Source organism: Talpa occidentalis, unplaced genomic scaffold (assembly GCF_014898055.3).
Source record: "Talpa occidentalis isolate TD23 unplaced genomic scaffold, MPIMG_talOcc4v2.1 talOcc4.3, whole genome shotgun sequence".
Classification (NCBI taxonomy): Eukaryota; Metazoa; Chordata; class Mammalia; order Eulipotyphla; family Talpidae; genus Talpa; species Talpa occidentalis.
The window spans coordinates 41,113,061-41,257,239 of NW_023603184.1; the positions used below are offsets into that span (position 1 = coordinate 41,113,061).

General features: G+C 40.8%; 1 protein-coding gene across 7 annotated transcripts; it reads left to right on the top strand.

Annotated features, from left to right (window-relative positions):
• Positions 1–4,692: 4,692 nt before the first annotated feature.
• EMSY (EMSY transcriptional repressor, BRCA2 interacting) lies at positions 4,693–80,725 on the top strand. Of its 7 annotated transcripts, none has more exons than XM_037522992.2 (22): positions 4,693–5,018; positions 6,722–6,830; positions 12,953–13,052; positions 14,500–14,574; positions 15,913–15,954; positions 19,424–19,599; positions 21,187–21,339; positions 23,256–23,515; positions 31,624–31,900; positions 39,653–39,907; positions 46,329–46,478; positions 49,289–49,459; positions 54,992–55,128; positions 58,035–58,208; positions 59,823–60,021; positions 66,809–66,973; positions 68,660–68,815; positions 69,831–69,872; positions 72,413–72,564; positions 74,520–75,083; positions 76,050–76,550; positions 80,338–80,725. In XM_037522992.2, the coding sequence occupies exons 2-22, from the start codon at positions 6,761–6,763 to the stop codon at positions 80,530–80,532; spliced, it is 4,014 nt and encodes a 1,337-aa protein (XP_037378889.1). In that variant the 5' UTR covers positions 4,693–5,018; positions 6,722–6,760; the 3' UTR covers positions 80,533–80,725. The 7 variants fall into 7 exon arrangements, with proteins under 7 accessions (XP_037378889.1, XP_037378891.1, XP_037378894.1 ...); XM_037522994.2 differs by having other exon boundaries at positions 21,190–21,339; XM_037522997.2 differs by lacking the exon at positions 15,913–15,954 and having other exon boundaries at positions 21,190–21,339.
• The last annotated feature ends 63,454 nt before the right edge of the window (positions 80,726–144,179 follow it).

Sequence of the window (144,179 nt, forward strand, 5' to 3'; positions counted from 1 at the left end):
AGACTGACTTTGTTAGAATCCTTGGATTCAGTGAAAGCCTAAAGCCAGAACTATCCCAGGACTTACTGTTAAGTAAAGTGATACCAAAATTTTCCATTGCTCTTTAAACCATGTCATTCATCTGCCATTTGTCACCACCAAAAACGCAAAAAACAAAAAACTTTAACTGGTACAATAAGGTTGTTTGTTTTAATCCTTTTTACTTGTTTTTTAATTAGTAAACCTTATTTTTTAGATCAGCTTTAATTTCAGAATAAACACTCATAAAACACTGCAAGATTCAATTTATAGTCAATACATTTATCAAGCATCTACCATTTGCCTAACTATATATTAAGTGCTGGAGAAAAGTAATTTCTTCTTTCAAGGAGTTCATTCTTAATATAGGCAGTTACCACGTAAATAAGTAGCTACAATCTACATTATTAAGGAAACAAATTAAGCTCTTTACACTGGGAAAGTGAAGGCATGGATATAAGAAATACAATCATTTATCGATTTTTTTTTTAAGATTTATTTTATTTATGCATACAAGAGCTGTGATGTAGGCCAGAGGTGTGGGGTGAGAGAATTCACCAGAGACAGGGTGGGGAGCAGAACAGGCAGATCTACTGAAATATACTGCTGAGGGGAGCAACGGGTGAGATAGGAGAGATCTATTGCACCCTTTGTGGGTTAGCTCTGTGGCTGGGGATCGAACTCGCGCTGCAGTGGCTGTGGACAGCTTCCTAGTGCTGAGGCTTAACCCCATGCGCCACCAGGGAGGACCTATTGATACTTCTTTTGTCTGTCTAGGTGCGTGGCCTCTACCCTCAAGAAGCTCACCACCTATCAGTAGGAAAGATTATTTCGAGAGTCTGTGTGGCATGAAACAGATGTCTTAGGAACTGATATGAGGAAGACGTGGCTGTGGCTGGTGTGGGATGAGGGAAGACGTTTAAAAAGGTGAAATTTGGGTGAAGCCCCTTGAATGAAGAGCAGAGTGCTATGTGGGCTTTCCAAAGCTGAGTCCCCGCAACCCTACTCCTCTTTTACATAAACCTCTTCATTCTTACAGATTCAAATACTGTATTTAAAATTTGAAAATGGTCTGGCCATTATCTCCTAAGTTAACATTCACATATCCTATGGCCTAACAGGGTGACTCCGTTCTTCCTTTTTGAACAAGAGGGCCTATAATGGTCATTCTATGCCTGTCCCACCATTGTTGTGTTGGTTGTACAGGGAAAGGATAACTTGTTTCTTCAGTTGCCAAGTCTTCCCATTGGAAGAACTGCAGCTAAGGAAACTCACCCACAGCTGGACCTGATTTGACAAGATCCTGTACCTCAAGCCCAAATCTGCTGTCATAATGGGAAAAGATTCTGGGGATTTGGTAAGTAATGAATGTGTTTTGCATGTGAGAGGGATGTGGATTGTTGTAGACAGAAGAATGACTGTAGCAGATGTTTTCGAAAAAAGGCCACAGCAATACATCTGGTCCCAAACATTCTTTCAGAGCTCTGCCGCTCTTCTATCAAGAAATAGAATTTATTTCCCCTCCCCTTGAACTTGGGTGGGCTTACCTGTCCAACCAAGACTACAGCAGGATGCTGTCTTCCAGAGTCTGATAATGATAGTTTCCTCTTCTCTCTCTTTCTCTCATGATTTACCTGTAGGATCTGGCCACATAGAAGTCCTGGCCACATACAGATGTTCCAGCTGTCAACCCAGCAATGATTCCAGCAACAGTCAACATTGACTGCTGGTCATATGAACGAGCACTCAGATGATTCCAGATCTTAGCCTTTAAGTTGTCCCAGCTGATACCCAGAGAAATAGAGATGAGCTGTCTCCACTAAGTCCTACACAAATTGGAGAACTGTGAATGAAATAAATCAAAGGTCTGTGGAGCACAGTAGAAAGAGCAACAGCCTGTAAGTCAAAAGGGCTTGTTTCCAATCCCAGTCCTGCCATGAAATTCCCTTATGACTTTGGTTAAAAACTAATTTGATTTTCCTGGACTTGTTTTTGTTTTTTTCCCCATTTACAAAATGAATCTCTAAGGTCTTAACCATTTCAATCTGCCTACCTGTACAATAGCATAGAATCGTAAAAGATATTTCTATGATAATGGTAAAATTCATCTTCTCCAAATATAGCACAAAATCAGAATGGTGGATGATAGGCATCTTATAGTTTGTCTCAAGAAACTTGCTTAGTCAATAGATGAATAGTTTCAGACAGGTACTATATACCAAAACATTTTCCTGATCTACAGGTAGTTACATTCATGTCTAGTAGGATAAGAGTGTGTGTGTGTGTGTGTGTGTGTGTGTGTGTTTCTTTGAAAGTAAGTGGAATGTGGCTCGCATGTTATTTACCACACATTTCCTGGAGGCATAGTGCCTTCTTTTGAAACCAAGGCTATGCAACTTAGTAGCTTGTTACCTTGGGCAAATTACTAACCTTTCTGTGCCTTAGATTCTTCATCAGTAATATGGTGATAACTGTATTTTAAGGGCCATTTGTGGAGAATAAATAGGTTAATGTATATAATAGCATCTGAAACAGAGAAAGCCCTGGATAAGCATTAGCTATATATATATATATATATATATATATATATATATATATATATATATATATATATATTTAATGTGCAAGCCACTGGGCACATAGATCTGGTCCCTCTCCTTATAGAACTATCTTGTCAGGAATATTTTAAGCAAAAGACCATAATTCAATGTCCTGAGTTTTGTAACAAGATGCGTAGCAAGTGGTGTAGGAGCAGAAGTGGGAATGCCTGTCTTATCCTAGAGGGAAAGGTAGGGGCAGGATGAACTTCTGGAGGGTAGACTTTGATCCTTAAGGAAGAGAATTTAATGTCGGGGACACCTGAGAATATGGCAGCAGTCATAGGCAGCATGGGGAAGGCAGTTTCTGACTTCAAAAGACAAATATTGTTAGGAGGGAAGGAAGGATGTGTGGCAGATTACAGATTATGTGGCAAAGCTCTCACTTGAGAGCTTGTGGAAAACATATCTCAGGCCCTACCCAGACCTATCAATCAAAATGCACATTTTAACAAGATCCATTGTTCCTACTGAACATAAAAATTTGAGAACCACTAGTCTTGGAAAGACTCAGGATTCAAGCTGCTTAAGTTTAAATTTTGGCTTTCCTGTTTATTTATAAGTGTGACTCCAGACAAGCTATTTAACTGCCTTCCTATCCCTCAGTTTCCTCATTTGTGATTAAGGGGTAATATTTTCTGCCTCACAGGGTAGTTAGGACTAAATGAATTAGTATGTGAAGTATTTAGAACAGTACTTGACACCCAGTAAGTACAAGGATATTATAATTTTTGACTCATACACTACTATGGTCAGGGTTGTGCTATAAGCAGCCTGCCTTTTCATTTCTATTCAAGTGCATGTCATTTTGACATTTGTTCTAGATGAAAGGGCACCTGGAAATCAGAAGACTTGGCATTATAATGCCTCCAACGCCTAGTTTTGTGAAATTGGGTGAGTTCTTGAATATGTTTTTCTCACTCATAGTACGTGGGCATTTAACTATACCTGTTTCACTGACGCAATGAGGCTCAAATAAAGAATATACATTAAACGAAAAACATTCTATTAAAGTGGCATCTACCATCTTTCCAAGGGTAACTGATATTAAGTAACATTTGCAAACAGATGTTACCTCAATTTAGTGGGAAATAGATGGAAGAGAATATATTGGAAGATAAGGGAGATTATTTGTCCCACTTCACCACTTTCTGAAGGGGCAAGCTTGGTTTCAACAATGACTTCCTTGAACCTTGGAGAGTATTTATAACTAAAGGGAAAAGTAAAGTTGGAAACTTTAATGCTGTTATTTATTTTCTCTTTCTAATCTAGAGCTTCATTCAACACGAACAATCTCCGTCTGTATAGTGGCTCACAATTTACAAACAACATTTTCCTACGCTGTCTAACACATCCCCCAAACTTTAATATCAGAAAGAATATTAAAACCCCCATATTTTGACTTGAGCAGTTTTATCAGATCCGATGTTTTCAAAAGTACAAAACTTGAATGAATCTTCAAGACCACCTGGCACTGGCTTCCTTCCATGGCTGCCAAAAGAACACTGGGCCCTTTCCTCATGTGTAACAGTGTTATAGGACAGGGAGAGGGGGAGCAACCCTCTATACCTCCTTCACAAAATTGTTCTGTGATTAAGCAAGAACAAAGGCTCAGGGGTGAACCTACCACGTCGTTGGACCTCAAATCAATCCTCTCTTCTTGCCTTTGACAACACAGCACGAGAAAGAGTTCATTCCCACTTCACACCAGGAGAAACCCAAAGTCGAAGGTTCGGGTCCCCCGTCTCTACTTGCAACTCCGCAAGCCCCAGACCATCAGGGCAACTGCAAAGTCTCTCCTCCAGCTGACTCTGGGGTGCCGCAGGCCGCTGATAACCGCTCCCCTGACCCTCAGGAAGGCGCTCCTGAGCCTCCACCGCGCTGCAAGAACCAAGCGGCTTTCTCACCGCCCGTCACCTCACCTACAGCAAAGGCAGCATCAAAGCCTCGGCTCCATCTTGGCCGCTACGTGTGACGCCACACGCACGGCGGGCGCTGTCCATTGGCCGAGCTCGCCGCGGAGAGAGGCGCGCGAAGCCCGAGAGGAGGGTGTGCAGAGCGAGGGAACTACCGTCCCGGCCTGCCTCGCGCGCGCTGCCTCCCGAGGGCGAGCGAGGAGGGCGCTCGGTGGGGACCACAACTCCCAGCAAACCTCGCGATGCCGCTCCTGGCTTTTCAAAACGCGGAGGAAAAGGACGGAGAGCACGGAGGCCTTCTGGTGTCCGCTCTCCGAAAGGCGGGAAAGGCAAACTACACCTCCCGACGGCCCGCGCGCGCTCGCGCCTGCGCCCTGAGGCCTGTCGCCATCTTGCCCCTTCTGAGGCACAGCAAACAAACCCAATTCCTGGTGTCCCCTAGTCTTGGCGGAGGAGCCTTTTAGATGAGCCCCGAAAGGCCGGGCAGGTGGGTGACTCTCAGACAGGGTGCCGGAGCGGGCTGGCAGGTTAGCCAGGTTGGAGGGGGCGCTGCGCTAAGCATTCGGAGCCCGGCTCGGGGCGCCCAGCCCCATCCTCCGTTGTCTCCTAGCGGGATCACGGGGCTCCCCGGGTGGGCTGCGGGGGGACCCTGGCAGACCTGGTGCTGGATCCCTGGGATCCAGCCCCGGGGACCTCCCGGTGAGTCGGGCCGCCTGCCTGGCTGTCCGCGCGCCTGCTCCCTCTCCGTTGTCCTCTCCGCCGGGCGCGGGGCGCTGCTGCCGGCCGGGGCCCCCGCCGCCGGCTCGGGGTCCCGCCGCGCCCGGGTCGCGGGCTTGACATTGGGCTCGGCGCCGGGCGGCCGGGGAGCGGGGCGGGCGCGCTGCTCCTGTTGTGGCGCTGCGAGCGAGTGCGTGTTTGGGGAGGGGGCGGGGCGGGTGAGCCTCCTGACACTTGAGGGGGGGCAGGATTGTGCGAGGTCCCGGTCCCCGGAGCGGGCTCCCCGCAGCTGTGCCCGGGCTCCCGGCGCGCTGCGGCCCCGCGGCGGGTCGGCTGGCGGGGACGCGTGGGGATGCAGTGACGTGGTGCTGGATTCGGGCGGTCGCCGGCCGCCTCCAAGATCCTGTGGAGAGGCGGGGACTGGCTGGTGGAGGGAGAGGATTCCTTTGGCTCTGCCCTTCTTCCTCCTCCCCACCCCTTTTCTTTATGTCATCCTGCCGGTTGGGGCGCGCAGTCCGGTTCTCCTTGCTCGGGGTTGGCTCCTAGCTGAGAGGACGATGGGAAGTAGGGGGAGGGGTCTCAACTCTGGCCGTAGAGTTGGAGTTCGAAGCTTCGGTGCCTGGAATGGGATGCAGCAGTTACAATGAGTCAGTGCCCGCCTCCTGGACTACACCGTGAGCTCGCTCCTTCACTCACGCACGCACTCCATGTTCATCCATCCATTCATTTTATTCTCTTCAGTCACACCTTTATGCATTTAACAAATATTTGCAGCAGATCTGCAGTGTGCTAAGCAGGTAATGTGCAAGTGCCCAGTGCTATTGTCTTTTAATCCCTTAGTCCAGAGAATTTCCAGTACGAAGTAAGTTCCTGACATCTATCCTTTAGATAAATGTTTGTTTAAAGACCACAGGTGTAAATTCATCTTCAGTTGTTAAGACTTGAGCAGAATTTTTTTTTTTTATTATGTCCCACTAACCCACATACTGTGCCAGGAGTGTTACATATTTTAATTTGCGTACCATCAGGGAGAAAGCGGATAGATATCAAATAACTTGCCAAAGGTTACACCGGTTATAGCAGCTATTTACCGAACAACATACCTGCCACAATGCTAATAACTTCACATTATCATGCTCATTAATCCTTATAACAAACTGGGTGATTATTACCTCTGTTTTACAGATGTGTAAAACTTATACTCAAATAGACCAATATACACAGACTCACACAGCCAGTAAGTTGAAAGCTGGAACTAGAACCTGGAGCATCTGATTCTAAAACCTGTGCTCTTTCTACTGTCATCGGCTAGAATAATAACTTCCCAAATGGTGGTTTAGTTCTTCATTTGTCAGAAGCTGAAAATGTGCTGGTGGAGTAAGATTGGAGTATCTAATTGTTTTTACTTACGTGGCTCTTCAAGTGAGTGGCCTTTTGAATGTACTTCGGTAATTTGGTTTTTTGTTTTGATAGGGAAGACAAGCTCTTTGGGGCTACCAAAAAGAAGCAGCAATGCCTGTTGTGTGGCCAACCCTTTTGGATCTCAGCAGGGATGAATGCAAAAGGATTCTTCGAAAATTGGGTATGAGTTTATTTGGATGTCTTAATGCCTCACTGTGATACTTTCCCTTTCTGTTAGAGGCATGGCTTTTTTCCATGGATGTTATATCTCATGTTGCATTATAGATTCTTTACAGGTATAGTCCCTTTAGCATCTTACTCATTGTTTTTTCCCCAGAGCCTAGCATCGTCCTTTTTGTGCACAGTAGATGCATGAATCACGATACTAATAGCAGCTAACTATTAGCTAACTTCATCTCATTTACTCCTCAAACTGAAAAAGTAGGTTTTTTTTTTTTTTTCTGGTGCCCGTTTGCAGATGACAAAACTGAAACTTACAACTTGAGAGGTAATGCCAATAATAAGTTAGGATTTCAACCTAGGGAATATGATTTCAGTCTCACTTTGTCATACTTTTAACCTTCATGAATGTGTATGTGAATTACTATTTCTTAACTCTAAGTTAAAGAAAATTATGCTTACTTTCCCAAATTTTATTTTTCTATCAGTAATAAAACACCCTGTATGCTTGTAATGAATTATTTAGTAGTTCTTTTCCTTTAGTAATTCTTTTCCTTTCTCAGCTAACATGTAGGGAGAGAATTAAGCCATAATGCCTGGGCATACATTGTATGTAATGAACTAACTTCTTGTGCATCTGGAATGGTATTAGTGTTCATATTCCTTGGGAAATTGAGAAAAATGCTACTTTAGACTGTAAATTCCAAGAAGAACCTTGTCTTATTTACCACTGTAGTCTCAGGCTAACACATAGTAAGTACTCGGTGAATGAAATTGAAAAAGAATACTAAATATTTTGGCAGTAGATAGGAATTACTAAGATACCTATGATTTTTAAGGGGAAAGTGTGGACCTTGAGTTCAGACAGACCTGGGGTCCCAGGTTACCAATGACCTACATAATCAAGGACATGCAATTTAATCTTACTAAATTGCTTGACATTTTTATAAAAGAAGGATAATATCTGCATAGTAAGTTTGATGTAAGGATAATTGTATATAAAAAGGGCCTATCACAATGCTTGACATTTGAGTGTATAGTGTGTTAAAGCAAGCAGTTGCTTTTAAACGTAATTTATCTTTTTTTCCAAAGGAAGTCTGTGTTGGGAATTCCTGTGTAATTCAGAATCTTAGCTGTGTTGGCCCTGCCTACTAATAACCTTTGCCCCTTTAATTTCCCCTCAGGCTGCTTTGAAAATTTCTTTATTTTAAACTACTTAGTATTGTATCTTTGCATGTCCTGAGAGTTTTTTTTTTAATTTTCAGTCATTCTTTTGTTATTTTTTAAAAATCCTTTAGCCTTTTACCCATGTTTTTAGTCCTAAATTACAAATGGTTTTCTATGTGTTATGTACAATTGCTATCACTTGCTAGCTGCCAGTGATAAAGTTTGACTCATATTTCACAGCTGAAGTGGTTATGGAGCAACACATCACAACTACTGTAGATTGGTTTGGACTTCTGGGCTTGGGGGCCTTGAATCAAGAGATTATGTTTAATATAAAAATGGTAGCCTTTAAATTTAAACTAAGCCCTAATTTTAGTCCCAGCTCTATGTGTAATGCTCATGGAGAGCTGCATCTATACAAAAGAAAACAGCCTTTCTACAGGGTAATGTCATCTTCAGTGACTCTTCAGTTTGGGAGGTGAGCCTTGATAGTGATTTTGCAGAAATACTTCCTCCCCACCCATTGAATCATTATCATAACAATGGAAGCTTTGAATTGCCTTCAAACACTAGCTGTAGGTGTAAAGTTTAAAGAAGGTACTGTATTTAAGAATTAGCTTAAAATATTTTAAGAATTAGCATTGTCCTTTTGAAGATATACATCATTTTAATGTAAGATGCTAAATACTTAGATTTTACTAAAACTGGGATAATTTTTTTAACTGAACATATCAGTGTAAGAGTGATGTAAAATATAAAAACTTTCCTATGTTTTTCCTGCCTTATTTTTCTTTTTTTTTAAAATTGTTTATTTATTTATTTATTTATTTTTGTGGGACCCTCGCCGGTGGCCGGGGAACGAACCGGCGCTGCAGGGGCTGCAGGCAGCCTTGCAGCCCAGCGCTCAACCGCTGCGCCACCAGGGGAGGTCCCCTGCCTTATTTTTCTATCATCATCAAACCCTAACGTGTAGCTTTATGGACTGGTATATTTGAATGACTGATTTGTTTAAATGGAACAGATTGAGAACTTTATAAAATGATTCGGCAAATCTTTTGTTTTTCTGGGGTATTTGCTTGTGTTTGTTTCATTATACTTTTGTGTCATTAGAATTAATACTATAATAGAATGACACCAGATGTAATACCAGAAATTCAAGTGTGATATTGCAACAGGGTGGTCCCCAGGAAAGGGGGAGGTTCCCTGCCCCACCCAAGGGAGGGTGGAGCTGAGCAGCAAGAGAAGAAGCTGCAGAAGAGACTGAGGAAGGAAGCAGGATGGGGCAAGGAGACCTGGAGGAGGCACATGGAGCCTAGAGACATGTGAAGAAACTGCGCTTGTCTTTTGGGTTGTGGACTGGGTGACACAGATGTGGGTGAGACCCGTGGGGAGGTGACAATGGCAGCTTTTATCTGGATGTTGATTTTGCTCTTTTCCTTCCGGGCTTGTCCGGTTGTTTGTGACCCTTTTCTGTGGGTCCCCACTGGAAGATGTTTTAGACTTGTGGCAGGCTTTGGGGCCTTGCTCTGGGCCGACCCCATATGGATGGAGTTTTACCCACGAGGGGATGGGTAACTTTGGGTGCTTCATTTAGAAACTAGACTCTTTGCCTTACCTGTATTGTTTCCTAGTTTTTATTAAAGTTCCTTCCCATTAAAGCGTCATATGTTTTGTGTTGATGCGGCGGATGGCAGAACCCATTTAGAATAGGCAGGTTTGTGGGGGTCTGGGGTGCCCCTCTCCCTGTCCTATAACAATATTGTCAGGATATCTGAGGATACCCATCAAAATGGAAATCAACTAACATGAAGGAAGTTGGGAAACTAGTAAAGGCTCTTAACCCTGAGTTAATTTCTGGAGAAGGGGAGGAAGTATTTTGGATTGTATAGCTGTGATAACAATGTTCTGAGTCCCAGTTTTGTGTGAAATAGCGACTTCTTTTGTGCATGACTCTTTAGTTAAGACTTGGGATGGGAATTGAATGTCAAAAATTTTTATCACATTTCTTTAGTTAATTTTGCCCTTTTTAAAACAATAGTGTCCTAATCTCCACAAATTCCACAGGCCAAAACTTATCTTCCTTTTCTTTTTCCTCAAACCACTTCTCACTGACCTCTCCATTTCTTTTTTATGGTATTGCCATGCTCTTAAACATCTTGTAAACTGCAAAACCTGATTCCTTCTGCCATTCCTTTTATGTTCAATTACTGAGTCCTATCAAATAAAAACTTTTTAGAATGGAATTAGAGATTTTTCTTAGGCTGTCCCCAAACCAATTTTCTGTTTTTATCTTTTGTTCCTTACAAGTTTCCCTTGTTGGATTTTAATCACCCAGAGGATAGAGACATTGTTTTGTTCATATAAATATTTTCCATGGCACCTTATAGAAGTAATATTCAATTAGTAATTTGCTTTGAATGAGTGACTGTCCAAGAAAAAACATATTTTTACTTCTCCAAGGGTAAAATTCTTAAAACAGTCACTGACCTTTACTGAAAGTTTGATGTCTATATGAAACATCTGCTCTTTCTCTATGTTCCTTTTGCACATTTGTATCCCCCAGCCCCCTCTCCCCCCTCCCAGCATTGTTCTCTTTCTGCTAAAGCTTATGCTTCTACACTAAATGATGTGTTTTTCTCTGTCTTTGCACTGTATTGTAAACTGTATCATAATTGTCTGATGATTTGCTTCACTGTAGCCGTATTCTAGAGTTAACTTCTTAAGGACAGGATTTAGTATACTGAATATATATATACATTCAATATTTGTTGGTTAAAATATTCCATAAATGGGACACCGACATTAAGAATACAGTAAATTCTTAGTTGATCATCCCTTGTTCTTTCTGAACTCTACTTTAGGTCCTGTTAAAAGCTGAAATGTTTCTCTTAGAACTAAATATTTACTTCACTATTGCAGAGCAGCAGAACTTTCTCCTTCCAGAGAGACACCATAAGACATCTGTATAGAATCCAGCACAGATTGAACATGCATAATGTTTGCACATGGGATAATTCAGTTGAACCAGATATTTCTATATAATTTAGTCAGCTCACTCTTCTATATAAACATGTTTTGTTGACAGTCAGAAATGTAAATAATATGACCTGCATGAGGCTACTAGTTTTTTATTGGTATAGTACCTAATATGGAGGGGTACATGCCTTCATTATTTGGCTAACACTGATTGTTGTCTGTCAGGCCTTGGCAAATAGCAAATACTATTAGCAATTTAAATTGAGTAAGGAGATAACTAGTCTGGACAATTACTTCCTTTAATTTTGCTTAGATATACTTGTTTCATAGTGTTAATGGTTAAAAAAAAACTATTATTTCTCATGGCTCCTTGGTTTCTTGGTCTTGCCTGAACCCTTTCATGAGCCTGTATTCAACTGCTAGCGTGGCTGGTAGACTGTTCTCTACCGAGAGAGCCGTTCATCCTGGCCTTACTCACAGCTTGGTGATCTCTAGGTTCCAGGAGGACAAGAGCATACATGTATCATGTATGCTGACGTTCCACTGACTAAAGCAAATAATGCCAAGCCAAAGTCAGGTAGGAGGGGACTATACAAAGATAGTACACAGGAGTACACTAGGAAGCTGTGTTTGTTGAGTGCCATTGAGGACTTTGTGGTTCTGTATTTTAACTAGACCTATGGTCTGACAGTTTCAGTAAGCAAATTTCATAATGGTTGTTGCTGTGGAAAGACAGTGACATGAGACTGTTTGGCATTAGGATTCAGGATTTTAAGTCCTAGTTGCTGTAAGAGCATTTCATGTTCTTTAATTGATCTTTGTCATTTTGATGGTGGTTTTTGTAAGACTCAGATCTTGGATCTGGAAGGTACCTTCAAAGTCTCTTGTAGATAAAGAAATTGAAGCTCAGGGATGAAAAAGAATTTGCCCAAGGTCACACAACTAGTAAGTGGCAATCCAGAAACAGATTTGGAACTAGAATCTGGCCATTTGACTCTTGTTCCAGTAGTGTTCCATTTGCCCAGTTCTCATAGGACTCAAATTTACCTAGGATAGAGGTGAAATATAGTTTGAATTCTTTTTTTTAATTTAATTTAATTTATTTATTTAGATTTATTTATTTATTTATACAAGCACTGGGTACAGTCAGAAGCGCGGGAGGGTGAGAGAATTCACCAGAGCCAGAGCGGGAAGCAGAGCAGGCAGAAGGACCGAAGTACACTGCTGAGGGGAGCAGCGGGCTGGCTGCGGGAGAGGTCTGCGCACCATGTGGGCCCCTCCTGCGGTGGCCGACAGCCGGGGATTGAACCGGTGCTGCAGAGCTGCAGGCAGCTTTGCAACCCAGCGCTCAACCGCTGCGCTGGCCGGGGAGCAGCCGGGGATTGAACCGGTGCTGCAGAGCTGCAGGCAGCTTTGCAACCCAGCGCTCAACCGCTGCGCCACCGGGGAGGCCCTAGTTTGAATTCTTAAGCAAGCCTAAGGGAATTTTTTTATTTCAAGGATTGGTTAGTGAAGGTATCTTTCAGTGATGCTAAAAATGTCTCTTAACAGCCTTATTCTATCATTTTATTTTATTCTATGATAGAGATTTAGCTTAAGCACTAAAGATTTCAATTTGAAGACTGGTATTCATTTTACTAAGTATTTATGACTGGGATGGGTGTAGTCTTATTTTGTTTGGTATGTTTAGTTGTTAGTGGTAGCAATTGAGTTAAATTTTCTTCAGTGATACTTTGTGAGATAAAATAAGGTATTTCTACCTAAGTATATGACTTCTGCAAAGCAATAAAAAGTAAAATTATAAAATCCATATTTTAATCTATGCTAGTAGATACAATATTTGAAAGGAACTAAAAAATATTTGCTTACTGATTTTTCTCCAAGTGATTTTTAGATTTGTTGCCCTGCACCTTCAATATATGTAGCTATTGTATTACTATATTAAAGATATATGTTGACAAAATAATTTTCTTCTTCTAGAATTGGAGGCGTATGCTGGAGTTATCAGTGCACTTCGGGCACAGGGAGATCTCACCAAGGAAAAGAAAGATCTTCTTGGAGAACTCTCGAAAGTTCTTAGGTAAATGATCATAAAGTTTGTGAGATACAACTCTAGAAATTAAATTTTGAGGAATTTCAGTATATTTCACTTTGAAGTTGAAGGACAGAGGTTTTCAAGTGCTTGGTGCTCAGTGATCCCATCCCAGCTGTGTGTTTTGTTATAGAAAATCATGTAACTTACCACTTATACTATAATCTTACAAGAAAGGATTTAAGGCAGGTTATTTTAGATTTAGGCCATCTGGGAAAGGGAGGTATTTTTGACATTGGGAAAGGAAAGGAGAGCTGAGAGCATTTTGATGTGAAGATACAGAGTGACATTTATTGGGAGAAAGAAGGAATACTAGGAAATTGTCTTAATTTGTAGAAATAGGTAGTGTTTGTATAGTCAGAGCCTTAATTATAATTTACCCTTTAACTTCCCACTAGAGTGGCACTTGAGTCCATTAAGAAATTTTAGTGACCTAGGTTCTTTGATACTTTGTCTTAATCCATTCTAATATATTGAGCTTTCTCAGAAAATTTTCTGTTTAAACTGGTTTTCTTTATATATTTAAAACCATTTTCCTATTTTTAAGTAAAGATAGGGAAGAGACTCTTCCTATATTTAATTAGCATTAATATAGGGTCATTGTTATTAAACCAAATCTTCAGTCTTATTGCCTTGATATTTAACAATTTCTCTTTTTTGTTTATTTTCTTATAAATTCTGCTTTCTAATCTTTTAAATATTTTATCGCACGGTATAGATATAGCTTAAGCATTAAAGATTATAATTTGAAGAGTGGTATTTATTTTATTAAGTATTCATGAATGGGAATGGGATGGGTGCAGTCTTTTTTCAGTTCAGTATTAACTTTACATGAATTGAATCAAGAACAGTATAAGTACATTTTTACCATAGCTGTAACATGATACAGTGTAGAAGACACACAGCTGAAGTGTTGAGTAACAAAGGAGTAATATCCTGGTGTCAAGTTTCATAGCTTATAGCCACAGGAAACAGATTATCTCCCCACTTTCATTTCTTACATTCACTAAACAATGTATCCTCTTAAGCTTTAGGAAGGACTTTAGAAGACTTTGTTCTGAGTGCCTAATTCCACTTCTCAGTAACCATGGTTGGAGGTCATTCAGTGGCTGATACACAGAGACCTCTTACAATCTTGAACATAGTCTGATGTTTCTGAGTTTTGGAAGTAATGGCTTTATATAAAGGTGAATTTGTCTTCCTGTGATTTCTAATTTACAACTAGGTCTCCCTGCATTTACACAGAGTCAGTGTGATTCCTTTTCTATGCCCTTAATTAAAGCCTTTGAGGATATATATTAGGTCCCTGTCTATATCTTTACAAGTCAATCTTATTTCTATTCCCCCCATCAGAATGTTCACTTTAACATTAATGAAAGTATAGAAAAGAGCTGCCTGCTTGGCAGAGTTCTATAATGGCTATTTTTTTTCATAGCATCTCAACAGAACGCCACCGTGCTGAAGTTCGGAGAGCAGTAAACGATGAACGGTTAACAACAATTGCACATAAGTAAGCCATTAGTCATACCACCCCTGATTTTTTTTATGACTTAGTGTAATAAAGTTTTGAAAACAGTCTTACTATTGTGTAGCAGATTCCTGAGTTTTAATTTTAATAGTAATATCTCTATACTCAGGAATCCTGACCATACAGATCTTAATTGTTTATTCAGTTGGTAATGTTTTTGCATTTGGTTAGGCAAGCTTTAAGGACTTAGGTCAAATCTTGTTACAATGTAATCTCTGTATAACTAAAGGCCATCACAGCTTAGCAGATGATTCACTTACTTGAAGCAAAGTTCAGTAAAAAAATAGTGTGCTCCTGGAATTTGCCAGCCCCTTAGAGGTTCTTTGTAATGTTATTTGACATGTGCATTGCTTTATAAATAGGCATTATTAATTTTTCGATAACTGACTCAAATATTTCTTGTATTTTGAGATTCAGGAAAAAGATTGTAAACTGTATATTTTGCTTTTAAGACATGGATAGGCAGCATTTTAATTCATTTTTAAAAAGCCAGTAGTAAATTATAGTGTATTCTTATCAAATTGTTTTCAAATCATTATAACTATTTCACAGATGAGGTGGAGGGTGGTGGAGGATTCAGGGCAGGGATCAAGCCTTAATAGAATGTGTATGGAGACAGTGCCTCCTAAAGAATAGACAGGCATTGAAATTACTCTTTAAATGTTAATGCAAAAATGGTAGGAATATTTCATAAAATAAGGTTTGTTATAGTATAATTCATTTGATATTTTTATATTTTAATGTGAAATAAAACTAAAGGAAAAATTCAGTGCATTTGTGTAATATAATAAATAGTATATTTAAACCAGTTGGCAGTATTCGAATTGACCCTAAAGATCTATTCGCTTCATGTTTGATTCACTGTTCCTCATTTTACTTAACTTATAAAATGGGGAGCTATCGTTTTAACTATGTAGTTTAAAAGTTTAGCTATTTGAATTGTGAGATTTTTCAGGGGCAGGTATGTATGCATTATAAACATTTTTGCAATTTTCCATCAGAGACAGTATTTAGTTGTCAGGCCAGCAATGGTTGAAATATTCAAATATTGTGTTCCTGCTTTAATTTGCTCCAAACATTTGAATTGAGATGCTCTAAAAATAACAGTCTTATTTACTGGCGAACTGGTAATAGTCAACGTAAATGCCAGATAATAAAGTAGTAAAAGATAACTGACATTCAGAGGCACTTTAGGGACAAAATTAGTACTTTAAAAGCATTGGAACAATATTGTGGGGCAATTAGTTTTAAGTTGATGCATCAGTCATACTTAAAGGATAACATTTATTTAGTTTCCTTTTCCTTTTTTCCCCTTTAAAGAATGAATTTATCCTTATATTTGGGTGAAAGACCAAGTTACAGGTATGCAAATAGGTTATTATTATTTCAGGCTTTTTCTTGTATTTATTTCAAAATTGAAGCTCTCAATTATTCAAGGGCACATACTCCATTTACAATTAAATTGTGCCTCTGCTTTTCCTTTTCTTCCCCTCCTCCCCCTCCTAATACTGCCCACCCTTTAGTCATGTTGCTGCTTTGAGTACCTCTTGTCAGAGGGTGGGAAGGGAGAGGAGGTGAAATTTTTAATTAGTCGTTTTGCTGCTTAGTAGTTGTCTTGGAAGAGGTCTGGTGTCAGAATTTACAAGTATTTGCCAAAGTATATTTCGGTGATATGTGGGGTCTTTAATCTGTTTGACCTCTCCCTTGCCCTCCTCCCTCTATTAGCATGGATAATTGAGAGTTGGCTTTTATCTACCTGTGTTTCCTCTTTTTATCTCTTTCTGATTTCTTTAATACACGAATTTAATTTTTTGAAAAAACTTTACTTCAATATATAATTTTAAACTTATTAGATCTATTCATGCTCCTGTTTTAATATTTTATATTGTGGTTTTAATTTGACCAGATGTAGTTACTTATTGAGGCTTGGGGCCAGAAAGTGGGGAACGGTGAGGAAGGCTTAGATTCCGCATTTTCTCCATCTCCACCGCCCTCTTTCCCTCAAACTTAGCCACAGAACCTAGTTCCAAAGTGTATAGAAGGGTTTCACACTTTGAGCCTGTAAAATAACTCCAGAGGGAAGGAGGAATGCATAGGAACTGAATGCATTTCCCCTTCTCCTCCTCCTTCCCTCCCCCACTCAAACCTGCCCCTTAGGCCTGAAGGAATGTGGTTGAAAGGTGAAGAGAAAGCCAAGAAGATTGAGCACAATGAGGTAGAAGAACAAAAGGAGTGTGGAGAGTCTGGGATCACAGAAAAGCCTTGCTTTTTGTGGCTTGAAGCATCACACATTTATTATTTGGCACCAGGCCATTTATTAAGTTTCATACTCCAGTTTTGAACCATGTCAGAATATTATAGTGTTAAAGCCTAGAATGTCAATAGACTTCCAAGTTTTTATTGGGCCACTCTTGTCAATATTGTCACTAGAGTTTGAAAGTAACTATCTGGAATGACTGTTTTCTTAATCCCTTCCCCATCAGCCATACATTCATAGGATACTGTGTATTTCTTTGTGAGGCGAGAATTTTTTGCTGCTGCCTGAACACCAAAGGATGTGAGGGCTACAGTAGTTTTGTTATTGTCATGTTAGATTTCTCAGAAAAGAAATTGGATGGAGCAAGGTTTCTACCCTCCCTTGCCAAACTTCATATAAACAGAGAGGTGTTCTTACACTGAAATTTAGGTGTTCCAGGAAAGCCCTGGAGTAAGATCTTTACAAAATTTTGTAAAATTCACTTTAGATGATTTGGGTGACTAATGCATATCTATACTCTTAATACTGAGCAAATAGTAATTTTTGATCAAGTTCTAACATACAATCTTTCACTAGAAGAATCTGAGCGTGTTTCAATGAGTAGAAATTTGGAAGACTTAAAGATCTTCTGAAAAGTTGCAGCTATGTCTTTTTTCTGTTTTGTCAATAGCATATGTTCATGTGTTTTAAGTATTACTCTTCCATAATTTCTGCCATTACTTAAACAATTAACCAGATAAGTGTAGGACTTTGTTTAGTAAACTCTCACCAAACATGTTTATTAGTGATATTCTAATAAATAATAGCAAAATAGGAGTAAGCCAAGAAAATACTAACCAGCTTTTACAGTTTTCCCTGACAATTAGCCCTTTTCTATCTCTCTCATTTATACCATTCTCTGTTTTAGAACAAGCATCAATGTGGAAATTATGTAGTAATAAATTTGTGACGGTTATTGGGGTCTCAGAAACTCATCTTTCCCTTGTTTTATGCAGGGATTTATTAAAGCTTGAAGAAAGATGCAGTATTTCCCCCAGTAACTCAGTTAAATTAATTAACCCCTACAAATTCTTTTCTGAACTGACTGTAAATCCTCCAGTTATAATCTATTCATTCCATCTAGTAAAAGTGGGTAGCTATTAGATAGTAGTGTCCAGTTAGTACAAATCTAAAACTAAAGCTCAACATGGAATATTTTTATACTTTCCACTTATGATGTGGTGAGTAATTTCAGTATGTTGTTAAAGGAAGCATAAATTGTAGTAAGTGTGTGACCACAGGCAAGCCTTAGTTAACCTTTTAGTGACTCCAGTGACTTTCCCTAACTATGAAATGGCAATAATGATATTACCAATTTCATAGGATTATTGAGAGAATTATAAGAGTTAATACATGAACAATGTTTAAAACAATGCCTGGCATATAGTAAGTGCTTAACTGGTGTTAATTGTCGTTCTCATCACCATCATCATCATTATTCCACTATTCACTGACAAGGGCTTTTATGTACTTTACCTAAATCTGAAAAATCAGTGGACATACAGAGTCTTAAATTCTAGGTTAGGTTGTAAATGTTTGATTTTAAAAAGGGTGCAGAAATATATCCATTTAGGGAAGAGATTGATGAGTTCTGGGTGAATTTTAAACCTCAACATTAATCATTAGGAGAAGTGACACAATTACTTTTTCTGGAGCCAACTCAAGAGAAGTGATACAGCTGTCTTTTCATATTTCAACTTCTGTTTGGATTCCTGCAATAAAATTTGCTTAAGGAGTTTAGAGTATAGAGAGTGAGAATAGTGTCTGTTTAGGAGTAGAGTTTATTAGCAGAAATGCATTCTATTAGAGTGAAGGGTAGTATAAATAAAGTAGTGGCAGGTTTCTTCCAGTGTCCTCAGATGCAGTCTATTTATTTTATATTAATAGGAAGGATAACAATTTATAAGACATTGTCAGTGAAAAATGAAGTTATTGTGAACACACACACACACACACACACACACACACACATATATCACACACACACAGCCTTTTTATCTCTCAGTACCTAGTTTCTCTCGTTTACTGCCTCATTTTCCCTTATTTGAAAGCCTTAGAACCTCTGGCCATGCAGGCAATTAGAAATTTTGGAAAGGATCAGTGATTTATCTCATCCTTAATTATTACAGAAAACCTGATTGTAAAGGTTATGAATACCTTTTGCATTTTTGATCTGATCGCAAAATTAACTTCTAAATGTTAGTAGAAAGATCAGTTTTCGTTAGCCATAACACTGGATTTAAACTAATAAGATGGATGTTGATTTTTATTTAGAAGGCATGAAAACATTTTTCAGAGTTTCAATTACATTTATTAAGATTCAGATTATAGAATAAAATGTGTAAGAACCTAAGTGTATGTGAAATTCCTTGAATTCTAATTATTCATAATTTTGATCTTGCTTGCTTATAATAAATAAAGCCTCTCCTATTCACTCAGGGTGCTTTTAATGGTTTAAAAGTTGTATTTGAGAAAATGTATGGATTCATTTTCATGATTGAGAGCCTTTGTAGCAGCATTTTCTTTTTTGTTTAGTATGTCTGGACCTAATAGTTCTTCAGAATGGTCCATTGAAGGTCGTCGATTGGTACCACTGATGCCCCGGCTGGTTCCCCAGACCGCCTTCACTGTAACAGCTAATGCTGTTGCCAATGCAGCTATCCAGCACAATGCATCCCTTCCAGTGCCCGCGGAAACAGGAAGCAAGGAAGGTGAGTAGAAAAATATTTCTGTATGAAGAGATGACTTTTCTCATATTCTTCAAGAAAAGTCTTATTTTTCATGTTTTTATTCAAATGTGTGAAGGCTGCAAATTATAGTGAGCAGCTCTTATTCTGAAACTGGAGATTACCAAGTCTCAGCCAAATTTAAATCTCTGTTTTGTTCAAAGTATGAATTATATTAATCAAAAAATTGCAAAAGCCCTTCTTGGAATGAATTTTTGACATCAGTGTATCTGATAGGAGTGCATAGAAGGCCTTAATAGGTGACATGGAAAATAAATAAGGTGACTGAAGTCATATAACAACTGGAAAAAGATGCTGAACTGGTACTTCAGAAAATAAAGCTCTTTTATTGTCTTCTGGTATCAGTGTTACATGCTGCCTCTGTGTTTTAATTAATGAGCTAAATCCATCAGGGATTAACTAGCAGATGGAGAGGCTTTCTTACTGTTACATAATTAGTAAAATTGACACAAGCTTTAAAAATCCTTAAATTCTCCTGAGGTTACCAACAGTAATATTAAATTAGAGCGCACGGATTTGGATTGACTTTAGTAGTAGTTTAGTTGGTGTTGGATGAAAATGACTGAAAATACAGCTGTCAGATTACTTTTCTTTATTTGTCCTAATATTCTTGCCTATTAGTGGGCGGTGGAGCAGAGTGAGACACACTTGTCATACATGTCAAACTCTTTTAATACGATCGAAGCTTATGTTTAGAGAAGGCCAATTATTAGTGTACAAACTTGGCCATTTTTGTTTGTTGTAGGAGATGTATCTTTCTTCGCTTCCACTTTTATCTTTTCAACCCACCAACTCTGGAGAGAGTGGAAAGAATAAAGAATTTTCAATAGTCAAATCTATTTGAACCTTAGTTTGCTACTTCCTAGCTATGTGACCTTCAGCTAGTCTTTCAGCTTCTGTTAGACTTGAGTTCCTCATCTTTGAAATGAGGATGTGATGTTCTGAGAATTAGTGATACATGGAAAAGATTTAGCATAGACATGGTACTCAGTAAATGGTGCTTATGACCTATTATTGCTATTGCTTTTATTCAAGAAATTGGACTATAATGTTGTCGGTCTTTAATTGAGTTATTGTTACATTGTTTGGATGGCAAATGACTTAATAAGTTGATTTATACAGTAATTAAGGAACCTTGCCCCTAGTGGCCAACTTGGAAATTGCTATGGTTAGGGGAAAATGATCCATCACTTCATCACTGGTGCTGCTCTTAGTAGTAAAATAGAATCCAACTATGACTTTTATTTTCCTCACTATAGTTTTAATTGATTTCTTTGTAACTGTGCTCTTATCCATTGGCAATGTCACCTGTAGACAGCTGCTAACTACTTGGGGAGAACCCAGTTGATGATTTTCAGGGAAGTATTAGGTGTTAGGTCCACAGGTGTTAGGTATTAATAACCTTTAAACCTGTGACCCTAACACCTAGGACTGGTCTCTAACTTGATCACATGAAAATGTTAAATTTGGCCTGCAATAAAAAATAATTTTTCTGTATGCGTGGACAGTTTTGGTGAAAGTTAACAGCACACTTTTTTATCGTTCCTTCAGTAGTGGTTTGCTATTCCTACACAAGTACCACGTCAACCCCAACCTCTACCCCTGTTCCAAGTGGCAGCATAGCAACGGTTAAGTCTCCAAGACCTGCCAGTCCTGCCTCCAATGTAGTTGTCTTGCCAAGTGGAAGTACTGTTTATGTCAAAAGTAAGTGATATTCTCAGTGTTATCAGGTCCATCATGGCTAAATGCTGCAGCATTGGCTCTGATTAGATCTACCTTTCTGGATTAAATCACTGGTCCACTGGCTATTGGCAGTGGTTAGTTTTGAATTGAAGGTTCTAAAGAATTCGTTTCTTTCCATGTACGAGGTATATATTACCTTTTCATCAGTTCTGGGGGTTGAGAAATTACTTCTTTTTTGTTCTTTGTGAGGAATCTGCCTTGAGCAGTGTTATCCTTCCTTCCAAGTATTCACTTGTTTTGTCATGGAATAGAAATGTGAACAGAAATGGAAGGAATTATGCTTACATTGACTTATACAGTAATTATAATCTTGAGGTGTTTTCTTAAGTTCTAGATCATCCAACTGTTAGGTTCAATGAGGCATTCTAGAGTCCATCTTTATTTTTTAGTTGACTGTAATTTTTTGAAGTTATATATGCAGTTTTTAATCCCTTAATTCTATCCTGTTGAAAGTTTGATGTCTAGTTCATTTTTTTTGTTTTTAATGTCTGTTATGTCATTATTGTTTTACTTTTGATGTCAACTGGACATCATTAATGTTTGATTTTCATTTTTCTCGATGTACTTATAAACTTGATTTCTTTGAACTATAGCAGTGGACTTTGTTGTTTCAGACAGGAATGATTCAGGCCATCATCAAGCTCGTTTTAAATTAGAAACTAAAAACTCAAGGTGTAAGGAGTTAATTTTATTATCAATTCCATGAGTCATGCTGTATACTTTCTAAATAGCTGCTCTGTAGGCATTTCCTATGTATGCTGCTAGGTTTTATGTTTTTCACTTTGTTTTTTAAAAGTCTACAAAAACATTTGAGACTTTGGTGCACAAGGAAAAAAGAATCTGGGATTGTTAATCTTATATCTGATTTCTTTGGATTTAGCAGCGTAGTCTTCTAAATTATTTGTGGAGATCCATTTTTGGATCTTTTTTTAAAAACATTGATAATTTTTTTAAGACATAGAAAGTGACCCCTAAATTTGAAGAAGCTGTTTCATATAATAGGTAGTTTGAAGTAACAGGTAGTTTATTACTTTGTTCCTAGAAGGTGCACAGGCAACATTACTTTGATCATTTATTCACCTAACTTCATAAATTAAGGTACTGTGCTAGTGAAGCAAACCAATATGACATAGTCACTGCCCTCTGGGAGCCCCTTAATGGGAGATGTGCAGACTGACAAGCACATTGTCAAGGGGTAAGTGATAATGAAGAGAATGTACAGAGTGTTTTATAAGCTCAGAGGAGACATAGATTAGCTTTGCTTAGAGGACTAAGGGAAAGCTTCATTGAAGAGATGTCTTGCGGGGTAATGATTTTGGATGATGAAGAGATCATTGATGAGAAGTGGTGTTCCTCAAAGAACAATAGTATATGGAGAGTCCAGATGGATAGGCTCCAGTAAGGTGGCTTTGGGAAATGGAGAACATTTCAGTCTGTCAGGAGTATAGGGGTTTTGGTGGAACAGGGTATTGTGGTTTTGGAGAGATAAGGAACCTTGAGTGATAGAGTAATGATTTGTGCCTCATCTTGGAGTGAGATAAAAACTACTAAAGGGTTTGAGGTAGAGTATAGGCATGATTACATGTGAAATGTTTTAACTGGTAGTAGGTTGGAGGATAAAATAAAAGTGGAGGAATTGGAAGTATACCTTTTTAGAAGTTGTTAACAGAAATAACAGGCAGGAGGCCTGATATAGATATAGGGTCAAAGATAGGGGAGAAGACATTTCAAAAACTATTTCTTTGAAATAGTAGAAGGTAGATAGGACTTATTGTCTGATGGGTACCATGCAAAATGAGATGACACAAATTTTAAAATAAAGTATACAATGCACCGTTAGATTTGTGTAAACATTATGATATTGTCATTGCTTTCAGGTGTTAGTTGTTCAGATGAAGATGAAAAACCCAGAAAACGAAGGCGAACAAACTCTTCTAGCTCCTCCCCTGTTGTCCTGAAGGAAGTTCCAAAGGCTGTTGTTCCAGTCTCAAAGACCATCACTGTGCCTGTGAGTGGCAGTCCCAAGATGAGCAACATCATGCAGAGCATTGCCAACTCCTTACCACCTCATATGTCTCCTGTGAAAATAACATTTACCAAACCATCAACACAAACAACAAACACAACAACACAGAAGGTATGTGGTATAGAGGGACTCCTGCCTGCCAATTGCTGTTTCCATTTCTTTCAGTCAACATAATTCAGGTTTAACAAACACTCACTGAGTGCTTACTATGTGCTTGGCATTATGCTGGGAATGTTCACATCTCTTTAATTCTGCACATGAAGCTTTGAAATAGGTATTCTTTCACTTTTGTAGGTGGGGCTTAGAGGTGTCAAATGATTTTACCCAAAAGGACAAAACTGCCAGATCTACTTTTCAGACTTCCATTCTATTTTATAGTTGTGGTGTTGTTTGGAAGAAAATTAAAATATAAATATTTTTATCCTGTATTTGAATAACTTTAGGAACTCCATTTTTACTTGGCCAGGTAACAAAGTTGTCATTTAGGTGTTTCGTAGAAGAAAGGAAGTGTATGATGGAATAATTATTGTTACCATCTTTTGTTCTTCTTTGTATGCTATCATTAATTCATTCCTAAACTCTTTTCTCAGCATGTTCAAATCATTATTATTCTGTCAATTTTATGTTATTAGAATCCTGTAATTTCCCACACTAATCTGGATGCCGATGGCTCTCTATAAACTTGCTATATACCTGGGATGTCCCTTAGTTGTCATTCTGATCTTCCTCTTCCTTAGTTTATTTACTCTTTTGCTGCAGCAGTTTCTAGTAGTTTCTTGGTGAAAGGGTGGATGCAAAGTAAATATTTTGAGACCTTGCATGGTAGAGACTGAAAAGTTTTTTATTCTACTGTCTCACTTTTTTAATGGTTTAGTTAGATAAATTATTAGAGGTTGGAAGTTATTTTCTTTTAGAAGATATTGCTTCATTGGCTTCTGACTTCCAGTAGTTCTTTTGAGAAGCCCAGTGTCATTCTAACTTCTGATCCTGTTCTTCATTTTGAAAACTCTTAGTAGCTTTCAGAGTTCTGGAATTTCAAGTTAATTTTCTTTGGTGTGATTCTTGATTTGTACACTCAGGGGCCTTTCATTCTAGATACTCAAGTTCTTCAAATTTGGAAAATTTCCTGGATTATTTGATTTTTTTCTGTTCTCTCATTTTGAACCAAGCCATATTCAGGTTGTTGAACTTCCTGGATTGATCCTTTAATTTTCATGTATTTTCTGCTATTTTCCATCTGTTCCCAATTTCTTTCTAGCAGATAATCGTGGTTAAAGCCCTACATTTTTGCATTACAATTCAAATCCTACCTTTTGTCAATTACCAGTTATGTGACTGTGGGAAAACTAAATGTTAGACCTAAGTTTTCTCATTTGTAAATAGGGGAAATAGTATATCTGTTTTGTCAGAGGTTTGGGGCTTAGAGAAACAAGATATAAATATAAAACTGTTAGACTAGAGCCTAGCACATAGTACATGTTATCAGAGTATTATTTCTTTATCCTTTAACTTTATTCTTTTAATTTCTACTAGCTCTTTTGTTCTCTGAAAGTTCCTTTTCTTAAAAAATAGCATCCTGCTCTTTCATAAATTCATGATATTCTCATGATAATCGGTTTTTAATGATTTCTTTCATGTTTTCTCCTTTACTTGTGATTTCCTTTAATCTATTTGTTTTGATCTCTGCCTTTCAATTTCAGAGTTTCCTTAAATGCTGGCTGTCTGCTTATATACAAAAGTGGGCACTAAATGGCACTAAAAAGCTGACAGAAAAAGATCTTTCCGTTTAGTGAAACATGTTGGTTGGCACTAGCTGGATGTTCTGTTGAGAAAACAGCCACTACTCCTACAATTCTACCTGTTGTCATTCTCATGTAACTTTTTCGTGGGCTGGTCAGATTCCTCAAAGAATTGTATAGTCTCCTGTCTAGAGTAGTAAGTCTGTCTACTAGTATTTTTGGAGTAAATGGAGACAGAGGGCTGAATATACCATTAAGTGTATACGCTTTTCTTAACTTTTGTTTTCAGCATAGCACCCACACCCCTCATCCTGGTGTCACATCAGATTCCCTTGAATTCATTCTTTTCCTCAGAAAACAAATTCCTGGTTTGTTTACATGGGAGAAAATAGCGGAGGATCTAAATATTTCTTAGATTTTTAACTAATTTTCCTCTCTATTTCTACTTTTATACTACTTCAGAAATATATTACCTTTCAATTCCTAAGTCTTTCTGGGGTTCTCTGATGCAAGTTGTCTTGCTTGTCCTTCTGTATTGGCATCTTAGGTTTCCAACTTCTTGAGTATGCTTGGTCAGTTACTACTAACTAGTCTGTCTGTTTTCTGATTTCCAAAATTTATGGCTTTCATCTTTCCATTTTGATCTTATGGGCTTATGTATTGCTTCCTTTAAAAAAAGAATTCCTTATACTGTTTAAGAGGGATTTGGGGGATGTTCCATGTATGGTCTTTTCTACCTTTGAATCCTCAGGTTTATTATAACTTTAAAAACCTCCTAGGGCCTCCCTGGTGGTGTAGGGGGTTGAGACGCAGCACTGTGGGGCTGTCTGCAGCCACTGCAGCGTGAGTTTGATCCCCGGCCAGGGAGCTGCCCATATGGTGCTGCGGACCTCTCCCGGCTCGCCCGCTGCTCCCCTCAGCAGTGTGTTTCAGTTGGTCTGCTTGTTCTGTTCTCCACTCTGTCTCTGGTGAGTTCTCTCACCACCCCCCCCCAACACTTCTGGCTTGTGCCCCAATTCTTATGTGCGTGAATAGATAAATCTTAAAAAAAAAAAAAAAAAACCAAAAAAAAAAAAAAAACCCTTCTAGATTTTCCTGGAAAGATATTATTATATAATATATAAAAAAATAACATTTTAATCAACAAACCAGTAATGGTAATGGGCTGATCTGTGGTATATATTTCTATTTTCAGTGTTATGGTGAGGGAGTATGGTTAGTGTTAAAATTGAGCAAGAATTTTTGTGGTCAGAGAGGCCTGGATTGGAACCCCAACTCTTCTAGTATGACCTAAGATACAGTCTTTCTAAATATGTTCACTGATTGTGATATGAGAATAATGTCAGTCTTATATATGGTTATTGGGAGGATTAAGTAAGGTTGGGTATTTTAGAGTGCGGCATAAGATAGGTACTCAAAAAATGTTAGCTCCTTTCCTTTCCAGGTATTTTATGGAAAGCAGTGTTTTATTTATTTACATTGTGAATTCATTGTTAACTGAAGCTTATCCCTTAATATACAGAAATAGACTATGTTGTATGTTATAAATTGTAGAAATAGATTATAGGGCTGGGCCTGCCCTGTATTGGGTGCCATCAGCCTGATATACTTTGCAAGTTTTTAAGTCTATTTACGTTAGTTTTTTTATTACCTTTGCTGGCTCTTATTTTATAGTAATTCTCTTTTGCCTGCGTCTCATCTATTCTTCTAATTTGGTATTTGAGGAATAGTGGAGAGAAGTTTTAGTTAAAAGAGCACCCACCTCCTATCCATGTCCTTATATTTCCTTACTTTGTTTTATTTTTATTCATTATACTTAACCACTAGTTGACATATTACCTATTTATTTTCTATTTCTTCCATAGACTAAGTTGTCAAGAATACTTTGTCATATTCATCACTAGATTCTCCTTGTGTTTGGAACAGTGCCTGGCATGTAGTAGGTGCTAATTAATATTTGTTGAATGAATGAATGAATGAATGAAATTATAAATGAATAAAATAGGTCTGGTTTCAGTACTGACTTCGGTCATCTTTCTTCAGCCTCAGCTTCCTTATGAAACGCATTATAATAGTACTTACTTCCCAGAGTTATCAGGGTAATTAAATGTGATGATTCATGGAAAGTGTTTAACCTAGTGCACGCGATGAATGCTTGGGAAATATCACCTAACGTTATTAATTTTCCAGTCATCTTTGGTAGACTTACATGAAAATACTTCGATAGCTGGGAATTCACCTGTAAGCTATGTTGGTGAACTTTTTTGTTTTTTGATTCATCGACTTTACTGTATCTTTATTTTTGTTTTTTCTTTTGAACTTATCAATTGAGTATGGATCATTGACTCATCAGACTTGTGATGGTTTTTGTAAAAGGACTTATCTCCAAAGTCATGTAGGTACCATGTGGTGGAATTTTAGGTTCAGCACCTTAGATTTGTCCTACTGTGTTTTAAAAAAATGAGCATTTAAAACAAATTAAGCAGAACTCATTCATTCCACAAATATTGATTCAGTATCTACTGTGTTCTAGATGCAAAACTATATTCTTATTTAATGTGTACCCAGTGCCATTAGTTTTATTGTTTCTTGGACAAGCTAAGTGTGGGTAGGACTAATAGATATTCTTTGGGATTTTTCTGTTTTTTTTTTTTTTCCCTTTTGATGGGTAATTGGATTTTTTTTTAGATTGCTATACCGTTACCATTATTGTATTTACTTTAGATTTTTCCAAATCCTATGTAATTTAATTTAGGAATTATTTTAGGTAAAGTAACTTTTACATTATAAATAATTATGAGTTTGTGAACTTGATGCAAATTAAGATAGGTCGTATATTTTCAGGGTAGACAAATTTCCACCTATGTTAATGTGGTGCCTTCATTTTAAGTATAACATTGGTACAGCACTTATATAAACAAAACAACAGAATATAGCTTTATGCTTTCACGTGCTTGATTGATATTTTTCATTTTATCCTTAGGGTGCAAGTCCCAGCACTCTTAAGGAGTTTTTGTGAGTGCTAGAAGGTCAGTAATTTGAATTATGGCCTGAATAAACACTGTTTGATTCACTTGGTTTCAAAATTACTTCACTTGCCCTGTCATAATAAGTAACTTTAAAGTACAAGTAAATTTTCTTCAAGGTGGATCTCTATTTTGGATAACCCCTTTTCAGATCAGAGAAGTCATTTTGCAGCCTGAAATTTCAAAATATATTTTATCATTTGTATCTATAACCTAAAACTGCTCTGAAAGACTATAGATTTACTTTACTGAAATTTTGTTGTCTTAATGTTAGAAACCTATGTGCATACTCTAGTTCTGAAATTGCAGATATTTGACACAAGTGTGAATGCCTCCCCTTCCCTTGCCCATGATAGACATTGCTAATTAACTGCGGCATACTTTACTGCCAAACCTTGGTGAATCCTCATCTGTGCCACAGAGTCCTTAAAAACACGGTGCTCCAGGAAGCTACTGCTATTAATTTGGAGTTGGCAAATGAGAACCCGAATTGCAATTGCTACTCTTACTGGTTTGACTGTGGTATTAGCTATGAGTTCTTTGGATTCTCAGAATTTGGGGAAAAGATATATGCTTTTTTAAATGAAACAAATAGAGGAGTATAGTAAAATATATTTCCAGATTGGTTTAATCTATAATGACCTTACTCATAATCCTTTAAATATTCATTAAGTAGTAATTATAAGTTACTGTTAAATACCGTTTGTTGACTATGAATTAATTATTGACCACCTGCTATGTGCCTAGCACTATGTTAGATGCTTCCCATCATTATCCCATTTAATCCTTGTAATGAGTTTGTGAGGTAGGTATTATTATCCCCATTTTATAGATGAAAATTGGAGCATAGCCTGCCGTCATTAGGCAGTAACAGGATCTGAGCTCTCAGGTTCATTTGACTCAAACTTCTAGTCTTTTCTTTTTAAACCATATTGGTCTGTTTCTCAGTTGACACGGTGGTTATTCTTGCAATAATGCTAATAGGTATTTGCTGATCAAGTCCTAATGGAAGTATGCTACTTATCTCTATATAGATGTTTGCTGGTCAAGATTTGTATGTCTCTCTTGACTTCTCAAATAATTAACAAACTCCCTAAAGACATGAGCATGTATTTATATCTTATAATTCTCTGTAACACTGACACTATATAATAGCAATGATACAGTTAAAACCTCTTGATATATAGTACTGAGTACATATATTTTTAGTAAATTTTGACTAATATAACTTCAGAACTTCTTTAGGATTGTATAAAAGTGGAAAAGAATTTCTCCTTTATTTGCATTTTTCAAAACCAATTTTCTGTGCTGGCTAAAAGTAAAAGTAATTTCAGTGAGAGGAGTATCATGTTTTGGGTATCATTCTACTCACCATTGATTGAAACTGATGCTGCAGATTTATAAATGATTTTTGTGTTCTCACCTGTAAAATGGGGATGATAATAATAGTGTCTGTATCATAGAATTGCTCAGAGATGGAAATAATCCAATGCATATTATTTCTAGGAGCTAATCTTGTTTTTGTTCTTTTCCTTAACCCTGTCATTTCATACATCAACAAATCCTTTTGTTTCAAGCTCTCAAAATCTGAATCTGATCTTTTGTCTTTATTTCCACTACTAACCCATCCAGTCTAGGTAGCCTCTATAATTTCTTGTCTGGTCTACTGCAATAGCTTCTTTTCTAGTCTCACTGCTTTTAATCTTGCACCACATAGCAGCTAGAATTTTTTTTTTAAATATAACTCAGATGTTATTGTTTTTCTGCTTAAAATCCTCCCATAGCTTCCTGTAATACTTAGTATAAAATCTGAATTATATTTTCTGGCCTCAGGTCTGATCTAGCTCTGCTTACTTTTTCAACCCCTCCTTACTCTGTATACTTTTTGCTATGCTGGCTTATTTTTGTTTTTTTAAAATGTCAAGCTAATTCTCACCTTAGTTCTTTGCTCCACCTTGCTCTCTGAAATGCTTTGTTTCTAAATAGTCTACAGGTTTTTTAATCATAGTGACTAATTTTGAAATCTCTTTCCTGCCTCTTTTTTCCTCTGTTCTCTGTATCAACCTATGAGAGCAAGTCCTGTTGATTTTGTCTTTAAATATGTTCAGTCTGTTCATTTTTGCCACTTTGTCACAAACACTTTGGTTACTGTCATCTCTGCTTGGTTTTTTGCAGGAGCTACCTGATTTGTCTCTGTGTTTTTGTTGTCTCTACTGTACTTCTTAACTAGCAAATAGAGTAATGGGTTTTAAAAATTTTGCTTTTAAAAGTTTTATATTTACAGGAAAATTGAGAAGATTATAGTTTTCCTATTTCTTCCTTCAGTTTCCCCATTCTTAACATTTTATATTGGTATGGTACATTTGTTTAACTAAAGTCTATGGTTTATTGATATTTCTTTAGTTTTACCTATTTCTGTCCTAGGATACCACATTACTTATACTTGTCATGTCTCCTTGGGCTCCTTATGGCTGTGAAAACTTCTCAGACTTTCCTTGTGTTTGATGACCTTGAAAGTTTTGAGGAATACTGGTCACATGTTTTGTAGGATGCCCCACCATTGGAATTTGCCTGATGTTTTTCTCATAGTTAGACTTTGGTTATGGGTTTTCAAAAGGAAGACCACAGGGAATAAATGCCATTTTTATCACATCATATCAAGGGTCTATAATGTCAACATGATCTAACATCATTTTAGCTCCCCATTAGTTCTCTGAATCTATTCTCTGAACCAGTCTTATAAATTCCAGTGTCATTCATTAGGCCCGTGAAGCTTGCTTCTGCCTTAGGGTTTTTGTCCTTGCTGCTGTGCCATTGAATGCTCTTCCTCTAGGCAACGACAGGGTTCACACCCTTCCTTCCTTCTGGTTTCTGCCTTAATGTCACTTTATCAGAAAGCTCTTTATTGAATACTTTATTAAAAACATTGTACAGAAATCCCATTACCCTTTATTTCCTGCTTTATTATCTCTTCCATATATCATTTTATGATTTATTTTTGTTTATTGTTTCTCACTATTAGAATGTAGCTCTATATAAAAGTATGAAGTATTGTTCATTCCACTATCCCCAGCATCTAGAACCATGCCTGGCACATAGTAGATGCTCAACAAATATTTATAATGAATGATTATCTAAATTACTTTCTGAGAAGATCATGCCAATATAGTCCCTATGCAGTATTATTGAAATATTTACTTTGCTGTATATTGCACACCATTGAGTATTGTCTTTTAAGGTATTTGGTTGGTGAAAATTGTTTCTCTTAAATGTATTTTGATGATTACCACTAAAGAAAGGCTTTAAAACATAATTTTAGTTGTATATTCCTCTTTGTTAAATTGTTTCTTCATGTTTCATAAGCTATTTTTGAATTGTATATGAGCTAGCTGTGAGTTTAGATACATTAGTAGTATAGAGGGTACATGAAAATAACTTATTTTTCCTTCCTTAGGTTATTATAGTGACCACATCACCAAGTTCAACCTTCGTGCCCAACATTCTCTCCAAATCCCATAACTATGCAGCAGTCACTAAGCTTGTACCAACATCAGTCATTGCTTCCACAACTCAGAAGCCACCAGTGGTTATAACTGCTTCACAGTCCTCCTTGGTCAGTAGTAGCAGCAGTGGCAGCAGCAGTTCTACACCATCACCTATTCCCAATACAGTTGCAGTAACAGCTGTGGTATCTTCCACGCCATCTGTGGTCATGTCAACAGTAGCACAAGGTGAGTGGTGATTCACCATGTCATTTTGTCCCTGTGGCATATGGGAATTTTGGAGAAAACTCTTCAAAACATGTGTTTTTCTGTTTTGGATGTGTAGGTCACTACTGATGTATCAGAGATGATTATTCCCGCTGCCATGAGAATGTCATGGTCGTGGGTTACTTTGTTTTCTTATATTAATTTTAAAATGTATTTTCCCCAAATGCCTGGTACCTAGTTTCTTAGGCAATTAATATTCAAAAAATGTAAGTTAAATCTTTCACAACAAATTTCAAATGGAGCATACAAATCTCTTTAATATAATGAAATTTGTGAATGAAGAACTTGTAATTATCTTACTATAGGTTCTTCAGAAGAAACATTAAGTATATAAATTTTCATAGTAAGTCACCTAATGATAAGAAGTGGTGGTAAGAGTATGATTTCAAGGACACACCATACGTCTTTTTTGTCAGTCTTCTCAGTTTTTCTATAGGGTAGATGATAAAGATAACGAGAGAGGAACTGAGATTGAACTGAAGGACAGTTGCTGCTTAATAAGAGGAAATGAAGCAAGGAGTCCTCACTTCATTGTTGTCTTAAAGCAGCTTAGCTTTCTTCCATATCTTTGCTTTCCTCCTATATGAGAGGCAAATAGCACACTGTCAAACTTTGTTTTTACAACATTGGTACGTCTTAAGTTGGGGATCAGAGGGAAGCATTTATTATGTGGATTTCATACCTAGGTTTGTAGTCTATTAAAGGAACATGGACACATAGACTTGTACTTAATATTACTTTTCATAGACTTATGCTTATACTTATGAGTTATATAGCAAGTCCTGGGACTTGGAAATATCTTAATTTGTGAATTAGCAGTGGATGCAAGCATTCAATTAGGAAAAAAGTGATTTTCATAACTGCTTTGTAATAGTGTGTTTTATATATTTTTGTAACAACGAAGAGCTGTGGATGCAGTGTCCCTTCACTCTACAGCCCTGATATATGAGTATAGGATTAAAGGGTCTGTCATTATTTCCTGACTCAAATACCCATTTAATATTTCAATCAATAACAGGTTTAAAATTTTGTTACCTTGGGCCTTCCCAGTGGCACAGTGGTTGAGCGCTGGGTTGCGAAGCTGCCCGCAGCCTCTGCAGCGCCAGTTCAATTCCCGGCTGCTCCCCGGCCACGGGAGGAGGGTCCCACATGGCGCGCAGACCTCTCCTGCCTCGCCCGCTGCTCCCCTCAGCAGTGTGCTTCGGTCCTTCTGCCTGTTCTGCTCCCTGCTCTGGCTCTGGTGAATTCTCTCACCCTCCCGCGCTTCTGACTGTACCCAGTGCTTGTATAAATAAATAAATAAAATAAATCCAAAAAAAAAAAAAAATTTTGTTACCTTAAGTAATTTTTAAAAACCATTTCAACCTTTCTACTTGCATAGTAGTAAACTATGATATAGTATTGTTACTAAAAATAGAAATAATTTTTATACAGAAAGTCAATTTAAAATGATGATTAGTTACTAAATAAATTCCTGATTGCAAATATGATCCAAATTTACCATTTCAAAATTTGAAGATGAACAAAGGAAAGGCTGTCTCTTCATTTGACTGATCCCTGCATTAAAACTATCATCAATTGATAGTTCTTTTTTTACTTCTCATACTAAGCACACAGTTTGCTAAAGTTTTACTATATTAGAAAGATTACTGTCCTTTCAAGGAAGTTGTTATTTGAAATAAAAAGGATGTTTTTCTTGGTTACTAATGAAATATCTATGTAAAGTAAATATTCCATATTTATGTTTTTGTTTCTTGATTTTCTCAGATATTTTCTGAATTTTGAGGGAACTTATAACTTCCTATTTTATCCTTTACTTCTTTTTTTTTTAAGATTTATTTATTTTTTATTTTTTATTTATTTATACAAGCACTGGGTATAGTCAGAAGTGCAGGAGGGTGAGAGAATTCACCAGAACCAGAGCCGGGAGCAGAGCAGGCAGAAGGACCGAAGCACACTGCTGAGGGGAGCAGCGGGCGGCAGGAGAGGTCTGCGTGCCATGTAGGACCCTCCCCCGGTGGCCGGGAGCAGCTGGGGATCTAACCTGTGCTGCAGAGGCTGAGGGCAGCTTTGCAACCCAGTGCTCAACCGCTGCGCCACCTGGGAAGCCTTTATCCTTTACTTCTTAATACCGTGTGTCCTTTGAAGCTTGAGTAGGCACGGGGGAGCTGACATGACAATGCAGAAATTTTTCACACAGTCACTGAAGTCAACAGATCATGAGGGATATAAGAGTAAACTATCTGAATATAGATATTCAGGAAACTATGGTTATTTTGAGTTTCCATTTGAGATCTTGAATTCAGATATTAATGCTGAGGCATTAAGTATTTGCTTTAAATAAAAGTAAATGTTAGTGGAAGAAACAATATATAGACTGCAGTGGTGCTTCTGACTGCAGGGCTTCTGTAGCAGCTCCTGTAGTGTGAGTACTTGGTGGACAAGGGCATTCGGTGTTTGCTTCTGTTAGGCAGTAGAGAAAGGCTCTTTTAGAACGAGGTATCTGTAGTTATTTTTGCAGTTGGTGGTAGAAGGGGAAGAGTCATAGCACAGTACCTTTGTGGGTGACACCAAGTTTGTAAGTGTAGAGATGATTCCACAGGTAGGAAGTAGAAAGATTGTGTATGGGTTGGCTCATGCTGTGGGAAGGGGAAAGAATTCCTTAATATTTGCAATGTGGGAATTCTTAAATTCTACTCCTGAGAATGGTTATTCTGAGATGGTCTTCTAGAGGAAAGGATAATTAATTTTTTTTATTATGAAAAATTCCAAATATACATAAGTAGAGAGAATAATGTAATGAACCTTCATGTGCCCATTACCCAGCTTCAAGGGTGATCAACACATGGTCAGTTTTGTTTCACTTGTACCTGCTGTTTTCTTCCACAAATCCCTGATCTGAAATGTTTTGAAACAAATTCCAGATTTGTAATTTCATCTATAAATACTTCTCTTAAAAAAAATTAAGAATACCACTATGACACCAAGAATTTTTTAAAAATTTTTTTAAAGATTTATTTATTTATTTGTTTGTTTGTTTGTTTATTTATACAAGCACTGGGTACAGTCAGAAGCGCGGGAGGGTGAGAGAATTCATCAGAGCCAGAGCAGGGAGCAGAGCAGGCAGAAGGACTGAAGTACACTGCTGAGGGGAGCAGCGGGCGGCAGGAGGGGTCTGCATGCCATGTGGGACCCTTCTCCGGTGGCCGGGGAGCAGCCGGGGATTGAACCGGTGCTGCAGAGGCTGCGGGCAGCTTTGCAACCCAGCGCTCAACTGCTGTACCACCGGGGAGGCCCGACACCAAGAATTTTTAACAATAATTTCTTGAGGTAATAAAATATCTAGTTAGTAGTATCCAAATTTCCTTGCTCATGCCATTAAAAAAATTATTATTATTATTTTTTTAATTAGGGCCCAAACAAGGTCCATAAGTTGTATTGGTAACTGTTATGTCTTTTTACTTGTGTATCTCATCACTTTTTTCTCTCTTCTTTGTAATTTGTTGAAGAAAGCATGATCCAATTTAAGTCTGATTATTTTTGGAGACAAGGGGAATGAACATTTTTCCTCTTGCATCACTTTAGGAGGCATGTCACATCTGTTTTTTCTCTTTTAATGATATTAACATTGATCAGGGGCCTCCCCGGTGGCGCAGTGGTTGAGTGCTGGGTTGCGAAGCTGCCGGCGACCTCTGCGGCGCCGGTTCGATCCCCGGCTGCTCCCCGGCCACCTGAGGAGGGTCCCACATGGCGCGCAGACCTCTCCTGCCGCCCGCTGCTCCCCTCAGCAGCGTGCTTCGGTCTTTCTGCCTGCTCTACTCCCCGCTCTGGCTCTGGTGAATTCTCTCACCCTCCCGCACTTCTGACTGTACCCAGTGCATGTACAAACAAAACAAACAAACAAATAAATAAATAAAAAAAAGCCTCTATTAAAAAAAAAAACATTTAAAAAAAAAACATTTAAAAAAAAAACATTGATCAATGGGCGTATTCTTTTTTTTTTTTTTTTAAGATTTTTATTATTTATACAAGAACTGGGATACACGCCAGAGATGCAGGGGGTGAGAGGATTCACCAGAGACAGAGCAGGGAACAGAACAGCAGATGGACTGAAAGCACTGCTGAGGGGAGCAGCGGGTGAGACAGGAGAGGTCTGCCCCGCCATGTGGGAATCTCCCTGGCTGGCTGGGAATCCTACAGACAGCTTCATAACGCAGCGCTCAACCTGTTGTGCCACCGGGGAGCCCAATGGCATATTCTTAACAAATTCTTAAAAAGCTATCAGCAATTTGCAAGGCTAATGATAGTTGCAAAAATGAATTGTCTTTATTTTGTTTATGAGCTGGAGTAACTTTTCCTTATTACCATTGGTTATCCTGAGATATAATTCATATAGGAAAAGCAGGGTAAATACCTGACTATTTTCCTTAGTATGTTCTCAGATAATGAATTGGTTCAATGACCAATGATATTTTTATTCCCCGTATCATTAAGATTTTTGATGTCCTATCAAACCATTGCAGATATTCTTTTGGTGGTCAAGCTGTCCATTCCTTTCCAGTGAGGGCCTGTTCAAATTGGCTCCCTAGGTTCTTTTGACACATCTGCATTAGTCCTTAACTTCCTTGTTTTGTGGTAGATGATGTCCAGGTTTACATTGCATATATTTTACCCCAGATTTGGAAGTAGATATTTCTTCAAGGAGCCCTGATTTCTTATGAGATCTACTATTTAGATAACACAATCTGGGCACTGTGGAGATAGTGATTGCTGCTGGGTTGGTGGTTGTTTTTAGATTTTTTTCCCCCTGAACTGAGCTAGGGTCCTTTTTTTTTTAAAGGGGGAAATATATCATCGTTCATATTTATATTACCAATTCCAGTTTAGAATTATGGGGTTTTAAGTTTTTTGTTTTTCTGTGTGTATAATTATATATATTTTTTATACTGAAAACCTGGTTCCTAATGATGAATAAAATCATGTATTTGATTAACATAGTAGTTTCAGAATAGTAAAACCAATATGATTAATAATATGATTGCTAAACAATTTTAAATTTTATTTTGGTTCTTTTTAAAAGATTTATTTATTTGTTTATACAAGAACCGGGGTACAGGCCAGATTCGCGGGAGGGCAAGAGGATTCACCAGAGACAGAGCAGGGAACAGAACAGGCAGACTGATGAAATACACTGCTGAGGGGAGCAGCTGGCGAGACAGGAGAGGTCTGCTGCGCCATGTGGGACCCTTGCCTGCTGGCTGGGATCGAACCAGTGCTGCAGAGGTTGCGGACAGCTTCACCATGCTGCACTCAACTGCCTGTGCCACCAAGGGAGGCCTTATTTTGGTTCTTTTGACTCTTGTGGTATTTTTACTAAGAATAGATAATCAAATCAACTGTTTTTTAAAGTCACTTGATATAATTTTGTCCTCAGATTAAGTTCTTATTTGGTGTGTACAATTAGGTTAATTTATTTTGTGTTTTTGGGGTGGTAATTTAAATTTTTTGCCTTAATTTTTTTATAATTTTGTAAAATATTTAAATTTTTACAAAGTCAAATCTACAAAATAGTGTATGTTCTGAGTACTCTGCTTTAGCTCTGCGACGGTCCTTCTATCCTTTTCTATGGTTCCCTGATAGGTAACCTTTTCCCCTCTAATTAGTTTTTAGTTTATCCTTCTGTATTTTAATATACATACTCTTGTGCATTTTAGTGTTTGGAAAGCATAGTTTTTGATTTCTTGATTATAACTGTGTGGTAATACAGAAAAAGGGGATGTGCTTGGTGTGTATCAAAAGAAATTGTTTCCTTTAGATGGCTCCTTCATATTTGATTTCTCCCTATTTTGCCCCCTCTGGATTACATACTTATCAGACTTGAGTCTGTAAATAACTTTTTTGTTTATATCTAAACCCTTCTGACTCTTCTTGTTCCTTATCAACCAAAGAATGGGCTAGTGTTTCTTATTCAGGTTAATTACTATGACCTTTCTACTTTTTTTTTTTTAAGATTTATTTATTTATTTATTTATACAAGATTGATTGATTGATTGATACAAGCACTGGGTACAGTCAGAAGCGCGGGAGGGTGAGAGAATTCACCAGAGCCAGAGCGGGGAGCAGAGCAGGTAGAAGGACCGAAGGACACTGCTGAGGGGAGCAGCGGGGTGGCAGGAGAGAGCTGCTCACCATGTGGGACCCTCCTCCGGTGGCCGGGGAGCAGCCGGGGATTGAACCGGCGCTGCATAGGCTGCGGGCAGCTTTGCAAACCAGCGCTCAACTGCTGCGCCACCGGGGAGGCCTGACCTTTCTACTTTTTACTCTACCTATTTCTCCGATACATTCTATTGCCATTGTCTTTTCTGTTACTTTGGTAAAAGACTTTTGTTTTTCTCTTACTTTTCTTTCATCTCATTTTTTTCCTCATATTCTTTTATTTACCCAATATTGTGACAGTGTTCGCTGATCTTTTACTTCCTTTCTTGATCCCACCTCACCCCAAGTAACATTTTGTCTAGCTACATTGTATTCACTAATACTCCAGCTTTCTATAATGTTTTTATTTGCTTTAAGCTGGTCCTGAATATGATTCCTGTTTTACAGTCTTGTTTCATGAAATCCTGTCCTTATGAAACCCCGAACTCTACCCATTCAAATGTGTCCTCACTTAGCATGCATAGATTTTAGAACCTGCAAGTATTAGTGAATTAAATAATTTTAGAGAGAAATGGAGAGCAAAAATTAGTTATCTTACCACTCTTACGATAGCACTTTTCATTTTTAAGTTACTGCCTTTTCACCCTGGTGAATTTTAAAAATTTATTTGGAATAAGAAGTCTACATTCCATTTGGGATGATACGTCTTTCGGGTAACATTTTTGTTAAAAAAATTAAATTGAGTAAATTTTAAATATCTTACTAACTTTATTCAGTAATTCACAAGACAGGCAACATTCTGTCTAGGAAATAGAAAGAATCTGAAGAGTTGTACAAAATTAAAGACTTACAGACAGAAGAGAGAAGTGTGAAATATCCTAAGTATTTGTAATTAGGTTATTGTCAGTTTCTTTGCATTGTTTCAGTGGTGCTCATAAAGTTGACATGTAAGTTATATTCCAGGTTCTCTCTGCTAGGAATATTAATTCATTTCTAGAAAATCTTCCTGTTGGGTTGTTGATGAATTATAAGATTACAAAAATCCAGCAAAGAGGAATTTCTCTCAGGCTCATTCATGTTTAATGGAAATAATTTGTATTCCTTACCTTTGTATGCTTATATTAATATTGTGCAATAAAGTGTTAAAATCTTAAATCAGAACATTTTTGCTGTGAATATATTGAGTATGTCCACTTGTAAATTTTTACATGATTATTTAATGACTTAGTGCTCTCAAGAAATGACTTTATAGTTACTAGAAATGGGCTATAAAGCTAACTTTACCATATTAAATATAGTTCTTTGTTTTAATGTGAATTATTTTATCTACTGCCATGTTTAAATTTCATTGTGAATTATTTTAACAGATGGTATGTATAAATTGATTAGTTTTAAGTCTCCCTTGCAAAGTTTGAAGACTAGACATCAGCTATGTAAACCACCACACTGAGTGCTTAATAAATTGCTTTTATTGGTTTGCCAAGTCTTTAAACTATTATACATTGGAATATCTAGAAGCTATGCTTTACTATTCTTTTTTCCTTTACTCTTTCACAGGTGTATCTACATCAGCAATCAAAATGACATCAACCAGACTTCCTTCCCCCAAAAGCTTAGTGGGTACTCCAACTCAGATTCTTGCACAGTTTCCTAAGCAGCATCAACAGTCTCCTAAGCAGCAGTTACATCAAGTACAGCAACAGACACAACAACAGGTGGCCCAGCCTTCTACAGTATCTCATCAGCAACAGCCTCAGCAGTCTCCATTGCCACCTGGTATTAAGCCTACCATTCAAATCAAACAAGAGTCAGGTAACTGGAATATGTTTACAAGATTTTTTTTCCCCAATCACTGGTTATCCAAAGACTGTAGATAGATACTTAATAAATTTCTGTATATGATTTCCTCAGGCACCAGAGTTTTAATCTGTTGGAAATACTTACATAGAGAGAATTAGAGCTTGGAAATAGAAAAGTGATAAAAAGCAGCTTTTATAGCAGTAACTTTTTCAGTGAACTCAGGAGAGATAAAGGAAACTGAGGAAATAAACTCAGCTTTTAGAATTATACTCTAGGACCTTGGGGTTATGGGAAGTGAATAGTGGAGAGGTTAGTCTGGGAAGTCTTGTGTTAGGTGACTATATTATAAACTTCTTTTTTTTTAAGATTTATTTTATTTATACAATAGCTGGGGTACAGGCCAGAGGTGCGGGAGGGTGAGAGGATTCACCAGAGACAGAGCGGGGAACAGAACAGGCGGATTGACTGAAATATGCTGCTGAGGGGAGCAGCAGCTGAGTCAGGAGAGGTCTGCCGCGCCATGTGGGTTGCTCCCTGGCTGGCCGGGAATCGAACACGTGCTGCAGAGGCTTCGGATTGCTTCATAGTGTGGTGCTTAACCCCATGTGCCACCAGGGAGGCCCCAGGATTTCCTTCTTTTTTATAATATTCCTCCGTTGTGTGTATTTATATCACATTTTTTTTATCCATTCATCTGTCATTGACACTTAGGCTGTTTCCATGTGTTGGCTGTTGTAAATACTGCTACAACAAACATGGGGGCACAGATACCTTTTAAAGTTAGTGTTTTTGTTTTCTTCAGGTAAATATCCAGAAATGGAATTGTTGGATCATATGATAGTTAAATTTTAAAATTTTTGAGCGACCTCATAGTTGTTTAATCCATTTACATTCCCACAACAATGCACAAGGGTTTCCTTTTCTCCACATCCTTGCCAAAACTTGTTATTTCTCGTCATTTTGTTAATAGCTATTCTGAAAGATTTGAGGTGATACCGCATCGTGGTTTCCTGTTAAACTAAACTTATTTATCTGAAAGAAATAACACTTGGTCATGGTGTATAATTCTTTGTCTACATTACTAGACTTGATTTGCTAACAATCTGTTGAGAACTTTTGTGTTCATGAAAGATATTTGTCTATAGTTTTCCCTTTTTTCTGTACTGTCTGTCTGCTTTTGGTATCAGGGTAATACTGGTCTCATAAAATGAGTTAAGAGGTATTTTTTCCTTTCCTATTTTCTGGAAGAGAGTGTGTAAAATTGATGTTAGTTCTTGTTAAACAGTTGATAAAATTTGCTAGTGAAATCACCTGACTTGGAGATATCTTTTTTGGGGAGTTTTTAATTATGGATTTACTTTATTTAATGATTATAGGACTGTCCAGATTATCTGTTTTATCTTGGTTGAGTTTTGGTAATTTGTTACTTTCAAGAAATTGAGTTCTAAATTGAATTTATGTAAGTCTAGTTGTTGGTTGTAATCACTTACTATCCATTTAGTGGCTAGAGCATCTATATTAATGTCCCTTGTTCCCACCTTATATTGGTGGTTTGTATCTTTTCTGTCTTTGTCAGACATGATGGAAGTTTATCAGGTTTTTGAAGAACCAGATTTTTTTTTTAAAAAAAGATTTATTTATTTATACAAGAACCAGGGTACAGGCCAGATGTGCGGGAGGATGAGAGGATGGCTGCACTCAATCGCCTGCGCCACCAGGGGAGGCCCAAGAACTAAATTTTTACCTCATTGGTCTTTTTAATAACTTTTCTGTTTTTCATTTTATTGTTTCCTTCTGCTTGCTTTGTGTTTACTTTGCTCACTGATTTCTTAGGGTAGAAACTTAGATTACCAAGTTAATGCATTTTCTCTCTTCGAAACATTTATCAGTTTTGTCTGTATGCACGTAAATAGATAAGTGATAAATTTCTCCTAGCCTACTTTAGTTACATCCGAATTTTGTGTGTTTTAAATTTACTTTCAGACTTCCTCTTTGATGATTACGACTATGTAATTAATTTCAAAATGTTGAAGATTTCTCTGTGATCTTTCTACTATTGATTTCTAATTTGATTCCACTATAGTCAGAGAACATACCTTTGCATCATTTCAGTTAAAAATTTTTTTTTTTTTTTTTTTCTGGGACCCTTGATGGTGGCCGGGGAACGAACTGGTGCTGCAGAGGCTGCGGGCAGCCTCACAGCCCAGCACTCAACCTCTGCGCCACCAGGGGAGGTCCTAAAAAAATTTTTTTTTTAAAGTATAATATCCCCAGAGTTTTTCTTCAGACTTGAGGACTTAGTTCCTTTACATGGTGTTTGGATGAGGTGGTGGGGCAACATTCACAGTTCTATATCAGGGTTGGAATGTTGGGTCCTTCTGGGTTGTATGAGAGTGAGTCCCTGACTACCTTGACATGAATGCCAAAATTCATGCAGTAGTGTAATTTCACATACAGCTTGGGAAGCACATAGGTGTCAAAGACACTTGCATGGGATAAGTCTGACAGCTGTGGCCTCCACTGTTTTGACTTCTTCCTCAGTTGACAAAGCAAATGGGCTGTACGTGACTGTGGCCCTTTTGGCCATGACCATTATTCCTCCTGTTGGGTTTGTTTGTTTGTTTGTTTTTTGGTCATCTTGGAAGCAAGGACCAAAAAGAGACAGTTCTTAAATATTTTTTGTAGTTTCTTAAATTTCTAAATATTTTTTGTAGTTTTGGCTCAGAATATGCCCTACTTTGGTGAATATTCCATTGTACATGGGGAAAAAAATGTCTGTTGTTTGGAGAGTGTTTTATTATAGAGAGATTAGATCCCACTGGTTGATTGTGTTGTTCAGTTCTCCTATGTCCTTGTTGAATTTTCTGTCTAGTAGTTCTATCAGTTGTTTAGAGTGGGATATTGAAGTCATTCATTATAAATACTCTGAAAATATCTCTTACTTTTTGCTTTTACTTTTGCTTTTTTCATATATTTTGATGCACCAAACAAAGAAGACACAGTGTCTTCCTGGTAGTTTGTTCCTTTTTATATTGTGTGGCATCCTTTTTTTCCCCTCTAAGAATTTTCTTTGCTCCAAAGTCTACTTTACCTTCATTCCGACATAGGAATGATTAATCTTTTGATTAATGTTTGCTTAGTGTATCTTTCCTCCTCTTACTTTGCACCTGTATATGTTGTATTGGAAATGAGTTTTCTGTAGGTAGCATAAAGTCTGGTTGTATACTTACTCTTTGTTTCTTCAATGCTATATTTACATCATTTACATTTAAAGCAATTGACATGTAAAGCTTAAGTTGTCCGTTTGCTATTCGTTTTCTGATTTCTTTTTTTCTTGCCTTATGGCTTTACGAAAAATTTGGAGTTTGTTATTTTTTTCTGTTTTCTTAGTGTTTGTTCATGATTATAATTTATATGTGTAATTTCTACTACATAGTGCTTTATAAATGGAATGCTTTTCTATTGCAGAAGGGAAACTCAAAATTTCTAATGTTGTCCTGTTGTACCCTTGTTGGGAAAATATGGAGCTATCTGTTTTATGATCTTTTTCCACCCACAAGAAGCTCTGGAACTTTGGGGACTGGGCAGGGATCAATGACAAACTTCTCTCTGAATGACATTCCTGTTCTGGGAGCTGAGCACTTAGTGAAAGAAGTGGGTGCTGGGGTGGGTAGCAGCCTGAGAGCCTCTTGATTAACTCCCCCTGAGCACACAAGCCAGAACAATGTTGATCAGGACCCAGTATTCTCACTGGTGCTGGGTGCAAGGGTAGAGTCTTTGTTCACAAATTTGGGGTTTGGTAGAACAAGGGAGCGCTTGCCTCTTCACTGCATTTGCCCAGGTCTTAGCCATATCAGCAGGTTCCTGGGGGCAGGATGAGCTAAGCTGATGTCCTCTTTCCCCTCAGAAGAAAACCCTCCAATTGGGAACTGGAGAAAGCAGAATCCATGTGTTTTTTGCTGTAGTGCTCTGGAGAAGAATCTGCCTCACTGGAAGGGGAGAAGGAGGAACTGTTCTTTTTTTAAATACCACAGATCTTGCCTTTTAAATCACATTTTTCTACACTTTCTTGAATAGATGTTTTTTTTTCCTTTCTCAGTGGGACCATTACTAGAGCTTTTCAATGGTGGTTTTATTTTACCACTTTTCGTTAGGTTAGCAGGTCAGCAGAATTCCTTATATACTTTTGTCAAAACTCAATCTTTGGGGTGTTTTTTGTTTGATTCTTTTTAATTGTGATACAATTATATACAACATTGTATTAGTTTTGGGTTTACAACATAATGTTTTGATAGACGTATATATTTTAAAATGATTGCCCCAATAAATTTAGTAAATATCCATTACCACACAGCTGTGAATTTTTTCTTCTTTTGATAAGAACTTTTAAGAAGAAAGGTTTCAAATACATTGGAATTGTTTTCTGTAGTATTACCTGTGGAACTATCTCAGCCTTCTATTTTTTTGGCAAAGGAGGATGAGCTCTTAAAAATATGTTTCATGGAAATTTGTTATTTTAGAATCTTTTCTGAGGTAATTTTGATATGTAATATTTTTCTAGAAAAATTTCCACTTGATCCAAAATCTCAACTTACCTGCATAGTTCTAAGCAAAGCAATCTCGTATGAGTCCCTTAATTTTGTTCTGTGTGGTTATTTCATTGGGGATTTCTTTTTATGTAACTTAAATATTAATGAGATAATAGTAGAAATTATTTTTGCTGTTTGTGATAATTAGAATTAATTATTTCTACAATAACTTTATTTTTGAATTCTCTTTTTTTAAACTTCTTTTTTTTTTTTTAAAGAGGCATGTATTTTTATTTATTTATGATTTTTTTTTTTATTTGTTTGTTTGTTTGTTTTGTTTATACATGCACTGGGTACAGTCAGAAGCGCGGGAGGGTGAGAGAATTCACCAGAGCCAGAGCGGGGAGCAGAGCAGGCAGAAGGAGCGAAGTACACTGCTGAGGGGAGCAGCGGGCGGCAGGAGAGGTCTGCATGCCATGTGGGACCCTCCTCCGGTGGCCGGGGAGCAGCCGGGGATCGAACAGGCGCCATAGTGTCCGCGGGCAGCTTCGCAACCCAGAGCTCAACCGCTGCACCACCGGGGAGGCCCTTATTTTTGAATTCTTACATTATATACTAGGCACTTTATAATTTTGATTTATTTAATCTTCACAAAAGTCCTAGAAAATATATACTATTACTGTCTATTTGAAGATAAGAGAACTGAATCATAGAGCTTAGGTAATTTACTTCACTATTCTAGATGTTATAGATTTAACTTCTTTGTTGGCTAAAAATTTAAAATTACTTAAGTTTATTACTAAATAAACAGATTTGTATGCTTCCTAATGCTTTAACCTAAATCACCATTCAAAAATGTAATAAGATTTTTAGTTGTTTATATTCCATGAATTATTTCTGTGAAGTTAGTGGGGAAAATGTATTGTAAAAACTACTTCCTCAGTTAACAATTTTTGGTAATTAAATTTATAGTTAATGTAAAAGATTTCCTTTTGAGTGGACATTTTTCTTTTTCTTTTTTTTTCTCCCTGCTCCCCTTTATTTTTTTATCTCATATTTATTTATTTATTTTTTATATCATTGTTCATTTATAAACAATATTTGCTTCCCCTGCCCCCTCAGGTGAAGATCCCATAAGAGTTTCCTTCACCACTGCACCCGTGCACCATCTTGAGTAGACATTTTTCATTTGGAGAGTCAGTGTGACAATTACAACATTCAAATAGAAATTCTGAACATGTGAAAACAAAATCATAACATCACCACCCTAACATTTTAACTTTATTTTTACATATTGCAGTCAAGTTTTGGCCCATAGGCTTATTTAATGTAGGGGGCAATAGCTATATATCCTTCATTTTGTATTTTGTGTTTGATAGTGAGCTACTAGAAATACTTCTAGAAAGAAGTTATTTTAAAAATAAAGGCTCAAAATGAGCCTTTCGTTTATCAAATATTTCTTGTCTTTATAGTTTCCAGTGACCTCTATGTTTAAGGCATTATGAGAAGTCTTTGGGGTACTGGGAATATATAAAAAACATTAACTTTTATTTTCAGGTCTTTTTTCATCTCGGGTATTTGCATGGAACATATTATTTAGTTGTCTGTACAAGTTTAGGTCAATGACTAATTTGATTTGAAAGCTCTTATATGTCACGATCCTAGACAAAGAAAAAATGTTTTTTTAAAAACCTTTTAGTAACTTCTGTAATGTTTTAATTGTATTCTTAGATGAGAGAAATTAGCAAAGATAGGAATTTGAGGAATAAAAGTGTAAAGGGTTTCATCACCATGAAAAAACTTCTCTTTAGACAAGACTTAATAAAGAGTATGTAACTATTGCCTTCTTGGGTAGACATTTTTTTTAAAAATTTGTGCTGAGATATGTCTTTCTTCTTTTAAAGGTGTTAAAATCATCACGCAACAAGTTCAACCAAGTAAAATCTTACCCAAACCAGTCACAGCAACTCTGCCTACCAGTAGCAATTCCCCTATTATGGTGGTTAGCAGTAATGGTGCAATTATGACAACTAAACTGGTAACCACTCCTACTGGTAAGTTTTCTTGACCATCAGTCCATTCATTTCTCATTTATTCATCCAGTAATTTATTTGTATCAGCAACGTGCTTGACACTGGGAATATAGAGATCAATCAGACCATTCTTCAAAAAGATCTTTCTTACCTCCCTCCCCCAAGCTGAAATTAGCTTTCTTACTATTGTCACCATCCTTTGTTCTTTTCCTATATAACATGCACTACAACTTCCAGTTTCTTAGCCACGTGTTAATTGATTTACCCAATTAGACTGTAAACTCTATGAGGCTAAGGGAGCATGTCTGTTTTATTCCCCATGTATATGTAGAGCTGGTCTTATAGGTAGGAGTTTAGTCAGAATTTGCTGATTGAATGAAATCACAATCCTAGCCTACAAGGATCTCATTCTGGTGATGTTAAAAATCTATATTACATTACAGTGTAGTAGACAGAGGGAAGCACAGTCTAGATTTTTCCCAGATAGGAGAGCAACTAGCAACCATACCCAAGGAAGTGACAGTGCAGAACATTTTAAACAGTACTCTTTGTGCCCTTGAATAGGTTATTTAATCTCTAAATCTTTCTCCTTGTCTATTTAGATAGGGTCATAAGGTCTTTGTAAGTATTAATGAAATTAGCTATGTAAAGTACTCAGAAGAGTGCTCAATAACTATTACTATTAATACTAGAATTAGCCATTGCTGTTACTTTAAATTTCTATAAGCTGTACCAAATTTTTTGAGGAGGGCCAGTATTTAGGAGATAGAATTAAAGTAATATAAATTGATAACTGTATCAAATTTGTACACTATCATTTATTGGCCAGTATATAAAAGTCTGCACAATCATGGCACTTACTCTCCCTTAGGTTTTATTTTATTTTAAGATTGATTTATTTATGCATACAAGAGCTGGGGTACAGGGCAGAGATGCGGGGGGGGGTGGGGTCGGAGGGAGTGAGAAGATTCACCAGAGACAGAGTGGGGAGCAGAACAGGCAGACTGACTGAAATACACTGCTGAGGGAAGCAGCGGGCAAGACAGGAGAGGTCTGCTGTGCCATGTGGGCCAGCTCCCTGGCTGGCCGGGGATTGAACTCATGCTGCAGAGGCTGCGGATTGCTTCATAGTGCGGTTCTTAACCCCTTGCGCCACCGGGGAGGCCCTTCCTTAGGTTTTAATATCTCCATTTTCAGCAACAATCCACAGACTTAGATTAAAGTTTGCCCAGTGTCATACAGTTAAGAAATGGTAGAAATGGTATTTGAACCCAGATCTGTTTGACTCTGAAAGCCTGTACTTCTTCCCTTTGTATTATGGGAAAGTATAATTAACCTGAAATTTACCACTTTCATAATTTTTAAGTTACAGTTCTTGGCATTAAATACATTCACATTGTTTTGTAGGCATCAGAACTTTTTCATTTTCCCATACTGAAACTCTGTTCCCATTAAACAATAAAATGGGAGCCCATTTTTACCTTCCCGCGGTCTCTGGCAACTACCATCCTACTTTATTTCATTTTTGCAAATCCTGTGCTTTAAGGATACTTATTCCTGTATTAGATCTGTCATACTTCCCCCTCTCTCCAATTTTTTCCATTTGGTAGAAAGCTAAGAGTGTATTTTATATTTATATATATATATATATATATATATATATATATATATATACACACACACATAATTGCTCAGGTAAGGAAAGGTAGTGTAAAACAATGTGTCCGTACTTCATGTATCTATATTAGAATAAGTGCTTCTCTTTTTAAACAAAAACTTAAGTTGAAAAAATCTTCAGCTACAATTCAGTTGATTCGAACTGTGTATCTTTATTGGCATGTTTACTTTGCATAAACATTCAGCTGTATAGTTGTGACCAATTTAAACTAATTCTACTTAATGTTCTTATTGCCCCCTTTTTTAAGTTTTGAGTGTGTTTTTAAAAAGGTGAATTACTTGGAAAATCATTTGGGGGAGTGGACTTGTTGAAAGTGGTTATCTTGTCAGTTGAAGGTGTTATTGTAGTTGTCCTCATTCTTTCCAAAACTAATACTTAGCTATTTAGTATAGCATTTATGAGCTGACCAGATTAATAAGAAGCTATAACAGGATCATCTGATAGTTTTTAACTACTGTTTTGGGGAAGAAGGGCTAGAAATATTGGGAAAAATATAAAATCTATTGAGGAACATGGAGAAAAATATTCTAATAGGTCAGTTAAAGTTGAGGAAATAAGTAAATAGTGAAGTTTTTAGGCTAAAATGAAATATTTCTGGCAAGTCTTGGCAACCTTAGCTTTCATCTCTAGTAAGGTGATGGAATGACTTTAAAATATGGAAATATATTTAGAGGGTAGCAGAATACAAAACAGTAAAGGTTTATAAAATTTTAGGCAAACAATACTTCCTTATATGCTAAGTGCTGACATTGGGTTTGGCAGTGAGACAGCATAAAACAGATGTAGAGACCTTAAAATATGTAACAGAAATATCTAAAATGCTCTGGCAGGAAAGATGATTTAAATTTAAGTTTCTTTTGGCATAAAAGTGGTGGAAGAAGGGTAGTGAAAGAAGGGAGCAGAGTTAGCTATACTTTTTTCTTGGGACTAGTAATTTGATGTAACACGTCACAAAATTTTCTGTATAAAATTAATTAATGGAATTGTGCATTGGAAGTTGGTTGTAAATTGTTATTTTATTGTCTTGACATCTTGAAATTCCATTTTCAAGTTTAAGCAATGTAGGTTACATTAAATTATTGTTGAGCAGTATAAATTGTCATTCTTTTATAAGTACTAACAAGTTTTTCCTTTGGCACATCCATTTTTACAGGTACACAGGCGACGTATACCCGGCCAACGGTGAGCCCGTCCATAGGTCGGATGGCTGCAACCCCTGGAGCGGCAACCTATGTGAAAACTACCAGTGGCAGCATCATTACAGTAGTGCCCAAATCATTGGCTACCTTGGGGGGCAAGATAATTAGCAGTAACATAGTTTCTGGTAGGTATATCTGAAATATGTTAAAGGTATAGTTCACCTTCAATAAGAGAAAACCACATTTCATTTTTGAAGGATTCTTTTTTGGATCTCACTTTTCTGCTTAGAAATCTTAAACTTTGTTTTTAGTCCTGATGTTTCGTGATCTAAGTATAATTTTTCACTTCTGGTATTAAATATTCATGTGTTAAGCTTTTGATAGTTCTAAAATCCAAAGAACCTTTAGTTTATAATCAGAATGGAGAGATTATTGCTTAGATTTACGTAGAAAATTTTCATTTATGAAGTATTCTGTGAGTTGTCTGTGCATTCAGACCTCAGAACTTTGAGATAGTTGATATTATCATCAATTTTTAGCTGCAAACAAATTTGACTTAAGGGAGGTGAAATCAATCTGCTCAAGATCACATAGTGAAATAGTGGGAGAGCTAGTATCTGTTACTCTAACTAAATATGTTTGAGGACCATATCTCATCCTTCCAATTACTAATGTCCCTTTAGCTTATTAAAAGTAAAAGCACTTGAATATCTTTATTTACTTTTTACCATTTATATTGATTATTTACTTTTTAAAAATAATTTACTCAAATAGTGAAATCTAATAATATTTACTGGTATTTTGGAACTTACCTGACTTTAATTGGTTCATTAATTCCTGAAGTGTTTGGGTTGTGAACTCTGGACGTGGTATGTTAACACGGCATCCATTTTCATTGATTATTATTTTTTAATTAAAATGATGTAAATAATCTCTGATTAAGCAATCCTTGTGGACTTTACTGTCTACTCTTTTTGTAGACTAGCCATATTTTGTATGCCCCAGGTGAGTTTTTTAAAGTTAAGGGGTTGAATTTCCTGGCAGCAATATTTTGTTGCTGATAACTTAAAGTGAAAAAAAAAAAAAAAGCAAAATAGGGCATGGTATTGGTATAAAACTATATTTAAAACTGTTGAATTTGGCTCTACTTTTAAGTGTAAGTGAGAAAATCCAGCATTTGCCAAACTGAGAAGGGGGTGGAAACTGTTAGGGAAAGATTCTTCATACTCCAATTTTAAGAGGATATTTTAAATAACAGTTAAAACTAAAATCATAACTTAATACTTGATGATATCTTTAAATAGTATAGAGCACTTACTCAAACATTTTTCAAAAAGTGATCACTTTTTTTAATTGGTGTATACCTTTCTGTGATCAAAAGGGTTTCTTTTACTTACATATGAATTCATAGCATCATATACTTGAAGTAATGTCTAGGTGTCGGGAGACCTCTATTTTCAAACTTATTTAACGGCTTTGTACTAGGGTAGAGCAATACAAGTAAACACATTTTCTAGAAAGTAGTGAGATTTATTCCCTACACATACATACATTTTATCAATCTTTGTATTCAGGTTTAAAGTAATTAATGGTTAGTTGCTATTTCTATGTATGGGTACACACTGGAAGAGTTCTTAAACTTTCCCAGCATTGCAGGGTAAGTTGACACAAGGTTGAAACAGCTTTATTCATTGCAGGGAACCTATTTTATCTCTACCTTTGCTTCACTGATACTGCTCTCATTTCTAATTACTCTAAGTTGATCCTTACATTACCTATCAACATTTTTTATTAAGACAATTTCTTATTTTGTAATCTTGTTCCATGGTACTGGGATAGTTTGTTACTAGTTTTTATGTCCTCAGTGTCTATTCATAGTAAACTGGTAAGCCTTGGTTGAATGAACTTAGATAGTTTTTGCCTTTATCCATGAACAGATGCTGCATCCTAGAATCTGCCCCTGCTCTGTAAAACCCAAAAAACAAAGAAATTTCCTTAAAATACATGTCAATATCTAGCTGAAGGAATAGAAAGCAAGCTGAAAAAAAGAAAACACACTTTCTTTCGATGTGTCTATCGCTTCCCTCTGTCTAAACTTCCAGAACAAATTTTTTTTTTTAAAGATTTATTTATGTATTTATACAAGCACTGGATACAGTCAGAAGCGCAGGAGGGTGAGAGGATTCACCAGAGCAAGAGCATCGAACCAGCGCTGCAGAGGCTGCGGCAGCTTTGCAGCCCAGTGGTCAACTGCTGCGCCACCGGGGGAGGCCCCAAAATTTTTTAATTAAAGAAAAAAGGTCCCTCATTGTAGGGACTTCAGAAAATATGATTAGGTACAGAGAAAAGTAAGAACCTATAATTTTCACCACACAGAGAAAAGTGTTAAAATTTAAGTATGTTTCTTTTTCTTTTTTTTTAATAGAAATGTGTTGTATATGTGTTTTTGCATTTTAAAATTAGAGTTGTGATACAACGAATTCTATCATTTTACTATGTATTCCCCCATGCCATTAAATACATTTGGCCCCTCTCATATAATGTACCATTTTTAGCCATTTTCTTATTTTTGAATGCTTTAGCTTGCTTACAATTTTTTGTCATTATAAATAATCCTGTGATGAACATCTTTATATAGGTTTATATATTGATATAATTGACATGCAGTTCTCACTTCCTTTGTAAAATATCCCAGAAGGCATGTTTATGCTTCCAAAGTACTTTTAGAAAGGTTACATTTTTCTTTTTATTAGAATAATCCATTAAATGGAAGGCTCCACTACTTTTACAGTTATTGAACATATATCTTACAAAATATTTACTTTGTATAGAGAAAATGGCAGAGATGCAATTTTTAAATGTGTTTTGTTGAGGGATTGGATCCTTTGTTGAGAAGATTGGATCTTTCAGAGATAAATTGTTATTCAGAGAAGTTATTCATTGTTATGAGAATCTGTAAAAATGACAGCACTTAAATTTGATTCTCTTACTCTTTGGTACAATGTCCAAACAAGGGTTTAGTGTTTATATGCTTTTTTATTTGTACCTTCACTTGCTCATTTTTTTACCGAAGCCACATAAAACAAAACTACCACAGAAGTCAAGATTGTCGGGGTGATTTAAGAATCTGTGACTAGTAAAATCTGGGCCAATGTATGTTCTTTCAGGCTACCTACGATAAGGCTGAAACTTTTACAAATAATCTTTTAATGTAAAGACTATATATAGAAATGGTTTCTCTGATATTCTGTGAGCTAAATATTGCATTGAGTTCTTTGATGCATAGTGATATATGTTAGGCACATCTTCTGTCCTAAAAAATGTTAAACAAATGAACTTGTGTACATCCTGTTTTAAAATGAGAATTGCAGACTGAATACTGTCAAAGCCTCGTGGAAGATCTTTTTAAAAAAATGAGTGATACTTCTTTTTTCAACATATGTAGATAGCAGCTGAGATACAGAAATATGTTTGCTGGAATTTTACACTTTTGTAAAATTTGGTAATAGATATATTCTATTTTTATATAATGCTGTACTTATACTATGTCTTTTTTTTCTATTTTCTAACACCATTTTGTTAAGCTGGAAGACTTGGTTTACAAACTGTCTCATAAATTGTCACCTCTGTAATGGAAAGATTAGATATTTTCCTATATATAAATATAATTTACATGTAAATAAATTTTACATATTAATGTTTTGTCTAAAAAGTGGTCCTTGTACTTTAGTGTAGAGTTAAAGCATGTTTTGCATTTCCATTTTTTTTTATGCTTACTGTCTAAAAGATCCTTTGTTGATCATATTTGGTGAGACTGGGGTATGAAGGACCCATACCTGATCAATCACATATGAAGAGTGGAATTAAGAGCTACAGTTTATATAAGTATATAATGGCAGCTGTTATTTTGGTGGCTTTTAATAACTCACTATTCAGAGGCTACAGATAAAGGGCAGGTAGGAGGGAGCATTTGTAAAGCTGGTCCTTGGATAGAAGTTATTTTTTTTTTATGTAACCTGAGTGTATTACCTTAGACTAATGAGATATTAGGTGATGGCAAGTATATTACCAAAATATTATAATATGATTGCCAAAAATTAATATATAACTAGAACATCCTTATTCTTAGTGCAGTCTTATTTCTGAAACTCTAGTGAGGATGCTAAGGTTTTCCAATAGGAAAGAATAAGATATTGTTTAATTTTTCTTCTTGAGAACATATTAATAAGCTTTTTATTGAGTACCTGTTCTGTGCTTAGTCATTTGACAAATGATAATACAAGCCTATAGAAGAAAAATAAGACTTGCCTGTTTTCACAGGCAGAGGAAATTACAGGAGCAACAAACAGTAGCATTGGGACTGGTATGCTCAAGGAGATCAATGTGGAAACCAGCACACTGAAAGAGAGGTATATATTGGATAATCCTGAAAATTAAAGTCAGTGGAACCTAGAAAGTTAGAGGAATTTGGGCTTTCTGTGGTAGTAGTAGGAAGTTATTGCTTGTTAGAAGTTACTTATTAAACTAGAATTTATACTGTGAAGTAGGAACAAAGAAGATCAAATTGGTAGCTAAGGGCCAAATCATAGCGGATTTTGAAAACTAAGAGGGGAAGTTAGAACTAGATGCAATAGGAATTAGAAAGGCTTTTGATCAATTTCACAAGTTCTGATGACATCATGTTCTGATAACATGATGAAATCAGTTTTTTTAAGGATGTTTGTTATGATGGACCAACAGAGCTGTTTGTTTGGTAGGGATACCTAAAGTAGGGAGACAATATGAGAAACCAAGAGATGAGGGTCTGTCCATTGAACTGACATTAACATTTTGGAAGAAGTCATATGTTGGTGACAAGTTGAGTTCATTCACATACTCACTGAATAAATATTACTGAGTAAATGCCATATAGTGTGTGCAAGCACTGAGGAATCAATGACATGAAAAGATATAGTGGGGGACTTATTAGGCTTTCATTGTGTTAGGGAGATACAGGGACAGAAGACAAATATGAATCAAAGATTTGTACCAGGATTTTCAACTTAGTCAATTAGAAAACTGTAAGGTATAAATTGAATAGATAGAAGAGAAAATTTGTAGGAAGGTGTAGAGGGGGAGGACAATATAATGTGTTTGGGTCAGTAGCTATGGTCTGCTAAGTAGATCTAATGGTTGAAAATACAAATTTATATATGTAAATATATGGGTTTTACTTTCAGACTCTTCAGACTGCTGCATAAGAGTGTATGTTTAATCTGTAACTTGGTCTGTATGTCAGTTTTATCTTTTTGATCACGCAAGAATACATGAATTTTGACAAGTATTTATTCGTTTTTTTAATGTTCTCTTGAAGAAATTTTTTCCCTCACACTATTCACATAACTGTAATACTAGGTTTGGGAAAAATATTTGTCATTGAATTGAGATTCTTATTTGTTGCAATTAACTAGTCGGAAAAGGAATATAGATGGAGAACCTGATAGTGATTTTTTTTCTGTTTTGTATTTGATGTGTAGGTCATCAGATTCCAAAAATATGAGTCAGTGTTTAATATTCTCTCATTCTAGGATAATTTGTAACTTAACCATTCCAATCTTTCATTTTCATCCTCATTGTCTGGTTCTCATGACATGTCATCTTAAACTGTGAAGTGTAAACAAAATGCCAGATACCTCTAGTCTTTAACTCAGACCTCATTTTCTCCCTCCTTCTCTAAGGAACGACTACCAAAATCACTACAATCCCAATGACTTCCAAGCCCAATGTGATTGTTGTGCAAAAGACTACAGGAAAAGGAACCACCATTCAAGGACTCCCAGGCAAAAACGTTGTCACAACATTGCTAAATGCTGGAGTAAGTAAGAGTTTGAACTGCAAATTCAGCAATTCACTGAGGATTTTATAGATCAACTATATAAGTATTTGCCTAAGGACATTAAGAATCCCACAATGGCTTGATTTACCACCACTGCGATGTAATAATTGTTAAAACACCTCCTACTTATGCTGTTTTTCACAGTAATTTCTAAAACTTATAGCTTGTAATCAAGTTGTTTGTGGTGAGTTTTGATGCTTAGCTTGGTCCAGATGGAGGATTCCCCTGGCTTAACTACAGGAATACCGCTACTGGAGGATAATTTTATTCCTGCATATGGCCTAGTATTTGCTTCATCTGGGCAAAGGAAAATATTTGTGATTAAGACTAAATTAATTGATAGGGATTTGTTACTTTCATTTTTACTTATTTTAGCTAGTAAGAAAAGATTATGGTTCTGAAGGCAGTTGCTAAAAGATTTGAAGTTGGACAAACCTGGATTTTGTCTCTAAATGTCATAGTTGTTTGGCCTTGGCTAATTTACTCAAAGTCTCTCTTTATTTCCTCATTGTATGTTGGGGATGATAATCTCTATCACAGATTTGTTCAAAACTAGTAGCTGTTTTGAAAGTGCTCAGAACAGTGCCTAGTACATAAAGTCCTCAATGAATGTTTTTTTTCCAATTGTTATTACTCTTGGTACATAATTGTTTAGGCTTGGTAGTGTTCCCTCTTTGTTAGAAAATAGAATGTTATACATCTTTGTAGTAGAGCTCATGAAAATTTGCTCAGCATCACAATCTACAATGTTGATAGGAGTCCAGCATTACATTTTTCACTATATGGACAAACAGATTATTCCTAGCCTGAATTCATATAAATAAAGTAAGCCAAAGTTAAAGTCAAGATTAGAATTCAGATTTTCAGAACCCTGTAAAGTCTGGTTTGCACTGTCACAGAAGTTGATTTATAAGAGAGGATGCTATGTACCTTCGATTTTTTAGTAACATAGACCTAAGAGTCATGTGTGAATCTTAGCTGCTAAATATATTTAATAGCTACAATTTGACACAGGAAATAATAGTGAAACAAGCAGATCAGAAGGTGGTGAAGACCATTCTTCACCATATGTGAACGTGCACCTGTATTCACCTCTTGCGTACCTGGGCATACAATATCATATATCAGAAGAGCTTTTTCAAAAACAGCTTGCTGGTTAGTTTTGATCTAGTTTGAGTGGAGTGTTATACTTGAATAGGATTCATTGAGTCTATTTAATAAGCATGCCCACTTACAAATGAGCAGCTCTTAGCAAATGAACTCTAGAGCTCTTTCCAGAGACGCTGTTGTGAAAGTGTGTGTATGTGTTAAAATAAGTAATCACACAGTTGACAGACACATCATGTTTCCCTTAGATAATTACAGGCAGATAGTTAAATTTGTGATTTTTTTTATAATCATATTTAGTTATAAGTTCACAGTGATTATCTTTTACCAGCTCACATAGGTGTACTTTGTTTTTAATGGTTGCTAAGTTTAGATGGTCACACATTTAGGTGATGATGATGACTAAAACTTCAGAAAAGTTGGTAAGGTAAAACACTTCAGATCCTTTTTAGTTTTATGAATTTCAATTTTATTTTTAAGATGTATTTTTATTTATATAAGAGCTGGGGTACAGGCCAGAGTCATGGGAGGGTGAGAGGATTCACCAGAGACAGAGCAGGGAGCAGAACAAGCAGACAGACTGAAAACACTGCTGAGGGGAGCAGCGGGAGAGGCAGGAGAGGTCTGCCTCGTCATGTGGGATTCTCCCTGGCCGGATGAGAATCGAATGGGTGCTGCGTAGGCTGTGGACAGCTTCACAGCACTGCACTCAAACTGCTGCGCCACCGGGGAGGCCCTGAATTTCAATTTTTAAAATGTTAATAATATGGTAAAATCACTCTTTGAATTTAATTTAGTTCAAGTATTGACTCCATGAATGAAAATGGCACTTAAGAAAGCAGTTAAAAATAGTGGAAAGTTGGGCCTCCCCGGTGGCGCAGCGGTTGAGCGCTGGGTTGCAAAGCTGCCTGCAGCCTCTGCAGCGCCGGTTTGATCCCCGGCTGCTCCCTGGCCACCGGAGGAGGGTCCCGCATGGCGCGCAGACCTCTCCTGCTGCCCACTGCTCCCTTCAGCAGTGTGCTTCGGTCCTTCTTCTGCTCTGCTCCCTGCTCTGGCTCTGGTGAATTCTCTCACCCTCCCGCGCTTCTGACTGTACCCAGTGCTTGTATAAATAATAAATAAATAAATAAATCGTTAAAAAAATAGTGGAAAGTTAATGGGCTTAAGCAATATACTTAATAAATTAAGGTGATATTAGTAATATACTAATAGTAAAACATGGGAAATGCACCAAGTTTTCCCATGTAACCATAGAAGTCATGTTAATATCACTGCTAATTCCATCTCTTATACTTTTTCACGAAGACAATCTGCTGTACATCCTTATAATTTCATATATGGGAAATTTAGGCAGTTTATTATATGAATATTCATTCCAGATAAATTAGAATATAAAAATGGATGTGAGAGGGCAAGACCTATAATCCAAACTTTTAGAGAGAAATATTAACATTTTAATTTATATTCTTCTAGAATTTTCTGACCCTAATATGTATTCTGTGAATGGGTTAATCTAATAAATATTCTTACATGAGGAATTCATTTTTAAAGTCACTCATCAGGAAATAATGCCTCCTTTGGATAGAAAGTTGGTCAGATGACTTCTTAAATATTAAATAAGTCCAGGGCTTTTGTCATCTGGAAATGTACTTTGTTGCGCAATTTACAGTCCTTTTCCCATCATCCTGATAAAACCTTTCTGTGATTTTTCAGTAAATGGCAATTTCTATCATTTAAATGCATATAAATCTTTTATATACTCACTGACTTCAATTTAGGGAGAAAAGACTATTCAGACAGTGCCAACAGGAGCAAAACCAGCTATCATCACTGCTACAAGACCCATCACCAAAATGATTGTAACGCAGCCAAAGGGAATAGGTTCCACAGTTCAACCAGCAGCTAAGATCATCCCAACAAAAATTGTTTATGGCCAGCAAGGGAAAACACAGGTAGGCTATGAATACAGTGGTTTTTCTTGATGCTGGGATATTTTAAATTCCTAAAATTCCAAAGTAGAAATTTCAATGAAAAGATCAGTGATCTTTAAAAAATCAGAATGTTAAATGTTCTGATCGAGCATGTACAATTAGCTATTTTCAAAACCTGCGTTTCTCTCTTCAGTACTTTTTATATCTAATATGTCTAAGTATTTGTGTTACATCATGAACAAAGACTGGGGAAAAGAGTCCCTTTAGAATGAAAAATTGCTGAAGGCATATTTTGTTATTTGAAATGTAAAAGGTTGAGGGTAATAGTAGTCATTTAGAAACTCTCAAGGGATAGTAATTTCTTTTTATAAGCTAATAAGGACTTTGAAAGCATTATTTACTTACAAGATATGCTTTACTTGCAGCCTAAATAATGGAGAAACTAGAGATCTGTTCATTTTTCAACCAATAGAAGATAAAGGAACTTTACTGGAAATTTGCCTTGGAATTTCAGACTCACGATTTAATCTTATGTTACTAGGTTACTGTTTTTTTGCAGGTATTACTGCTTTTCTGAAAGTAAGAAGGGAAGCAATGTCAGCTTTGGTTGAGAAATGCTATCCTAGAATTTTTATAATAAGTGTTAATTTACCCATAAATGAGCAATTTGTCATTATAATTGATTCCCTCATAGTCATAGCCAAGTAAATTATACATCTAAACAAATAGGTTTTGTGATTAGAAGTTAAGTACAAATTGCCTTTTCATTTCAATTGTAATGATTTTATTTGCTTCATCATCTAAGTCAAAATATAACTCATGTTTTCATTCTTGAATTCTTGAAATGGTTGACTTAATAGAGTCTAAAATAGTTTGGAATCTTATGTGCGAGATAAATAAAAAATAAATGTGGTGAGTTAATATTTTTATGCCATTTCCAATTGAAGTCAACTCCTGGAGTCCTAAATTTTGAAGTCAAATCGTTTAATTTGAAATTTTTGTATTTCATTTGCTAGTTAGTGTTTTTGATTTTTTTTTACCTTTGCTAGGAGTTTGTCGACCACATGTTCCATGTTGCTTCTAATACTATCTAAATCATTGTTCCTTTGGGGAGTTCTTTAAAGATTACTTAGGTCCCAGGCAAGTCAACTTTGTTCAGGTATCTCAGTTAGAAATTTCATTTGGTTACTAATGAAAAGAAACCTGAAGAACAGTGGCTTAAAAAAATGGGTTTTATTTTTATTATGGTAATATAAGTTCTGAAGGAGGATTCCTAAACTGTTATTGTGGCTCAGAATTCCTCCTTGTGTCTTTCTGTTCTGTCATCCTTCGCTTATGACTGCCGTTCTATTATATAGTGTACTGATTTTAAAATGACTCCTTAAGGCACTCTAGACAAGAAAAAACAGGGGTGAAGACTCTTGTCAGAGTCATGGTTTTAGCACTTAGAACATTGTATTTGACTTGATTATAATTTGTTCATAGCTTGACTTTGATGAACAGTGCTGTGCCCAAAGCACAATAAATGTACAGAATGCTGTTTCCCATGTCAGAAAAATACCCGTTTATAACCTAAAAGTTTAGCTTTTTAAATGGTGCTTCTTATAAATGGAGATAATTCTGCTTTTCCTCCAGGTTCTTATAAAACCCAAACCAGTGACATTTCAAGCCACAGTTGTTAGTGAACAAACAAGGCAGCTTGTCACAGAAACATTACAACAAGCATCCAGGGTGGCGGAGGCTGGTAATTCATCAATTCAGGAGGGAAAAGAAGAACCACAGAATTATACAGATAGTAGTTCCTCTTCCGCAGAGTCTTCCCAAAGTTCCCAAGGTAAGATTCATTTTCTTCTGATTTATTTAATTAATGCTGACATAGTAGAAGTTGCATCTAGGAAATTCAGACAAACATGTATGCTTTGCTTTGTCGATTCTTTTTATTTTCTTTTGTTTGAAGAAAGCTTTAGTGAGCTAACATTTTATTTTTGGTAATGCTTACCATTCTTTTCTGCATGCTATATATGGTCCTCACTTAATAGGTAAACTTTAGAGGATGGTTTTGACAGGTAGGTATTATAAAATTGTTTAGAGCTGTGATCCCTCCTGTTTCTTTTTGGGTAAGTAGGTGAATTATGCAAGAAAGTAAACATACCTTTTGAAATGGTTGTTGCTGAACCTTGAGAAAGACTCAGGTAGCCAGGGGTAGGCTGTAAGTGGGCTATAAATAGAATGACCAAGGGTCTCCCTGGTGTCTAAGGGTTGAGTCTCAGCATGCTATCATCGCTACAGCCTGAGTTTAATTCCTGGCCAGGGCACTAACTCACATTTGGCACAGCACACCTCACCTGCCTCTCTCACTGCTCCCCTTAGCAGTGTATTTTAGTAAGTCCACCTGTTCTGCTCCCCACTGTCTCTGGAGAATCCTCTCACCTCAACCCCCGCACCTCTGGCCTACACCCCAGTTCTTCTATGTAAAAAAAAAAAGTATGACCATACATTGCAGTTTGCACAGAACAAGTCCTAGTTTATGTCTGCGTATGTCAAGCATAATCATTAATAGTGCCCTCTTTCACTCTCAGTGGCATCCCAGTTAGATGTTAATTGTATGGTTGAGCTAATTACAAAGCAGGACTTATGAAGCTAGACCTTATAAAGCTAGTGTTTTGTTAATTGTGCTGTTCCAAAAGAAGTCTCTTAAAATAAAGCTTTGAGACTTAACATATTTAATGCTAATGTCTATTAGTTACCTTACCCACCCTTATTGTTAGGTGATATATCTATGCCTTTGCTTATATACTCTGTGCATCTAGACAAAGCATTTTGTCTACCCTTAGTCATTTCCCCTTGATTCCATTCTCTCCTACCCTCCTCATTATTCTGTCTGGAGGGCTTTCTTAGCACCTTAACTTGTCTAATACAGATTTTTTATATTTTACAAATACTTGATTATTTCAACTTTTCAGTGGAGTCACCCCAGGTTAGTCTTAACATGGTTCAAATTACTGATTTTTCCATTAATTCAATTTGACAATACTCTATACTAAGTATTGTGTTAGAAACTATAAAGTTTGCATACATAAAGTACAGTTCTTGTCCTCTAGCAGCTTAAAATCTAGAATAGGGGGTTTAAAAAATAACAGATACAACTACAGTATAAGAATTTTTTAGCAACAAACCAAAAGAAAAAAAAAAATGCCAAAGGCTGAAAGTTTATATTCCAGGGAGAGTAGATGAAAAAGCTTCATGAGGAGGTAGCATTTGAAATGGTCTTGAAAACTTATCACTTAAAAATAAATTGAATATTGATTTTAATACTCAGTTTAGAAAGTAGTGTTTTTTAGTATATTATCAGTGATAGTAATTTTTTTAGTTAATATACTGAGATTTACTTTAGCATTTTATATTGATTATGAATGAGTTTATCTGCAAGTTATAGTGGAGTGGTGCTTATTATCTAATCATTTCTTTTGGACATAGTGAATATTTATAGATTCCATTTGTAGTTCAGCACATCAGCTGCTTTTTCCTCCTTTGTTTTTAAGTCTACAGTTCCTTAAGTATGCTAGCCTTGTATTCCCCCTTGAGAATTATTTTCATAGAGCGCAGGTAAATGTTTAGCCTAAGATCACGCTGGTTTTCCAAGTACGTGAGGGCCATATCTACTGAGAATGTAAACACTACCTAACAGTCCTTAGCCCTTAATTACTTAACATCTTGTAGGTCTATATTTCTTAAGGACTATGCTCTTTATAACTAAAATACTATTATGAAACCAAGAGATTTACTATTACAGTATTATAATTTATAGGCTTTTCAAATGTCATAAACTGTTACTGTCCTTATAATCCTTTCTCTCCCACCCCATATATCGTCTAATTCAGGATCATGCATTGATTGCATTTAATTGTCACGGGTCTTTATTTTTAACTTGGATTTGTCCCTTAGCCTTTCTTTGTATTTCCTGACTGACATTTTTGAAGACTGTAAATAATTTACTTTGCATAATATACTTCATTTTGGTTTTATCTGATGTATTCTCATGATTGGATTTAGCAGGAATTCCACAGATGTGATTTTGTGTCCTTAGTTTTAGCAGGGAGCACATGATGTCAGTTTGTCCCAGTATTGATGGTATTAATGTTAACCACTTGATTAAGGTGATATCCTCCCATTTTTAAAAAAATTTTGAAGTTAGTATATTTCCCTTTTAGACAAATAGTAGTATGTAGGGAGACTTTGAGACTATATAAATATCATGTTTCTCATAAAACATTCATCTACTAGTTTTAGTATCCATTGATGATTTTCTAACATCTTTATGTATATTTAATATTAGACATTCTACTATAAGAAAGAATCAGCCTTTTCTTGCCTTCATATTCATTTTCTGGCAATTTTCCTTTTACACAAGTCATGGAATAAAGGTATCTTTTATACCAACAGGATTTCTTGATTCTATTTGTTACTTCTAAACTTTTCCCTGCCATACCTGATCCCTAAAGTGAAGCAGTTTAGGTCTTATACTTAATTCTGGAATTGTCTCCTCACAGGTTAGAATTGAGACTTCTGCCTTCACTTCGTTGTAACACCCTGGGAGAGTTCATCATTCCTTTTACACTCTGCTTTCAGAATTGTATTACTAGCTTATTTTATTACTGATCATTTTATTTTGTAGTTTTTGTTAGTTTATTATAATTGTCTTCTACTAGGCTACTAGCTTCTTAAGGGCAAAGATCATATTCATCTCTATATAAGCACTAAGTAGGCAGTTAGTAAAAATTTCACTGAACAAAGAGTAAAATAACCATTAATAACTGTGGTTGGTTAAGCTATTATGCTTAAGCATAAGCTTTATAAGGTCTTTTTTTGTTTTTGTTTTTGTTTTTTTTTGCCTAAGTCCAAAATACCGTTTCCTTTTTGGAATTCCCCCTAACCTTGTGGGTGGGCCTTTTAAGTATTAATAGACAACTAGGTGACCAAACCTAATGGATCGAAACCTACTTGCCTAGTCACTTACTGAAAACTGGGCCATATACCTTTCACAACTTCTGAGCTTTCCTTCTTAATTGGCTCTTCTTTTTTCCTTTATTACTTTGGAGTATATAGCCTTTTGGGTTCCAGATTTATTTTAAAAAGTAAAACATTGGGCTTTACTTATGTTCTGTTTATTTCCAAAACACTGTAAGGTGGATTAGATAGAATACAGTATTATGTGAGTAAAATGGAAGAGAACAAGGAGACAAAACCTAGGGTAAGGATTTAAGTTGGAGGATGGCATGAAGTGAATAAAAAAATGCACCCTGAAAAGACATTGCTGTAGGTAGACCGCATACAGTTTCTAGGACAATTTTCTTGAAGCTTCATTGTCTTAGTAGGTCATGGTGCAGGTAGAGAATAAATTCAAGTTAGGCAAAACATAATTTTTGCAGAACTTTGCAGAATCATTTAGGCTAATATATTGTGAAAAATGAAGATAGAGAATAGGCTCCCTCTCTCTTTTGACCTGTAACCCTTCTTTTGCAAAACATCTTAAACTAGTGCTATAGAATGTTTTTGAACGATGCTGTCTAGGTGGTTAAATATAGTAAAGACTTGGGGATTTGTGATAGTACTTCAGAGGGAGGGTATAGAAAAGATACAGATATCTTGAATTTATTCAGAAGAGATGATTTAGAAGGGTAAGGTGTCTGGAAATCATTTTATATGAGAAATGGTTGGTAGAGACAAGAGAAGAGAAGATGAAGCTTGGATTGAGGGAACATTGAAGCTTTTGTCACTTAGCTTGACTATGGAGTAGAAGAGGGAAAAGAATTAGTCTTTATGAATGCTTGGATAGAAACTAGAATCATTAGATAGAAGTCACAGAAAGACCTGACTCTACTCCATATAAAACAATTTTATAATTGTCATAATAATGCAGCGATGAAAGGGAGGAAATAGTGAGTTCTCTGGTATTGGCATTTCTGGATTGGCAGGGATAGTGTGAAGATTTTAGCATAGAATTGACGATAGCGTTAAACAAACACCCTCTCTAGTGGAGAGAGATCTTAAGATTTTATGGAATTGTGCCATAGACCATTTATAGTAAACACATAGGAGTCATTCTTCTATGGTGATACCTGATTCTGCCTTTGGATATGTTAGAGTATGTATCTCTAGTAGGTGTCTAATAAATATGTGGGGAGGGGCGGGCCTCCCCGGTGGCGCAGCGGTTGAGCGCTGGGTTGTGAAGCTGCCCGCAGCCTCAGCGACACCGGTTCAATCCCCGGCTGCTCCCCGGCCACTGGAGGAGGGTCCCACATGGTGCGCAGACCTCTCCTGCCACCCGCTGCTCCCCTCAGCAGTGTACTTCGGTCCTTCTGCCTGCTCTGTTCTCCGCTCTGGCTCTGGTGAATTCTCTCACCCTCCCGTGCTTCTGACTGTACCCAGTGCATGTATAAACAAAACAAACAAACAAACAAATAAATAAATAAATAAACATGCCTCTATTAAAAAAAAAATGTATAAATATGTGGGGAAAGCTGTCCTAGGGTTAGCAGGCTACCATCCTTGAAGAGAAAGGAAAGCCTACATAAATACTGTATGCACACTACATAATTAAATTGTGTTTGTGAGATCATTCTCCTGGAGTATTAGTCATTGTACTATTTCACTCTCCATCAGACTTGATAGGCAGTAGATTTATCTAGTCTAAGCGTAAGCCAGCAGTACAGGGGAAGATCACTTAAAGAATGGTTTTTCACCTAAGTTCATGCTCTCATTCTGTGTCATGGCTTTCAGGACTGCTGCTTGCTATAACACTCTGATGGTCAGTTATTCTTTCTGAATATGGATAGAGTGAGCATTCTCCCCAGTTCCTACTGAGGATGTTATTTGGAGTGATGTCTCTGTTAGGTGCTTCTCCCATATGGAAATTGTTTTCCTCTTCTAGTCTCTTTCTGCCTTCTCTCTCTACGGTGCAATCCCTGTTTTCTTCAGGATATTCAATGTATCTTAACACAGTTAGGTTGCAGAGTCACTAAACAGAGACTACTTATACTATCATGAGAATTTCTTAAATTTGATAACCTAGGGTATATAAAAATAATGATTCTTTATATAGTCAGTTCTCTTAAGTTTAAATTCTATATATCTACTTAGAATGAATAAAGAATAACTGTTAAGTATTTCACGTGGCATTTGATATTGCAAGATAATGTCTGTCGATATTCTAGTTTTGGGGAATGTTTAATGGAAATTATACATACCTAATACGGCATTTATCCATTGGTTTTTTGGAGGGGGGGTAGAAATACAGTTTGTTAATGATAATTGAAAATTCTCAATCTATTGTGTTTTCACGTTGTTTTACTTGGGAAAGACTGGTTTTGTTTTTTCATTTAAGAATTGTTCCTCCTACCCCAGCCTGTTTGGGCTTTTCAAAAATAGAGGGTTCATATGTTTATTTGTTCTGATTTTGTGGGCTGCATGAATTCTTTTCATTCTTCTATAATGCTTTCACTTACCATTCCAATTCAAAGCAGAATTTTACTTTCTACTTATTTGTTTTATTTGTCCTAAACATGTTATTTGGCCCCCAAATACAAAGCCTTATGTATATCTTTGTGTCCTTTCCACTATAACCTAAATTTGGGGATAGTGATCTTGCTTTTATAGCCCACAAAATTTCCTGTAGTATCTTAAAAAAGGAGTTTAGGAACTTAACAATAGATTAGTCCAACTTGTTTATTTTTAAATGGAAAACTCAGTAAATATTTTGTTGCTTGTTTTGATGTGCATTTTAGTATTCACGTGTATATGTGTATAGCATAAATATAATAAACTTTGAATTAGGACTGTAATTTATTTTGAAATTAACAAAAAATCTCAAAATTGAAACTGTAATTCCATGACATTTTATTGTAATTCATAGATTATAAAGCTCTTTTACATATATTACTTCATTATATCCTCAGAAATCTTATAAGGTAGAAAGGTAATTTTATCATTGTCATTTTAGAAATAATGAAATCAAAACTCTAGGAATTAATTGATAATAATTGAAAGAGCTGGGACTGTAATCTAAGGTGTTGAACTGCAAATTATACATATCCTATTAATATCATTCCTCCTAGATCACTTATGTATTCTTGGTGGTGGTGGGCAGGATTTCCTTTATGTAATTTAACCATCCAATAAGTGTTGAATGCTCAGCTTGTAATCCACATTAGGTGCTTTGGGAAATATAAGACTCCTACAGCATTTTATTCTTATACACAAACATGCACCCACCTATAGAAATGCACATCTATTTGTTATGACAGTTATCACATGAATTGTAATTTGTCTTTTTACATATCTGTCTCCCTGACCAGATTGTGTGCTTCTTGAGCATCCTGTGATTATTCTCTGAGCTCCTGTGTGTCGTCAATGCCAAATATATATTCTGGCAGTTTGTTGAATGAATGAATAAGTAAATATAAAACTGAAAGTCATTATGCCCTCTGGGGGCTTACAATCTTCTTGGGGAGATAAAGCATGGAGTTTACAATAAATATATAAAAAAAATTGCCTTTTTTTTTAAAAAGAGAAACTTTGTTTATAGGGTTTTTGTTTTTTTTTTTTTAACTGATATAAAACAGATTCCCAGCCTGTAGTTCATGTAATTGCTTCCCGGCGTCAGGATTGGTCAGAACATGAGATTGCAATGGAGACTAGCCCCACCATAATTTATCAGGATGTATCCAGTGAATCACAATCAGCTACTTCAACAATCAAAGCTCTGTTAGAACTCCAACAGACAACAGGTATGAATTCACATGCTCACCTGAATGAAGCATGTTTTCTCTAGAGATGGATTGTGCTAAAATACTACCACTGTTATGTTTTCTTTGTTATTATTTGAGCACATTTCCCCCCTCTGGACCTGTTTATAGTCTTTGGTGCAGTCTGTCTACTTGTCATTTGACTAGGTTGTGCATAGGATTATTGAAGGATCCACAAACTAGAATCAGTAGAAAGGAGAAAAGAAACAGAGTTCTTTTTTCTCTGTCTTCCTGTCTAAAATGAATAATCCTGTTGCCTTTTGTCATCAGGAAGGAGTAGTCTATCACTTCTGGGCACAAGGATAGATGCAGTACTGCCGTCCGTTCTGTTCAAGAATAGGAGACCAATTGAAGGGGCCCTGCCATCCTCCTTTATATTAGTGGGGCAGTTTTGAGATCAGAAAACACTATTAGTGGTCCTTGCTAGCATTCTTAATTTGTTTTAATTTTATCTTCGTTTTTCTTTGTTTAATTTAACCACTTGAGCTTCCATGTAAAACTGTATTCATTTAACAAGAGTCTATAAGTATTTCTATTACTAAATATCTTCAGTAAATTCTAGGCAAAATCTATGTTCGTTGTAATGACTTTTCTATTACTATAGGTCAAAGATTGCCAGATATTTAAGGACCTTAGTGATGATGTCCTCCAACCCTTTCATTTTATGGCCAAGTAAACTAAAATGTAGAGAGGTAATCTGTTGATAATTGGCTAGTGGCAGAGAGAGAATCCATATCTTTTGGTTCAGTGTCTTTTACTTGTAGGGTAAATTTTATATATTTTATGGACTTGTTTTGCTTTCTTTGTGTAAATGCTTATTTTGATTTTGTCATACTTGATGGGAATAATCTGAATGATCATTCATTGAACTTAATTACTTGTTACTGTTTGTTGTAATTTCTACTCTGTACCACCCAAAGGATACTAGTATTTAATGTAATCCTTCAATTAATCTTTCTATTGGTTTTATTTTTTTGCCTTAGGCATTTCCTCAGTTCCTTATCTTTGGCATGCAATGCCACTTCCATTAATACTTATAGAGGGTGGGGACCAAATGAATGGAATTTGTAGAAAAAATGATAGAAAGTAAATCTATTCAGGGAAACCATTCTTGATTCCAGACCGCTCCATAAGACATTTTTACAGGAACAGAGAGGACTTTTTCTCCTGACCCTAGATGTTTTTATTTTTTAGAATCATGTAAGACATTAGAATGTTTCTTTGGAAATTAATTTGATTTTTTTAGTAGAGCAAATTTAACAGGTTACAGTGTTGTGCTGGTCTAGAACAGATCATGCTGTATACTACTTATTCACCCTTTGTTTTCAGGTTGAACTTGAGAAAACCAGGGACAACCTTAAGGAAGGGAAAAAAATGGCCTGAAGGGAGTGTGTACAAAAGAAACAGACGCAGTTGTTTGGCCTAGTAGTAATAGGATTTTATTATGACTGCGTATGAGTCCTTCTTGCTAGGCTGTTGGGTATGGCTGCACAAATTGTGTACTCTGTTGCCATACATAGTAGTCTGCTTTTTTCTTTTCAACTCACTGTCTCCTTAGACACTGCCAGTGTGTTACCCCAGAGTCTGGTTCATTATTCCCATGGACAACTCTGGTCTTGGTACTTGTTTGTAATAAAAGTTAACTTTTCCCCTGACTTTTTTATGCAGTAAAGGAAAAATTGGAATCTAAACCAAGACAACCCACTATTGACTTGAGTCAAATGGCAGTGCCTATTCAGATGACCCAGGAAAAGAGACATTCTCCTGAGAGTCCATCCATTGCTGTGGTAGAGTCAGAACTAGTTGCTGAATACATCACTACTGGTAGGTGTCCTCTTAAAATGTAGTTTTAAGGTAGGATAACTACCTTTCCGGATTTTGTGGGATGGTCTTTTGGGAAGGATATATTGCTTATATTTCTAGACCTTTTCCAGTTTGCTCTGAGAGTAAATTCATACTGTCCTTGAGATTTATCCTGCCTTTAACATATAGGGGGAAAAATAGGTTGTTACAAAGTTTGCAACTAACTTAAAACTGCAAATTGGCCATAACATGTTTATATAGGACAACAGTTGTAGAGAGAAAATAAAATATCCTACCTAAGAATAAAATTATTTTTATGCATCTGAATTTTTTTGTGTGTTTGTGGGAAAGAGAAGGTGGGTCAAAAGAGAAAGAAGGTATAAAACCCAGCCCTTTTTTAATGTAAAGAGAAAAATGTAGAAAGCATTAAATCCCTGTTAATACTTAGAAGTTTTGATGGAAAGCAAATTAGGTATTTGTTTAAAATGTGGTCTGGCAGCAAAACACTGATGAGATTTTTGGATGGCATATATAGAGAAGTAGAGCGGGAGTGGGAAGATAATATAGATTCTTTTTTTTATATTATATTATGACCACACCTGGAATATTGCTTTTGATTTTGGACACTTCATTACCTTGATATTTTAAATAGATCAGAGAGTAGTAATACGAATAATTACGGGTTAGGAGAGCTGACTTATGCAGTATGTAAGTTTTCTTTGGTAGGAATTAAAAGAAAACATAATGTTTCAAATGTTTGAAGGATATAAATACCAAAGCAGAAAAGTATTTCTTTGGTATCATTTTAAGAAATATTATTTAGACTGCTGGGTTAAAATTGCCAAAAGAGAAAAATCCATTTGAAGATTATGGAAGCCCTCTAGTGTCTGTCGTTAGAGATACTTAGCACAAAGCTAAATAAAGCACAGGACAGTAATTTGGGGAAGTCAGTATTAACCTCTAGGGCTATACTAGATTATCATTTGGTAAATAGATGGAAAGATCTATGATTTCTTCCCTTACTTATCCTTTTCAGAACGCACTGATGAGGGGACAGAGGTTGCTTTTCCCCTTCTAGGTAAGTGGTGTGCATCCATTTGTAGTATAATTGAAGGTAAAAGATAATTGTTTTGGTGGGGGGGAACCACTTAAATGGATGCGCTCTACTCTGATCTGGTAGAGGAAAGGTAAGCTCCACTCTGATAGGGAGCCAGATTTTCCTTTGCAGAACAGTAAAATTGTTCCTAGTAATGAGCAGTTGAAACTGGAAAAAAATGAGTTAAGAAATGTGACTGTTTTATGGTGTTAATAGGCCAGTTAAGGTCACTTCAACTGTTTTCCAAAGGTTCACTCGGGAACTCCTTTCCTAATCTCCTCTCCTATTAGACTGAGCTGCAGTGAGCATTGTCTTTAACTTCAAAGCCCATTTATTGGCCCTGGCCTCTTGATTCATCCTGTAGAGATTCCTAACTCTCCTGCTCTCTAGGGAATTACTATGAAGAGAAGATTACTTTTAAATGGTTTACATTGATCTTCTATTAAACCCATTTCATTTCTAATAAAAAACTTAATGTAATAATAATGAAGATTACTATGGGCAGAAGTGTTCCATATAATATGATTACTTCATCAGAAGTTATTTTTATTTCTTTTTACTTTTCAGATGTCATTTATTTCTGATGATGTGTCCATCAATAAGAACCTTCGTTAATCTGCTTAATTTTAGTATTAGTATCATATGTTTTTTCTCCTCATGCATTTGTGATTTCAGTAGTTGTTGTTCAGTTTGGTTGTGCATGTGTGGAAGATTTTATTAACACAGAATTTTATTTTTTTTTTTTTATTTTTTTTTTTTTTAAAGATTTATTTTTATTTATTTATACATGCACTGGGTACAGTCAGAAGCGCGGGAGGGTGAGAGAATTCACCAGAGCCAGAGCGGGGAGCAGAGCAGGCAGAAGGACCAAAGTACACTGCTGAGGGGAGCAGCAGGCGGCAGGAGAGGTCTGCGCGCCATGTGGGACCCTCCTCCGGTGGCCGGGGAGCAGCCGGGGATCGAACCAGCGCTGCAGAGGCTGCGGGCAGCTTCGCAACCCAGTGCTCAACCGCTGCGCCACTGGGGAGGCCCTAACACAGAATTTTAAATGTACATATAAAACATGCTAGAACATACAGTAATACACTGCAGGATATTTATGAAAGTACTGGCTGTAGTGCCTACAACTTTTATATCACATGTAGGCAAATATATGTCAACAATAGAAAAATTGTGTTTGGCTAGAATTTGTTATAAAAATCAATAAAGCTAGCCCTCCCTGGTGGAACAGGGGTTAAAGTCTCAGCACTATCACACTATTGCCAGCCACTGCGCATTAGTTTGATTCCCAGCCAGGGAGCTGACCCACATGGTGCAGCAGGCGTCTCCTGTCTTGCCCACTGCTCCCTTCAGCAGTGTATTTCCATCAGTCTGCCAGTTCTGCTCCCCACTCTGTCTCTGGTGAATCCTCTCACCCCTCTGCACCTCCTTAGCTAATTTTACAGGTTTTACTGTCTGCTTTAAAAAAGTTAAAGTTCTGTGGAAGAGGATGTGGTGACTGTTTATACTGTTGAAAAAGTTGAAATTGAGAGTGGTACACGATAACAGATTGGCACCGATGTAGATGTGTAGTTTGCATCTTTGTATTTGTCACTACAAGTATAGTTTACTCCATGGGACCTTTGTAGCAAGAAAATAAAAAGTGGGGTTGTTTCCGACAGTCTACTCCCATCTATTTGTGTCAGATGAGCTAAATTTAAGAAGATAAAGAACACTGATTTTTCTATTCTTTTTTGCCCTTATATTTTAGCACTTTACAATTTAAGATTGAAGTAATCAATCTAAATTGATTACCTCATTTTGTCCTCTTTTAGGTAGAAACAAATGTTTATTATCCCATTTAAAAAAAAATCAAACAAAATTAAACCTCTGAGTGGTTAAATGACCTCTTCAAATTTACACAGCTGGTTGATGGCAGAGTGGGACAGAATCCAGGTGTGACTCTCGGCCCAGTTCTCTTTCTGCAGTTTTATGTAGGCCTCTGGACATTTTTAGATTTAGGAATTAAGGCTGTGAGACCATGTCACTTCATATAAAGGAACAAATGCTTCAGGTTTTGAATTATTGCATTTGGAACTAGAATCGTGAGAATAAAGAATTTGTATTGTCTCACTATCCTTAAAATTATTAGTCTGGGATTTGATTATAGAAACTGATTATTGTTTTATTACCTTAGTAGGGAAAATGAGTCTGACTCACCGGAGCATTTATCTTGGCAGATTTTGTTCCTCCTTTGTGATAATAGTTTTCACAGTGCTTCCACATACATTTCTCATCTCATATTTACAATAGCTCTATTATTCCCATTTTACAGATGAGGACACAGAGTCTCAAAGAAGATAAGTAACTTTCTCAGAGTCACACAGCTCATAGATGGACAGACTCTGGTCTTCTACCTCCTAGTTTATATTACCATACTTTCTCTATGTGATGCAATCTCATAGACATTTGTTTAAAATAACCACTGGTTACAGATGCTGTGGTGATTTCTGGAGAAATATCATCACCTCCTCTATTTTCAGTCAGCCATCGCTCCCAGCCCCAACAGCCCTCCCAGCCCCAGAGGACCCTCCTCCAGCATGTGGCTCAGTCACAGACTGCGACACAGACTTCTGTGGTGGTGAAGTCCATCCCGGCGTCTTCCCCTGGAGCCATCACCCACATTATGCAGCAGGTTGTATCTCTTCTCTTCCTACTCCCTGTTAACTGCTTTCTTCCTGAAGAAGGATCAGTTTCGTGTCTTATTATAAAAGGGCAAATAACTGAACTGAAGAATTTGTAGTTCCTTTGCAAGGATTGAGTAGAGGAAATTAATTGAGAGTCTTAACACTAGGAAATAACTAAGCAATGCTATTCTTAGCTCTTACCATTTCAAAAGGTAGGGCCATCTAGATGAATCTGTGACACTGAATTGGTTACTGTTTCTATGTTACTATTATGGAAGAATTTATCACTGAAGTAAGATTTTTCAGATGAAATAGAAGTTAGTTTGTTTAGCTGTTGATGGATTTTTTTTTTTTTTTGGCTTGCTTTACTTTTTGCTTTTATAATGAATTCTCATGAGATAAATATATATAAATATATATATATATAAATATATATTTGACTCATTTTACTATATGTGACCAATTAAGGAGGAAGAGACTCAACATAAAGGAGAATAAACTAATATAAAACAAGATCTGGTACAAAGAGTAATGAGGAAAAGAAAAAATATGTTGATAAGTTGATTTTTTGACAGACACTTTGCTTTGAGCTTTAAGTACATTAACTTGTTTAATTCTCACTATGACCCTGAAGGTGAGTGTATTATAGCTCTCACAAATGAGGAATACTTACATAAGTTACATACATAAGGAACTTACATACATAAGGAACGCATACTTACAAAAGTTAAGTAGCTTACCCCTGGCTGGCAGAACCAGGATTTAAACCTAGAGCATCCTGCCTCTGTTATAAAATGATATCATAGATACCATATTCAAGCATGACTTATAATTAGTAGTCACATAAATCACCACCATTCAAGTGGTAGCTGTTGACCCTAATTCTAGGGAAACTACCTGAAAGACAATATATTGTAGAATTAAAAACCTATATGTGTAAGGTCATTATGAGATAGGGGAAGGTTTCAACCAAATCTCAACCTTCTACATTTAGAGTAGAGATGCAGCATATGACAAGGCAGGTAAGGATGGGTTTGGAGTGACTCTTGTGTCACTAAGGGAAGCCAGATGGCCAGAAGTTTTGCTGGTTGTCAGAGCTAGTCCTGGAGTCTTGGCCTCACCTGATGGTCCTGACATTGACCATCTCAACTCACCTAGAGAGGTCAGACAGGCTGGCCCCGACCATGTCACCCGAGGCTGCTGCCTCCTCCCTGCACTGTTCTATCTGACACTGGCGAGGCAGTCTCTCTGTCCGCTCACGTGTGCGCTCTTGTTCCCTCCTCAGTCTCCTGCCCTCCTGTGAGCCGGATCTCTGGGAAGGTGTTGCCTGGTGGGCCTGGAATCTGAACAAGGGGGCGAGGAGGGCTAGTGTAGAGGGTTGTCCACAGCCCTTGGTGAATTCTGCCGAACCCTCCCCATCCAAGCAGAGAGGCCCTTTGCGGGGACGGGGATGGGCACATCCCTCGGGCAACCACTCGCACCTTCCGGAGCACGCTGGATGTGCACATGGCCCAAGTGGGCATGTCTGGCTTTCCCCTGAGTCCCTCACTCCGCGGGTGCTGTATCCTTTCTCTCGCTGGGTTAACATCTCTTCCAGGCTGGAAAGGTGACCAAAGGTGTTTCCTGAGCCAGAGGGCCTTTTCTTCTCTCTCATGTTGGGTAGTGCTTGCAGGGTAATCTTAATCACTCTTTCCTGTAAGTTCTGGGTTACCTAAGAATTTTCTTTTAGAAAGCAGCTAGACCAGTTTTGGTAGCCATTTAATGTCTAAGAGTTAAAATTGCTCAGTTTTAATCTGATGCCCCCTTTAGATTGGCAACCTTAAGATTTCTTGTGTTTTTTTAGTTTATTCCTTCTGAAAGTTTTTGAAAGAATCTCATAATCAAGTTTTCTGTGGTTTGAGGAATATGTAGCAATGTAGGCATTTTTCTTATTTCATTCTTACTTTGTGCCTTTTTTACTTAGGCTTTAAGCAGTCACACTGCTTTTACCAAACACAGCGAGGAACTTGGAACTGAGGAGGGCGAGGTTGAAGAGATGGACACTTTAGACCCTCAGACAGGTCTGTTTTACCGATCTGCCCTGACTCAGTCACAGTCAGCTAAACAGCAGAAACTTAGCCAGCCCCAGCTGGAACAGACTCAGCTGCAAGTGAAAACTCTGCAGTGCTTCCAGACTAAACAGAAGCAGACCATCCACCTGCAGGCAGACCAGCTCCAGCACAAACTCCCGCAAATGCCCCAGCTTTCCATCAGGCATCAAAAACTCACCCCTCTCCAGCAAGAACAAGCACAGCCCAAGCCAGATGTACAGCACACACAGCATCCCATGGTGGCCAAAGACAGGCAGCTTCCTACCTTAATGGCACAGCCCCCACAAACTGTAGTACAGGTGCTTGCAGTGAAAACCACGCAGCAGCTCCCTAAACTGCAGCAGGCTCCGAACCAACCAAAAATCTACGTGCAACCCCAAACCCCCCAAAGCCAAATGCCGCTGCCAGCCTCGTCAGAGAAACAGCCGGTGAGCCAGGTAACGGAATATTGATAGCATGCAAAGTTAAACTCTGTTCACGGAAAATATGAGAACATCACGGCCCTATTGTGATTAGCAGTGCTTTCTCCTGGCAAGAGGATACTCAAAAGCCTTATTACGCTGATATTACTTTGCCCCATCAGAAGGTTGACATTAGGGAAGAAATGCACGCATTATATATAGGAAGAAAAAAAAAGCATAGCACTCAGAACTTGATTTTCCAGATAGTTTTTAATGAAATCACTTCAGCATTGACCAACAGTGCATAGAGGCTGTATTCCTAAATTATTTTTATTTTTTAGATAAAAATATTTCCATGCTTGTAGACTCTTTTCTGTTGCAATAATGCTAAGTAAACTACAGTCTTTTAAGGAACTTCATTGAACATTTTCCTTTGTAGTTTACAGCATCACCACCTAGTTAATAACTTTATCTTTTAGATTTATCTTATAGATTACAGAGGAATTATCTGTGGATATTCAAAAGAAATTATATTAAGGAAAATCAGTGGCTTTGGAGTGATATATATGTGTGTATGTGTATATTATAAATCCATATAGAATACGTTTGTGTAAATGTAATTTGAAGCAAAAGATCGGAAAAAAATCCTGCTTCTTTTTATTTTCAAAAGCCGAAGATTATATGAAATAATTGAGACAGCTTGGAAGTGTACTGTGTGGGGATATAAACCCCAAAGGAAAAACAAGGCTGCTGTGACTTTTTTTTTCTTTACTGCTATGAACCTTGGCTGAACAAGGGTTCTTTCAACCCCTCCTCTTTCCCTAGATTCCTTAGAAGTAGCCAGATACTTTCCCATCCAGCCTCCTTATTAAACACCAAGCTTCAAAATGTCTTCCTAGTATACCGCACGAATGTTTCTTTTGCCATATTGTCTGGGGTGTTTGATAGGTTTTTTTTCAAAGAGATGTAGCTGTAACACACACAACCCCAATTTGTTTTCAGGTGGAGCAACCAATTATAACCCAAGGATCCTCTGTTACAAAGATAACTTTTGAGGGGCGCCAGCCTCCCACAGTTACAAAGATAACTGGTGGCAGTTCTGTGCCTAAGCTGACATCACCAGTTACAAGCATATCTCCCATTCAGGCCTCTGAGAAGACAGCAGTGTCAGACATTTTGAAAATGTCTTTGATGGAAGCTCAGATTGATACAAATGTAGAGCATATGGTAGTGGATCCCCCAAAGAAGGCTCTTGCCACTAGTATGCTCACTGGTGAAGCAGGATCAGTATCTTCCACTCACGTGGTGGTGACAGGGATGGTGAATTCCACTCCCCAGCAACAGAAATGTAGAGAGTCCTGTGCAAGTCCATCTGCTGTTGGTCCTCCCCTAACGACAAGGAAAATCGATGCTACAGGAGTGTCTACAGCAGGCCAGTTCATGCGTATTCAGAATGTAGGCCAAAAGAAAGCAGAAGAGAGCCCAGCAGAAATTATCATCCAGGTAAGAATTAGAAGGAAAATGAGAAATCTTGGGCATCTGGGGGGTTTGATATATCTTGGGGTGTCATAGGAAGAGTTAAGCCAACAGGGCAAAAAGACAGAGATTCTATCTTTGAGCTGCATTTGACAAATTTGCTTTAGGACCTAGTACAAATATATGAATTTATGTTTTTTTCCTGCAAGAGAGTTCTAGAAATTGATGTTATATGTTGACATATAGCATACTTTAGAGGCAATCAGGTATCCCAAGTCCATTTGTCAACTTGATTTATAGATTCAAGTCATACTTGTCAGTGTTAATGTAGTAAGTCAACCCAAAAGATTGGTAAATTCCTGGAGGCAAACTATGGGCTCCCCAGTCTGTGTTCAGAAACTCTTGGGATATAACTGGATTGCACGTCTATGTCAATTTCAGGGACCCTTTCCTTGGAAAAACATACTTCTTGATCCAGATTTATGGTTTTCAGCACAATAAAACCTTAATTAACTGAAATGTCAGGAGAAACATGTTGTAAAAGAATGTTTCTAAGTAATTTACTTTTATATCTAACTTGGGATTAACCATAAAGCTTTTGCTTTTTATTTCAATCATGGTTACTGAAAAATCCTGTTATGATTACTGTCCTGCCTAGGTGATACAGGCTAGTGAACATAAGGACTATTGATTGAGAGTGGTTCTACCTCTGCTTCACATTCCCTTCATTCTAAAACTTATCTGTTGTCATGGATAATAGATCCAGAACATTGAATCACTGAGTCTAGACTAGCCCTTAGAAGTTGTGTTTTATTTCCCTCTCTCCTTGCAGGGTATCAGGATGTTTTCGTGACATTTATCATTTTTTTGTTAAATTTATATATGACTTAGAAGGTATCAGAACAGCACATTTTAGTTAATTGAGAATTTAGATTTATTGAAATGTGGATAGTTTAGAATTTATCACAGATTCTCATATTGTGTGACTTAGAAGTATCTGTGATAAATCCCTTTCCCATGATGCCAAATTATAAGAGAATGCAAATTGACTAATTTTAATCAAATAACATAAGTTGGGGGGAATGCTGGAAGCCAAGTAGAAATGACCATTGAATTATTTAAATAATGTGTATCTCCCTGTAAAAACAAGTGTTAGTGAATGGAAAAATCCTCGACAAAGGGATTTGTTATGTTGTTCTCCCTGCTAAAGACGGTAGGATATGGGAGAAAAGGCTTCCTGGCTTTGACATGCACAGTGAAACCTTGGACAAGGCTATTTAACCTCAGTGTTGCCTTAGTTTCCTCATCAGTAAAATGAGAATAAGGAATGCCTGCTTTACATGATTGATGTAGGATTAGAAAAAATTGAGATGAAGCACCTAGCACAGTACCTGGCTCAGAGTGATTGCTGAATGAATACATGGTAGTTACTACTGTTTTTACTATAATTACTGTAACTCCTGGGGGTTACATTGGTATGCTCACTGAATTGAAAATCATTTTGGTTGACTTGGGTTATTGGAAAAGTCATGATGCATTTTTGCATAGAAAACAGAAAAAAAATATGCTATGACTTTTCTGGCAACCCAATATTTTCTGTAGTTTATGAACAGGGGTGAAAATATAATTTGTTTCATGTATCAAGCATGATAACTGGTGAGTAGGTTTCATCATGGACCTTGTGCTAGGTTGTTGCTATGTCAGGGATGGGTAACACACTAGTGAAGAACCAAGCTTTTGGAGTCAGAAATACCTACATTTGAATATTGCCTGTACTCCTTGCCAACATTGTGGCTTTGAGCAAGAGAGTAACTCTGTGGCCCAGTTTCATTGCCTATGAAGTGGAAATGGTAACACGTACTTCCCAAGGTGGTTTTAAAAATTAATAAGAAAATGTATATAAACCAGCTGGTCAGGTATTTGGTTCAAAGTACTACTCAGAGATAGCTTATGTTGTTACAATCATCATTAATATATTGTTAGAACATTTTCAGATCTCATTTGTTATGCTTAGCTTTGACCTAAAGTAAATTTTACTGATTGAGGAGAATATGTATGGGAATGTGTTGAGAAGTGTCCAGAGTGCTTGGATTTCTTGAAAGATGTCTAAAAAGTCAGAATGTTGATACTTAATGCTCTGAATGAAAAGCATTGTTCTTTGTAGACAAGTATCTGTTTCGTTTATTCATTCATTCATTCCACATAAATTATTTAACCTCTGTGTTCTAGGCACTGTGCTGGGAGCTGCAGGTAGAGGAGTAAATAAGATGAATATATATTCTTTGCCGAAGGTGGGATTCATAGACTTTAAGAAACACGGGAATCTTTAGAACTTGTCTTCTCCAACGAACTTACTTTACACAAAATTAAATTAAGACTCCAGGAAGTGAAGTGACTTACAGTGGTCCATAGCAAGTCAGACCCAGAGGTGAACTAAAATCTAGGTCTCCACATCCCACCCGAGACTTTCTCATAGTGATCAGCTATGGGGGATGGGGAGAAGCACACAAACAAAAAACTCCACTGCCCCAGAATCAGTGCCTTAAACATCTTGCTGTATTTTCTTGAAAGTGTTAAATTTACATCTTTCCCCTCCCAGTAGAAGGTTGTCCCGGTAGAAGGTACATTTGCAAAATGCTGATATTCAGCTTTGCTCTGGAGTTTTTAACGTTAAAGATACTCATTTGACAAATGTTTATGGAGCATCTGTTCATGCTCTGGACATCTAGTAATAAAATAAAAAATAGTCTAGAGTTCTGCGGTAGTCCATGTTCTTATGGAGCCTACATTCTAAGGATGAGAAACAATTTAATAAGGAGATGGTAAAAGCAGCGACGAACATGTAAGTGAACGTAACAGCGGTGGAGGGATGGGCTCCGCCCAGTCATCTGGTTTCATGGTCATGAAAGGAATCTTCTCAAATCCTTTTAAACTCTAAGCATTTGGACTAAAACACAAATGATGGGATGGAACCAGCTATGCGAAGGTTTATTTTCTAGGAAGAAGGGAGGAACTAGTGCAAAGACCCTCAAGTAGAAGTTTGACATAAAGCTGAAGCCATGGTAAGAGTTGGGTTTTATATATAGCAAGTAGAGTAGGAAATAATTGCAGCTTTAAATAGGGGTATGATATGAACTGATGTACTTTTTAAAAAGATAAAGATGAGAAAAAAGAATCGGACAAGGCAGTATGGTTACCATATCTATCTATTTACTGGTATTATTTCATTTAAAAAACAGTCTTTTCTACTCTTATTTTCATTATAGATTGTTTCTTTGTGACCCAAACAAATAATTTCCCCTTTGACAACCAGAGGCTTACCAAAATGCTGAAAATACACTGTGGTGTATTTTACACTGTGGTGCAAATTAATCATTCATCTTCAGATAATAATGAACAAAATCTGACAACATTTACATTTAAATTGGCTTAATGATCAATCAAAAATATCTTCCAAAGTCTGTCTCTTGAATTAGGCATGGACTTCACATAACCTCCTTTGTTAGTAGTGGTGCCATCTAGGAGTAGAACCGTGAGTTTTAGTTGTGTAAGACTTAGATTTGAGTCCTGCTATTAATCCTGACTGTCCATGCGACCTTCATAAGTCACTTACTCAGTTTCCTCATTTTAAAATGAAAGTAATGTTTTCCTTTAATGTTATGGGGATTTAGTAGAATATTACGTGAAAGTACCTAGCACAGTGCCTGGTGTATAGTAGCTCTCAGTGTTCTTTTTCCTTCATTAGCGCGTTTGGGGACACCCTTCTGTTGCCTTTCCTTACCATAAAGTGTCTCTCCTGTGTCTTGTCTTCCAGGCCATTCCCCAGTATGCTATTCCTTGTCACTCCAGCTCCAATGTGGTAGTAGAGCCCAGCGGGCTTCTTGAGCTAAACAACTTCACCAGTCAGCAGTTGGATGATGATGAGACAACAATGGAGCAGGACATAGACAGTAGCACAGAGGATGGAACTGAGCCCAGCCCTTCTCAGAGTTCTGCTGAACGGTCCTAGTATTTTGGACACAGGAGTGCACTTTAAAACCTACTTGATTACCAAGTGTCCAGGGAAGCCCTTGTATTTTGATGTATAAAGAGAGCACTTTGCCCATGCTAAGGCTGTGGACCCCAAAACAGCAGTGTTTCAGCAAGATTTGCTGCAGGAGCAGCATTTTAAAACAAGAAAACTCACAGGGGAATGTACTTTTATAAAAAAAGAAGAAAAAGACAAAAAAAAAGATGCACCTCTACAGTGACGTAAGACCTGATATTCTTTCTCTGTTGGACCATGACCAATGGAAAAGTTTGTCTTGCAGTAGAAAGAGACTTTTCCTGTGAATGTTCCTCAACTGGTTTCTACTAAGCAAAATACCATCCAAAAAAAAGAAGAATGTGAATAGTTTGTATTTTGAAATGGTGTGTTGGGAACAGTTTTTTCAAGATCTTGTATGGTTTTGTAAATCCCTGAAGTGTTGAATTGGTAATCATATTACATTTGCTCAGTTCATCGTTTATAAAATAGCTAGAAAAATACTGGCATTAAAGAATCCTTGTTGGATGGTGGGAATTAGATGCCTAACCAGTGGGAAGTGCTTTGTGGGTGGCTTGTACATTTTCACCAATTGTATGCTTATTTATTGTGTTGTTGTTCCTTTGTGCTGTGGGCAGCATACTTGCCTTCTATTTATTTAAATGTAAACATTTCAAAGCAGGCCATAATCCTTCTGACAAAGTTCCTGTAAACCAGGATTGCCTACCCTTTTCTACCTTCTGCTTCCCCCTCCCCTCCTTTAAGAATACTTACAAGAAAATGTTTCGTTGTGAAGCAGAGGAAAAGAAACATTTTCTAGCCCAAAGGAAATACCCAGTTACATTCAGGACAACAATATTCATATGATGCTATCTTAACATTGAAATTGCACATTCATGTTGGACTGAGACTTTAAAAATAACTTTTATGTACTTTTGTTAACCCCCTTTGAGATGTATGAAAAGTTCATTTACAGTTCTAAATGTAATGTTTTTTAAGCATCCTATCTTTTTAGGACACAGTTTGTTTAAGCAATATGTTTGGGTCTTGTGATCACTGTCACAGGTAGAGTGAAGGGTCAGTGGGTGGGAGGGTAAGAGTCAGTTTTGACAAGTTGTGGCAAAGGAAACTACTTTTCATTTTTTTAAAAATGTAAATAGAAAAGTTTTTAACGGTTTTATATAGATTTCACTATAAATAAGCATTTTAAGACTGACAAATGTTGAAATGTATATACATATATCAGCATAACTGCCCAATTTTTTTGGTGCTGAAGTACTGTAAGTAGAATTCATCAACAGTCTCCTAATTTTTGCAACTATATCTGGAAAAAAATAACTGTGATATTATAGTTAATAAATCCCCACTAGAGTGACACTGAAGATTTAAACGCAAGCATTCATAAGATGCACTGGTCTCTGGTAGTTGTCATTACCTCTGCTAGGTGATAATGACTTGCCCATAGATGGAGCTGTTGGATATTATTTTATTGTACCAATTCATGTTTAAAAGACTTTGTGACTCTGTTTCTAGTTAAGTAATTTTTTAACCTCTTGGGTCATAGACTTCATTGAGTATCTGATTACACTATGAACTCTCTCACCAAAAAGATACACTTGCCAATATACATGTTAGATTTTACATACAATTTTAGGGGTCATGGACCTCTAAGCCTATCCATGTATTCCAGATTAAGCCCTCTGTTATGGTCAATTCATTACTTACAGATGTAAGTTTTTATAAAATAAAATACCTTTTAAACCTTCATGGATCAGGTAACAAGAGCCAACTTGAATAAAGTTATTGTGTTTTACTTATACCCATTCTGGCAGCATAGCATACCTATGTCCCTTCTGAAATTTTGCCTTTGTGTTTTACATTTGGAATGGTGCATGAAACTTGCATAATCTATATTTTTAAAAATGAGTATATAAAGAAACTATCAAGTGAGGAATTCTTTTTTTTTTAAAGGTGTTTATTTTAAGGAGAACATGAATTCTTTTATTTGTTCAACATTAATTAAGCCAGGTACTATTCTAAGTACCACAGATATCCTACTGAATAAATATAAAGATCTAACCCTCATGGCATTTACAAAAAGAACTTTTGCTGATAAAAGGAAGTGTGAGGGCTAAAAGGTGGAGGAAACAAGAAAGACAAGGGCTTTTTGATTAAGTGGATGGAAGGTGATACCATCTATGGATCTCCAGGCATCCTTTTAGTGCAAGTCTTAGCGTTAGCTATGTATTTCATGTGTTTAAGCCCATAAATGTAATTTTAACTCATCTGGGGAAAAATATTCAGAGATTACATTGCAAATACTACAAAAAATTATTAGAACCCTACCAGCTGTTACAGAAAAATCCATTTGGTTTAAAATAAGCTGGTAACTACTTAGTATTGCAGGTGCAGCTGTGGTCAACTTAAAGAACTTTAAAAAATAAATAGCTTTATTGAGATTAATTCACATACCATACAATTCACTCACTAAAACTGTTACACAGTTCAGTGGTTTTGTGCATATTTACAGGGTTGGGCAGCCATCACTACAATCAAGTTTAGAACATTTACATAACTCCATAACTCTGTAGCCATCACCCCTGAAACTGTACCGCCACCACCCAACCTTCTCTAAGGATTTGCTTATTCTGGGCATTTTATATAAATGGAATCATATAATATGTGGCCTTTTGTGACTGGCTTCTTTTGGTTGGCATAGAATTTTCAAAGTTTATCCATGTTGTATCATGTATTCCTTTTTATGGCTCAGTAGTATTCCATTGTGTGGATATACCAGATTTTAGTTACCCATCCATCAATTGATGGATATTTGAGTGTTTCCACTTCTTGATTTTTATGAATACTATGGATATTTGTTACAAGTAGTACGTATGTTTTCAGTCTTGGGTATATATCTAGGAGTGCAGTTGCTGGTTCATGCAGCAACTATGTTTAACTGATGCTGTTTTCCAGTGACTGCTGGTTCATGCAGCAACTATGTTTAACTGATGCTGTTTTCCAGTGACTGCACATTTCTTAACAGCAGTGTAGGAGAGTTCCAGTTTCTTTACATCTTTGTCAACACACTTTTGCTTAGCATAGTATTTTTAAGGTTCATCCATGTGAATCTAGTGTGTGAAGTGCTCCTTCATTGTGACTGATTTCCATTTCACTGATACCTAACGATGAGCAACTTCTCACATTACATAGGCTAGTCATATACCTTTGGAAAAGTGTCTATTCAGGTCCCCTGTCCATTTTTCAATTTTTTTGATTTATCTAAATTGAGAAATTTTGAAGTACAGGAATGATTACTATTAAGAGAAAAGTAAGCTGTGATCCAGTAATTCATCATCCTTAAAATTGTAGGGCAATTTCCTTTAATGTAACAAATTGCTTAACATTCTTTAAACTGCATAGAGCTTTATAGTTGAAAATGCTTTTAAATGCATTTCTTTGTGAGGTTCTCTCAGCAGTGTGCTGGGATAGAACATGGTACCAAGGAAAAGGTAGGTAGGCGGTCTGGATTAGAGCCCCAGGCTCCCCTGTGTATGATCACTTGAACTTGAGCAAGTCACAGTCCCTATAATACAAAGTATTTCTGATGCCATGGGGTTATATGAAAACTAGATGAATTAGGGCCTCCCCTGGTGGCACAGCGGTTGAGCGCTGGGCTGCGAGGTTGCCCGCAGCCTCTGCAGCGCTGGTTCGTTCCCGGACCCCGGCGAGGGTCCCACAAAAAAACAAACAAACAAACAAAAAATAGATGAATTAGTGCAGCTAATAATTCCGGGCACAGAGTTAATAGGTACTTTTTTTTTAATAAAGTCTAGTGTTTAAAACACCCACTTTATAACTAGAAATGAGGGCTCATTGATGAGTGAAGTACCAAAACTTGATGCTACCAGTTCCTGCTTTTGTAGAGGAGTGTGTGTCACCAAACACAACCTGCCTTTGAGGAGACAGTAACTTGGGTTTGTCTAGAACATGGCTTCTTTGCCAACCTTAGCGCCTGCATGCAGGTGCTCCCTTCAGGTTTGTTTTTTGAGTTCAATTATGTGTCACAAATCCGAGATAAGAGGAAGTGGAATGAAAAAGTACCATAGAAGCAAGGCTTTCCCAGAAAAGACAGTGAAAAAGCAGTTTATTGCCTCTGCTTGCAGGTTTATAAGCCTTTAAGTAAGGAAGGCCTGATGACTTATATATTGAAAAATGAATTTAAACACAGTGGGATGAGATTTGTACTGTGGGAAGGCCTGCTCTGCCTGTTTTCCTTGCTTACACCAGGGGCACTAACTGAAAACAGATACTGATTTTTTTTTTTAAAAAAAAACAGGCAGGCCTGAGTTTGAATCCTGGCAAGCCATGTGAGCTTGGCCAAGCTAAGAGATTTAAAGCAGAAGATGGAATGAATTACAATGCTGTAATATCTAATTCCCATTTTTTTAGAAAGACTGAAAGATAAGTAATCTCCTTCCCCGCTACTCCGTAGCCTGGCAAAATGGTTCTTTCAGCCTTTCTAATCTTTCTCTCTTCCCACAAATGGCTATTAGATACTTCCTAAGTGCAGACATTAGAGATACAGTTGTCAGGCATAGGGTGGGAATCCCTACCAACCTGGAGCTTCTGCCTAGTAAAGAAAAGTTAATCAAAGATCACAACCAAATGTGTTCAGTGATAAGTGCTGTGATGGCATAGTATTTAAAGATGGGGAGGTTGCCTCAGGAGCTGAAGGCTCCTGACTGGAGTTCCACATGTCCACTGTCACACAATGTGAGGTTTCCTATGTTAAAAAAAATCCCCCACAATGCACCCCTTAGACAAGCCCTTAAAATTCTAGAGAATTAAGAAAATTCAGCCTAAAGTGAAAGATGTTGCGCTTTCCTGATTTTTTTTTCTCTTATGCCCTTGAATTGAAGCTTAAGACTTACTGTTCAAGATTGTTAGAGTTTAGTGAGAGCATTGCTGATAAAATTCACTCTTGCGTTCCAGTCAGCTGCATTCTATTTGGATCTCCAAACAACCAACTGTTTTTTCCTTGCCACAGTTTATTCGTTAGGGTCTGTGCTCAACCCACATCCTTTTTCACCCTACACGGTCTTCCTGGGACTTTCGTCTGTGCGATGACTCCAACCTCTATCAATAAATGGATTAATTGATTAACTGAATATATATTTACTGAGCACTTATTATGGCTGAGGCACTGTTTAGTAATATGGAGTGAACAGAATAATTAAAAGAAAATCAATCCTATGTAGCTTACATTCTGAATTAGCAATAAAATTGAACTTTAAAAAGATATGTATGGTAGTAATAAGGGGGGAAAATCAAGTAGGAAAATTGAATATGAAATTCCTGGGGCTGTGAAATTTCAGAGAGAAGAGAGAAGGAAGGTCTCGCTGAGAAAGGTGACTTGAAAAGAAACTTAAGGAAGTGAGAAAGTCAGACTGATGGCTGCAGGAGCAGTGTCCTCAATGGCGAAAAGAGCAGGTGCAAAGGCTCGGAGAGATGTGTCTGGCATGTTGAAAGAACAGTAAGGAAAATAAGGAGCTAGGGTGGGAGTGAACGGAGTAGGAAGGAGTGGTATACGAGGTCAAAGAACTGCATACCATTCTAGTTTTCAAAGTTTTTATGATGAAAAGTGTTGGATTTTGTGAAATGCCATGGAGATTATTGTGTGATGTTTCCCCTATTATTGAAGTACACATTGACTGAACCACTCATGTGTTTTTGTAATGTATTCCACTTAGTTATGGCATGTAATCCTTTTAATAGGCTGTTAGGTTGATTTGATAGTGTTTTATTGAGTATTCTTGTGTCTATACACATAAGGGATGTTGGTCTATAATTTCCTTGTGATGTCTTCATTATCAGGATAGTGCTGACCTCATAGAATGAGATAGGAAGTGTTCTCGTATTTTTTGAAGAGTTTGGGAAGGATTGATATTTGCTATATTTTGGTAGAATTTACCTGTGAAACCATTTAATCCTAGACTTTGCTTTGTTGGAGATTTTTAGTTGGTATAGGTCTTTTGGTATAGGTCTCGATATTTTCTAACTTTTCTTAAGTCAATTTAGGTCATTTGTGTGTTTCTAGAAATTTTTTCTGTTTCACCTAGGTAATCTGATTTGTTAATTGTTCATAATTTGTTCATAATATTCTTATAATCCTTTCGTTTCTGTTATGATAGTGGTAATGTCCCCACTTTTATATTTCTGATTTTAGTTATTTGTGTCTTCTTTTTTTGGTTAGTCTAGCTAACGTGTTGTCAATTTTCTTGATCTTTTCCAAGAACTGACTTTTAGTTTCAAAGATTCTCATTTTTCTATTCTCTCTTTCATTCATCTCTATTCTATTCTTTATAATTTTCATGCTTTTGTTAGCTTTCGGTTTAGATTTTATTTTTTTCTAGTTCCTTAGGGTGTAAAGTTAACTTATTGATTTGATGTCTTTTTTCTTCTTTAATGTAGGCATTTATTGCTATAAATTTCTCTCCAAGCATTGTTTTTGCTCCATTCCCTAAGTTTTAGTATGTTGCGTTTTTTGAATTCATTTCCAAGTATTTTCTAATTTATTTTTTTAATTTCTTGTTCTTCGATCCATTGATTAAGAGTATGTTGTGTAACTTTCATGTTTGTGAATTTTCCAGTTTTCCCTATTATTGATTCCTATCTCCATTCTATTGTTAATGTTCTGTATGATTTTTTAAAATATTTATTTATGCATACAAGAACTAGGGTACAGGCCAGAGGTGTGAGGGGTGAGAGGATTCACCAGAGACAGAGTGGGGAACAGAGCAGGCAGACTGACGAAATACACTGCTGAGGGGAGCAGCAGGCAAGTCAGGAGAGGTCTGCTGTGCCATGTGGATTAGCTCCCTGGCCAGGGATAGAACTTGTGCTACAGAGGCTGCAGATACATAGGTTGCGTCTCAACCCCTTGCGCCACCAGCGAGGCCCCGATGTTCTGTATGGTTAATAGTGGTGTACTGAAGCCTCTACAAGTCACATTTATCGAGGAATTATTTCTCCTTTTAATTCCATTAATATTTGCCTTATGTATTTGGATTCTCTGTTGTTTTGGTACATATGTTTATAATTCTACATCTTCTTGATGAGTTAACTGCTTTAATCAATATATATTGTCCTTCCTTTGTCTCTTTTAACAGTTTTTGACAAAATCTGTTTTGTCTGATGTTATGTAGTTCCCTCAGCACAATTTTGGTTACTATTTACATGGACTATATTTTTCTATCCCTTCACTTACAATCTGCTTGTGTCTTTAGGTGTGGAGTGATTCTCTTATGGATGACATTGGATTGCAGCTTTTTAGCCAGTCTGACAGTCTGCTTATTGATGAGCTTAATCCATTTACATCTAATGTAATTTCTAATAATAAGGATTTATTTCTGCCACTTAATAGGTGTTTTCTATATGTTCTATCTTTTTAACCCCTCCCCCCACTTCCTCCATTAGTGCCTTCTTTTGTGTTTAGTTGCTTTTTTTGTAGTGAAATGTTTTCATTCTCTTGTCACTTCCCTTGTGTATATTTTAAATATATCTGGGTATTTATTTAACCTGGGAATTACATTTATATACTCTAAATTTATAGCAATACTTTAACAGTATATTAAAAGCTCTACTATATAGTTTTGTCCCCCCATTATTTTGTCATTACAAATTATATTTTTTTAAGATTTATTTATTTATGCATACAAGAGCTGGGGTTCAGGCCAGAGGTATGGGGGGGTGAGAGGATTCACCAGAGACTGAGTGGGAAACAGAACAGGCAGATTGATCAAAGTACACTGCTGAGGGGAGCAGCAGGCAAGACAGGAGAGGTCTGCTGCGCCATGTGGGTAGCTCGCTGGCCAGCAGTGGGGATGGAACTCGTGCTGCAGTGGCTGTGGACAGCTTCATAGGTGTGTCCTAACCCCTTGTGCCACCAGGGAGGCACTACAAATTATTTCTTTACACGGTATGTACCAAATAACATAGATTTATAATTAATTTTATGTATTTGTTTTTTAAGTCATGTAGTGAAAAAAGTGGAGTTACAAATCAAAAATACAGTAATACCAACTTTTATATTTGCCCATATAGTTGCCTTTACTTTTTCATATGGCTTCAAATTACTGTTGAGTAGCCTTTTGTTTCAACCTGAAAGACTCCCTTTAGCATTTCTTTTAGGTAAGGTCTAATGATAATGAACTTCCTGATCTTTAGTTTATCTGAAAACATCCTAATTTCTCCTCATTTTTTAGGGCAATTTTGTCAGATATTGAAGTCTTGGCAGTTTCTTTTCCCCTCTTTTTATCCAGCACTTTACATGTGTCATCCCACTGTCTCTGACCTTCATGGTTTTGTTGGGGTTTTTTGGGGTCCACCTCCTGTGTGAGTCAGGTTTTAGTCTCGTGATGCCTCTTTTAGGTTTACTACTCTTTCCTCCATCAATTTCATGGGTGTTAATCTTATTGAGGCTCCCTTACATGTGACAAGTGTTGCCCACTTGATTCTTTTCAAGATTCTCTCTTTGTCTTTGTCTTTTGACAATTTGATACATAGTTGATCCTTGAATAATATGGGGTTATGGATGCTGACCCCCCACCCCCAAAAACAGTTGAAAATGTGTGTGTAACTTATAGCTAGCCCTCTGTATTAACAAAATATTCATTTGTGCATTCAACCAACTGACATCCATGATGGTTGAATTTGTGAATAAGGAACCTGTGGGGGAAAATCCATGTATAACCGGGCCTGCACATTTCAAACTTGTGTCAAGAGTCAACCGTAATGTATCCTACTGCGGATCTCTTTGAATTTAGCCTACTGAGACTCACTGTGCTTCTTGAATCTTTAGATTCATGACTTTCATAAAATTTGAGAATTTTTTAGTTATTATTTCATCAAATACTCTTTCTGCCCAATCATTCTCTCTTCTTTTTCTGGGACTCCCACAATGCATTTATCGATCCTTTTGATGGATAAATAGTAGACTCTGTTCACTTCAGTCTTTTTTTTTTCCTCTTCCTTAGTCTAGATAATTTAAGTTGTTTTATCTTCAAGTTCATTGATTCTGTCTTTTGCATGATCAAATTTACTGTTGAACCACTCTAGTGAATTGTTTCAATTTTTATTTAGTGACCTGTCCCTGTCCCCCCATCCTAAGCTCCCTGCAATCACAAGTCTGCTCTTTGTTTCTATGAGCTTGATTTTTTTCAGATTCTGCTTGTAGATCATGCATTATTTGTCTTTACATCTGGTTTATTTCACTTAGCAGAATGTCTTCCTCGTTTATCCATGTTGTCGCAAATGATAGGCTTTCCTTTTTTAAGGCTGAATATTATTATTGCTCTGTGTATTGGTGCTTGTGTACATACATTCTCTTTATTCATTCACCTGTCTTGACTTTTATGACTTACGCTGCAGTGAACCTGGAAGTGCAAAATATCTCTTCAAGATAATGATTTCATGTTTTGGACATATGCTCACAAGTGGGATTGCTGAATCCGGATAGTTCTATTTTTAATTTTTTGAGGAATCTACACTGGTTTCCATGAAGTTTTCTTTTCATTAATTATACATTTCATCTCCAGAATTTCTGTTTGGCTCCTTTTTTGTAATTTCTGTCTTTTTATTGGTAGTCTTATTTTGTTCAGATGTCACATTCCTTACTTCCATTCTTTGTTGCTATTACCCTTTATTTCTTCCCGCATGTTTGAGACAATTATTTTAAAGTTTTTTTGGCAAATCTAATGTGTGGTTTTCCTTGGGGACTGGTTTTAGTCCATTAATTTTGTTTCTTTGAATGGGTCATATTTTCCTTGTATACCTTGTGCTTTTTGTTGAAAATTGACTATTTGAATATTATGATGTATTAATTCTGGAAACCAGATTCTCCCTTTTTTTCTCAGGGTTTGCTGGTTGAAGTTGTTTTTTGTTTCTTTGTTTCGTTACAGGCTGATTTGGTTCATTTGACTAGTGACTTTTCCTAATGTATTTTTTCTTTTAAACACTATATTCCTTTTCGTGTGTGGCCACTGTGGTCTCTGTTCCTTAGCTTGTGTTCAACTAGTATTTTGACATATTTCCTGGGATGCCAGGAGCTAAACAATCACACACAGCTCTCTCTGTCCTCGTGGGATGGCTCTGTATTGGGGCCCTTCTTCGGCCCTCACCCAGGCTTCCCCTGAGCCTACGGACCAGCCTAAGGTGAAAGCTTGAGTCTTCTCAGTTCTTTTCTGGGTATATGCTTATATGTTGATGCCTTTGAATGCCCTACTTTCTCAGGGGAAGTCTCCCCTGCTTTCCTCCCAGGCCTATTATACATTTCCTAATCTGCACGGTATTTCGGGTCAGGTATCTGGAGGTTGTTGCCAGCCTTACCTTGCTCTCAAGTAATGTCTGCCACTTTCCTAACCTGGGTGAGTTTGGATTTAGATGGAACAGAAGCCTTGCATCTGTCCTTCAAAGAGCTCTGAGACAGGTGAAATCAAGCATACACAATAATTTGCAAATCAGATCAACTGTGCTCCTTCCAGAACTAGGTACTCTGACCCCACATGGTAATATGAACTGCTATCTTTAAGACTGCTGCTGAGCTGGAGGGAAGGCAGGGTGAAGGTTAGTGAACATGCCACAAAGTTTTCCTACAGTTTTTTTTTTTCTGTCCCATTTCTTTTATTGTAAAATGTACATAACAAAATTAACCATTTTCATCATTTTTAAGTGTATACTTCGGTGGCATTTAGCACATTGTTGTGCAACCACTACAACTATCTCTTGTGTTCTTTCTGTAACAAATTGGAACTCTAGCCATTAAACACTAGCTCCCTGCTCTTACTCTCCCAACCCCTGTTAATCACTCCATACTTTTGAAGTTGCCTATTTTCCTGAGTCAGCATTCAGTGGTTGCTATAAACCATTGGCTATTTTCCAGGGTCCTGACAAAGTTGGATCTGCTTGCTTTTAGTATTTCTGGGAAGATGGGCCATTGGAGTGGCCTACTCTATTATTTTGCTAAAGTCCCTCTGAACACCAAAGTTTTGTCCTGAGTATCTTGGAGGAATAGAATGACCATCAAGTGAGGTGGGAAAGACTTTGGGAAGGTCTCATTTGGGGGGAGAATGTCAAGGATTCAGTTTGGTAAATATTAGACTCAAGGTGACAATTGCACATGAAGTGGAGAGAGCACACAGGTTAGAGAAGAGAAGCGGTGCCAAGAACTGACCTCTAGGCAGTCCAGCACAGAGGGGCACAGGAGGCGCGACAGGACCAGAAAAAGAACTAAGAAAGGATGCCCAGAGGATGTGAGTTAAAGCTGGAGATTGAGATTATAGAGTCTGGGAAACAAAATATTTCTCTTGCAAAGTCAAATAAAACGAGAACTCATGTAGTCAGTCAATGGAAGTTCCCGGTGGCCTTGGGAAGGGCAGTTTTGGTGGAATTGGGGGCAAAAGCGAGAGGAGAATGTGAGGAAGGAATTGGAGACTGAGCGTGCAGATACTTTGAAGATCTACTGTAAGGAAAGGTGAAGAAATGGAGCCATTGCTGGAAAGGTAAGTGGGGGTCAAAGGTCGTTTTTTGGTGGTGGTTTATTTTCTTACATCGTTGTTCACTTTTATACACTTTTTGATTTCTCCCCTCAAGTGTGGTGCCCGCAATTCTCCCACCACAACGTCATCTGTGAGCCATCATCACAGTCTCTTCTCTTTCCCGTTTTGACCACTCCCCCCCTTTTTTTCTGTTTTAATTCAAGGAATTGGGACACCAGGTGGGACTGATTCAAGGGAGTGAAGAAAGTTCCTACTGTAAGAGAGAGAATTGCTTGGGCACTGCTCTTGAATAGTGGAAGGGGGTGAGATTTATGGAAACTGGGTTCATTCATTGCAACAGAGAAGAAAGAAGATATGTGGGGACCGACTAAGGTAAGCGAGTAAATGCATTTGTTTCCATTTCTGATGAGTCTAGATTTATAATCATCTCTTCTCTGAGTTGAAACTTTCTGCTTTGAGCCATCCCTGGCTGGACTTGCAAATATTTCAGCCTCAATTTGTCCAAATCAAGGTCATTCATTTTCCTTCTAATCCATTCTTTCTGCTGCATTACTACCTATCCGTGGCATTCCTATCTGTGCTGAGGAAAGGGAGGGTCAAGTTTGGGGTTAGGGTAGAGACCACAATGAAATGAAATAGGTTGAGAACTCAAAGTTGAATTGGGAAACTGGGCTTGGGAGTGGAGTGACTGGGGAGCATGAGCTGAGAGCAGACACCCAGGGATGAACAGAACATTCTGCCAGTGTCTGTGGCGTTACCTGCAGTTTGTCCCATGGCCCAAAGGGACACTTACCTCGAATATTTCTTCCATAGCATCAGATTGTTGTCTTGCTGGGAAAAGAGCCCTGACAAGCCTTTACCTCTCTGGGCCTCATGCAGACTGTTCTCTCCTCATACGCAGCTATTGACTAAGCCCCTTCCCACCCTGCACCTGCAAGGCCACCTCCTGCGATGCTGTCCTACACTCTTAGCCTCCTTATCTGCATCTCCCTGTGGCTCTTCTGTATTTCCTCTTGGATTTCATTGCTGCATGCAAGCTGCACTCTGAGACTTGGAGTCATCTTTAGAACAGGATCTGGAATGGAGGAGGTATCAATGAGTTTTTTGATTTCCCCCCCACCTTCCCTCCACCCCCAAGCATCCTAGTCCTGGGGCTCTGCCTGCAGGTGCACAGATGCTTAACTCAAATGCAGGAGCAAACTACAGAAAAAAACATCCTATTGCAGGTTGCTTTTGGATGAGGATGTTATTGTTGGGATATGTTTGTGCATCAGCCACTCTGGACTCAAGGACAGTGCCCATCTCTGCTGTCATTTGTTCTGTCGCTTCAAAGTGCAGGAAAACCATGGGTGGTGATTTTAGAATCAAGCAGAACCCTCAGGGAATGAGTCACTTTGCACTGACGACTTTTCCGGATTGCCGCAGTTCAAATAAATCAAGCAACAGGACGTTGTTGTTGTTACTCTCAACCATTTTGGATAGTAAACTTCATAAAAGAATTGCTTTTCTGAACATTGTCCCTCTTCTGTGTCTTCAGAATCATTATTGTGAGCACAGTTACAATAATTTTACAGCTCCGCAGTGAGAATACAGCCTGGATAAAAGAGTAAGAGTCTCCGTTTCTGTGGGAGCAGATCCAGACTTCAGCCTGAAATCTAAGGTGGAACTTGTGACTTACCCCACACTTCAGAGGGGTGAGTGAGGGAAAAGAAGCAGGCCTGGGCCCCCATGCTGGGCCAGAGAGGCTTTGGCTTCCGTGTGCATTCAGATCACCTGGGGATCTTGTTAAAATGCAGATTCTGATTCAGCAGAAATCCCAGATCATAACTACACTGCTTGGCCACAGACCTTCAACATCAACCTTGGCCCTCCTGGAGGTTTTCTTCTATCCTGCAAGATAATGGGGATGCTCCTCTTAGGAACTCTTTCAGTGGCATCTTTCAAGTCCCAGGTGGCCTCTGGCAGTAATAATTCCTCCTGTGCCCTAAAGTTCCCTGTTTCTCTCATTCTCACAATAGTCATCGGAGGCAAGTTAGCACCACTTCACCCACTGAGAAGCCAATTCCTGACATTACGCTGTTCACAGAGGGGGCGAACTAGAGCTCATGACTCCACACTCTGTGCTCTTTACACTGCCCCTTGCTGCTCCCCCCACATCTGTGCTGTGCACTCACAACACAGTGGGGACGCGTGGGGAAAGTGGTTGCTTGCAGCACAGGTGTGTGCTTGTGTAAAATGAAAGACTGATCAGGGGCCTCCCTCGTGGCACAAGGGTTAAGACAGTGCTATCAAGCTATTCCCAGCCACTGCCTGTTATGCTCCCCACTGTGTCTCTGGTGAATCCTCTCATCCCCCAACCCTGGCACCGCCCCCCCACCCCTGCCCCGCACACCTCTGACTCACACTCCACTTCTTATATGCATAAATAAATAAATCTTTAGGGAAAAAAAAAAGATGAAAGACTAATCAACAGCCGCAACACATGGCCCCCCTCCCCCTCCCCGCAGTCTCACTGAGAACGCCTGAGTAAGAATAACGTTCCCCTTCCCTCAAATTGTCACCTTCAGATGGCGACCTTGTCACAGACCATACTGGAGTCACAGGCAGCAATGGCTCTTGTAGCTTATGCCCAGATGTTCTTGGTGCCATTGTCATCACTTTAAGCTTTTCCATTCAGGACAGCCTGACCACCGGGGCCTGCTCTACCCCGTGTAGACTCTGAAGTGCTGGAAAATGTACGTCCCTCAGTCAACCAAGGACTGATGGGAGTTGATGTAAAATAATCCAATTCTTCACTCCTTCATTTGGGATAATTCTGAAGCATTTCCCCCCACATTAAGGTGCTCTAGTAACTTGCCTGATAATGTTGTCATAAATAATACAAAGAGGGCCTCCCCGGTGGTGCAGCGGTTGAGCGCTGGGTTGCGAAGCTGCCCGCGGCCTCTGCGGCGCCGGTTCGATCCCCGGCTGCTCCCAGGCCACCGGAGGAGGGTCCCACATGGCATGCAGACCTCTTCTGCCGCCCGCTGCTCCCCTCAGCAGTGTACTTCGCTCCTTCTGCCTGCTCTGCTCCCCACTCTGGCTCTGGTGAATTCTCTCACCCTCCCGCGCTTCTGACTGTACCCAGTGCATGTATAAACAAAACAAACAAACAAACAAACAAATAAATAAATGAAACATGCCTCTATTAAAAAAATAAATAAAAAATAAATAATACAAAGAAAGTTGAAGTGACTGTATTAGAGCAAAGAATATTATAAGGGATAAAGAACATATTTCCCAATGAAGAGGATCAATTCATCACGAGGAGATCCGAAAAACCTATGCGCCTAACAGAATTTCCAACTATATTAGAGAAAAACGGATAGAACCGCAAGGAGAAAGACATTCAGAATTGTGTCCAACTAGTGCAACATTCCTTTTGACTAATAGAATAGAAAATAAGTAAAGCTACAAAAGCTTGAATAATGCTATCAATGAACTTGACTTAATTGACATTTATATAACACTCTACTCAATAATAGCAGAATTGTTTTCAAGTACATGTGGAAAATTAACCATGATAGACCATATTCTGGGCCATAAAATAATTCTTGACAATTTAAAAGGATTCAAGTCTACTAAGCATCTTTTCTTGCAATAATGGAATTACATTAGAAATCAGTAGCAAAAAGATCTCTGAAAAATTCCCCAATATTTAGAAACTAACACACTTCTAAAACCCCCAATATGTAAGATAACCCCAAATATAAAAGATAAATTAGATAAATTGTAAAGATTGATTAGAAAGTATTTTCATCTGAATGAGAAGAAAAATAGAACATACCAGAATTAATTTGGAATGCCACTAAGGCAGTGTTCAGGGAAATTTGTGACATTAAAGACCTATATTGAGGCAGGAAGGAGTCTCCAAAATTAAGGTCCATTTTAAGAAACTAGAAAAATGAACAAATTAAGCCCAGAGTAAGCAGAAGAAATAAAATGACAAAGATCAGAGCAGAAACCAATGAAATGGAAAACAAAAAATCATGGAAAATAAGTGAGACATAAATTCAATAAAACTAAGTCAAAATTGATAAATTACTGATCAAACTATTCAGGAAAAATGGGGAAAGATGCAAATTACCAATGTTAGGAATTGGAGTTGACATTACATATCCTACAGATATTAATTATAGACTATTATGAATGAATTTATATCAATCAATTCACCGAGATTAAATACATGAGTTTTTGAATGTGTAACTCAAAACCTTCCTACATAGATTACCCCATGTCCAGATAGATTCACTGATGAATCCTACCAAATATTTGTGAAAGAAATATAGCAAATCTGGGCTTCCCTGGTGGCGCAAGGGGTTAAACTCCGCACTGTGAAGCAATCCACAGCTTCTGTAGCCCACTGGCCAGGGAGAATCCCACATGGTGCATCTCTCCTGTCTCGCCCGCTGCTCCCCTCAGCAGTGTATTTCATCAGTCTGCCTGTTCTGTCCCCACTCTGCCTCTGGTGGATCCTCTCACCAGCCCCCACCCCCTACCCCCGCACCTCTGGCCTGTGCCCCAGCTCTTGTATGCATAAATAAAATTTTTTTTTAAAAAAAGAAATATAGCAAATCCTCTTCAAATTCGTGCATGAAATGGGAGAGAAGGAAATAATTCCCGGCTCATTGTATGAAGACAGCATTTCTTTGATACCAAAAACCAGACAAAAAACATGAAAAGAAAACTATAAGCTAAAATCGTTTGTAAAGATAGATCTTCAAAAATTCTTTTTTTTTTTTTTATAGAGGCATGTTTTTTTATTTATTTTTTTATTATATTTGTTTGTTTTGTTTATACATGCACTGGGTACAGTCAGAAGCGCGGGAGGGTGAGAGAATTCACCAGAGCCAGAGCGGGGAGCAGAGCAGGCAGAAGGGCTGAAGTACACTGCTGAGGGGAGCAGCGGGTGGCAGGAGAGGTCTGCGCACCATGTGGGATCCTCCCCGGTGGCCGGGGAGCAGCCGGGGATCGAACCGGCGCCGCAGAGGCCGCGGGCAGCTTCGCAACCCAGCGCTCAACCGCTGCGCCACCGGGGAGGCCCCAGATCTTCAAAAATTCTAAACAAAATTTTAGCAAACAAAATCTAACTTGAAAGGAATTATACACCATGATTAAGAGAGTTTATCCCAATAATGAAAAGTTGATTAACATTTGAAAGCCAATCAATGCAATTCACCAGATTAAGACTGAAAAGGAAAAGGCATGATTATCTGAATAGATGCAGAAAAAAAAAATTGGTAAAATTCAATATGCATTCCCAAGAAGATCTGAGCAGATTATAAATAGAAGGGGTATTTCTATTCTTGAAAGGCAAGTCAAGCCAAGAATGTTTGCTCCTTTTATTTCTGTTCAATATTGTGCTGGGGGTTCTAACCCGTGCAATGACAAAGCAGCAGAAAGAAATAAAAGGCATTCAGATAAAAAGGGAAGAAGTAAAACTGTCTTTTTCTGCAGATGATATAACCATTTTTCAAAATAATTCAATGGAAACAACAACCAAAATTAACTGACATAAGAATGTATCAGTCTTGCAAGATCAACAAATTAGTTGTTCTTTTCAACAAATGGTGCTGGGACAACTGGTTATCCACATATAAATGAACAAATTTGGACTTCTACCTGACGCCACATAAAAAAATTTACTCAGAACGGATCAACAATATATATGTAAGAGCTAACAATACAGAACTTTTTCAAGAAAACATAGGTGTAAATCTTTGTGACTTTGGATTTGACTTCTTAGATATGAAATAAAAGATCCAATAAAATAAAAAAATCCCTCCAAAAAATTTCATAAATTGGACTTCATCAAAATTAAGAAACTTGTGCATCAAAGGACACTAGGCAAGAAAGCAGACCCACAAAAAGGGAGGAAATATTTTCAAGTTACAGATCTGATAAGGGTACAGTGTCCAGAGCCCAATATAAAAAAAATGAGCAAAAAAGCCTGAATAGACATTCTCCAAAGACAATCTACATGAAAAGATGCTTAACATCACTAGGCATCAGGGAAGTTCAGCTGAATGTCTGTCACAATGACATATCATTTCACACCCACTGGGGTGACTATAATAAAAAGAAAAGTATTGACATGGATGTGGAAACATTGCTTAAGGGCATGTGAAATGGTATAGCAACTGTGGAGGGCAGTTTGGCAACTCCTCAGGTGGTCAAACAGAATTACCCTATGACCTAGTAGTTTCACTCCTGGGTATATAACCAAGACATGAAAAATATTTATACAAAAACTTGTACATGAATACTCATAGCATTATTTACAATAACCAAAAAATAAAGCCTCCCTGGTGGCCTAGGGGTTAAGTCTCAGCACTATGACTGCGGCAGCTTGAGTTTGATCTGCAGCCAGGGAGCTACCCACATGGCGCAGCAGACCTCTCCTGTCTCGCCAGCTGCTCCCCTCAGCAGTGTATTTTAGTAGATCCGCCTGTTCTGCTCCCACTCTGTCTTTGGTGAATCCTCTCACCCCCTGCAGCTTCAAAAACGAAAAACAACAAGAGGCAAAAAAGAGATGATCCAAATGTTCATCAGCTGATAAATGGATAAAAAAATGTTGGGTATCCATAACATGAAATATTATTGATTAGAAAAAGAAATACCGATAGATGCTACAACATGGATGAAGCTTGAAAATATTATGTGTGATGCCCAATGGTACAGCCACTGTGGAAGACAGTTTGGCAATTTCTTACAAAGCTAAACATACTCTTACCATATGATCTAGCAACTGTACTCCTTGGCATTTATCTACTTAGCTAAAGGAGTGGAGAATTGACATCCACACAAAAACCTGCACTGTATGCTGAAGAATTCCATTTCTTGAAATGTTCATCCAAAAAGCTGGCAGGTGGTTGCCTGGGACTTGGGGTTTTGGATGGGAAGGGGTGATGGGTAATGGATCTGGAGTTTTTTGTCTCCTTTTCCCCAGTGTTCTAAAGTTGATTGTAGAGATGATTGCTCAACTCTGAATTTTACATTTTAGGTGAATTTTGTGGACTATATAGCAAACTGTTATCTAAAAGCAGTTCTAAATTTTGTAAAGAACTCTTGGATTAAGTATGAGCCAAACAGATACCTGATGGCTTCTCATTGCACTTAACATAACCCCTCAACCCCTGCCTCTGGTGCAACTGACCCATGCCTACCTCCCCAGGCTCATTTTCCTCCATTCTCAGGGTTTGCCATGCTCCAGCTAACTGATATTTTTTCTGTTGCTATCTCAGGACATTTGCACTTGCTGTTACTTTTACTTAGAAGGTTTTTTCTACCAACTCTTCAAACAGAACAGCTTCTATATTCTATATGATTTTTTAAAATTTTAGAATATATAACACATACAAAAGAGTGTGTAAGGCATGTGTGTGCAGTTTAAAGAATAATTATAGGGACTCCCTGGTGGTGCAAGAGGTTAAGGATTGCACTATGAAGCAATTCACAGACTCTGCAGCATGAGTTCGATCCCCGGCCAGACAGGGAGCTACCCACATGGCGCAGCAAACCTCTCCTGACTCACCTACTGCTCCCCACAGCAGTGTATTTCGTCAGTCTGCTGTTCTGTTCCCCATTCTGTCTCTAGTGAATCCTCTCCCCCCCCCCACACCTCTGGCCTGTACCCCAGCTCTTGTATGCATAAATAAATAAATCTTAAAAAAATTATAAATCAAATAATTTGATTTATAATTATAAATTATACCCTACAATTCTTTTTTTTTTAAAGATTTATTTATTTATTTATTTGTTTATTTATTTATGCAAGCACTGGGCATAGTCAGAAGCGCGGGAGGGTGAGAGAATTCACCAGAGTCAGAGCGGGGAGCAGAACAGTCAGACTGAGGAAGCACACTGCTGAGGGGAGCAGCGGGCGGCAGGAGAGGTCTGCGCACCATGTGGGACCCTCACCTGGTGGCCGGGGATCTAACTGGCGCTGCAGAGGCTGTGGGCATCCTCGCAACCCAGCGTTCAACCGCTGCACCACCGGAGAGCTCCCCTACAGTTCTGTGCGACCCTTCTTGGTCACAGTCCTTCTTTCTTCTCAAGACAAAATTACTCTTCTGATTTTTGTTATGGTCATGCCCTTGCTTAAAAAGAAAAGTTTGCCATCTATTTGTGCATGACTGAATGATATATTTTTCAGTTCTGAACTTTATATAAATGGAGGGTAATTGCTGGGTTGTCTGGTAAATTTATGTTTGACTTTATAATAAACAGCCAAACTATCTTCCAAAGTGGTTACCACATTGCAAACCCACCAGCCATAAATGTGGGTTCCTAGTGCTCCACGTTCTTCCAACATTCAATATTGTCAGGTTTGGGATTTAGTAATTCTAACAGATGAGTAATGAAATCTCATTGCTTTAATTGGCATTTCTTTAATGACACATGAGTTTGAGTATAATATATTCTTTTTTTTTTTTTTAAATTTATTTATTTATTCATTCATTTATTTATACATGCACTGGGTACAGTCAGAAGCGCGGGAGGGTGAGAGAATTCACCAGAGCCAGAGCGGGGAGCAGAGCAGGCAGAAGGACCGAAGCACACTGCTGAGGGGAGCAGCGGGCGGCAGGAGAGGTCTGCGCGCCATGTGGGACCCTCCTGTGGTGGCCGGGGAGCAGCTGGGGATCGAACCTGCACCGCAGAGGCCGCGGGCAGCTTCGCAACCCAGCGCTCAACCGCTGCGCCACCGGGGAGGCCCAAGTATAATATATTCTTAATATGAGTTTGTTTCATACACTTATTGGCCATTTGACTTCATTTTATGAAGTGCCTATTCAATTGTTTGGCCCATATTTCTATTTGATTTCTATCTTTTTCTTATCATTTCCTGCTACTTCTTTATATATTCTGATATAAGTTCTTTTCTGGCCATATGTACCGCACATGTCTGTGCTTACTTTCTGTTCTTTCTTACTTTTTCACTCTTTATAATGCCTTTGATAGATAGAAAACCTCTGGATTTGAAATGGACCATTTATTCCATATTTAATTAAAATACAAATATATTAAATTTGTATCTAATATTTATGTGTGCTTTCTATTTATTCCATTCTTTTTATTTCTTTTTCACTCCTCTTTCACTTTCATTTGGATTGATTATTACCATCCCTTTTTTGATTCTACTAATCTGAAAGATACATGCTCTGTACTTATCTCTTCAGCACTTTCTTTAGAAATTAAAAGATCATCCTGAATTTACCAAAATCCAATGTGGTTAATATTTTTACCCTCCTTTTGAACAATAAAAAACCCTCAAAATGTGTACTTTTCCACTCCTGACTTATATACTACTTGTCTTTTAATGCTATCTTTAAAAAAAAAAAAACTGCAGTTAAATAAATATAATACAGAAAACTGCACATAGCAAAACATGTTGACTCAATGAATTTTCACAAAACGAACACCTGCGTTGGAGTAGCACTCAAATCAAGAAAGAGATCAGTACCCAGAAAGTCTCCTTTCTGTCATTACTATCCCCTGCCAGAGGGTAAACACTATCTTGACAATAGCAACATAATTTTGCCTGCTTTTGTACCTTATAAAAATGGAACCATACATTATGTACTTGCTTGTTGTGCCTGGCTTCTCTTGCTCAACACTGTGCTCCTGAGATTCATGCAGATTATCGCTGCCAGTGCAGTTTTGGTTATGGCCTTGATCGGAGCCTGCGGTCTGCTGTTAACATGGCCACTCGGTCTCTCTGCTCTTTGTCGCTTTCATGGCCCACCCTGTGCTCTTTCACTCTTTGCCTGTGTATATCAACCTGCATTTGTTGTGGGTTTCCTGTAGATGACATCTTGTTAAGTCTTGACTTTTATGCAATCTGCTAATATCTGCTTTTAATAGGTGCATTTAGGGTCATCTATGTTTAATGTGCTTATTAATCTAGTTGGATTTAAATCTACCATCTTGCTAATTGTTTTCTGTTTCTTCTGTGTTTTCTTTCTTTCACTTTTCCTTATTCTGTCTTCCTTTGCTGTATTAGTTAAAATTCAATGTTAACTCCACTTTTGGGTTATTACTCCTGTTTCTAAATTTCCTTTGGTGGTTTCCCTAGGGTTTAAAATATGCATACTTAATTTGTCACAGTCGATGGTCAAATAATACTATGCAGTTTCAAATAAGGTGTAAGTACTTTACAACAGCAGGACTTTCAATTCCTCCTCCCCACTTTGTGCTATTGTTGTCATGCATTTTTGCCTTTATTATATTACAAACCCCACACCCCATCACTATTATTTTTGTTTCTGATAGTCAACTATCTTTTAATACTTTCTTTTTTTCCAAAAGAAAAGTCTTCATATCGACCTTCATTTAAAAAAATATTTCCTGAGCTAGTCATTTCTTTGTGTATACTCAATTATTGTGTGGTATGATAATCTTTCAGCCTGAACGTCTTTTAACATTTCTTCTAACTCGATCCTTCTGGAGTGAGGTCTCTGATTTTTTTGGTCTCAGAAAGCCCTTATTTTACCTTCATTTTTGAAAGATGTTTTTACTGGGAAGACTTCTGGACAACAGTTCTTATTGTTTTCTCCCTTAGTACTTTAATGTTATCACCTAACTGCCTTCTGTTTTGTATAGTTATGCAAAGGAAGTTGGCTACTGTTCTTGTCTTTGTGCTTCTAAGTAATTTGTATTTTTTCCCCTTAACTGGCCTTCAAAACTTTCTCTTTATGTTGGATATTTGAATATGATGTAGCTAGGGTTACTGTTTATTTTTTTCATAATTATTTTTGGGGTTCTCTTAATATTTTAGATCTGTGGGTATGTGTGTGGGTTTTTTTGTTTTTGTTTTTCGGGAAATTCTCAGCTATGATCTCTTTAATATTTTTTGTGCCCTATTTTCTCCCTCTTCTCTCCCATTTTTGGGGCTCCAGTTACACTTACATTAAACTGCTTAATCGAGTCTCACAGTTCTTGAATTCTCGCTTTTTGTTTGTTGTTGTTGTTATTATTGGATATTCTTCTTTGTGTTTTAATCTGGGTAATTGTTTTACTGCCCTATCTTCACTAATACCTTTCTCAGCCATTTTCAGTCTATAGATGAGCCAGTGAAGGAATTTTTCACCTTGGGTACTGTGGTTTTTATCTCTACTATGCTCATCAAACTCAATCTGATAGCTTTCATCTCTTTGCTGAAACTCCTCCATCTGTTTTTGTGTATTGTCTGCCTTTCCTACTAGATTTGATAACCTGTTATTTTGGTTATTTTAAAGTCCTTTCCTGATAGCGCCACCGTCTGGATCATCTCTGAGTCTGGTTTTATTGATTGCTTTGTCTCAGGATGATGGATCATTTGTTTCTTGCTTTTCTGATGTGTCTTGTTTTTCCTTTTGAATGTCAGACATTGTAGAACAGTAGAGGCTGAGCTCAACAGCATTTCCACCTGGGAATTGTTCTGTCAGACTATTAGTATGTGGGGTTGAAGCAATCTCGTTGGGAGTTGACCTAGATTTGAGTTTTTGTTATTGCTATGGTTATCTTCAGAGCGTCACAGGTTTCAAATTCCTCTAGAGTTGCCTCATGTTTAGGATTAGGAATGGGATGGTGAGGGATTTCTCAGTGACCCCGCCTTCTACTTCAGCCATCTCTGCATTCCTTCACCACACAAGGGCTCTTTCTCCACGTTCTGGCTCCTCCTCCTGCAGTAGGCTACTGGGCACAGATGGGTAGTCTCTCCGTTCTGTGCCAGCCTGTGTGCTGAGCCTCAGAGGTAGTCTCCTCTCAGCATTCCTAATGCTTTTCCCCATAGAAGCCAATTTGCCTTCTATCTTGCTCTTGATAGGATTTCCTGCTCTCCTCCAGTCGTAAGAGCTCTCTAGTGGTATGTTTAGGATCATTCTGGGATTCTAGGACAGCTTCCTGCCTTCTACCAAGGTTGGATTTTTTTTTTCTTTTATCCTTCATCAGTGAGAGATATCCTTGTTCCTTGTGAGAGAAGGATCTCGGCAGGGGATGGCACTTTATGCCTTTCCCCTAGTAGTTACTGAACCTCTCCTGCACAACTACGTCACCCGCAAAGAGTTCCCTATGAGCACCTGGTAGAGGTCCATGGAAAAGAGGCTGAAATTCTGAAAACTCTCCTTGAGTCTGGGGCTCTACACTGTTATGCTAGTCTACACTCAGCCATTGGCAGTTCATTAAATGTGTGGCTGTTTTCTTTTTATTTGTTCATAAGTTGGCCTTTTCCTTCTGTGCTGTCCCAGGCAAGCCAGCCCTGGTGTCCTCTCTCCTCGGGGGTGCCTGTCCCGTGGGGATCCAGGGGGCTTGGCTGTCCTCTGACCTGAGATCTTTGATGGGTTCAAGAAAAGTTTTGATCTGCAGTTATATGGCTTTTTCTTGTGAGGGTGGGAACAATGATCTTTCCAGTTCTCTCTCTCTTGGGCAGCAGTGAAACATCCCTTCTGCGTTCTGAAATAAAGTAAACAGGCTTAATCTATTTTGCCAAATCCTCCCCGCTTCTTACTGCCCACTGATAGGATTTACCTCTACACAGCCTCCAACTTCATTCTCCAGTCCCAAAGTGAAGGCTCCTGTTGCTAGTGTATGGCCTGGGCGGGAAGAAACTACAGGGAAAAGGAGTTGGGTAGGAGTTAGAAGTAAGTTCTTGAATATTCATATGCTAATAATGTGTGTCCCGCCACAGCTTTAAGTAAGAGCAGGAACTGGGATGGGACACAGGGCATGATGCAGGATATTATTCTGCCAGGGAGAATTCTACAGGGACTCTGCTCTTTCACCCCTTTCTTCCCCCTATCATTGGATGAGAGGCCAAGTTGATCATATGATAAAGTATTGAGGGTGAGAGGAGATGAGAAGAAGCTAATTAGCTTGGGGTTGGAGAGGTTTTTAGGGAGTTTGAGGAGAGGAGTGAAACCAGGTACAGGATAGAAATGGCCAGGAGAAGAAAGTTCTGAGAACATCACGTGGGTTCACTTTTCTCTTCAAGAGGGCCAAGTAAGAAATGGATTCTTCTATGACTTTAATCTGCTTAGAGGTGAGGTGCTTCTAAAATGCAATGACAGTCTGGGACTGAACAGTGGGTGTCTGTGGCTTCACAAGGGTTACCCTGCCAACTTACTGTGTATGAACTAGGCTGTGTGATTACTTTATAGGTGAAGAAACTGAGGGTCAGGGATTTGGGGACAACTTGTCCCTGTCACCCAGCTATGAAATGTCAGAGCTCAGGCAAAGCTACAGATTTCTCTGACTTTATAGCTTAAGGTTTTTCAGATGTGCTGCTCTAACAGCTCTCCTGGGCAGCCACTGGCCCCGAGTACATTCCTGCCCCACTCACAGATCCTGGTCCCAGTTCTCAGAGCTAGGCCTTCCTCAAGGCCTGGCTGAGCCTGCACCCTATCCAACTTCGCCATATCAGCCTCCAGAGACATCTCCCCCTCCCCCCTTCAGTGAGAAGGAGAGAAGGTTTTTTGCTTCCTGACACTCCCCAGACAGTCAGGCCCCAGAGCTTGCAGCCAAGCGGAACCCCTCTGAACGCCCCCAGCCTGGGCTTCGTGTGTGCTTCCCGTCATGGCCCAGGAATGTGGGCACCAAGCATCAGCAGCAGACACGTTGGCTGTCAGCCGAGCTGGGGCCTCTGATAACTGACAGGAGCTGAAAGGACCGTTAGAAAAGAAGGCTGGGTCCAGGGGGCACATTCAGAGTCACCTGGGCCGCCAGCCCTGACTTCCTTGCATGGCCTAGGTGACTCTGAATGTGCCCCCTGGGCTCAGCCTTCTGAAACCCCAGCCCATGAAACTGCTGCCTGGCAGGCCTCGAGCCCATCGTAGAGTAAGGATGGTATTTCTTGGTGACCTACCTCCCCAGCAGCTATGGGAGAATGAATGTGGTCGATTGTACTGCCTGATTATGCTGCTGACCCCAGCCCATCTCAGAGAACCACAGGGAAAACAGAGGCCCCTAGAGCACCCGCCCTTGAGTAGGCGACAGTGCCAGGCCCCCTGCCTGCCCAACTGGGGCTCTTCTAACAAGTTTCAGTCCTTTCTGTTCTGGAAACACCCAAGGAGGGTGGGTGGCTTCCTGTGTCACTGAAGAGAATGAGGTAGAGATTAGTCCCAGGCCCCTGGGCAGCTCAGAACGGCAGGATCCAGGCTCAGTGGTGGGGAAAGTGGACTTCTCCTCTTAGGACCCTGGCCTCTGCACTGTGAGATGGGAGCTTCAGCAGGAACAGTGCTTCCCAAACTTTCATGTGCTCATGGATCACTGAGATCTTGTTAACAGATTCGGATCCAGCCATTCTGGGGCATTTCTAACAAGCTTCCGGAATCTGCTGGCATTGGAGGCCCTTAGACCACATTTTAAGAGCAAGGGCCTGGAGGAGAAACTTTGTCAGGATCTGGAATTTGAAATGCCTCCTTCCCCTCATCCCAGCCCCCCAGGCTGTCCAGAGGTTCCTGAAACAACCCCCTGGGAGCCCCTCCTCCCCATCAGTTCCGGCTTCACCTTCAGAATCCAGAAATCTCAAGTTGCCCCTTGTCCCCGCTAGGTTTTGACTAAGGAAGGACCTTCCTCTAACTTCTTGTGGAAAACACAGCCCCATTTCCACTGACCATGTGGGGAGCACGTTAACACAGCTTGCCAGCTCCTGGGGCAGGCCCAGGAGGGATTAGAGAGCAGGGCTGTTAGGAGCCCTTCCCCCTCCCCACCCCCAGGCCTGGCTTGCACCACTGGGGTGGAGCCAGTTGGGCTTTCCTGCCTCCCTCCCACCCCCAAGCCAACATAGTAGCTGCTGGACTGAGATTTATGTGATGCCATTGGTGTTTTGTAAAGAAAAGAGGGTGTGTGTTCATAAGGAAGGAAGAAAAACCAACATTTATTAAGGTTCCATTGTGTGGTGGCACATTTGCAAACATCACTTCCACCTACCCTTTGGCCCTGGAAGGTGCACTTGCCTGCGAGGGTCACTGTGAGGATGAAATAACATGAAGCTGTGAAACTGCCGGGTGATGTGTCAGCTGCTGGAGGAGCGGACAGTGGGCCCCTGGCTTCAGAAAAGAAAGCAAGCCCTGGCTGAGGCAGCCAGAGGTCTGACCTGCAAACCCTGGAGTCAACAGGGTTTCTTCCTGGGAGCAGTGGGAGGCTGGTAAAAATTAGGCAAATTGGGGCCAACTCAGATTGGCTTTTCAGAAGTTCAGTGTGGCTTCCAAGTGGCGATGGCTGGGAGGGGCGTGGCTAGATGTATGGAGAATGTTGGGGTTCTCAGGAGCCTCCAGTGAGGTCCCTTGTACTTCTGGGTTCTTGAGCTGGACAGGCTGTGGGTTAAGCCTGCTATTTGTCCACACTCTACATGTCTCCACATCATGCTCCATATCCATATCTACAGCCACGGCCACATCTGTATCTTCATCCATGCCCTGTCTGGATGTCTCTGGCACAATCTCCAGGAGGGGGCAGCACAAGTCTCAGTCTCCCTTTTGGGAAATGAGGCCCAACAAGCCCCAAAGGCTTCCCCAAGACCAAGAGCACCGCAGCATGAGTCACGGGGCTGGGACTGGAAGCCAGGCTTCAATAGACCGAGCTGCTGCCAGGACTGTGGGGTCTGGGAGAGAGGCCGGAAGGCCTGAGCCCAGCCCGGGTCAGCCAGCGTCCATCACCAGGAGCATCACCCGGCTGGCCTGGCTCAAAATAGCTCTGCAGACGCAAGGAAATATTTTATCCTACTCTGTTTTCCCACCAAAAAAAAAAATAAATAAATAAACATTCCCAAATCTCAATGGGGCCAGACTCCAAACAGGGGCAAAGGGAACAAGAACATGCCTGGCCGCCCACTGAGATGCACTTTCTGCTCTTTGAGTTCCTTTCTTGAGGGTCAGCTCCGCTTCATGGCGTGAGTGTGGAGATTCCCACAGTCTTCCCAGCGGTGACTGGCTTTTTCTTGGGGTCAGGCTGCCCTTTCAAAGGGGTCACTCATCTTAGACGCGGTCAGCTGATGGGGCAGCTACAAGGCCCTCGCATGGGGGAATGGCACAGCTCTGGGCTTCCCCGGCTCATGAAGAACGCTGGAAACCAAGGAGATAACATCACCAACATTTATTGAGAGTCAATTATTTGCCTGGGACCAGGCACTTCCACAAGCGTCATCCTATGGACCCTCACAGCCAGTCTGTGAGGAATGTATACATTGAATTCTACTGAAGAAACAAAGGCCCGGAGTGGGCATGGCCTGTTCGGGGTTTCATAGCTAGGAAGTGGCAGACCCAGGTCTCACCTGTGGGATCATATTTTGCATCAGGCAGATGCAAGTAAGGCCCACTTGGAGGCTGCTGTGTGGATTGAATGAACCCCATACTCGCTTGTGCACAGAACTTCCCTTCCAGCCTCAGGTTATGGTAGCCTGGGCCCTGGGTCACCAGGACCGGATCAAGACGGCAGAATGAAGCTGGTGTTATGGGTAGAATTATGTCCCCCCCACCACAAAGATATGATGAAATCTTAACCCTTCCCCATACCTGTGAATATGACCTTATTTGGAGATAAGGTCTTCACAGATGCCATCAAGTTAAGAAAAAGTCTTTAGGGTGACCCTAACCCAACATGACTGGTGTCCTTATAAGAAAAGGGAAGATAGCTAGTGAAGACAAAGGCAGAGATTGGAGCTATGGTGCCTGGGGCTACCAAAAGTTGGAAGAGGCAGGAAGGATCCTTCCCTAAAGGCTCTGGAGCAGTGTGACTCTGCCAATACCCTGATCTTGGATTTCTAGCCTCCAGAACTGTGAGACAATAAATTTCTGTTGTCTTAAGCCACTCAGTTTGTTGGGGTAGTCTGAGGAAACTCATGCAGCTGAAGTCAACCTGGTTGCCTCCGGATGCTGCAGGCAAGGCACAGAAAGCAGAGCCCAGTTCTCAGCTCCCCTAGGGAAAGAACTACCTCCCAGTCAGAGCTGGTTCTCAGAGGAGGGGCCTGCTTCCAGGGAGGTAGGATCACACCATACAGTACATATAAGGATCACACCGTACAGTACATATAAGGATCACACCGTGTACTACATGTCAGGAGTGCAGAGCCATTTGATGGAGAGGCTGAGTTGTCTTCTTCCTGTTGATTTTTAGGAATTCACAAATGTATTTAGAGATATCGAAAGGTAGATTAGCCTACTGACTAATAAATTTGTTATATATTTTGCAAATATGTCTACTAGTTTGGGGTTTGTCTTTTCATATTTTTTATGATGTCTTTTAATGAGCAGAGATTCTTAATTTTAATGTTAAACGTATCCATTTTTTTAATGCTTTGTGCTTTTTTTGTGTGTGCCTTTAAGAATCTTTTTTTAATCCCATGCTCCATGTTCTTCTAACAATCCAAATAGTAGCTTTTACATACCACTTCAATTTCATCTGGAATTGACTTTTGTATAAGCTGTGAGGTAGGGCTCTAGTTTTCAAAATGTAGATAAGCAGTTGTCTTGGCATCATTTATTGATTGGGAATGCTGCCACTGCCTGCCTCAATAACTCAGTTTCAATTTCTAGAATTTTATAGTGTGCCTTATTACCTGGTAGAGTAAAACTCCTCTGTCTACTTCTTGTTTTTCTTCCAGATACTCTTTGTTATATTTTTTTGTATCTTCTAATGGATATTTAAAATTCTCACCCTGATGCATTTATATAAAGTGTTTCTAAAAACAATGCTAGCATTACTATTAATTTGAACAACTTACTTTCCAATTTGTATAACAGAAAAAGTGGGAATTTGACTACTGGGTTTGGTATATATTCTTATAGAGTTTTCAGATGGCTACCAACATATGCATGCAATGTATTTATATAAACATTACGATGGAGTCGTGTTTCATACACTGTATTGCTGTCTCACATTTTCACCTAGAAATGTCAGTTTCAGGTTGGAAAAAGAGAACTGCCTCATTGAAAAAAAGTATCTGTGGAGTATCCCATTTTAGAGAACTATTCTAATATAGTTAATCAATTACTTATTGAGGTGTGTTGTGTTTCTAAGAGTTCATTTAAAAAGAATCAATTCTGCTTCACTAAACAAATTACCATCCAAAATGATGCTGGCCATTTTATTCCCACCAGCCCTGCCTCACACTGCCTGTTGGGTCACATCGTCACCAACACCCGGTGCTTTTAAGGCAATAGTTAAACAGAGACAGTGAAGACAGAGCACAGAACCTACAAGCACCATGTATCTATCACCCATCTTTGCTACACACTTACCACATTAGCTTTTTATTACATTTTGGAATTTTTTTTAAATTGGGGAAAAATTCACACATACGCAAAAGTGGAGTGAATAGTACAATGGACCTCATCACCCAACTTCAACCAGCAAACTGCTCCATCTGGACCCTCAACCCCAAATTATTTGAAGCAGATGCTAGACATATAATTTCATCTCTAAGTGCTTCAACCAGTCTCCAAAAGGTAAAGACTTTCAAATCCCATGAATTAATGATTTTTTAATATAATAAAAAAATCAAATGGTTGTCTTTATGTATGGCACATAGCACACATAATGTATAAATGTATACACACACACACACACACCACACAATGTGTTTGCTGGTGTAAGGATCCAAATTAAGATCCAGACATTGCCTTTGTTATGAAATTAAAGAAAATTTTGGAAACAATCACAAACTTACAGAAAAGTTGCAAGTATGTTAGGATACCTGTTCTTCCCTTGAAGCTTTTGGGCAGAGCACTTTCACCTCTGCTGGCATTGGCCAGTGGTTTCTCATGGCATGGCAGCTGAGTTCCAAGAACAAGAGTCCCCCCCAAAAATCAGGCAGACACTGTGTGGCCTTTGGTGACCCAGTAGCAGAAGCACATAGCATCGTTTCTGCTGTTGTCATAACTGCCCAGATTGGGGGGCGGGGGGTGCTGATGCCACCTCTCCATGAACAGGAGTGTAAGAAAGTATAGGGACTGAGGTATATTGTGGGGCCCTCCTTTGTGATACACACTGCACTATAGAAGGGGAGCCAGAAACAGTGGGGCCTCCATATATATATTCCTGTCCCAGACCTGCAAATGATGGGTTGAACCTTTTGGGAGAGAGTTGTAGATTCCCACCATCTCCCAAACTTGAAATGTTTCCTACAAATGGAACTGTCTTTCCCTGAAATACAACCATCAGAATCAGGAGATTAACATGGAATCCTTGTCATCATCTCCCGGGATCCCAATCGCCACTGGCCCCATAATGTCTTATAGCCAAAGTCCAGTTCAGACACACCCACTATATTTAGTTGTCATGCCTATTTTGACTCCTTCAGTTTAGAAAATTTCCTCAACTTTAACTGACTTTTAAGACCGTGACACTTTGGAAGTGGTTTTTTTAGATCTTCAGTTTGCGCTTGCCTGATGTTTTCTCCTGACTCTGCGACTTCGGCAGGAACATCACAAAGCAGCCCTGTGTTTTTCTCAGCACATCTTCAGGTGGCGTGTGATTCTGATGGGTCCTATTACTGATGATTAAGGTGATGTCTGCTGGTCTTCTCCATGATGAAGTTACTCTTTTCTCCTTTGTGACTTTATAGAGATATTTTGAAACTGTGCAAGTATCTCATTCCTTATCAAAAACGTTCAATTTATTCAACTGTTTATGTCAGCATGGACTTAGGGCTTTCTTTCATTCAATGAGTTGTAATCTCTTACTACCATTATTATTTTTTTTTTGATATTCAACAAGTGTCAGCAGTTTACAGCCAGTGGAGGGAGTCTCTTCAAGCTGCTCCTGTGTCCCTCTGAAAAATCCCCCATCATGATTTGAATACTTCCTTACTTTCTGGCATAACAAGATGTTCCAGACGCATCTTGTACTTTTCCTGTCCCTATCCTATAATCACGCATTCTCTAGGGAATTGCAAAATGGTGATATTCTTTCTATAATTCTATTATTCTTTCTTTGTTTATTAGTTCGAATTCCTTTTTTCAAAAATACAAACAAAAACTTCCTTTTCATCAACAGCACTAATTCATTTCCTTGAATTTCAGTTTAAATAGCAAGTCATGATAAATGTTTGTCTTTTCCTTTATTTGCCAGTTGTCAAAAAAAAATGAGTTCATTTTACAGCCTTCTCCAAAGGTTACCAGTTTTTTTAGATTATTAGGAATTTATTGATTTTTATGCATTTCAACCTACTTATCATTATTCTTATTGATGTTTAAATGATTCCGTCTTTGGTCAATGAGAGCCTAACTTGGAACTTTATTCTTCCACATGGATTTAATCAGGAGGGAACAAACCCAAACTGAGTTTTGGATTTTGACTGAAAAAAGCCACTGGGAGTTTTGCTTGGAATTACATTAATTCTACACGTGAATTTGAGGAGAATGGACGGCTTTAAGATAGTGAGCCTTCCTATCTATGAATGTGGTATATATCTCTGTTTATTTAGGTCTCTTTTAATGTCTTTCCATGGAATTTTATTAAAGATCTTGCACATCTTTTGTTAGATTTATTCCAACATACTGCATATTTTTATTGCTAGTACGAATCATAACATTTAAAAATTGCATTTTCTAGCTTAAACATGGGGAAATGGTAATATTTAGAGGTATATTGTTTTGCATCAAATTGTCAAACTCTTTTATAGTCTAGTAATTTGACTATAGATTACTTTTCTATGTTGACAATCATATCAAGTCATAAGGCAGTTTTGTTTTTTCCTTTTTAATACTTATAATTTTATTTCTTTTTTGTCTAATTGTGTTTTCTGAAGAGTCTAAAAAGCACAATATTGAATAGAAATGGAAATTGTAGGTAGGCATCCCTTTTACCCTGGTTTTTTAAAAACACTTTCAATGTTTTGGGATTTAGTGAGATTTTTTTGGTAGATATCAGGTTTAGAAAGTTTGTCTATACTACTAATTTGCTAAGAGATGTATTTTCAACTATGGAGATTTAATTTTATGTTTTCTAAACATTTATTGAAATCATCCTTACTTTTTTCCTTTAATCTGTTGATAAGCAATTCATGTATATATTTTTCCAATGTTCAACCCAATGTGCTAAGAGACCATGGTCTGTAAGAGACTGATTCTTTGGAATTTGTTGATACTTGCTATGTGGCGTAATCAGTATAGATGAGTATAAATAAGCCAAGGTTGTCTATGTGTGTTTAAAATTGGGTTTATTCTCCAGTCCTTAGTTACAAGGTTCAATATACATATGCATTAGAGTTGCTTTCTAGTGGGGTGCTTTTCAAGTTTTATTTTGTTTACGTGATCTAGCGAATCCTGATAGACCTTCCACTACATTCGCTTTATATTTAACACAATATATACAATGTTATATAAAACTATGTTTTTGTGTATATATGAATGAAAGAGTTTTATATCTTCCTACTTCATTGAATCGTTAGTCGTTTTTGCAGTGGCCCAGTTTATCTGTTGTAGTGTTCCTGTCTATTTTGCCTGATGTCAATATGGCCATCAATATGATAAATGTTTATCTCTTCTATTCTTTGACTTTCAACTTCTCTGTTTTCTTAGAGTGAACTGCTAAAAATTTACCTTAATGATCTTCATCGTGTTATTATTGCCGATTGATGTGTTCTATTTATTTCTATCATATGGCACACAGTAGGTGCTCAGGAAGTGTCACTGTTGACCTGGGTCTCTTTGAGACCTGCTGGAGGTAGGAGGCTGGGAAGGGAAGTGAGGCCTCTTCTCACTATTACCCCCTACTACCCCTTGGGGGAGGAAGGGGGACATGGTTTTTCCTGAGAAAAGCATGGCGTTTCCAGAAAGACTTGGCTGAGAAAACCCCAACCTAGTCTGAGGCCACATAACTGTTTCCTAGAAACTAGATGTTAGTGAAACTCGGCCGGTGCCCGAGACACAGCATACATTTCCTGTTTTTCATCCACGAGCTAATAAAGTTATTTCCTTCGTATGCTGCACTGCTGAGCAGGAAGGCCCCACTGCCACAGGCCTGAGGCCTGCCATTATCTTCCACAGGCTCCAGGCAGAGAGAGGAAGTGGCCGGGCTTCCTCTCAGTCAGGTTGTCCACTCTTCTGTACCCCCCACCTACTCCCCCACCAACACGTGCTCTGGCCCTGAAGTCCTTTTCCATAGAATGGACATGATTCTGTTAGAATCATTTCTAACCTGACTGTCTGCCTGGCCCTGTCGCTGCAGATAGCCTGATCCAACTCTCTGGCCCTTCCATAGGTTCCCCCAGGATACCTGACCACTCCTCAACCCCACAAGTCTCCATCCGTCTTCTCTTGCCTTCCCTGTGTTCTCCGGGATGTTCTTTGTGTTTCCATCACTGTGGTGCTATCACTGTCCATCCAGATGCTCAATCAGAATTAAGGGTCTCAGTGTGGCCCTGCCCAGTCATTCAGCCAAACATCATAGTCTGGTCTCTCTGCCCTAGTCCAGACTCAGCTCAGAGTAGTGTGAGGAGGAGGGCTCTTGTCTGGCCCCATGCTCTCTCCTACTCACCAAGCATTCTCCAAGGCAAGGAGAGCACGATGATCATGGCTGAGTCTCAGCGTCCAGCTCAGGGTATGGCATAGGAAGACAGCTCAGCAAAGTTTGTGAATAAATAAATGAATGAATGAGTGAATCAATCAGAGGTCCCTCTGGAGTCTTCTCCAGGATAAAACCCAGACACCCACTTTCCATAATCACCCAGTTTCCAGAACCTTCTGCCTCTTGCCCTTTCTTTTGAACCAGCTCCAGGTGTCTACTTTCTCCACCACATATTCACTGTCCTAGTCACCCCTCTGAAGTAGGACCCCGGCTCCAACTCTGGCAGTGGCATGGTCCTAAACAAATGATTTTGGCTCTAGGTGCCAGGGATATTTCAGTGGGTGGTTCATTCTTCATTCATGTGGCATTTATGGAGCCTCCTGCCTAGGGATACAGCATGACAAATAGGGACAAGACCCTTCACCCCTCAAGACTTACTCACCTGGGGAGTAGAGGCCCCAGCAGCATTCAGTCCCCAGCAGTGTCCAGGTAAGCCGGGGCATATGCAGGTGTACGTATGGTGTGCATAGCCACAGGGAGTCAGGACGGGACAGGGCTGTGGGGACCTTGGACAGGTAACAGCCCAGACAGCAGGCAGCTGCAGGGTTGTGCCCAATTCCCAAAATGAAATGCAGCAGGTGGAGGAGAATGGCCCTTGGTGGCCTCTGTCCACTGCCAATGACCTGAGAAGATGGTGGAATGGGGAGATCATGGTCTTGATGTCAAGCACACTGGGGAAGTTGCTCTCTGAGCTTCAGTGTCCTTTTCTGTAGACTGGATGACAATAGTACCCACCTCATTAGAGATTAAATAAATGCACACTAGGGAAGGCATTTTTGAACCTGGCACATATGGAGGCCCAAGTTGGGGTACATGGGACAGGGAACCCACAGTCAGTCCTGGAGTTTGGGACTGGAACTTCTCAAAGCCCTCCTGCCTGCTGCAGCTCAGGGCTGTCTATGCAACAATGGTGAGGGGCAGGCGATGGAGCGGGTAGGGGACAGGGTGAGGGGCAGGCAGGGAGGAGAGAGTCAGCTTTGAGCTGGGCATTATGTGCATGAATAAAATCATCACAGGCCCAAAGTAGAGTGGGTCTCACCCAGAGGACGTGGAGACTGGGAGAAGGTGACCTGCGCAGGTCAGGGCGGAGCTGGGCTAAAGGCCAGGTGTGCAGGATTCCCGCACACTGGTGTTTTGTCTGGGATTGGAGAGGGGGCTTCATCCCAGCCCTCACTTCCTATCTCCCTGATCTATGGCCTGGGGTTTTTGGCCTAGTCAGGAGATGTGTGCAGATGGGTGGGGGGTCCTGTTCTGCCTCTGGCTGGGATCCATAGGCAGAAAGCACCTGGAGCAATCTCTGTGGGGTTCCCGGGGCTGGGGAGGGCCTTATGGGGTGGGGGGAGGCTGGGCCAGCACACCCCTCCCTGTGTGGCCAGCACCCAGCCAGGCCAGATGGAGTGGGGACCCAAGAAAGGTTTGCTGAAGGAGGAAGAGGGGAGGGTGGTGTGGGTTCCCAGAAAGCCCTGAGCATGTGAATAGCTCCCCACCCCAGGTAGAGGAAGGGAAAGAATACCGAGTGCGGATCCTCGTGGTCTCAGGTGGGGGGAATCCACCTTAGCCATTTTTTTAAAATTGTAAAATATATATAATTATATATATATAGTTAATTCAATATATTTAGTAATTGTAAAAAGTATATAATTATATATATAAAAATTTAAATGTACCATTTAAATCCTTTTTGAATGTACAATTCAGCTGCATTAAGTACATTTACACTGTTGTGCAACCATCACCACTTTCAACTCCAGAACATTTTTTTCATCGCATGTTCTTGGCCTTATTTTTTGCCCTGGTGTGCATAGCTCACACACGTGAGCTCCCTGCCGCTGCATCTCTGTGTGCTCATTTTCACACAGGGAGAACACCAGGAGCCTCAAGGCTTGTTGCAAGACTACAGGAGGTGGGTGTGGACCAGGCCTCCCAGGTCAATTCGGGCACACCCAGGAGAGGCTGGTATTGTTCCCACGTTGTCACAAGTCAGCACCTCAATGACACTTCACAAAGGGCCAGACTGTGTGTGACGTTAACAATAATGATAGTGTAATGGTAATAATGAGATGTTCAGGAGAGGCTTGAGGTCTGAGGACCTAGGCCCACAAACCTATTGCAGCTAACTATTAGGTTGTTGGAAAAGTCATAACGTATTTTTTCTGTTTTTCAAGCAAAAACACATTATGACTTTTCTGATAACCTAATAGTTGTGTGATCTGTCTCTCCTGGCACACAGCGGCAAAGTCCCTTGTCTCCCATTTATCAGTCTCAGCCATCGCCTCTCCTGGGCCAGGAGGCTGAGTGGCCTGTTCCCTGTGTGTGCAGATGGAGAAGTCGGTATTTTCCAAGGCCCTCTGCTCCCTGAGCATTTCAGGTGCTTATCCACCAGATCATGACATGCTTGAAGATAGGGCTCCGGACTTCTCATTCATTCATTCATTCATTCATTCATTCATTCACTCGTATACTTAATGAACCCTGGTATGGGCCAGGCCCTCAGTGAGTCATGTGGCCAGGCCTACCTTGCAGGGGCTTCCAGGCTGGTGGGAGTTCGGAACCAGGCACAGACATGGAGGTACAGCACTGGGCCTGCAGGGACCAGATGATACTCCTGCGCAGGGCAGAGGGGTGAGGTGGGGAATGTTCTGTGGTGCAGACATGCCGCAAGGGCTTCCAGTCTCCTTTATGCTCTGTCTCCTCACCTGCAAAGCAGGGCTGAACCAGCATCTGCCCCCTGAGTTTGCTGTGAGAAGAAAATGAGGAGTGACTATGAAGAACCGAGCTTAGTTGCTCAGCAGACACTTGTTCTCTGTGAGACTCCATGGGGCTGGGACTGTGAACCCCAGAAGGAAAGGGTGCATTTGGAGATCCGTCTATTGCTTACCAGACACTTCCTAACACCTGTCGAAACAAAGCACACTGCAGGTGTGGCTCAGTGCTGGAGGGAGTTCTTGAGAACCCGTGGAGATGTTTATCTCACAGGGTTGTGGTTCTCAGAAGGGGCTTTTGGTGGAGTGTAAACTTGGGTCCAGGACACAGAAATATAGCTCCTCCGTCTGGTGGGGAGAAGGTGTGGGGACCCCAGCAGAGGTGGGTGGGGAGAGTCGTACAAGGAATCGACTCAATGTCATGTCACATGAGAAAGAAGATAGGACTGAAATGGGAGGAAAGGACTGTTTGGCCTGCCCTGATGTTTATTCTCACAACACTACCACCACACACGCATGCGTAAGTGCGCATGTGCTCTCTTTCTCTCTCTCTGTCTCTTTCTCTCCCCCCACCATCTCTCTCTTGGTTTATACCTATGATTCCCATTTTACGGAAGCCAAAGCTTAGAAAACATATCTACCTGCTCGCAACCTCACTGCAGGTGGCATTAAGGTGGGGATCAAATGCCTGCGACACAGGAGGTGAACCCACCACACTCCATTGCTTCACCCAGTTTTCTCTCTCCCTTTCTGAGTAGTTTCCTCGCCTCCTTTCCTTTCACCATGCTCTTCTCTGACACCAGGGAGTACCTGCCTCATCACCTGCAACAGGGAAGCAGATAGAAACTTCTGACCCTGTGGTTTTAATATATAACCTGGAGAGCAGAGAAATTGGAAATGACTTTCCCAAGGCTACCTGGGCACGATGGTGCTTATTTCTCTACCATGTCTTCACTGTTGACATCCACCTACCCACCCCCATCCAGGCATGCATCTTTGGGGCAGACAATGTTCTAACCCCTGTAAATACAAGGACACACAGCCACCCTCCCTGCATGGGGAGCAGACAATGAGCAAGGTAAATGAAAGGCACGTTACAGTATGACGGGTGGGTGAGGGTTGTCGAGGATAATGAGGCAGGGAAGGGGCCGGGTTTGAACAGGGCATTTGGGAAGGCTCACAAGGACAGTGACACCCCCTGAACCACTGCATCCCCCTCCATAGAGATGCCTCCCAGTTCCTCCCCAGCTCAAGCTCCCTTAGGATACAGACTACCCCCTCCCCTACCCATGTGCTCCTCCCAGCCAAATGCCACCATCTGCAAGGGCTGCCTCTCACCCTCACAAGCCCCTTGAGAGGATGGGGATTCCTTGGAGCTGATTCAAGCCTGGGGTAAGGAAGCCACATCCCTGGGGCCTGTGGGAGGGAAAGTGGTGCTGGGAAGTTCCCACACGGCTCTGAGGCTCTAGACAGCTGGGCAGCTGGGGATTGGAGGGCTTGAATGATGGGGATGTTGCGAGGATTATACGTGTGACCAGACCTGGAGTCCCGGGTTACCTGCGGGTCTTTGGCATGGGGGCACAGGGCCCTGTGGCTCACTCCTTAGTCCAGCTTGGAAAGCATCTCCGGGCCGCGTGGAGCCTCTCCGCTGAGTAGCCAGCAGCCACAGACAGCTCTGGGCATTTGAAATGGTGCCTTGTCTGGGCCCAGCTGTGCTGTAAGTATGAAATATACACCAGGTTTCAGAGCTTCCTACAAAAAGAGAACGTAAAATACATCATTAATAACTTTTAATATTGATTACATGCCGAAATGATAATATTTTTGATATATTAGGTTAAAGGAAAGATGCTATTGAAATTAAGCTCACCTGTTTTTACTTTCATAATTGGGCTCCTAGGAAAATTTTATTACCTGTGTGGCTGGCATTTTTATTTTATTTGATAACACTGCTTTAAAACTTGGACAGGCCATTGCCAGGGTATCTTCCTGGTGGCTCCCAGGAAAAGCAGGCTTTGGAATTTCCATTGAATTCCACTCAACCTCAGCCACTGACGCATGTCTGCTTCCCAGACGGCCCTGGGCTCCAGAGGCCACCCAGCGTGGCCTCACTCCCTTCTCCCCAGCTCCCCACACGTCATGCAGTCTCCCAGGAGGCTTAGACTGAGTCAAGGGGCCCAGGCCCCCCCAGGACCAGTGTGGCCAACAGAGCTTGCAGTCCCCCTGCCTCAAACCCCAGCAGCCCAGCTGGTTAGAGCCTCAAAGCCTTGTGGGAATTTCCCGGAGTCACTTTCTCTCTCCCCACAGACCCCAGTGATGTGGCTTCCTTGCCCCAGGCCCTGAGTCAGCTCCAAGGAATCCCCTGACCTCTCAAGGGGGTTGTGAGGGTAAGAGAGCCCTCATGACGGGCCCGGACCCGGATGTGATCGGGCCCGGCTTGCCCCAGTCGTGTGGCAGGGGTGAGCCCCCTCTTCTCTACACCTCTAGTTTCTTCACTTATGAAATGGGCATCGCCAGTGTATCTGCTCCATGGGGGTGCTGGGGGTTGAATGATGTCAGTCAACAGCTCCCAGCACTGTGCCTAGCTTAAGTGAGCGGTGGTTGTTGAAGGGCAGGAAGGAGTTAGGGATGTGGCTTTGGCCACAGCTCACTCAGTCAGCCACAGAGAAGAGGCGGGTGCCGAGGGTTTCTGGGGAAAGTGGACTAAGATTGAGAAGAAACTTGCTAATCTGACCCTTTTCTCACAGGTAGCGCTGAGTCTCTGAAGGAAAGTTCTCACAGCTTCTGTCCTAACCTGCACCGGACAGTTTAGAGGACCTGGAAGCAAAGACTCCAGAGCAGGTAGTTTGTTCCAGAGGTGAGCACAGTGAGCTATGGAGAAGCAAGATGGGTGAGAGAGAGAGCCCATGAACTGTGCTTGAATAAGTTACCGCTGCGGGTACCCTCTGAACTTGGGGTACAGAAAACACACCAGAACCTTCCAAATGGGGAGCAGGAGCTGAGGTGCTTGTGCAGCCTCCCTTCAGAATTGAGGGCTGCCCCTGGAGGTGTAGAGTATCTGCACTTCCCCTCACATACACACACACACACACACACACACACACACACACACACACACACACACACACACGAGGGGGAGAGAGAGAGAGGGAGAGACAAGATGTTCCAAGAACCCAGTGGGGTGCTTGAAGCTGTGGACAGTACCAAACCTTACATAGACTGTTTTTCCTATACATATGCACTATGATAAAATCTAATGTATAAATAAGGCCCCGTAAGGGATCGGTAACAATAACTAATCATAAAAGAGGACAATCATAACAATATACTGTCATCAGAGTTGTGCAGCGTGGTCTTTGTGCACATCTCTTATTGCATGCAGTGTTTCACACGGTCTGACCACAGTAACTGAAAATGTGGAAAGTGAAACTCTGGATTGCGGTGGCGGTAGTTGGGTGGGGGGGTGTTCCCACTCTGTGTATGTGTGTGTCAGTGAATATTTAGAGGTAATTAAATATCCATCAAGAGGGGATTGATTCGTGTAATAAATTATGGCGCATCAGCAGGATAGAATATTCTGCCTCAAAAATGAAGACTCTGGTGCAACGTGGAAAGGACTGTTAAGTAAAATCCAGCGTGTGCATGCCAAAGAGGGCGCATCAGCCGGGGCTCCATCCAGCAGGAGATGTGTATCAAGGACTTTCGCCAGGAGTTAGCTTACAGAGCGGGGGCTGGCCAAGGACGTGTGAAGTCCATAGAGCAGGTCGTCAGGGAGGGCAGGCTGCAACTCTTGGGCACGAACCACAAGCTGCTCCTAAACCCTTTATCTGACTGCACCAGGCCCACATGGATTATCTGGGATAACCTCGTTTACTTAAAGTCAACTGATTTGTACTTTACAGCTACAAAATACCTTCACAGCAACGCCTAGCTTTCGTGTTTGATTGAAGTGGGGACTGTGGCTTAGCCCGGCTGACGCACAAAACCAGCAGTCACAGAAGGTACGTGGAGGTGTCGTCAGGCTCCAGCACTCAGCTCGGGACCACAATCTGGGCTTGACTGAGGCCACGTGCAGCCCCTGCCCGCCCCCCAACCTGTGGCTGATCCTTCCAGGGCTCCCCTCCCCCAGTGGGCAAGGTGGAGGCCACTTTCTTTCCTGCTTCTCATCTTTGGCCTCAGAGTTCATCACTTCTGGGTGCAGTGACTGGGCTGCATCCCCGCGCACCTTACCTCTGGGCCCCTGGGCTGGCTGGGGAGGGTGGTGATGGAGTGGGGGCAGGAGCTAAACACCTGGGTCCTATCAATGACCTCAATCAGACTGGTCATCACTAGACTTTCCTTGGTCTGCCAAGGACTGGCTGAGGCAGCTTTCACCCTAGGTGTGGGGTTCCCCAGAACAGACCAAGTTGAGTACAGTCAGGCTGTGATTGACTGTGTTACCTTGGGCAAGTGCCTGCTCCTCTCTGGACTCACTGGCCACCCCTAAGTCTAACATGGGAAATGTTTGATTGTGCCAGTGTTGGCCTCTGTGCACTGGGTGGGGGCGGGGGGTGGTGGTGTCAGGGTCCAGAGCTGAACTGCCCAGAGCAGGACTGAGTAGACAGGAAGGTCGGGTCTAGTCCTGGCTGAGCCAGATGGGCTGGGGCTGGAGCGTTTCTGCCTGGGGTCTGATCTTCCCCTTCTGGGCCCGGGCCAGTAAGGCTGTGCTGACTCCACCAGACATGGGAACCCTGAACATCTGCCTCTGAGGCATCCGTGCCCGGTCCAGGACTGGCACAGAGAGGACACTCAGTAGCGAGAGAGAAAGAAGAGCTGGAGGGAGGCAGGGAGGAGAAGGAGGCTCGAGGAGAGTGTGGGTGAAGCAGAGGCCAGGTCCCAGCAGCGTCACCTGAGCAGTCTCCTGCGGTAAGGCCTGCCTTTCTGTGGAGGAAGAAGCTGAGGTGCAGGAGGGGAGGAAGGGGGCGAGGGGCTGCGTGATGAGTAGAACAAGGCTCGTGGTTCCGTGTTCCAGAAAGGTGATTTGGGGAGCCAGGCTGGGGTGGGTGGGGGACGGAGTAGGGTTCCAAGGCTCCTGGGCCCAGGAGGGAAGCGTGAGGAAGGGCGCCCCTGGGTGGGGAGTGCAGGGCAGAGGCCGGGCTCCAAGAGGCCCGCACGCCAAAGCTGACCTCTCCGGATATGGAGTGGCTGCCCCAGGGCTGTGCCCATGCTGGCACCATCTGCTTTCAAGCTTCCCATGTGCCCTCAGTGCCGCCAGCTCCCGCTGTCTTGGCACAGCCTCAGTCTCGTTCTTTCTGCCTTTGACGCTGTTTCTCCTCCTCCGCTGTTCCCCTTTCTCCTTTGCTGTCTCTCTTTCCTCACTCGTTGCCTCTGTTGAGGCTCTTCTTGGATCTGGTCTCCCCAGCTGTCTCGGCCCCTCAATGCCTCGTTCTCAGCCGCGGCCCCTCCTCCTGCTGTCATTTCTCTCTTCGCCCTCTGCCCCTCCTGCTCTCAGGCATGCCTTGTCTTACCCTGCTCTGTCTCGGGGTGTCTCTCTGTCCCCTTCTATCCCTGACTGTCTCTCTGCCTCTGTCTCACGCTCCTCTTTCGCCCTGCTGTCTGCTCTGGGCGATACCCAGCGCCCTCCCTCCCACCCGGACTTGCCTTCCTCTGGCAATAATTATCCTGGGCTGCAATGGAAACCTCCAGTGCCCCAGACAGAACCGCAGGCCACACATGGGGACCAGATGGTAACAGATTCCCCAAGAAACTAACCGCCTTGGGCAAGAGCGAAGACCAGGTCCTGCGGTTGCCAAACCCCACTGGGTGCCTCTTGGACGTCTCTGTTCACGAGCAGAAAGGCAGCCGCGGTGAGGGCACCGGGGCACAGATACCAAGAGCAGCCAAAAGCAGAGGAGCAGAGTCACAGGAAATCAAGTGGTGACCCACTGCTCAGGCCAAAATCAAGGTCCAGACCCCTTTGGTGACCTTCTCAAGTCACCAGTAACAGACCAAAAAGGCTGAGTCTGAGGCTGGGCTCTGCTCCCTGAAGAACATTATTTGCCCCTTACTGAGTCTTACTCTGGAGCCAGACTGTCAGGGCTGTCGATCCAGGTCCACTTCCTCCTGGCTGTGTGACCCTGGACAAGTCACTGAGTCAGTGTCTTCATGTGTAAATTAAAAACAATGGGGATACTTGCAACAAAGCTTGATGAGAGGGTTCAGGAGTTAATATGTGTAAAGCGGGCCTCCCCGGTGGTGCAGCGGTTGAGCGCTGGGTTGCGAAGCTGCCCACAGCCTCTGTAGTGCCGGTTCGATCCCGGCTGCTCCCCGGCCACCAGAGGAGGGTCCCACATGGCCCGCAGACCTCTCCTGCCACCCGCTGCTCCCCTCAGCAATGTACTTCGGTCCTTCTGCCTGCTCTGCTCCCCGCTCTGGCTCTGATGAATTCTCTCACCCTCCCGCGCTTCTGACTGTACCCAGTGCTTGTATAAATAAATAAATAAATCTTTAAAAAAAAAAAAAAATATGTGTAAAGCACCAGCACAGGACCTGGCCGGAACAAGGAGTCAATGATAACAATTAGTGATGTAATAATATGTAATCATAAAGCACAGTTTGCTCAAGCGGCTGCCTGCTCAGCCATCGACATGCCCCCCAGTGTCTACTGCAAAAAATCCAGGCAAGCTGCAGAGACCCCTTGTTTGCCTGGCCCAGGTTCTGCTAATCAGCCAGCCTCTCTCTCCGCTCAGGCATTTTGCTCGCGGATGCCTGGTCTCATGGCAGCTTATTCTCCCCTCCTGTCCAGGCCGTAGTGACTGTCCACCCTTTGGTGTGGCCATGTCCAGGCTCTTCCCAGCCTCCCACTCCCTTGAACACCCCAGGCAGGCCCATGGAGTCCTGGGACACCAAAGAGGACCAGTGGAATCTTCAATCTGGGCCTCTCCCCTCACTCCTGCTATTCCCAACTGATTCTCTATATGACTTTTACCTCAGGGTTCCTGAGCCAGTTCTGGTGATTTTCTTCCTCCAATGCTCTTCCCTCCCCCCCCACCCCCCATTCCCACTTCTGAAAGCTGGCTGGCATTCCCGAATCCTCTTCTCACACATCCAAAATGTCAGCGATCCCATCCCCTCGGCTCAGCCCACACCCAACAAGGCCCAAGCTCCTAAAGCCACACCCCTTCCGACTTATGCCCCTCTGCCCCTCGCCCCCTGGGAGCCACCCCATCCTTTCTTACCTGGCTCTTTGGTTCCCCAGTGTTCCTCCTCTAAGTGAGACCATCCGATGTTTTTCTTTTTCCTTCTGGCTTATTTCACTGAGCATGAGCCCTGCCAGCTCCATCCACATTGCTGCAAATGGCATGAGTTTATCTTTTTTGATTGCTGAGTAATATTCCATGGTGTATATGTGCCACATCTTCTTGATCCAGTCATCTTTTGGGGGGCATTTGGGTTGTATCCATTTATCTGGGCTCTTTCCATAGCCTCTAGCTGCTGCCCTGGAGGCCACCCATGCCCCTTCTGGGCTTGGCTCCGCTCAGCAGTCAGTGACCCCTTTCAGAAGCAAACATGACTACACGACTATACATGTGTAGTGTACAGTCAGAACTGAGCACTAGAAAGGGTGTGTTTTGCTCTATGTAACTTATTTGTTAATGAAGAAAAATAAAACAAAGAGCAAAGCAGATGACGTTACACCATGCAGACCTATCCAAGGGCTTCCATCTCCCTCTTTAGAATAGTCTTTAAGGCCCTAGATCATTTTTTTCAAACTGTGGGCTGTGGCCTTTTAGTAGGTCAAGACATCGTTTTAAGCTCATGATTAGCAATTTTTTAGATGAAGTAGAAAAAAATAGAATATTTGAATACATTCATAGAGGGAAAGTATATTTCGTGAAGTGTTTACTTTGGTTTCATTTTAACCTAGGTATATTTATACTGGATTGCAATATAAAATTTATTTTACTGTAGGTTGTAATCAACAAAAATTAAAAAAACACTGGTGAGCAGAATCTGCTACCCAGCTGCTGTGACCTCCTTGCTTTATCTCTCCCGTCTCTCCCTTGCTCACTGTGTCAGCCTCACTGACATCTCCCTATTCCTGCATCTCTCCTGGCACATTCCTGCCGCAGGGCCTTCACACCAGCTGTTTCCTCTTTCTGAAATGCTCCTCTCCAAATATTCCCAAAGCTCCTGTCTCATTTCCTCCGGGACTTGACTCAAATGTCAAACTCCAGAGAGAAGCCTGTTTAAAATAGCCCCTCACACCCACTTTTCCTGTGTCTCCCTGACACACTTTATTTCCTTCATAGCACCTGGGCAATTATATATTCATTCGTCTTTCCACTAGAACATCAGTTCTATGAGGAGACAGGACCGTCTACTTGTATCCTGGTGTCTTAGAGTAGTGCTTGGTACACAGTTGGCATCTGCTGAATAAATGACTGTTGAATAATTACCATCTTTGCTTGCATAGAACATACAGCCTGGTATGTTCTCTTTAAATGGTAAAGTTTCTGGAAGCTGCATCTACTCTCTACCTAGAAAAGAGATTATTCACTGAACACTCACCTGCCTGGCGAGACATGAACATCCTCTGGAATCTTTGTTGCCTCACGGGAATCCCAGCAGGAACAGGCACCTTCTCCAAGTTTCAGAGCCTTCTACTGGCATTTTCTATCTTCCTGCCAAGATCCCAGTGGTCTTCGCAGGACCTGTGGGCCTGTGTGCTGCTGAAATAAACAGCAAGGGAATGCTGTGGTCGAGGTGTTTCATTCCAGGTGACAAGACTCATGGGCAGAGTGCTCCGGCAGGAAAAAAACAGAGAAACCTGAACCAGATGGATGGAGGCTTCCCCCTGGACAGGAGAGGGAGGTTGCTTCCAAGGCCTGGTTGGTTTGGAAGCTTGCCTCACCCACTGCCGCATCCCACTGATAGCAGCTGAAGAAACCCCCCATCTGCCTCAGGGTCGACTGGCTTTTTCGGGGAGAGGGGAGAAGAGGTGGAAACCGCACGCCAATGGCTTGAGGTTCAGGGCAAGTTCCCTCTACCCAAATGATCTTGTTCCCCCAGAGGGTGAATCATAGGCTCACCATACTGGGAGGGCCCACAGAGGCCATGTAGTAAAGCTTCCCCATTTCAAAGACAGGCAATCTGCGGGCCACACGGAGAGCAGCCCTTCACCCCACCCAAGCCACATAGCAAGATGAAGCTTGAAACTGCATCTTTTTTTTTTTTTTTATTTGTTTCTTTGTTTGTTTGGTTGGTTATACATGCACTGGGTACAGTCAGAAGCGCGGGAGGGTGAGAGAATTCACCAGAGCCAGAGCGGGGAGCAGAGCAGGCAGAAGGACCGAAGTACACTGCTGAGGGGAGCAGCGGGCGGCAGGAGAGGTCTGCGCACCATGTGGGACCCTCCTCCGGTGGCTGGGGAGCAGCCGGGGATCGAACCGGCGTCAGAGGCCGCGGGCAGCTTCGCAACCCAGCGCTCAACCGCTGCGCCACTGTGGAGGCCCGAAACTGCATCTTTTAATCATCGGTCTGGGGGTTGAAACCCAGCAGAAGTTACAGGATGGGCGGGCCTGGGGGACCAGGGACAGAGCCACTGCAGCGTCTTCACTTACCCTGAATCCATGGCCTTGAAAGCCACTGGTTTTTTGGATTGGGGGTGGAGGTGGGGAGGCTGGGATAAGCCAGATTTCAGAGGTGGGAAGCTTGTTAGTGACCTGGCATGAGACCATGTGGCTAGAGCATTAGTGTCCAGATTGACTGTGGAGGGATGGGGGAGGTGCAAGATGAGGCTCTAGGGCTTATTTTGATGTCAGCAGTGGAAGAATCAGAGGCCATGGCCTTAATCCTTAGAATGGGCCAGGGAATACAGGTGTGTGCAATCTGAAGGTTTCTGGGAGGTTCCAGGCCATTCCTAACCCCATCCCCACCCCCAGGCAGCACTGTCTCTACGGTGGTGGTCTTGTCTTGCCAAGTACTGATGCTATTTTGAGATCAGAACCTGCCCCTTGGGTGGGGCCTGGACTAACGGCCCTACCTCCTGCAGGGAGGCTGAGGGTCTGGGAAGCAGGAGTGGGGCCTGGGAAAACAGGCATCAAAGCTGCCCCAGGGCAACTCCCTGGGGCCATGAGAGGAGAAGGTTGCAGGGTCACAGCAGATATTTAGTTGGCTAAATATAGGGACACTCGGAGGTGGAAGTGGTTCCTGCCGGCCGCAGGGGGCCATCCAGTTCCTTCTCGTAGAAACAGGGATGAGGCTGTGGGAACAGTGTTTGTGAGATTGAGCTCCCAGTGCTGGGTCAGCCTGTGGTGGGTTTAGGGGCTTAGAGGACCCCAGTTTGGTGTCAGATCTTCAACTATGAGTTACTTCCTGTATTATTCATTAATTCCAACCATTACTTACTGGACCCCCACTCTGGACTAGGACCTGTGCTTAGAGTTCGGGCTCAGGAAGTCCCCGCTCTCAGCAACAAATGCTTTGCTGAGAATAGTTAACTTGTAAATGGCCAATCACCTTGTAGGTAAATGGAATAAGGACTGGCCCTAGAACAGTATCATCCAACCCGCTAGAATGTGAGCACCCCCAGGGGAGAATGCTTGTCTGTTTGGTTCACTGCTATATATCCAGCAGCCCCCTCCAACAGCCTGGCATACAGTAGATGCTCCATCAATATTTGTTGACTGAATGGCTCTGCCCAGAGAATGAGAACAGGCGTAATGGAGGGTGACCTGGGCTGGCTCTTGAAGGATAGAATTTTGGGCTGGCCCATTGGGATGGACATATTAGCCAAAAAGATTTGCACTGGAAAGACACAACAGGGTGTCTTGTATTTTGGAACACTGGATCTAGTTTGGGAGGAAGACAGGAACAGATTCCAAGGAGCTGTGAACATGGCCCTATTATGCGGCCCAGATGTGTCCAGATGGGGTGCACAAAGGGTTCCGTTCATGGAGAAAGAACATTCTAGAATTTTAAATTTAAGTCTACTAGTATTTGGTAAATAGACTGACATCCGTGTCCTCACCTTGACCAGGGTCTCCTGAGGAAAGCAGGTTGGGGTCTTCCATGTTGGCTTGGCTGACAATGGCACCTCCACCCCATGGTGATACCTTCAGATAGTCAGCCACAGGATTCATCCAGGCACTCAATTTTGTACAGAGTCTTTCAATTATAGAATCTTTGCAAAACTTGTGGTTGATAGAGTCAAGGGTGGCAAAGGTATTTTCTACTTACTGAAATTTGCTGGTTATCTCATAGCAAAATACTTAAAAGTGTTAACCCCTTAAAAATAACTTGCGCCTTTTATATGAAAAGATAAATGATCCAGATAAGTGGGCTCTTTCTGTACCAACAAGGATATACTATCTATCACAAACTAAAGTAAAGACCTAGAGAGCAGAGGTAAAGGTGTCATTTTTTTAAAGATTGAGCGACTCTTGGAAAGAAACCACTACAGAGAGAGGCCTTTGTGGGCTCCTCTCCAGGGATGATTTTATTGCCAGCAGGGTCACCAGTCTGTCACATCTACACCTTTAAAAACAGGGAAATAGAATTTTATAACCTATTTAAAAATCTTCTAAGTAAAGCAAAACTTTCAGTGAGTTTTGAGCTCACTTGTCAAAAATATTTTTAAAGTAACACCTTCTGATTAGTTTCCAATAACAACTGACAGGTATCGGTTTAAAGCCCATTTCAACCAAAACCTAGGCACAGAAGGGAACATCACAACTTGTGATTTAGTGAGAACAGTCAGGAATGTGCTCAGGGGGGTATATTTTTCAAGGGCAAGAGGCACTGAACCAAGGGAAAAGACAAATAGAATTGAGTACCACATCCTCAAATGAACCATGTCATTAAACCGAGATTTTCTTAAGAAATAAAAGAGAATCACAATTTTTAGTAATCATATAGTCAGAGCAAGAAGCTTGTTTTTATACCATTAAATAAAAGGAAGTTAAACTAACAATGAAAATCTATTATTGACTTTTTCATTGTTTTTGAAGTTTCTATTTTTTGGTATATATTTTATAATTTGTCTAACGTATTTCTATGGTGATATGCATATAATCTATAAATAAATAAATGTATGTATAGTTAGGTTGCATAAGCTTTTTTTTTCCTGGGGGGTGGGTGCGGGTCAGGGCTCGTGCATGAAATTCATCTGTGGTGAGTGTGATGGGGGACAGTCACCCATTTGGGACAAGATTCATTTGGGGCTACTTTGGAAACTGAAGGTCTGAGTCTAGAGGGGGGCTGGGCTATGACACAGATCCAGCCCAGGAGGGAGCCTGGGGCTGCCTGTAAGGAGAGGGAAGGGGAGAATGCCAGAGGTGTTGGAGAAAGCAGAAATGCAGGATATGGATATGGGTGTGTTGAGGAGGTGGGGTGACCCTGGGAGGCACCCCTGGTGTTGCCTGTGTTCTTGGTCCCTGCAAAAGTGTGGCCTTGTGGGATCCTAATTGGACACCAGGAGACCAGGACTAAGGGAGAGAGAGAAACCAAGGATCTGCTTCCTCTCTGCTCCCCGCTCAGGCTGAGTGCTCCAGAAGGGGCCTTATTCTCAGCGCAGCAGAGCCCAGGAAGTCTGCGCTGTGAATGCTCAGGCCGCCAGCATGTGGAGGCTCAAACCCCTGCTCTCAGGCCACTGGGTCTAGAGGTTGCCCTGGCAACAGGTCTGTTATGATGGAGCACCGAGCCAGGGGTCTGTTAGTCTGTTAGTCAGAGCAGCACAGGAAGGTCACATTGTCCCCTCTGGCCCCGGAAGGACTGGCACGCCGAATCTGGACTCACTTGGGAGTGATCCAAGGATTGACCATTGTCTGGCCTGGCCCTGGCTGTGGGGCCAGGGGAAGAGCAACTGGTCAAAGGGAGAGCTGGGCCCAGAGGAATTAGGGTTCAGAAGTCAATCTACTGTCCATTAACAAACTGTAGCTGTGGACAAATGTGGGCCAGGAAAGTTCTTTGTCTGTTGAGTGAGATGGGATGGCAGAGGTGTTCCCAGCACAGTTCCCACACTTTAGGAAGGATCGTCCTTCCAAACCCACCTCACTTGACATGGTCCTCTTGGGAGGTTGCTGCATTCATACCAGTGACACTGCTGGCGGGCCCACTTTTTAGGACTCCCTGTGGGACCCACTTCAGAGTCACAAGAAGGCAACTTATTTCTACCTGGACTGAAATATTTCAGTCTACTCTGGGAAAGACAATGCTTCTTTTCCTGAGCCCCAGCGTCCCTCATCAGCAGGTTTCTTGGCTGACCTGTCCCCACTTCTTCCTCATTGGCCTACAAGCCTCTCCCTCCATCCACACTAAGCTGTGCCCATCGCCCCATGTCTCACTTGCCCTAGCATTGCGCAGGCTGGCTGCTCCAGGTTGCTCTTCCTGAAGCAGGAGGCAAACAAAATGAAGGCAATTAAGAACCCTGGACCCAGCCACCCACCTTTTACCCTTCCCAAGACTGAGGGAACCCACTGGGTTAATATCCCTACGCAATGGTCCAGCCCCTGCTGTGTCCAACCCCTTCCCACCCCACACAACACACCTAGCTTCCCCCCGCCCACCCCCGTGCCCCTTCCACCCAACACACAACACAGCCTCCTAAATGACTGGCCTCAGTGGAGTCACTTCCCCCTTAGGCTTCAGTTTCCTGTCAGGGAGGGAGGTAGAGAGAGTGACCTCACGGGAGGCAGCCTAGTCCCATGATTGGAGCACATTTAAGGAATTGTTTTCTTTATCATTAACGTGGGTGTCAATTGTTGGCTTTTTTTGGGCCTGTGGATGAATAATTCGAGCATGGGTCAAATCTCACTTCCCTTGGTGCTCCCGTGGGTTGAGGGGCCGTGGGTTGGGTGGGTGGGAGGCCACGCCCTCCAGGAACCTGCCCCTCACCATGACATCAGGAAGCTGTGTCAACAGCAGAGCAGACCTGAATCACTGGGCCCTCCCTGTCCCTTGGGAGCTCTGAGAATAGCTCCAGGAGGTCTTCCAAGAAGCAGCCCAGAGCACAGGGGATGGCCGCATTTAGATCCCTGTCTCTGTGGGTAGCTGAACAAGTCACCTGAGCTCCCCAAGGCAAATTCTCACCTTCCTACTTTCCTCTCTATTTACCCTTGATGAATCTCTCCATTCCAATTGCAACCCTTTCTTTGGGCCCCGTGGTTTCCCGCTGCCATTCCCTTGCTCAAGCTGTTCCCTCTGCTTGGATTGCCTTCTCCATTCTTCTGGGTTCAGCCCCTGCCTCCAGGAAGTATTCCTAGGTTCCCTCCTCTCTTCGAAAGGATCTTCTCCGCTGCTTGAGGAACTCAGCACTTTAAAGGTTCAAAATGAGAGAGCCAACTTGGTACATGTGCTGGAATGGGGCCGGGCCTTCACCTATATCACCTCATCCTCTACTTTACAGATGGGCAAACTGAGGCTTAGAAGGGTTGAACAACTTGCCCTGGACAGCTGGCAGAGCTAGGACCCAAAGCAAGGTGACACGCAGTCTGTGAGCTTTCTTCACCCCCAAGCATGATCCCGTTTCCTGACTCTCCTTGTCTTATGACCAAATGAGAGTAAAGTCCTGAAGGAAATCTGAGTTGAAAAAAATTCTAAATGAACTCAAAGTGACTCTCCAGCTCAGTGATGCCCAACTCAGTGATCCTCCAAAATTGCTAGCAATTATAAACCTCTTTTTTTTTTTTTTTTTTGGTAGAAAAAGAGTTCTTAAAACAAAAGATGCAAAGACCCGGAGGGCCATGGAATTGAGTTGTCTCCTCCTACGAGCCTGCCCCGCTTCTCACAGGGGCTCTGGGCCACTCCTGTGGACTCTGCTGACTATTTGCTGGCACTAAGGGCAGTAATGACTGTGTCACACCGGCCAAAGAGGGCCGAGGTCTTTGCCTCCTCTGCTGGTATAGCAACCCAGCAATGTGGGTAGTATTATCCTTATTTTATGGGCCATGGAGTGAGGGATTGAAGCTCATGCAGGCTGAGGGTGACCCGACAGATTTTCCTAAGTCCAAAGCTCATGTTTAGCATTTAGCAGGGACATCCTGGCCCTGCTTTCCAAGGGCAGCCTCACCCACTGTGGCTAGGGGTCCTGCTTTGGGGGCATCTCTTGAGGCTTTCCTTTCTCCTAGACCCTACAGAGCTTGACTGACCCCAGCACCTCCTGGTCTGCTTCTGTCCCCATGGTGCCCCATTAGTATATTGAAGGCAGCTATTGAAGAAAGAGTCTGGTCTTAGAGTCAAGAGCTCAGGGCTTGAATCTTTGCTCTGCTACTTATTTACTGTGCTATGACCTTGAATGAGTCACTCACTCTCTAAGCCCCTGAGGAGTTGTCTGCTAGGTGAGATGAGAGCACAGGAGGTGATTTGGGCAGGAGCAGAGTGGGTCTCTCCAAAAGTGAGTGGGGTCTGAGATCAGGGTATAGGGAAGGCAAGAAGAAGCCATGGGGATTCGGGTAAGGGAATGAAGAAGACTATGAGAGCAAGGACTTGCTCATCTCTGCTTGAGCTACCTCAGGAACATAGCTCCTCTCAAGGGTAGAAGGAAAAGAGAGCTTTTCTCTTTGGAATGTGATCCTCCGCCTCCCCCAGGCTGCAAGACACAGACCTCTAGCATTTGGGCTGAATTAAGAGCTTCAGACGTCAGCTGCCTCTGAATCATGGGCTGCTCTGAGCCAGGGGAGCACGTAGGATCACATCCTGGAGAGTGATTTTCACAGTGTCTGGCAGGCTCTAGGGGTGCCCAGGATGAGGGGGCTCTGAGCCCTGCCCGGGGTTCCTTCACAGTAGTTTCCTTTGTCTGCATTATACCTGGTGTTCCTCTAATTTCAGGTAAAGAGAGTGTTCTGTGTCCAAGTAGAAGAAGGGGGCTAACTGCCCACGAATCTCATGTTCTGGTTTTAGAGCTCCAGAGAAGTCCCAGTAGTTAGATGGTGTGAGGGTGGGGTTAGAATCTTGTCTGCCAGGTTCATTCATGAATTCTTATAGGTCTCTACTCACCAGTTAATCGAACAATCAGGTATTGAACTCCTTCCTTGTGCCAGGTATGGTGCTGAGGATTCCATGGAAGTCAAAATAGACAGTGTTGCTCGTCTCACAGGGTTTAGAGTCTAAGGCGAAGAGACTAATTAATAAGGGCTCATACATTCAACCTTAGTACCACCTGCCATGTACTTTATACATAATAACTCTCATGACAACTCTATGAGGTACGAAAATCCCCCATCTACTGATGGGGAAGTTGAGACATAGAGAGGTGAAGCAATACACCAGGTAGCTTGGAAGTGGCAGATCTGGGATTTGAACCTCGACTATCTGGTTCCAGAATGTGTGCTAATGGCTGCTACATTATACAAATAAATGTAATTTATGCCATCTAGTGCTATCTATGAGTTTTATAGACCTACCTCAGAAAGTAAGCTGAGGTTAGTTATGGAGGGGTCAGCAAAGGTTTCCCTGAGAAAGTGATGCTTGAGTTAAAATGGAAAGATGACATTTATAGGCAGTGGATTTTTTCATAATGATGCCAAGACCATTCCATGAGATAAAGAATAGCTTTTATAACAATGGTGCTGGATTTGTTGAAATTTGACAACTGGATATCCACATGCAAAAAAAAGAAAAAAGAAAGCTCATTCCCTACCTCACACCATACACAAAAATTAACTTGAAATCTAGCAAAAATCTCAAGGTGAAAATCAAAAGCTATAAAACTCTTAGAGGAAGACAATTATACCCTGGATTAGGTGATGGTTTCTTGAATATAACACCAAAAGCACCAGCAACAAAAGGAATATTGGATACATTAAAAGTCATCAAAATTAAAAACATTGCATCTCAAAAGACACCATTAAGAATGAGAAAAAATTGCAAATCATGTAACTAGAATATATAAAGAAATGTTACAACTCAATAACAAAAAGAAAACCCAATCAATGGGTAAAGGGTCTGGATAGACATTTCTCCAAAAAAGATAATCATGTGGCCGATGAGCACATGCAAAGATGCTCTGAGGTCATTAGCCATCAGAGAAATGTAACTCAAAACCACAATGAGATACCACTTCATACTCAGGATAATGGCTACATACATAATTTTAAAAGATAATAAAAAACATAATCAGGATGTGGGGAAATTGGAACCCTAATTCACTGTTAGTTGTAATGGAAAAATGATAACAGTCTCTGTGGAGAACAGCCTGGCAGTTCCTCAAAAGGTGAAACAAGGAGAATGCAGAATTACTAATCTATGCAGCAATTTCACTCCTAGGAATATATGCAAGAGAAATGAAAACATATGCCTTCACCAAAACTTGTACATGTTCATAGCAGTAAGTGCTAAAAAATGAAAACAACCCACATCAACTGATGAATGGATAAATAAAAAGTGTCACCCATGAGATGGAATATTATCTGGCAATAAAAAGGAGTGAACTATTGATATATGGTACAACGTGGAAGAATGTTGAAAATGTTATGCCAAGTGAAAGAAGTCAGTCACAAAAGACCACATACTGTATGATTCCATTTATATGAAATGTCCTGAACTGGAAAATCTCCAGAGACAGAAATTAGATTAGAGGTTGCCAAATTACACGTGTGTGGGCAGTCACTGCTCGTGAGTAGAGGGCTTTGGGAAGTGAGATAAATGTTCTGAAGTTGATTATGGTGATGGTTACCCAATACTGTGGATACAATTAAAGCCACTGAATTATACATTTTATTTTATTTTTTTAAAGATTTATTTATTTATATAAGAACTGGGGTACAGTCAGAGGCGTGGGAGGGTGAGAGAACCCACCAGAGACAGAGTGTGGAGAAGAACAGGCAGATAGATCAAAGACACTGCTGAGGGGAGCAGTGGGCAAAGCAGGAGAGGTCTGGTGCGCCATGTGGGATTCTCCCTGGCCAGCCGGGAATTGAACCGGCGCTGCAGAGGCTGTGGACAGCTTCACAGCATGGTGCTCAACCTGCTGCGCCACCTGGGAGGCCCTGAATTAAACATTTTAAATAGGTGAATTGTATGATATATGAATTTTATCTCAATAAAGCTGTAATTTAAAAAGATGGAAGGATGAAGATTTATTAATCACGGACATGGAAGGGGTTGGCGCTTGTGGCTTCTGTGTTCAGCTGAGGAAATGGCACGTGCAAAGGCCCTGTGGCTGGGAGCCTTGTATGTTTAAGAAAGTGAAGACCATACGGCAAGAGCTCAGGGGTCAAGGAAGAGGGGATAGAAGAGGTTGGAGAGCGTGGGGCGAGGCCACCCCTGGGCCTTGAGGGCTATAGCAGGGCCTCAGGTCTGCCTGGAAGCAAAGCAAGCTGGTGTGGCTGTCATGATGGTGCAGGTGGTGGCTTGCGGTTCACCAAGCTCAGGCTGTCCTGTCCTTCCTGTCCTCTCCCATCTGCCTGGAGGAACCCCTAGGTGTGAGTTCCAGGGGGATCTTAGGGATCATCAGAATCAGAAGTCTCTGTATGGCAGACTGTGGCAGATCCAAAGCGGAAGACCCAGCTGTGTGATTTTGGGCAAGTTATTCCCTCTCTCAGAGAACTTCTGTTCAGTGAGGGCTCTTCTTCCTCACAGGGCTGTGGTGAGGGGCATCCATGAGGTGGGGCCCAGTGTTTTGTAAAGAAAACCTACAAACCCAGACGAAGGTCATTATTTATCTGCTGCCAGCTGCCTTCTTTCCTAATTCCAGGGTCTGCCCAGCATCAGCAGGGCAGCCATGCCCTCTCTCTGGGGCCGGTGGGGTTTTACTGAGGAGCTGGCTCTAATCCTCAGATGGAGGGAGGGAAAGCCTTGGGCCTGCAGGCCTGCCTCTCCTCCCCAGCTACAGAGCACTCAGGGGGTTAGGGAGTGGGAGAGTTGGAAGCAGACAGGCTCTGTCCGAATCCTCTGAGCTGACTAATTGAGGGCAGGGGCCAGGCGGACTGGCTGGTGAGGAAGGGCTGAGTGTGGATTCCTTGGATAGGAGCAAAGTCTGAAGCTGTGGCAGCTGGAATCTGTTCGCTTGTTCTTTGCACAAACACTGCAGACTTCTGTGCAACCTTAGAGATCATTCCAGTCTAATTCGGACTCTGAATTGGAGGCAGTTGTGCCTAGAGCAAAGGAGCCTCTCTTAAGGCCACATGGTGAGTAAGGGGGCAGAGAGGACAAAGGAGCCATGAGAAATTAGAAAGGGCAGGGGCTTCAAGTTCTTCTGACTGAACCCCTGAACCAAACATGCTGAGCAGCAGCCCATAAAGCTTGAATCATCCATGATTATAGGCACAGGCCAGTCACAGACAGCAGACTGGCCGAGTGACCCACACTGTCCATCAGCGTTGTCCAGCCCTGAGGCCTCCTCTCCAGACCGAAGAGAGGAAACCTCCTTGGACATCTGCCCGAAGTCTCGTTCCTTGTCCTAGTCACCAAACCCCGCCCTCCTTCATCATGGCCTTTCCCATACCCTCCCCAGTCTGCCCCCACTCTGATGCCTGACCTGGGGCCTGCATACCCATGAGCCCAGGATTCGGCTACCACATAAACATATTTTGTGTGTTCCAGATAAAATCTCTTCGACTCCCCACCCTCTGGACTCTGTCCGTGATGAACTCCATCACCCACCTTGTGCCTAAACCAGTCAGATACCTGGGTTCTTCTGCTGCCCACCCCCACCTTCACTTCCCTGATAATCACCAGTCCCCTTGCTTGCATCCCCAGACCTGTACCCTACCATCTCCAGAGTCAGTTTAGCCTCCTCATGGTAGCTAGAGACACAGTTCAGGTATAGTTCTGGTCACAACCCTCCTCTTCTCACAACCTTGCATGGCTCCCCGGCACCCTCAGGGAAATATCCAAGCTCCTCGGTCTGGGGTGCAAGGCTCTTCTTACTGTCTGCTGCCCCTGCTGAACTTGTGGGCTCCTGTCCACGCTCCAGCCATCAGAAGGAGACAGATTCCTAAGGTCCTACCTCCAGGCCTTGGTCCCCAGCTCCTGGCCAAGACTCGCCCCCGATCCCGCCTGCCCCTCCACCCTGGTGTGGTCTGCCTGGAAACACCAACCCATTCTTCAAAGATCACATCTCCAAAGATTTCCCCACAGGATGGCCTTGACCCTTCCTTCAAACTGTTCCTCCTCCCACCTTGCACCCGCACAGGCCTGGGTCTGTGCCCTGTGACACCAAGCAGGCAGCCCCCAGCCCAGCCTGGGAGGCCCTCTGCCCCGGGGGCTAGATTTTGTTGGGCCTGGGAGAAAGGCAGGATAGGGGGGGGTGTAGGGCAGGAACTGAACACGGTGCAGGTTTTCTGATCCCATGCAGACCAGGTAAAGGAGGAGTCAGAGTCCTTAGTGGGTTTTTGCAGGTCTTTTATTGGGGTTCACCAGGCATATTGCAGGCAGGGGTGCTGGGGGGCCGGGAGGCTGGCAGTCCTCCTGGCCCCCCGCAAATCCTCACTATCTGGGCTCTCTGGCGTTCTCTGCTTCTGCTTCTCAGCTTCCCTTTCGGGTTCTGCGCTGCTGCTGCTGGCGTCCCCGTGACGCCGCCCTTAAAAGCACAGTCTTAGCTCAGCTGAATCCCATCTACCTATGCCCACACCCTACTCCAGGTGCCCGCCATCAGGCATGCATTCAGGACAAGGATCCATCATCTATCCTGATGGCGGAAGGGCAGAAAAGCCTGACATTTTCTTTACCCTACAGAGGGAAAGGAAGGAATTGGGCTCAGGTAGCTGCTCAGTGTCTTTTCCTACCCCTGCCCCCACTTCCCCCGCCCTCCCCAGGAAGGCCTGCAGAGCCAAGATTAAAACCTACACCCTTTTCCCGTCCCTCCTGCCTGGTATTGGCACCTCTGTATCCCGGGAGCACATGTAAAGGGGCCTCACCTCCACCCAGGGGCCACAGGTCACAGGTCCCACAGGGCGGGAGGGGCGTGTGGAGGGGAGGGCAGCGGGACTGGGCGCCCCTCTGCACTGCCCTCCACACCCTTGCTCCTCTCAGCCAGAGCCCCCATCACAGCACTCACCACGGTCCCGCTCTCCACAGAGCCAGGCCGCGGAGCCTTTAGTCTCAGCTCTGGGAATGTGTACAAACGCTGTAACCTCCCTTGTCTCAGCTTCCTTGTCTGTGAAAGGGAAAAGTGAGCAGTGTTGTCCTGGAGGGCCGGGTGAATTAAACGAGGTGATGCCATAAATCACTCAGAACAGAACCTGGCGTTAGAGCAGAGGCTGACCCCCGTGTGAGGCCGCTGCTCCTGTCACACCCTCTTACTGGAAGGAGGGAAGTGGGGGTGTGGAGGGGGGGCTTCTCCTGTGTGTCTGTTTTGTGTCTTCTGGGGCCAGGGCCTGCCTGGAATGGCCGTGAGGCGGGTGAGTTTACATTCCCAAGTACCCCAGACAGAGCGGCTGATAAGGACGTCTCCAGTTTGGGAGCCTCTGCAGAGACTTTATCTCCTTAGATAGGGTCCAGCTGAGAGGGTGGGGGAGGGTAACCCTCAGCTCATGAGAGCCCCCGAGCCTGATGCTCAGGTGCAGCTGAGTCCACCTGGCTCTGGAGAGGCCTCCCCGGCTATTCCTCTGCTCCCCCACCCCGTTCACCATTGACCTGCTTCTGCCAGGGCCCACCCAGCCCCACACCTCTTCCCGCCTTATCTGGGCCAGTCTGTGAGCAACTGAGGAGAGGAGAGGGGCAGAGCCTCCTGGGGACCCCTCTGACCTGCACACCTGTAGGAACCTGGGCTCCTCACGCTCTGACATCAACCAGCTCATTCACCCCTTCCAGGCTCCCTGAAAGCCTCCTCCTTCTCCATCTTCCTTGATTGAAGCAGAGGCTGGGGCCACATCTTTGACTTCATCCTTTCTTCCCAGTGTCACATCCCTGAAGCCCCCACCCCCTGACACTCACTGTGTGCCAGGTACTATTTTAACCCTCAGCTCTTGAGGGGTATGATCGAGATTCCCATGGGCAGAGGGGGCTGAGCATCATGAGGCTTGGTGACCTGCCTGAGGGAACACAGCTGGAGCCACAGAGGTAGCTCTGAGCCAGGCCTGTCCAGCCTGGAGACCTCAATAGCAGGCAGGGCACAGGCTCCAGGTACTGCCAGTAGGAGTGGAGAGCCAGGGCGGAGCTTACCTATCCCAGGGGTGGGATTGGGTGACTCAGAAGGCTACAGGGGCAGGAGGAGTGTTGTTCCTGTTACCTGGTGCTGTGCACCCAGTGCTTAGTGCCTGAAACAATGACATTTCTTTTGCTCTGATTCTGCATTTGAGTGGAGCTCAGAAGGGACAGTTTATCTCTGCTCCACTTGACATTACCTGGGATGGTTTGTAGCCTAGAGCTGGAATCGTTTGAAAAGTCACTCATGCTTATGTCTAGTGGTTGAAACTGGCCGTTGGCCAAGACCTTAACTGGGGCCATGGGTACGAGCGCCTGGAGTGGCCTTTCTATGCGACTCAGGCTCAGTGCTTAACCCCTTGCGCCACCAGGGAGGCCCTTGATTTTTAATTTTTTAATTGAAGTTACATTTGGTTAATAGGATTACATAGACTTTGTGTGCGTGATTATGAATCAACATCTGTATGTACTGCATTAAGTTCACTTTTCAAAGGCTAGTTAGATCCTTTCTTGATGGAGAATGACAAAAGACCAGTTTGTGGAACTGGAAACATTCCCAAGTCCATATTTGGAAAACATGGCGGACCACAAGGATCTCCTCTCCTGACCCCTCCTCAGTAGTCCCACTTCCCTGACCTGGCAAGACGCCTCTAGAGGCTTGAGCGACATCGTCCCGCCCAGCCAACTGTGGAAGCCAGGTCCTTAGTGATGGGAGGAAGAGAGGCAGCACCTGCCAGTCCCCACTTGGCGCTTCCATGTCTTCTTCATTAATCTCCACCATGATCCTACATGGAGGGCAATGCTGGTTCCAGTTAGGCCGTGAGGAAACTGAGGCTGAGTGAGGTGAGGTGACTTACCAAGACCACAAGGAGTCACCAGTGAGGCTGGGATCTGAAGGCAGCTCTGTGTGACTCCAAAGGCCTTGCTCTTGTGCCCACGCCAACCGTGGGCAGGTCGAGATAAGGCAGGGGTGAGGGCTGGAGGATGAAGAACAGTCCTAAGGATCAGATAGTGTGGGTTCTGACACAAGTGCCTTGACCTTGGGCAGATTGTTTCATTTCTCTGAACCTCAGTCTCCATATGTCCGAGGGAGTCATAACCTCCATGCCACAGACTTTAAAAAAACAAACCAATGAGGGCTGTCCTGGTGGTGCAAGGGGTTAAGACGCAAACTATGAAGCTGTCCGCAGCCACTGCAGCACGAGACGATCCCCGGCCAGGGAGCTACCCACATGGCGCAGCAGACCTCTCCTGACTCGCCAATGCTCCCCTCAGCAGCGTATTTCAGTCAGTCCGCCTGTTCTGTTCCCTGCTCTGTCTCTGATGAATCCTTTCACCCCCCCACACCTCTGGCCTGTACCCCAGCTCTTGTGTGCATAAATAAATAAATCTTCAAAAAAAAAAAAAACCAAAAACCAGGCCAATGAAATTAAGTAATTCCTATTACAAGCTTGGCACAGGCTCCTGCCACTCAGCCCTTCTCAGACCAGACCAGTGCATCTAGGTGCCCAGCACAGCGCTCCTGGGGAATGGACCTTCTGCCACTCATCAAGGGGGAGCCCCGACTCCTGTTGGCTATTTTTAGGCCTGTGTGGGCAACCACAGAACCACATGTGGGGTTTACCACGGCCTGGCCCAGCCCAGAAGAACAAGAAAACACATGTGATGGCAGAGGGTGGGCACCGAGGTCGGGAGAGGTCTCGGTCCTCACCAGCGTCTCCAGGTCAACTTCAGACAAAGTCAGAGGTCGGTTTCCGCTCTGGGTCTGTTTCCACACCTGCAGTGGGGTTTTCATAAGCACAATAACCTCACTTCAGGTCTGCCACATGCTGATGGAACCCCCCACGGTGTCAACAATGTGATCTGTCCCTGTGAGGGAGGCTTGGGGAACAGAAGTTAGATGCGGGGGCCGGTGTCGAACCGGGGTCAGGCCTTCCTACATCTCCACTCCCAGCCTCCCCAGACAGGCTGGAAGAAGCTCATGAGAAGAAGCTGAGATGATGGATGTGGCGATGTTTCTAAAATTCAACTAGAATGTAAGCCGAGCAGGCCCAGGCACAAGCTAGCCTTGGCACCTAGAACCAGGTTCCACGCAGAGTAGTCCCCAACCCTCCCCAACTTCTGTCACAGCAGTTCCCGTTTATTTACCTGCTTTGCATGGAGGAGCGCCTTGAAAGGTCTTGTTTTGGTCCCACAAACAGCAAGGCTTTGAAAGCACACAGGTGAACTGAAGATTGGAGGTGGCAGTGACATTGCCCAAGGCACAGAGTGGGGTCTGAGGCTCCAGGTGTCTCAATCCTACCAACAGACTGGTCCCCAGCAGTGGCCTCCCCCCACTTCCTCAGAGGAACCCAAGTCTCGGGATCACCCCTCTTCCTCACTCCCACGAGACCTCTGACATCTTAGTTTTCAAGAAACCATGTTCCTGGAAGAGCCACCAGCCATGGTTAGGACTCAGAAGCCCTGTAATTCCCCAAGAGGAAAGGAAAGAAAATGACAACAAGGATATGTTTGAGGGCATGTGCATGCACACAGGCACGCCCCACACGTACATACCAACAGACACACATTTATAGAGCTCCACACACATGTTCACAGAGGCACTTCCAAAACACTCATCCCCACGGGCACACGTACACATGAGTACACATCATACTCATTCCCATTCCTACATCAAGAGGCACCTGCAGAACACACACACACACACACACACATCATCCAAACCTAGCATATCTCCTACATTCATATGGATGGACATAAATGCACAAATATGTTGGTTGCAAAAAATACACACATACACACACCCAGTCATACACTCCCACTGATAAACAGGTGTGTATCCTCACTATACGTGCATTGTGAAGGTTTCTACACAAATGGTTGCCCACACAACACACGCATGCCCGTGCAAACATGGTACACAGAGATACTTCACGTACACACTAATACACAATTACCACACAGAGGTAAGCATCTGCACATCCATAACAAAACTGCATGTCAGCGCCATCCATGAGGGCATGTGCAAATAAGCTCACACACACCCCCTTGCACGCACATGCACAAGCTCACCAGTACTGCACGCCGAGCGTACATATTGTCTCTTTGGGCTCCATGGTTGCTGAGAAAGCCTGCAAAGGTGCAGAGACACAAACACCTAGTTCCGCTTCACCTGAAAACCCCCTGCCCCTGGGTGTGTGGGAGGGCGCCCTCCCTGCAGGGGGCACAGTGGAAAGTATGACCCGAGTTGACTTTTGCAATAAGAGCAAAGGTGAGGTTTTTCCACCCTGTTTCCTCCCTGTGTCAGGGGTGACCAAGGTCACCACAGTTGATCCACCTGCCACCAGCCCCTCAACCCTCGAAGTCATCCAGTCCAACATGGGGATCCCATCTCCTCGGTTCCTTAGACCAGTGAGCAGCGAGGTCATCAGCACCGCTACACTGTGCGCCCGGCGCCCTCGGAGAGGGTGTGGGGGAGGGGCGGAGAGAGCAGCTGGGCTCACAGCTGGGAGGGTGGTGCTGGGTGGGTCAGCGCTGGCTCTTGTCCCTAAAAATATATTTATTTGGTGGCCAACATGCCAAGTGACCAATCTTTCAAATAACAGATTTAGTGAACACACTGTATTTACTTTTCATTATTTTCTTTCAATTCCGAAGGATACAGCAATTACATGGGATAGACTGGGGTTTGCTTTCATGTTGCCGTCATAACAGCACTCGAAGGAAAGTCCACCCTCCTGTGAAGTTTTCTTTCCAAAACTTTAAATCTGAATCTAGAGTTTTTAGATCTGACTGTGTATTTATAGGAAAGGTAGGGACCTGAAGACTGCTCAATGATATAGGGGATGCAGTAGGAAAAGTCCAGAATGTGAAAACTGCAGTGGACCAATAACCTGGTCTATTCAATCAGTAAGATGGGGGAAAAAGTGAGAGGGAAGAGGAACCCACAGTTTGAGATGAACCCACAGTTACCAAAGATGAGATGCAACCACCAAGTTAGTGAAAGGGATGGGACTTTGGATCCTGATTTTGAACAAAGTAATTTTAAAAGACCATTGATTGGAAATTGGGGGAATTTAAATGTCCCTGGATATTGATGGCTAAAAAAATTATTAAAATCTCAGTATGATAATGGTGTTTTGGTCACGCCTTTCTCTTTTAAAAATACATACTGCAATGTTTGGGGGGAAAGGATTTGGTGATTTGGATTTGCACCGAATAATCCAGTTGGATAACAATGAAGTCAGTGGCCTTGAGTTGGAGAGGCTTGAAGCTGAGTGAGGATAATGCCAGGTTCTTCGTATTCTTCTATTTTTGTGTATGTTTGAAATTTTCCACAATAGAATGTTTTTGCTGCTGTCAGGGCAGGGAGGAAGACTTAGACATAGCAACCAAGGAGATTCATTCCTTCCTGGCCATGCTGAGGCACACCCTGGAGGACCCGAGCCTTCTTCAGGAGGGAATGTCAGCGGGAATATGCCCAAGGACAGAGGCCTCCCAGCAGGGGGAACAGCAAGAGCTAGCCCAGGAAGGTTAACAGTCTGGGCTTGGCCAGTAGTGGCTGCATTGAGGGAGGGAGGGGCAGATCCAGGGTAGTGGCTGAGAAGATGGAGAGCATCATGGGGGGTCTCCAGGGTCCAGCCAGGAAGCCCTGGAGGTTGCAGGTTGGGGGGGAGGGGTGACATCATGGGCTCTGGGTTTTAGAGAAGGAATTCTGGACAGACAT

Coding starts and splice junctions, on each gene's coding strand:
- EMSY (XM_037522992.2), top strand. CDS start 6,761: ATGCCTGTTGTGTGGCCAACCCTTTTGGATCTCAGCAGGGATGAATGC. Junction 13,053..14,499: donor GAACTCTCGAAAGTTCTTAG/GTAAATGATCAT, acceptor TTTTTTTCATAG/CATCTCAACAGAACGCCACC. Junction 76,551..80,337: donor CAGCAGAAATTATCATCCAG/GTAAGAATTAGA, acceptor CTTGTCTTCCAG/GCCATTCCCCAGTATGCTAT.